This window comes from Malaclemys terrapin, chromosome 7, assembly GCF_027887155.1.
Source record: "Malaclemys terrapin pileata isolate rMalTer1 chromosome 7, rMalTer1.hap1, whole genome shotgun sequence".
Lineage (NCBI taxonomy): Eukaryota > Metazoa > Chordata > Testudines > Emydidae > Malaclemys > Malaclemys terrapin.
Genome location: NC_071511.1, coordinates 61,898,998 through 62,032,344, shown reverse-complemented (window position 1 = coordinate 62,032,344; position 133,347 = coordinate 61,898,998). Strand labels below are relative to the sequence as shown.

Below are 133,347 nucleotides of genomic sequence, written 5' to 3'. Positions count from 1 at the left end.
TAGGGTTACCCTGTGACTTCCCTTAGCAACCTCTGCTTTCAAGGGATTAGATGTTAAATTCACTGAGAGACCACAAGTCATATCCAAAGTGTCTAGAGATGAGAGTACACCTACCATCCCTTGCATTCTCGAGAGATTAACTACACAGCTGTTCTGCTCTGCAGACTCAGCTACCCAGTTTTCCCTTTGAACCTGAGACACAGTCTGTTCACTTACAGAATCAGCATGGAGACATTTCTCTCTCAACAACCTTGTCTCCCCAACAAGCTGGCCAAACACAGCCACTTGGTTATAGGACTGTTCAACTTTCTTAATAGCTTTCACTCCATCTGAGACCTTTTCAAAGCTACTCACACTGGATCTTTCAAAAGGAAAGTCAGTGGATCCATTCAGAACAGAAAATTTCTGGCTGTTAGGAACTGAAACTTCCTTGATTAAATCACTTTCACACCCTTCAGTTGCAGTAAACTGCTTGCACAGATTACCATGAGGGTTCCTTTTCCCAGGAGCTTTTCTAAGCAACAGTTCCCCCTTCACAGAAATTCTGCCCTTACTCTCTTCACCTAGGGCTTGCTCTAAAGGAACACTTTCCTGAGCAGCAACAAACTTTTTCTGGGTCTTACTTACATTTAGGATCACCTTTGGCCCATCAGGCGGATTTCTACACAATCCCTTTTCAGGCAAACCCATAGACTCACTAGATGAAAGGTTAGAAGCATTCTCCTTTCCTTTGCCACACACAAGTTTAGGATTTTTTTCCTTCTTGCTACAAGTTTCCACACCATCAGTAGGTAACACAATTAAATCATCCTTCGGCCCTCCTTGTGCCCTGGCTAGGATATCACCCTGATCAGACAGAGTTGCTACACCCTTTTCCAACCACACATAAGCAACAGGTAAAATACAAGCACCAGAATTGTCTGGTCTCTGGGATTCTGCTAAGACACTAACTGGATGCAACCTAGTTACAGTGCCATTCTCCCCAGCACACACAAACTTAGGACCATTCCCTTCCTGGGCTTTAGTTGAATCCAGAACCAACTCTGAGACAACTACACTATTTTCAACTAACACAGACTGAAAGGCACCTTCTGTCTGCTGCACAGATAAAGAAGAGCTGGAGACACCTTCTTCCTTACCAGACATACATCTTTCTTGCACAGACAAACAGCTATTACCCACCAAAAATCTACCCTTTCCTTCCTCAGTTAGGGCTTCAACCTGACCATCCACTTTAATCTGCTCCAGAGAAACATTTTCCTGACTAATGAGATCTTTCTGTGCTTGATCTAATTCCAGATTCACTTCTGAGACGTTAGACAGACATTCAGAAACTCCATTCACAGACACACTGCTTTCTTGCACAGACAAACAGCTATTACCCCCCCCCCCAGGTTAGAATCCCCCTCTCCATGGTCATAGCAAAACTGGTTAAACACAGAAAACTGCCCAGAGTAATTCCACATATCAACATAGTTATAAACTGGATTTTCAAGAGGATACAGTTTCTGCTGTTCTTCCATTGCTTTTTTGACTTGAAGCTGGAGTTTAGCTGTCTCCTGTTGCATCTGTCGAGCTTTCTCCTCAGCAGCCAGAAGCTCCAGACGCCCCTTACGTGCTTTTTCTTCTCTCTTAGCAGCTTCTTTCTTTAGCTGGGCCAAGGCTTGCTTCTCTTTCATTCAAATTTCTGCCAGTTTTTGCTCATGTTCAAATTGCAGGCTCTCCATCAGGGCTTGCAGTTTTATTGCTTCTGCTGTTGCTTTTTGGCTCATGGTCACTGATCTTTAACCAATAAACTCTCAATCCCAAAATTCAAATTTGGATAGTGTGGGGTTCTGACCCAAAGCTTAATTGACTTGGTTCTGTGGATCCTAGCACGACTACGCCACTGTAACTATGCGGTTCTGGCAGGACCCAACTGAGAGTGCCAATTCAGGACAAATTGCTTAAACAGGGCAGTTACAGCCCAAGGCTGGGGTTTTTCCACCTCTAAGGCAAACCCAACCAGCCAGACTAAGAGGACTTTGGTCTCACCCCACTGGCTAACCGCAAGTCTCACAAGCAATTCCCTTAGACACTCCAGTTTTCCAGTATCACTACCAGTGCCACTCGTTATGGGAACAAATGGTTATGAAAACCAATACCCCAATAAAAGAAAAAGGGTTCTCCTGATCCTAAAGGACCAAGCCCCAGACCCAGGTCAATATACAAATTAGATCTTACCCACAAATCACGCTTTAGAATCTAAAATCTAAAGGTTTATTCATAAAAGGAAAAAGATAGAGATGAGAGCTAGAATTGGTTAAATGGAATCAATTACATACATTAATGGCAAAGTTCTTGGTTCAGGCTTGTAGCAGTGATAGAAACTGCAGGTTCAAAACCAAGTCTCTGGAATACATCCCCAGCTGGGATGGGTCATCAGTCCTTTGTTCAGAGCCGCTGTTTGTAGCAAAGTTCTTCCAGAGGTAAGAAGCAGGATTGAAGACCAGATGGAGGAACTGCAGCAGCCTTTTGTAGTCTTTTCCAGGTGTAAGAACATCTCTTTGTTCTTACTGTGGAAAATTACAGCAAAATGGACTCTGGAGTCACATGGGCCAGTTCCTGCATACTTTGCTGAGTTCCAAGGCGTATTTTCCTTCTTTCAATGGGTCAATTGTATAGCTGATGGTCCTTAATGGGCCATCAAGCAGGCTAGGCAGAGCTAACACCAACTTGTCTGGGAAGTTTTTCAGAAGCATAGCGTAAGTTTGAAATACAGACAGTACAGAGCCAATATTCAAAACTTCAACTACAAAATTGATACACACATATAGACAGCATAATCATAACCAGCCAACCATAACCTTGTCTTAGACACCTCATTTGACCCCCTTTATACAAGATTTGCTGCCACTACAGGACTTTGGTTGCAACCATGCTCTATATCAGGGGTCAGCAACATTCGGCACGCGGCTCGCCAGGGTAAGCACCCTAGCGGGCTGGGCCAGTTTATTTACCTGCTGATGTGGCAGGTTTGGCCGATCGTGGCCCCCTGGTCGGGGTTCTAGGCATGTGTCTGTACGGATTTGTTCCTGTGCTTTGTCAGGGAGTTTTTTTAGCAGATGGTGTAGTTTCTTTAGGTAATCCTCTACAGGCCATTATCCTCTGATCCCACTGAGGATTACCGAAAGAAACTACACCATCTGCTAAAAAACCTCCCTGACAAAGCACAGGAACAAATCCGTACAGACACATGCCTAGAACCCCGACCAGGGGTATTCTATTTGCTACCCAAGATCCATAAACCTGGATATCCTAGACGCCCCATCATCTCAGGCATTGGCACCCTAACATCAGGCTTGTCTGGTTATGTAGACTCTGTCCTAAGACCCTACGCTACCATCACTCCCAGCTATCTTCGAGACACCACTGACTTCCTGAGGAAACTACAATCCATCGGTGATCTTCCAGAAAACACCATCCTGGCCACTATGGACGTAGAAGCCCTCTACACCAATATTCCACACAAAGATGGACTACAAGCTATCAGGAACAGTATCCCTGATAATGTCACAGCTAACCTGGTGGCTTAACTTTGTGATTTTGTCCTCACCCACAACTATTTCACATTTGGGGACAATATATACCTTCAAGTCAGCGGCACTGCTATGGGTACCCGCATGGCCCCACAATATGCCAACATTTTTATGGCTGACTTAGAACAACGCTTCCTTAGCTCTCGTCCCCTAACGCCCCTACTCTACTTGCGCTACATTGATGACATCTTCATCATCTGGACCCATGGAAAAGAAGCCCTTGAGAAATTTCACCATGATTTCAATAATTTCCATCCCACCATCAACCTCAGCCTAGATCAATCCACACAAGCGGTCCATTTCCTGGACACTACTGTGCTAATAAGCGATGGTCACATCAATACCACCCTATACCGGAAACCTACTGACCGCTACACTTACCTACATGCCTCCAGCTTCCATCCAGGACACACCACACGATCCATTGTCTACAGCCAAGCTCTAAGATATAACCGCATTTGCTCCAATCCCTCGGATAGAGACAAGCACCTACAAGATCTCTATCAAGCATTCTTAAAACTACAATACCCACCTGCTGAAGTGAAAAAACAGATTGACAGAGCCAGACGAGTACACAGAAGTCACCTCCTACAAGACAGGCCCAACAAAGAAAATAACAGAACACCACTAGCTGTCACCTTCAGCCCCCAACTTAAACCTCTCCAGCGCATCATCAGAGATCTACAACCTATCCTGAAAGATGATCCTTTACTCTCACAGATCTTGGGAGACAGACCTGTCCTCGCTTACAGACAACCCCCCAACCTAAAGCAAATACTCACCAGCAACCACACATCACTGAACAAAACCACTAACCCAGGAACCTATCCTTGTAACAAACCCCGATGCCAACTCTGTCCACATATCTATTCAAGTGACATCATCATAGGACCTAATCACATCAGCCATACCATCAGGGGCTCGTTCACCTGCACATCTACCAATGTGATATATGCCATCATGTGCCAGCAATGCCCCTCTGCCATGTACATTGGCCAAACCGGACAGTCTCTACGCAAAAGAATTAATGGACACAAATCTGACATCAGGAATCAAAATACTCAAAAACCAGTGGGAGAACACTTTAACCTGTCTGGTCATTCAGTGACAGACCTGCGGGTGGCTATATTACAACAGAAAAACTTCAAAAACAAACTCCAAAGAGAGACTGCAGAGCTAGAATTGATATGCAAACTAGACACAATCAACTCCGGTTTGAATAAGGACTGGGAATGGCTGAGCCATTACAAACATTGACTCTATCTCCCCTTGTAAGTACTCTCACACTTCTTATCAAACTGTCTGTACTCGGCTAGCTTGATTATCACTTCAAAAGTTTTTTTTCTCTTAATTAATTGGCCTCTCAGAGTTGGTAAGACAACTCCCACCTGTTTATGCTCTCTGTATGTGTGTATATATATCTCCTCAATATATGTTCCATTCTATATGCATCCGAAGAAGTGGGCTGTAGTCCACGAAAGCTTATGCTCTAATAAATTTGTTAGTCTCTAAGGTGCCACAAGTACTCCTGTTCTTCTTTTTGATAAGAGACAGCTGGGCCAGATAGTCAAGAGGGGAGTGGAGGAGTCAAGAGGCATCAACTTTCTTATCAGAATGGATGGCAAATCCATGACCCTAAAGCAAAGGCATGCACCCCAGGGATAAGATAAGGAGTTGAGCCAGAGGGATGAGGTAAAAAACAGCTGCGGATCCTCCTGGTAACAACTCAAAATAATGCTAAGAACAACTTTGAATACCTCCACGAGTTCTTGTGGCATCTTAGAGACTAACACATTTATTTGGGCATAAGCTTTCAGGGGCTAAAACCCACTTCATCAGATGCATGGAGTGGAAAATACAGTAGGGAGGTATAAATACACAGCATATGAAAAGATGGGAGTTGCCTTCACTTGCCCCATAACCTCAGCCGTGCAGAACACAACGTCATCCACAGCCTCAGAAACAACTCTGACATCACAATCAAAAGGGCTGACAAAGGAGGTGCTGTAATCATCATGAATAGGTCGGAATATGAACGAGAGGCTGCTAGACAGCTCTCTGACACCACATTTTACAGGCCATTTCCCTCTAATCCCACTGAGTGTTACCAAAAGAAACGACACCATCTGCTCAAGAAACTTCCTGAAGAAGCACAGGAACAAATCTACACAGACACACCCCTAGAGCCCCAAACAGGGGTATTCTATCTGCTGCCCAAGATTAATAAACCTGGGAATCCTGAACACCCCATCATCTCAGGCACTGGCACACTGACAGCAGGATTGTCTGGCTATGTAGACTCTCTCCTCAGGCCCTATGCTACCAGCACTCCCAGCTATCTTCGAGACACCACTGACTTCCTGAGGAAACTACAATCCTTTGGTGATCTTCCAGAAAACACCATCCTCGCCACTATGGATGTAGAAGCTCTCTACACCAACATTCCACACAAAGATGGACTACAAGCCATCAGGAACAGTATTCCTGATAATGTCATGGCAAACCTGGTGGCTGAACTTTGTGACTTTGTTCTCACCCACACTATTTCAGATTTGGGGACAATTTATACCTTCAAATCAGCTTTGGGTACCCCATGGCCCCACAGTATGCCAACATTTTTATGGCTGACTTAGAACAACACTTCCTCAGCTCTTGTCTCCTAATGCCCCTACTCTACTTGCGTTACATTGATGACATCTTCATCATCTGGACCCATGGGAAGGAGGCCCTTGAGGAATTCCACCAGTATTTCAACAATTTCCACCCCACCATCAACCTCAGCCTGGACCAGTCCACACAAGAGATCCACTTCCTATACACTACAGTGCAAATAAGCGATGCTCACATAAACACCACCCTATACCGGAAACCTACTGACTGCTATACTTACCTACATGCCTCCAGCTTTCATCCAGACCACATCACACGATCCATTGTCTACAGCCAAGCTCTAAAATACAACCGCATTTACTCCAATCCCTCAGACAGAGACAAACACCTACAGAATCTCTATCAAGTGTTCTTAAAACTACAATGCCCACCTGGTGAAGTGAAGAAACAGACTGACAGAGCCAGAAGGGTACCCAGAAGTCACCTACTACAGAACAGGCCCAACAAAGAAAGTAACAGAACACCACTAGCCGCCACCTACAGCCCCCAATTGAAACCTCTCCAGCGCATCATCAAGGATCTACAACCTATCCTGAAAGACGATCCCGCATTCTCACAGACCTTGGGAGACAAGCCTGTCCTCGCTTACAGACAGCCCCCACAACCTGAAGCAAATACTCATCAGCAACTACACACCACACAACAAAAACACTAACACAGGAACCAAACCCTGCAACAAACCCCGGTGCCAACTCTGCCTGCATATCTATTCAAGGGTAGGGTGTGACGAACTGGGACTGTTCTTACTGTGGGCTTTGAATGTTGACAGGGGAGTGTGGCTAGGATAGTCTGCATTGGGGGATGGGAGACTGACCGACGGAGAATACCTGAGCATGTAACATGAGAACCCAGGAAGGGGTTAGAGGCCAGGTCACACCTTTGCCTGGGAAACTGAACAAAGGCTGAAGGAGAGTGTCAGAAGCTGGCTGGTGAGATGGCTGGGAGGCAGACGGGGCTCTGACCTCCCAAAGGACTGGGGTGCCCTGAGACCCCAAGATGGACCCAATTGAGGGGGGTCCTGTTGTCTATGCCTGCAAGACCTGTCTTGGACTGTATTCCTGTCGTCTAAATAAACCTTCTGCTTTACTGGCTGGCTGAGAGTCATGGTGAATTGCAGGAAGCTGGGGGTGCAGGGCCCTGAGTCCCCCATACTCCGTGACATAGGGTGACCAGATCACAGGGATTAAATATCGGGACGCGGGAGGGAGGGGGTGGGGGGGGGGCAGAGCAAAAAAAAAAATGGCGGCGGAATAAAAAAAAAAAAGCAGTTTTGCAGGGGCCGGGGGCATTAGCAGGCCCCAGCCGCGCTGCTGGATCGCACACAGTGCCCCGACCGCGCGCGCTGCCTTCCCCGTGGAGCCTCCCGCCCCCTGGCCCGCCCCGGGCACATGTGGTGCGTCCCGCCACCGGTGGGGAGCCCTGCGCCTCTCCCGCTCAGCTGCGCTCCAGTGACTCCTTCCCGGTGGGGCGAGCCGCTGGAGCGCAGCTGAGCGGGAGAGGCGCGGGGCTCCCCGGCAGTGGCGGGGAAGTTTATCGGTTCGGGGTACCCGAGCCGGCTCCTCACCCCTGTCCGCCGGCTGCCACACCTGGGACAAGTCTCGCCCCCACAACCCCTCTCTGCCGCGTGTCTCCGGCAGGCGGCCCACGTCCCCGGGCCGCGCCGCCCACCCGCTCCGTGCTGGCCCCGGACCCACCGCGCTGCCCCGTGGGCTGCAGGGCTGGAGCAGCCTCCGCGCTGCACTGCAGCACTCCCGGCCCCAGCCGGCCATGGCCCGTGTGCCCAGGCTGCTGCACAGGGGCATCTCCTCCCCAGGCCCGGCTTGGGATCCAATGGGGCAGTGAGGGGGCGGGGCTAGGGGGCAGGGATTTGGGGAGGGATCCAATGGGGGAAGGAAGGGGCAGAGTCGGGGCAGGGGGCGGGAGAGTCCCTCCGGGCTCCGCCTGTGCGCCTGAGCGGAGGGCAAAATTGTTTGTTTGTCCAGTGTCTCAACCGAACATCGGTCGGGACGCGGGACAAACAAGCAAATATCAGGACAGTCTCGATAAAATCGGGATGTCTGTTCACCCTAATTCAAGGGACGCCATCAAAGGACCTAACCACATCAGCCACACCATCAGGGACTCGTTCACCTGCACATCTACCAATGTGATATATGCCATCATGCGCCAGAAATGCCCCTCTGCCATGTACATTGGCCAGACCGGACAGTCTCTACGCAAAAGAATAAATGGACACAAATCTGACATCAAGAATTATAACATTCAAAACCAGTAGGAGAACACTTCAATCTCCCTGGACACTCAATAAAAGACTTAAAAGTGGCAATTCTTCAACAAAAAAACTTCAAAAACAGAATCCAACGAGAAACTGCAGAACTGGAATTAATTTGCAAACTTGACACCATCAAATTAGGCCTGAATAAAGATTGGGAATGGATGGGTCACTACAAAAACAAATTTCCACCTGCTGATAGTCACACCTTCTTGTCAACTGTTTGAAATGGGCCACCTTGATTACATTGGCCTCATTAGCACTACAAAAGTGATTTCCACCCCTTCTTGTCAACTGTTGAGAATAGCCCACTTCCACCTTAATTGAATTGGCTCATTAGCACTGATGCCCCACTTGGTAAGGCAACTCCCATCTTTTCATATGCTGTGTATTTATACTTCTCTACTGTATTTTCCACTCCATGCATCCGAAGAAGTGGGCTTTAGCCCACGAAAGCTTATGCCCAAATAAATTTGTTAGTCTCTAAGGTGCCATAAGGACTCCTCATTGTTGTTGCTGATACAGACTAACATGGCTACCCCTCTGAAACTTGAATACCTCGTGATTAACAGCTGCAGTGTGACACAGCAAGGTCCATAGGCTTGTATGGGAATTATTACTATAAAAGAAGGGTGTATTGCTATGGGATTTTGGGTTCATTCTGCATCAACAGTGGAGCTTCAAACACGTTTGACAGAGGCCCAGCTCCCCTCCCTCGTGTGCAGTTTCAGCTGGCCACTGGAACTGACCGAGCAATATTAAGGACTGGTAACTATAAGATCCAATTGCAGAACCTTTTGGTGTGTGTGAATGGAAGCATATGCTGATTTTAATGCTTAAATTGGACTCTCAATAAATGTGGCGTACTGCCTTACCCCCTTTAAAAAGATTCCGTGTGCTTCTTATAAGCATAATAGTGTATTGGCAATGAGGGTAAAATTCCTGAACCCCAGCTCCCTGCAGCTGCTCAGGGGAACCCCCCCCAAAAAATGCACCCAATCACACTGGTGCACACATACCTGCATGCACACACACACACAGACGAGTACTGCACACGCATGTATGCATACACACACAAAGGAATACCACACATGCGCACACACACATACACACAGGAGTACCGCATGCGTGTGCACACACGCACAGAGGAGTACTACACTTGCGTGCACACAGACACACACAGAGGAGTACCCCGCAAGCGCATGCACACACACAGCAGTACTGCAGATGTATGCATGCAGACACACACTGAGGAGTAATACACGCACATGCATGCGCACATACACACACACACACACACACACACAGACGAATACCACATGTATGCATGCACACGCACACACACACACAGAGGAGTACAGCGTGTGCACACACACACATACACACACTCAGCTCCGTCAGTTAGACCCCTAACTCTGTCAGTTCCAGAACCACCTAAAGCCTCTGCCTGGGAGCTAAGTGAGACACCACCACCCATGCGGGACAGAAGCAGCTGGCCCCATACCCTGGCCCTAGCCGGCCCTCCCTGTCACACACACGGAGCCAGCGCATCCCACTCTTGCTGCCAAACTGCTGCCATGGCAGCCAGCCAAGTAGCTTCCACTGAGCTACTCCCTGTTTCCAGGTACCCTGGCCACCCCAAGCCCTCAGCTGCCGCAGTGACCCTGCAGCTGGAGAAGTGGCCATTGATAAGTGTTGCCGGCACAGAGTGCCCGAGGCCAGCAACAGCGGGGTCCGTTGCCCGGTGTGCGTCACGCCAATAAACACAGCAGGGTGGAGAAGCAATCAAAGTTTATTTGGGATCCCAAATAAGAGACTGGCATGTCTCAAATCAAGCACACCAACATAAGCAGCCTTTATCTTTTATACAGTTTGCAGCAAGCCTTTCCCTTCTTCCCTCTTTTCCCCCCCTTCTTCCCCCCAATTCCTCCCTCTACCCCTCCCTTCCCTGGTAATAGTTACTAAGCAAATAGCAATTACATTTAAGCAGTTACGTCATCTTGGTGGCTATAAGTCCAGCTTGTTAGTAACTCTTTTAAACCGTTATCTTGTCCTTTTTCCCTTTGATTTATTATTTCTCCTTCAGCCAGAAATATGCAGGCCTCATTATTACCGCTTGATACCGGTAGGGCGGGGTTGCAAGTGATAACTGGCTGCTTACACATTCCATTTTGCACCTGGCTTTTGAGGTCGATTAGAGTTTAAACATGGAAGGAGTTTGGTTCATTTAGGCCTAGTGCAGGAAGGCTTCATTGACACTTGTGGTTTTCCACCCTCCCGAGTTACCTAGGGTGATGCCTAGTGACACCAACAATAGCAAACCTGTGTGGTTTCACCCCCTGTGCCTCCCCGGCGCTGTGCACCTGGCACCGGGGCTGGATCAGGGCTCTCATGTTGCCGTTAGCCACAGCAGGAGCGGGGTCTCCTCTTCACCACGGGCACTGCCTGTTCAAGGAGAGCACCGGGACTGTTTATTCAGCTCCAGGCTGGGCACCAAGGTCCTGGCCCGGGAGCCAGATTGCTTGGTGAGGCTTTAGAGTGACAGGCCTACAGTAACAGCCCAACCCTAGGCTCAGCACAGCGAGGGTTCCTACTACACAGGTGTTGACAGGATGTCTCCAATGTGTGGGGCCATGGCCCCCGTCACGTATTGAGCAGCGAGGAGGGCACATGAGGGGCTCATTGGCTGGCAGAGAGCAGTGCCCACACTTCCTGCCAGCGTCAGCATGAGCAAGCGCTAGCCAGGCCGGGCTGTGTGTCAGCGAGACTGGGCTGCAGGGGGCCCAGCCAAGAGATGGCCTCAGAGCCTCCACATGCTGGGAACGTCTCACTAGCCCCACACACGCTCCCATCAACAGCCCCAGCTGGCCCACATTCCAGCTCATACGTCTCCGTGCAGGGGGCCTCACGCGGGTGACTGTCCCACCAGGCACTACAGAGCTGCTCACAGAAGAGGGGAGATGTAACCATGTTTCATTGGGGCCTGCGATTACGGGCTGCCACCTAGGATGGGCAGTTCCTTCTTCACAGCTTTGGCAGCCAGCACCAGCTCATAGGCAGCCTGGGGTGCTGGGCAGCACGTCACCTCCTCCGCACCAGCTGCGACTCCCACAGCCCTGACTGCACCTTGGCATGCAGCCAAGTGACAATGGGCCCCAGCCTTAGCTGCCTCCCTAGGGCAGCCACACCCGTCCGGCGCTCAGGGAGAACAGGAGTGACAGGCCAAGCACGTCCTGCCCAGCACTGCAGGACTGCCCAGGCTGAGTGGGGCTGTGGAGAGCCCTGTTCTCCCTCCAGATCATCCAGAGGAGTTACACGGAAGCAGACATATGGGCCAGCCCATGCAGCCAGGGTCTCTGGGTCAGTGCTAGCCTAGCAGTGGGCCCTGGGTGCTGTCTGAATGAAGCTGCCAGGCAGGGCCCCCAGCCCCATTCTCAGCCTTGGGCTCTGCTTACTGCTGTCAGGCTTGGTCCATGGCCTCATCTTCCCACCTCTCCCAGGTCCTTCCAGCTCCTCACGCTGCGGATCCGCACCTGGAACAAACAACAGAACAGTGTTGGGAGGGGGTGGGTAAGAAGCCCCAGCCTGAGCTGGGGGAGCCAATGGGTCTGGGCGTCCCAGGGAAGGGTTCACCCCGCAATGTTCCCACACCACTGCCCAACTAACCCAGCGAGAACTCGGCCTGCCTTCTCCATAGGCCTTTTCTTTACAGCCCTGACTCTCAGATGTGCTAGCTCCCCCTCCAGGGGAGCGCCCTGCTCTCACAGGACCCCAGGGCTTGGAGCTATTCAGAACAGCCATTCCTGAAGAACTCCCTGTGTGGCCCAGGCAGCCCTTATACAGATGCACAAGGCAGGGAGTGGGATGCAGCCACCTCTGGGGTGGAACATAGTCTAGGGCAAGAAGTGAAGAATAGCATACCCAGTTGACCCAGTTGACTGCAGTGGGAATTTCAGTCAGGGGCTGTGTTGGAATGGTGTTGGGGCATGGGGGGTAATGTCCCTACTGACTGCCGGGAGAGCTTTGATGACCACAAGTGCTCAACACCAGCTCCTATCTCAGGGAAGGGCAGCCCCTCAGCACAGCACCCACAAGCAGTATGCTGGGCTCTGGCCCTTGGGGAGTCTCCCTGCTGCACTGGGGCCTTTCCTGTAGGAATCTCCCATGCAAGGCCCAACCCTGCTCAGCACTCGCCAGGGGCTGTATGTGTGCAGGGGGAGTCAGGAGGTATCTGTTGTCCTGCGCCTTGCACACCATTTACTAGGGTTACCATCCATCCGGGTTTCCCCGGACATGTCCAGCTTTTTTAGCTTTAAATGGCCGTCCGGGGGGGATTTCTAATAAGGTAGAAATGTCCGGGATTTCCCCCTTCCCCTCATGCAGAGTGTAGCGCGGCTGATTGGACGGCTGTGCCTGATTGAAAGCCGCTCGCAGCCACTGGGGCCTCTAGCAGCCAGAGTCCCTCCCCCTCCCCCACTCCTTCCTCCCCCGCAGAGTAGCGCCTTATTTGTTTGGCTGCACATGGAGCCCGCAGCTCTCCCTCGGCCTGGTGGGGCGGGGGCAGGCAAGGGACAGGGAACGGGGGGTGAGATTGGTTGGAGGTTTGGGGGGGCTGTCAGGAGAAGGGGGTGTAGAGAGCGGTTGGGGCAGTCAGGGGACAGGGAGCAGGGAGACTTAGATAGGGGGTGGGGTCCTGGGGGCAGTTAGGGTGGGGGGGACAGGTAGAGGATAGGGGGATTCTGAGGGGGGCGGGAAGTGGGAGGGGTCGGGGCTGGGGCGGGGCTAGGGCGGCACCCCGTGTCCTCTTTTTTGATTGTTGAAATATGGTAACCCTACATTTACAGCAGGGCGGGCAAGCGTGAGGCAGAAGCATTTCACGCTGTGCTAGTGCCCAGGGCTGCACATGGCGCAAGGCCCTGGAGACACAGGCTCACAAGGGCTGAGCTGGGTCACAGTTATGTGTCCAGGAGCCGGGGTAACTCCCTGGGTTTCCAGTGGAGTGGGCACTGAGGGGAGATAAAGCAGAAGCGGGTTCAGGGGGGTCAGAGCAGAACTAGGCCCTGCATGCATGAGAGCAGACTCAGACCCCATGCTCTGTGCCCAATGGGAATGGCAGGATCCGTGCCCAGGCAGTGGCAGCCTGCACTCTGGGAGCACAGCGCCTGCTCGGCCATGCCCGAGTACGCCCCGCTCCCCTGGCCATGGCATTCACCCATGTGCCTCAGCAGCCTCCTCCACCTCCCAGGGCTCAAGGCTGGGGAGGCAGATTCTCTCGTTCTCACCTTGCATCTGCAGGAGGACAGGTCGGCACAGGCCCCGGGATATATTTAGCAGCCCCTCAATGAGCAGCTTGCCCTCTCCCTAGGGTACTGCGAGAGGAGACAAGAATAGCCTCGGCAGAGGGGAAGCGGGAGGGCCGGCCAGTCGCTCACGCCTCCCTACGTGCTCTGCAGCATGGCAGTAGCTCCGCAGAGGAAGGGCTCCCCCCGCCACTCCACCTGCAGCTCCACATGCACTTGGCTGGGACGGAGCAGCATGACCGGGACACAGCCCGCTCGGAGAACAGCTCCACGCAGCCAAAGTCACGTATAGTCAGGCTGACTGGGGGCACGCACGGAGTGATCTGTAGGGAGAAGCCAGGGGCCTCCCAGTTCCCTGTCTGCATCCCAACCTGGCTATGCCCTAGGGCCCAGAGCGCACACAGCCCTGGTGCAAGCAGGTCACAGGAGCCCCAGCCGCTTCCACCAGGGCCTGACGGATCAGGAACTCCTCCGGCCACCCGCTCAATGCTATGCAGATTGCACTGCCAGATTCAGCCTCCTTTGCCACCTCTGACCATTCTGCACCCTGCTCCTGGTGCAGCACACCCACGGCCAAACCCAGATCCCAGTGGGAGGGCCCCATGGCATCCAGCCCCAGCGCTGCACTGAGCTGAGAGCAGCTGTCAGGCCCCCATCCCTGCTGGAGACTCCACTCCAAGGAGACATGCATCTAGCCCCAGAGCCTCGTGTGCTGCTCCACTGCCTTGCAGGCCTGGGCTGGGCACATGCCTGAGGAGGGAGGCCTGGAGCAAGCGGGGCTCTAGCACTCTCCTTGGGCAAGGATTTTGGCAACTCCAGCTCTGGTCCCTCAGGCTCCATTAACCTCTTCCTACAGAGGGAAAAGCGTAGGTATGACACTGCCAGTGACTAGCCCAAGGCTGCTCAGCAGGGCAGTGGCAGAGCTCGGAATGGATCCCAGAGCCAGGCTCTGCACCGGGCACATGCTGCCTCCTGTGGCCCTGTTCTGGAGAAGGGCTGCCTCAGCTGGGAATCTGTGCCTGTTTGGCTATTGTGGTTTGAGGTTGAAAAATGTTTGGCTGCATGTGCGTGTTCCCTCTGTGGGTCGCCCCAGCCCTGCACAGACAGTTGGCACGGCAGACCTTGAGTGAACTGCCCAATGACCACAAGATCCGTTAAGGGATGAAATCACCCAGCCAGGTTTATTGTCGATGAACTACGGGGACAGTGGGGCTGTGAGCGCTTGACTGGCTATGCAGCCCTGTGACATTCCCATCAGAGGGGATTGGGCCCTGGAGAGAGGGTCCCCCCCACGGTACTACCCCCTCACCCTCAACCACTGCCAGCTGGTGTAAAGTGCTGGAGTGCTATTGACTCCAACGAAGCAATGCCCATTCATACCTGCTGGGGATCTGTCTCTTTGACTCCACTGAACCTACGACTGATTGACACCAGCTGGGGATTTTACATCACCTTTACATTAAAAAGATGGTTTTCCTGTTTGCATTTGTAACTCTGAAACTGCAGAAAGGCTCCGAAACTTGGTGCCATTTCCCTTCCCCAGAGTTCTTTTTACCCCACTGTCCCAGAGCCGACTGGTGTATGGAGCCTGAACCCTGGTCCCTGTGACAACGCTGCACAACGGTGGGTCATTCCCTGTGCTCCCAGCTCTCAGGATTTCATTTTGCTCATTGGCCCATCCCCCTAAGCCAGGAGCAGTGCCAGGGTTTTTGCTGCCCTAGGCGGCAGCGCTCCTCCTCTGAGCATTCAGGGGGCCTGGGGTCTTCGGCGGCGGGGGTCCTTCTGCTCCGCGTCTTCAGGGCACTTGGGCGGCGGGTCCTGGAGCGAGTGAAGGTCCTGCCGCCGAATTTCTGCCAAAGTTCCGGAGCGGAATGACCCCCTGCCGCCGAATGCAAAATGCCACTCCACAAATTCTGCTGACCTAGGCAACCGCCTAGGGTCACCTAGTCGAAGCACCGGCCCTGCCCTAAGCCTTAGGAGATTTGGGGATTTTTTTCCCAGAATTTCATGACAATGGAAACTTGGCCGCAAACACACAAGCCATTGGGAAACTTTGCACATTAGCAACTGCGAAAACAGCTTTGCTCAAAACGGGCTGTTCCAGGCAAGACGCTTTGCAACAACGGGGCAGATTTCAACCCTCAACATGCTCTGAGGCAGAGCCTTTTCAATGCTGCTGTGATTATTTTGGTCGCCTCTTGGGTCCCTGCAAAAATAGATTTCCAGTGGGAGCTGGGGTTTTTCCATAGTACACTTAAAAAACCTCAAAGCCTCAGGACTGGCTGTGCCCAAGAGCGGTAAACTGCCTGAGCTCTCCCCACGGAAGAGCACGAAGTGAATACTCCTTCACTCAACAATAATTGAATCTGCTGGGACATTAATCTGAAAGATAAACATTTGCTGAAAGGTCACAGAAGTTACCCAGGCCCCTCCTTCTGCTAGCCTGTGTTTTTCCTCTGAGGACACCGTGCCCCTCTGCCTTCCTGAGTTCGCCTTGTTCACTGCAGTTTCTATTTTAGGTAGTTGCTGGCAGTGAGTTATAGCCCCTGGAGGAAGGTATAAATTCAGACGCAGGGAGCAGGGCTGTTGAGCAACATCCTGGCCTTGATTTAATACACTGCTCCAGGCAATACACTGGTGTGCGAGCAAACACAGGATTGGAAAGAAAGATCTCTGCCCCTTACAGCAAACAGAGGGAGTATCAAGGAATTCATTCCGCAGCTAAAAGACTATGACCTCTTTTCTTAGGAAGACAGCAACTTTGCACGCACAAGGTAACATGATGCGGTTTCTCAGGGGTAGTAAAATGAGGGATTAGCGTTTAGTACTGTATTGCTTTGTATCCTAACAGCTCAGCTGGCTGAGAAGTAAAGGCCAAGCTGTGTCGATCCAGCCTGGATCGCATTGTGGAGTTTGAATCAAGAAGAAAATAGCCACCTAGACTGGCTCCAGATGCAAATCTATAGGCAAACAAACACCATTCTGCAGCATGGGAACAAGCCCATCTACTTCAGTGCTAATTGGCCTATACAGTCAGGGATCCAGACTGTCCCGTTTGAAAGGGCAACAGCTTTGCCAAAGCCTAGATTGCTTTGGGTCCTGCCCCGCCTTTGTCAGCTGCAACTGAGGAGGCAAAAGTGGGCTGTAGTCCACGAAAGCTTATGCTCTAATAAATTTGTTAGTCTCTAAGGTGCCACAAGTACTCCTGTTCTTCTTTTTGAGGAGGCAAAGCTGTCTTCGGCTCCAGCTGGGTTACAGATAGGGTGACCAGATAGCAAGTGAAAAATCAGGATGGGGGTGGGGGGTAATAGGCACCTATGTAAGAAAAAGCCCCAAATATTGGGACTGTTCCTATAAAATCGGGACATCTGGTCACCCTAGTTAAGAAGGACTCCCCCAGTTTCACAGGGCTAAGGATTCTTTGCTCTCTGTGCTTTGTGTAAGGGTCGTTGAGTGGCAGGAGTATCACCTTTGCTGTGTGTTTGTACAAACCTGGCTGCGCAAACTGGTATCTGGCTCCAACTGTGGTTGAGAATTTATTGCCTCAGTTGTTTTTCATGAAGTTAGTTTCTTCTGCCCCCACGGGAGTGGCAGCCTCCTGGGTGGGTCATTGAAAGTGGCATCCTGAGTCTGAAAGCAGGAGCCTCTGGTGCCTGGGCTGAAATTCACAGATCCACTATCCATGGCTGCAGCAGGTTTATTGGGTCGGTGTCCTAGTCAATAGACAGGACAGCGTGTTGCCCGGATCTGGGATTCCCGGAGCATTTCATGATGGTGCGTACCAACCCAACAGCTGGCACATTGGGATCCTGCCCCACGCAAGGCCAGCTGCGGGGCTGTCTGCGCATTGGCGCGGCTGGGTAAGCCAGCTACATTAGGCATTGGAACAATTGACCAAGGGTCGTGGTGGATTCTCCATCTCTGAAAATGTTAAAATCAGGATTGGATGTTTCTCTACATACAAACTCTGCTCTAGGAATTATTGGGGGGCAAGTTTCCAGTTCCACAGGAGGTCAGACTAGATCTTCGCATGGGTCCCTTCTGGCCTTGGGCTCTATGGATCTCCTGAATGTAAGAGTCACTTCAGTTTATGGTATGCACAGTCACTGGGCCCATCCCTGCTCTCAGGGCAGCAGTGTAAATCTGGAGTAAGTGGAATGACTCTGCATTTACACTGGGAGAAGTGAGGAAAGATTAACAGATGTGACAGAAGGGGGCTGGGGTATTCTGACAGTGACCAGCCCAGTGCCTCATTCTCTCTCTGTCTTTGCAGCATGAGAGCCAGGCGGCTGATCTCCGTGACCCACCTGCCTACGATCAGCGAGACAGGGGAGATGCTGTTTTTGGGAGGGAGCCACGCGCAGGCCAACGAGCCCCTGGCCGGGCTGGATGAGTACGTTCAGTCCATTAGCCAGCTGGCCCAGCCATCCTTGCTGTCCAGCGGGCTCCCATGTCCTTGCCAGAGCAGCCAGAACAAGCCTCACAAGCCCCAGAGGGCACGGGCAAAAGTGGCCCGGAGCGGGGTCGCACTCCCCAGCCCTGAGAAAGTGCAGGGCAATGCAGCGTCACTGCAGGACATCACAGCCCAGTTCAACCAGCAGCACAGCCCCTTGGGGCTCACCGGCAGCGCTGACCCTCTAGCCTGGCTCTTTGGACTCTCAGAAGCAAAGGAGCGTAGCCCGGGACTGCGGAGATGAGCGAGTCCTGCTCCCTGCTCCTCCCAGACGGCCACCAACACAGGCTGCCCAGCAGCCCTCCAGCAGACGGCCTGGGGGAACCTCAGTGCCACCAGCAGCTCAGCCCAGAAACTGAGCGGCCCAGCCCCACCTCTGGAGCGGAGATGCCGCTGGCAGCGATCACGCAGACGGCCAGCTCTTCCCAGCTGTGTGGTATGGGGCAGGCCCAGCAGGGCCCAGAGCACCCGCCTACCTGTCATCTATGAATTGTGATGGACTCTAATAAAACTCACTTGTAAATGGTGCTCCATGCGGCTGTTCTCTGGGGGTCACTGCCTGGGCACCCAGCCCCAGGGCCTGCCTGGATTGTATAGACACACTCCGCTCAGTGAACAGCACCCCACACCTCTTACCAGCCCCACATCTCTCTGGCTAGGGGCCCGGGCCTACCCAGTAGCCCGGCTCTGCCAAGGGTCTCCTCACAGCAGACAAGCACTCACAGGGCAGAGCACAGGGTGCAGACAGTGCTTTCCAGGCGGGTAGGAGGATGTTGCCCTGAGTGACGGGCACACAAGCCAGCTGGAGCCCTGGACGGGCATGATCCTGGATCAGTCCAGCTTTGTGTTGGGGGCTCCCGTGCTTCCTGGCTCAATAAAGGGATTAAGTGGAGCGCAGCGCTCAGCAACTACCACTGTGCATCTCTGTCCTGACACTGCACCGTTGTCCTGACCCCCTGGCCCCACTCTGCCCTGACACTGCACTGCCCCCCTGGTCCCTCATCCCCCCCTCTGCCCTGACACTGCACTGCTGCCATGGGTCCCCCTGGCCTCCCACTGCACTGCTTTCCCCCACCCCGCCCTGACACTGCACTGCCGCCCTGGGTCCCCCTGGCTTCCCACTGCACCGCTTTCCCCCACCCCGCCCTGACACTGCACTTCCGCCCTGGGTCCCCCTGGCCTCCTACTGCACCGCTTTCCCCCACCCCGCCCTGACACTGTACTTCCGCCCTGGGTCCCCCCAGCCTCCTTCTGCCGTAACACTGAACTATCCCCCACAGCCGCCTCACCCGCCCTGACTTTGCACTGCCACCCTGGGTCCCCTCGGCCTCCTTCTACCCTGATACTGCACCAGCCCCCCCCAAACATCCTCGCTGCACTGACACAACACCACCGCTCTGGCGCCCTCTCTGCTCTGAAACTGCACTGCCACCCTGGCCCCGCTCGCACCCTCTCTGCCCCATGCTGGAAGGTGACATGTCGATTGCAATCTCCCCTGCTGATGAGGTTAGTGATCTGCTGTTCCCATGGGGTCCTGCTTCCCAGTGGGGAGCAGGGAGGGGGGTGATGGGGCAACCCGGCAGCCAGCTGCCCTGCTCTGGTGCACTGGAGTCCTGCATGCACACATGTATGTGAGGTCACGTTACCAGCTATGGCTGGCCCCACAGAGGGGAGAGGACAGTGCAGCCAGAGCTCCAATGGCCAAAGCCTGACTTAAGAACAGAAACGGGCGAGCTGGGCTGGGGAACGAGCGACTCCCTTCCGGCCAGCTCTGTCTGCAGTGCGCATCATCACACGGGGCGCACGCGCATGTCACGTCGGGCAGCGTGTTGCATGTTAGCAGCACTGGCACGCTCCCACTCCACCAGAGGCAGCCCTGGGCAGCGAGCAGCCCGGCCAGAGGGGAAACTTTGCCCACTAAGGTAAAGCTTGTCTGGGCAGGTGCCAGAACTGCCTCGGCTCCTGCTCAGCACAGCGCCATGGGGACTAAGGCCTGTCCCAAACTGCCCCCTTCCAGATCCAGGCCCACTGCTGCGACTAGCCCCCGGGTACAAACCCAGAGAGCTGGGGACACTAATCCAGCCCCAGACACTGCTCCGCTGGGGAGGGGCAAGAGAGACCCTTCCCCCCGCCCCCCGCACCGGCCTGAGAGTAACTATGACCGCAAGGCGCCCAGGGTTTGCAGGCACCTTCGGACTGGAAGCACCAGGCCACAGGCCCTGCAGTGACGAGACCAGGATGAGATGCTGCAGAGGAACAAACACAAAGTGGGCAGGGTGCTTTTGGGATCAACTGTTACCAGATTTGCCCGTTCCTTTGGGGTATGCTCATTTATTAGGGTTACTCTTCTGGGGGGGGGAGGGGAGGGGGGGAGGTGGGTTCTGTAATTCTATCAATGTACTGCTTGTGTCATGTGTGTTCTCATAGGAAGCTCTACTTCTCCCTGCTGCAAGTTCCCTCCAAATGGAGCTGTCCTGCAGGACCTAGGTTCTCCAGGGCTGGGTTCTTGCAGCATTTCCAAGCTGTCACCCTCATAGGCCCTTGGATTCAGCAGACTGGGTTGAACAGCACCTCCAAGCTGTCACCCTCATATACCCTGGGCACCGCACCGGAATAGAGTACGCCTGAGCAGCCTGGGTCGAGCAGCACATTCAATCTGCCACCCTTATATGCCCCTGGACTCAGCAGACTGGATTGAGCAGCTCTTCCAAGCTGCCACCCTGTCATAACTATAAAGGGAAGGGTAACAGCTGTCCTGTGTACAATACTATAAAATCCCTCCTGGCCAGAGCCTCCAAAATCCTTTTCCCTGTAAAGGGTTAAGAAGCTCGGGTAACCTGGCTGACACCTGACCCAAAGGACCAATAAGGGGACAAGATACCTGGGGGGGGGAAAGGCTTTTGTTTGTGCTCTTTGTTTGGGAGTTCGTTCGCTCTTGGGACTGAGAGGGACCAGACATCAATCCAGGTTCTCCCCATCTTTCTAAACAAGTCTCTCATATTTCAAACTTGTAAGTAAATAGCCAGGCAAGGCATGTTAGTTTTCCTTTGTTTTCTCAACTTGTAAATGTACCTTTTACTAGAGTGTTTATCTTTGTTTGCTGTACTTTGAACCTGAGACTAGAGGGGGGTCCTCTGAGCTCTTTAAGTTTGATTACCCTGTAAAGTTATTTTCCATACTGATTTTACAGAGATGATTTTTACCTTTTTTCTTCAATTAAAAGCCTTCTTTTTAAGAACCTGATTGATTTTTCCTTGTTTTAAGATCCAAGGCGTTTGGATCTTGATCCACCAGGATCAAGGAGGAAGGAGGGGAATGGTTAATTTCTCCTTGTTTTAAGATCCAAGGGGTTTGGATCTGTATTCACCAGGGAATTGGTGAAGGTCTCTCAAGGCTATCCAGGGAAGAGAATTAGCTTTGGGATTGTGGCAGCGGACCAGACCTAAGCTGGTAGTTAAGCTTAGAAGTTTTCATGCAGGCCCCCACATCTGTACGCTAAAGTTCAGAGTGGGGAAGCAGCCTTGACATGGTGGCATAGCAGTGGGATTCATTTTAAACCCAAAAGCCAGTAAGATTTTTTTTTCCTTCTAGCTGCTTGGAAAGCAGAGCTGAAGGTAGATGCATATCTTATCTTTCCTTGCCTGAAGGCAGAGGTGTTAAGTTTTTTAAACAAGAGCCTTTGTTAAGAGAAGGGTTCAATTAATAAGCAAACAACTGGTAAAAGGAATTTACAAGCTGAATTGTTTTTTTTTTTCTTTTTACATCCTCGGGAGTAGCTAGTTAGAAAGTCTCTGTTAACTCAGCAGCAGCCTGAGCTAAGTGCATCCCAGTTTCAGTCAACTGCAGAGGGGTGTGATCCAGCACAAGAAAACAGGAAAATGACTACCAAAGAAGTAGCTAACAAAATAGAACTGGCCAGACTAGAAGCAGAAGAAAATGAGAAAAAACATCAGAGACTGCTTCAATTAAAAAACTCGAGAAAGAAGCCAAAGATGAGGCCCATGAAAGAGAAGAGAAAGCCAAAGAGGAGGCCCACAAGAGGGAGATGGAGCTGGAAAAAGCCAAAGAGGAGGCCCACAAGAGAACTATGGAGCTGGAAAAAGCCAAAGAGGAGGCGAGAGAAAAAGAAAGGAAGCATGAACTGGAAGTAGCAAGGGCTAGGCAGGATGCACCAGCCCATCCTAGCAACTCCTCTCCAGGTACCACTTCCCATCCCAGAAAATTCCCCACCTACAAGGCAGGCGATGACACTGAGGCCTTCTTAGAAAATTTTGAAAGGGCCTGCCTTGGATACAGCATCACTCCAGACCAGTACATGGTAGAGCTGAGGCTGCAGCTCAGTGGACCCTTAGCAGAGATGGCGGCTGAAATGCCTAAGGAACACATGAACAGTTATGAACTTTTTAAAAACAAGGCCAGACTCAGAATGGGGCTAACACCCGAGCATGCCCGTCGACGGTTCAGAGCCCTAAGGTGGAAACCCGATGTGTCATTTACCCGACATGCCTACCACATTGGGAAAAATTGGGATGCCTGGTTATCAGGAGCAAATGTTAAATCTACGGAAGAGTTGCCCTTCCTAATGCAAATGGAGCAGTTTTTAGAGGGTGTTCCTGAGGAAATAGAAAGGTACATCCTAGATGGGGGAGATTGGAGCCAAATGGGTGGAGGTGACAGAAAAGAAAAAAGCTAGTAGCAGTTGGAGCGAATATCAGAAGGGGCAAGCCGAAACAAAACTTTACCACCGGGGACAACCCAAGGCCCCACCCACATCCTAAGGGAAACCCCAGGCGCCTTCTCACCCCACCACACCAGTCTCCACCAACCAGCATCGCCCTGGTGATACCTTAGCAGGACGATGTTTTAAATGTAATGAACTGGGACATATAAAGGCTCACTGCCCCAAGAACCCCAACCGATTACAGTTCATTACACCACAATCACACCAAAGATCCCCAGACCCAGATGTCTCTCTCATACCCTCGGAGTGAAGGGAAACCTTGAGAGTGGGCAGAAAGAAGGTTATCGCTTGGAGGGACACTGGGGCACAAGTGTCAACTATCCACCAATCCCTAGTGGACCCCAAACTCATCAACCCGGAGGCTCCAGTGACAATTCAACCCTTCATGTCACAATCTGTAACCTTGCCTACAGCCAAGTTGCATGTCCAGTACAAAGGCTGGTCAGGAATGTGGACTTTTGCAGTCTATGACAGTTATCCCATTCCCATGCTGCTGGGGGAAGACTTGGCCAACCATGTGAAGCTAGCCAAGAGGGTGGGAATAGTCACCCGCAGCCAGGCTAAGCAAGCTTCCACCCCCTATCCCTGTTCCTGAGCCGTCCACCAGAACAAAGACTTTTATACAAGGAGACTCTTTCTGGTGGGCACCAGGAAGACTGGCATCCTCAAAGACAGTTGGTAGTTCCCACTAAGTATCGGGTAAAGCTCTTGAGCTTAGCCCATGATCATCCCAGTGGCCATTCTGGGGTGAACAGAACCAAAGACTGGTTGGGGAAGTCCTTCCACTGGGAGGGAATGGGCATGGACTACCGTAAGCTAAATGCTGTAACTCGTCCTGACAACTATCCAGTGCCACGCACAGATGAGCTATTGGAGAAATTGGGACATGCCCAATTCATCTCTACTTTAGACTTAACCAAGGGTTACTGGCAAGTACCACTAGATGAACCCGCTAAGGAAAGGTCAGCCTTCGTCACCCAGACAGGGGTGTATGAATTCAATGTACTCCCTTTCGGGTTATGAAATGCACCCGCCACCTTCCAAAGACTTGTAGATGGTCTCCTAGCGGGATTGGGAGAATCTGCAGTTGCCTACCTCGATGATGTGGCCATTTTTTCTGATTCATGGACAGCACACCTGGAGCACCTGGAAAAAGTCTTCGAGCGCATCCAGCAGGCAGGACAAACTGTTAAGGCTAAAAAGTGTCAAATAGGCCAAAACAGAGTGACTTACCTGGGGCACCAGGTGGGTCAAGGAACTATAAATCCCCTACAGGCCAAAGTGGATGCTATCCAAAAGTGGCCGGTTCCAAAGTCAAAGAAACAGGTCCAATCCTTCTTAGGCTTGGCCGGATATTATAGGCGATTTGTACCCCACTACAGCCAAATCGCCGCCCCGCTGACAGACCTAACCAGAAAGAAGCAGCCAAATGCAGTTCAGTGGACTGATGAGTGTCAAAAGGCCTTTAACCAGCTTAAGGAAACACTCATGTCTGACCCTGTGCTAAGGGCCCCAGACTTTGACAAACCGTTCCTAGTAACCACAGATGCGTCCGAGCGAGGCGTGGGAGCAGTTTTAATGCAGGAAGGACCGGATCAAGAATTCCATCCTGTCGTGTTTCTCAGCAAGAAACTGTCTGAGAGGGAAAGCCACTGGTCAATCAGCAAAAAGGAATGCTACACCATTGTGTACGCGCTGGAAAAGCTACGCCCATATGTTTGGGGATGGCGTTTCCAACTACAGACAGACCATGCTGCGCTACAGTGGCTTCATACCGCCAAGGGGAATAACAAAAAACTTCTTCCGTGGAGTTTAGCTCTCCAAGATTTTGATTTTGAAATACAACACATTTCGGGAGCTTCTAACAAAGTGGCTGATGCATTCTCCCGGGAAAGTTTCCCAGAGTTAACTGGTTAACAGTTGTTCTTGGAATGAAACATATTGTTAGTTTTTATATAATCAGTAGTATGTCTAAAGGTACATGTGTCTTATTAACTCTGTTTTCTCCTAGAACTCCAGGAAGAAATCACAGCCAGTGTGGAACCGAACGTCCAACACTATCTGTGATTTGGGGGGTGTGTCATAACTATAAAGGGAAGGGTAACAGCTCTCCTGTGTACAGTACTATGAAATCCCTCCTGGCCAGAGACTCCAAAATCCTTTTACCTGTAAAGGGTTAAGAAGCTCGGGTAACCTGGCTGACACCTGACCCAAAGGACCAATAAGGGGACAAGATACTTTCAAATCTTGCGGTGGGAAAGGCTTTTGTTTGTGCTCTTTGTTTGGGAGTTCGTTCGCTCTTGGGACTGAGAGGGACCAGACATCAATCCAGGTTCTCTCCATCTTTCTAAACAAGTCTCTCATATTTCAAACTTGTAAGTAAATAGCCAGGCAAGGCGTGTTAGTTTTCCTTTGTTTTCTCAACTTGTAAATGTACCTTTTACTAGAGTGTTTATCTTTGTTTGCTATACTTTGAACCTGAGGCTAGAGGGAGGTCCTCTGAGCTCTTTAAGTTTGATTACCCTGTAAAGTTATTTTCCATACTGATTTTACAGAGATGATTTTTACCTTTTTTCTTTAATTAAAAGCCTTCTTTTTAAGAACCTGATTGATTTTTCCTTGTTTTAAGATCCAAGGGGTTTGGATCTGTATTCACCAGGGAATTGGTGAAGGTCTCTCAAGGCTATCCAGGGAAGGGAATTAGCTTTGGGATGGTGGCAGCGGACCAGACCTAAGCTGGTAGTTAAGCTTAGAAGTTTTCATGCAGGCCCCCACATTTGTACCCTAAAGTTCAGAGTGGGGAAGCAGTCTTGACACACCCTCATATGTCCCAGGTTCAGTACGTCCCTATCCCCACTTTCATGTTACAATTGTTCTGATAGTAACCCACTTGATGAACAAACCCCATAGGATTTTTGGGCACTGCAGGGATCTTTAGCTTAGGTACGAGGAGTGTTGCTGCAGGGCGAATGGGAAAGCCAAAAAACATCCACGGAGGGGGCGGGGAGAGAGGAGAGAGAGAAAAGCAACTAGCTTAATCATGAAAGTTATTTATTGCCAGGTAATAACCATAGGGGAGCCAAACAAACAAAACAGTTACAATATTAAATCTAACTTAAATTTGATTATAAAAGTCAGGTTTAGAAAACTATAACTGATCACACAAGTCAGGGTCAGAAGGCGATACCTAGAGAGAGAGAGAGAGAGAGAGAGAGCTGGGTTCTCACCACTCTGTGAAGCTTGAACCAATCGGGGGTCCCAGGTGGCGGTGGTAGCTGAGGGTCCAGAGTGCTGGAGACAGGCAGAGCACAATCAGTCAGGAGAAGATGAAGTGCCAATGGAAGCGATGCAGATTTTGGATCCAGACATCAGAACACTTACTTGAGCGTGGGTAGGGGTTTTTGTAGGGAAGAACAATGGTTCAAGGGAGAACACTAGATTTGTTTATGTGTAAACTGATGGCTCAAGGGAGTATATCAAAGTTGTTTTGTAGACAATAGGAACTGATTATTCTTGGCTATGGGCGATGTTCCTTGGAGGGAACTCACAATGCAATTAGGGAGCTTCACTATTTTGGATATCAATAAAGGATTTATTATTAGAATTGGTCTGATAACTACTGAGCTGGATGTGTGCAGACGTGGGTTCATTAACATCTGGAGCAGAGATTCCCCCATCATGCAGTGCTTCCCTGCTTTTCTGGTCCCAGAGTTCCATGCGATTCTTGTCTTGGAATCTCTGTTCTCCATTCTGTATGCTAATGGAGATGCCTCTTTGTCCCATCTTCGATGCAAATGAGGCTAGGGGAGTTTCCTTAATCCTGTCACCCTTGTCCCAGGGGTTAAGGCAGGGGTGGGCAAACTACGGCCTGCGGGCCAGATCCGGCCCATCAGGGCTTTGGATGTGGCCTGCAGGATTGCCACCCCTGTGGTGCCGCGGGGCTAAGGCAGGCTCCCTGCCTGCCCTGGCCCTGCGCCGCTCCCGGAAGCGGCCGGCAACACGTACCTGCAGCCCCTGTGGGAGGAGAGGGCAGAGGGCTCAATGCGCTGCCCTCGCCTGCAGGCACCGCCCCCTGCAGCTCCCATTGGCCAGGAACGGGGAACTGCGGCCAATGGGAGCTTCAGGGGAGGTACCCGCAGGTGAGGGCAGCCTGTGGAGCCCTCTGCCCTCCCCTCTCCAAAGGGCCGCAGGGACGTGTTGCCAGCTGCTTCCAGGAGCGGTGCGGGGCCAGGGCAGGCAGGGAGCTTGCCTTAGCCCCACTGCCACCCCAGAGTGACTCAAGGTAAGCGGCACCGGGTCAGAGCCCGCACCCCGAACCCCTCCTACAACCCGCACCCCAACCCCCTGTCCTGATCCCCCTGCCGCACCCCTCCTGCACCCCAACCCCCTGCCCTGAGCCCTCTCCTGCACCCCACACTCCTCCTGCACCCCTGCCCTGAACCTTCTGCTGCACTTCGCACCCGTCCTGCACCCCAACCCCCTGTCCTGAACCCCCTGCTGCACTCCGCACCCCCTCCTGCACTCCAACCATCTGCCCTGAGCCCCCTCGTACACCCTGCACCCCCTCCTATACCCCTTCCCGCACCCCAACCCCCTGCCCCAGCCCTGCATTCATGGCCCTGCATGCAATTTCCCCATCCAGACGTGGCCCTTGGGCCAAAAAGTTTGCCCACCCCTGGGTTAAGGTGTGTCTCCCACTGCCTTTTCATTGCTTTTTGTAAGTCTTTCTTCTGATCGGTTTTGGTTCAAGCAGAGGGTGGAGGGGGGAAGGTCTTTTGTTAGTCAGACAGGCTGGGTACTGTGCCCTAGTTTCCCAAAACCACAGAGCTGATAGGTAACAAGTCTCCCCATTGATGGGGGTGCTTGCGCTGAGTGAGTATCCCCATCACATCCTTCCTCCGTGGTACCGGGTCTGATCTTCCATCCATTGCAGCCGCCGCATCAGTCGCTGGATCCAGCAAACCAGTAGAACCAGACCAATTTCTAGTATAATTTGTAAAAAGCAACAGAGGGTCCTATGGCACCTTTGAGACTAACAGAAGTACTGGGAGCATAAGCTTTCGTGGGTAAGAACCTCACTTCTTCAGATGCAAGTATAATTTGGAAACTGATGATCACCACAATGGAGTGAAGTGTGATATTCAAAAGACCTGTTGCACTGGGGCTCCATCCAAGCAAAGTCTCCCACCAGGAGTGATAGCCTGTGTTTTTAACTGTAGCTGCCAGCCTAGAGATCTCCTGGGTGTGGTGTTGAATCTTGAGTTTGCCATTCTCCCCCAAAGTTCAGAGCTTCTGCAGCTCACTTTGTAAGGAAGGATGAGTTACCCCTCTTCCTCCAGATATTTATGAACTGTAGGGTGCTGGTGCAATGGTGGGATGTCATGGCCCATTTTTGGGACCTGTGAGTGGGCAGAGAAGAGAGAACAAACTCCCACACTCCCCCCATATATACTGGGAGAGTCTGAGACCAATATTACAGGGTGAACATAAAGCAGTGACCTATGTGAGGGTGGCCATAATAAGTCGAGGACTTCTCTGGCCTTTTCCTGCCTCAACATCGGGGTAGGCACTGACAAGCTCACTTGATGCGTATTTTCCAACGGCCCAAAGCCGTTCCTTCTTGCTGGCCAAGACGGGTGGCTGGCAGGATGGAGAAGACAGTTATAATATTCCTTGAGGGTCAGGTGGTTTACCCTTCCAGTCTTTGAGCTGTGAGGAATGAAACGATTTCTGCTAGGGTTTCCCATTTTTTCCATTCAGGATTTCTACCTGATAAACACTGGGGCTGGCCCGATTCACAATAAAGCCAGAGCCATCCCAGGTGTATGTCAAAGAGTGCTCCTTCGCTGAAAACTTTCTGTACGTTACTGGTTGGCCTAATTCCCCTATTAAAGGAGGTTTTCCCCAGCCAGTTTTTTGTCCATGTTTTGCTGTACTATGCCTAGCTGTGCTACCACTTGCTTGTGTAAAGTAGCTATCGTCTCTACTAAGGTTTGTACCCATTCATCTGTTACCACCTTCCCTTCCCAGGCACTAGGCAGTTCCACGCCCAACCACCAACTTTCAGACATGTGCATTTGCCTTCCAGTCATAACTTCAAAGGAAGTGTACCCATGTATCGCCTTAGAGCCTCTTAGAGCCATTAAGATGACTGATAGCTTTTCGTCCCAACCCTCCCTGAGCTCTTTACTTGTTTTTTCAAAGCTTCCTTTAGTGTGCGATTGGTTCGTTCAACTTGTCCAGAAGACTCAGGGTGTCCAGCTATGTGGAAACGTTGCTTAATGCCGAAAGCCTTACATAGCTCTTACATAACATCTCCACAAAATGGGATCCCAAATCTGAATCAATTACTCTGGGAATTCCCATTCTTGATAAAACTATATTAAAGAGCTGCTTAGCAGTGACCGAGGCAGTGTTGGTTTTAGTAGGGATAGCTTCCACTCATTTGGAGACGGGATCTACTATTACCAGGCAGTATTTATTCCCTCTACTGGTGGTGGGTAAAGGGCCTATGTAATCTATCTGAATCCGGGACCAGGAACAGTGATCAGCATTAACGATGGCGCACTGCAATTATCACACCACTGATCTATATCCGCTTCCACCCCCCGTATCTTTAACCCTATTTATCCTGTTTTCCTTTATGCCCTTGCTCATGCACAAACTGAATCAGGTCCCCCCGTGTCTTTGACCATGTGTCTTTGACCATCTGCCTCCACTGCCCACCAGACATCTCCAACCTGCTCAATCCTGTATTTTCCTGTGGGATCTTTCTCTGTCTTGGCTAAGGACCGGATTTCTGTATCCCCATTTTGAAGGGTACTTAAGCCCAAAGTATTCCTTTGTCTAAAGATTTTCCTTCAGTAGTTACTGCCTCTATTTGTTCTACCTGGTCTGTCTCTCTAGTGTGGTTACTAGTAGCAGCATCTTTGGCTAAGGCATCAGCTCTGTTGTTCCAGTGTGCTTCTTCTGAGTGATTTCCCTGATGTCCCTTTGTGTGTCACCCAGGTGTCCCCAGTTTTTTCCTTGATAACCTGTTTATCAGTGGGTCTCCCTCCAGAGATCCACTGAGGACTTAGAATGTTTACTGATGCTCCGGTGTCCACTAACAATTGGGCTAATGTCCCTGAGTTCCCCACTATAGCCCTCACAGTGGGTCTCCCCCATACATTGCACTGAAGTCTTGCAATCAGCTGGGGAGGCCCATGGGGAACCAGGCACCCCACTGATCAGCCAACTCCCTCGAAAGCCTCCACTCAGAAGAGGGGTCAGGGATCTGGTTTTGACAGGGAGTGGGCATGGGGGACATACTCCATATTGGGGCAGTGGGCTGAGGGGTTGCTCCCTGCATTAACTCTATTCTCCACATGACCTGAGACACAGCATTAATCAGGATGCTGAGGGGCTGACGATCATATTTTCCCATATTCTCCCCTAACTTCACCAGCTCCATCCAAATCATGTTCCTAAGGGTCTCCTTGCGTCGGCGCTGCCCAGGGTTGTGGGAGGAAGGGGGATTAGAATTGGGCGGGTGACTGGCAGAGTAAGGACCTTTATTCACAAATGTGATAGCCTGTACTGGCTGTGAGGTAGTCTTTTTGCTGACTTGTCTTTTTAAGACACCAGTCTCTCGCAGCAAATCCCCTACCTGTTTGATTTTTGCCACTAGTTCATTCCAGGTTAGGTGTTCTATATCCACAGCCCCCATGATCATTTTTGTCTGAGAATTTAGTCCTGCATAAGTGCTCTGTACTAATTCAGGTCACCGATAATGGGAAGTGATAATCCCATTCTCTTCTGTCTGGGGTAACGAATCAGTGAGAGTTGCCAGCATATTTTTTCGAATAAGCTAAGCTTTGGGGGGGCTCTCCTGGTTTCTACTCTCCCATTATATATAGTTTCTTGAGGGAAGAAGCAGGCAGTAATATTTTGAGAGCACCCAAACACCCCACGGGGGGCCCGGAGGGGAGAGGCCTCCAGATGGTGGACACGATCATTAAAAAAGCCTCCTGTGCCCCTCGAACTCTGGAACCCCAGGCCTCTCTGTGCTAAAGGCCTGGCCGCTACAGGACGCTACCGCTCCCTCACGCACACTGAGCCAGCTCATGCAATGGCTGCTGGCCTAGCAGCCCAAGCAACTTCTCCCTGCGAAGCACCGCTGGGCACTGAGGGACAAGCTCAGGGCCAGTTGACTGAGGCAGAGCCTGCTGTTTCCAGACACTGCAGAGCTGGCACTGTGGTAGCATGAGGGGGGAGACCCAGTCCTTAGACCTGCGCTCACGCTGCATGCCAGCATATATGGTAGCTAGAGAGAGAACACTCAGAGATAAGATCGATAACATGGTCCATCTCCTCACTCTCATGTGACTCAAACCCTCTCACACATGCGCGGGGTGCTTGCATGATAGTGGGCAGACAGCTGCTGTATTTTCAAATGTTTTGATCTGTTGTCGTTTAAACTGCAGTAGTGGGAACTCTACAGCCTCTTTAGCTAGACTCAGATACCCCAGTGTATTGTGATCATAATGTAAATCTTTAGACCTACGTAAAAACCCCTACAGATTACATTTTTTTCTGGCAACTGGCCAATCCCTAAACAGACCGGCCAAATCGGTCAAATACCAGCCAGGTAGTCACCCTACCCACAGTGAGTAAATGTTTCTGCCAAATGTTTCCTTTTGACCCTGGCTTTTTTCACCTGTTTTATGTGGTAACAGAGCTTCAATTCCAGTGCCAAATAATAATAATAAATAGGCCTGAAACCAAACATTATTTGAAGAGGAGAAAGGGGACCATTTTGTTGTGACAATGTCACAACGGGAGGAGGCGACAATCTCGGAACTGTCACCCCACTTCCCCCCTCCCAACCCCCCCCCCCCAAATTTTGGTCGTGCCCCACGTTCACCGGCCACGCTGGGATGCTCTGGAGGAGTACAGTACATGCTTGCAAACATTTTCCCTGCTGTTGTTCCAAACAACACCCTTGATTCTTAGCAGGTATCAGGGGGTAGCCGTGTTAGTCTGTATCTACAAAAACAACAAGGAGTCTGGTGGCACCTTAAAGACTAACAGATTTATTTGGGCATAAGCTTTCGTGGGTAAAAACCTCACTTCTTCAGATGCATAAGTGAAGTTTTTACCCACGAAAGCTTATGCCCAAATAAATCTGTTAGTCTTTACGGTGCCACCAGATTCCTAGCAGGGACACCAGACTATACCCCCATTTCTGCTCCGCCGGTGCCTGGGACAGGGTTAAGGCCTCGGTTTGCACTAATCCGTCTGATACACCCCATGAGTGACGGGGAAACCATTATTCAGTCGGGGGCAGCTGGGCTCTGTCAAATCTGGAGCAGGTTCCAGGAGGTTTGGGAAGGCTGTTGGCTGTTTCCAAGTCCTCTCAGAGGGGTTGTTGGCAACTATGGGCTGTTTGATGGTTGGCTACCTGCACCACGGGCACCGAGCTGCGATGCCAGTCACCGTTGGGCAAACAAAGGGAGGCCAATGCTGCGGCTGGTCAGATTCCTCTGCATGTGGTGTGGGCTATTTTAGATCGAGCAGACTGGGCCGGCCCTGCTGCTATTCGCGGCCCTGTGTCAACAAGGATGCAGCTGGGGAGGAAGCAAACAGCAGCTCTCTTAGCAGTTGTGAACTCCTGGCTGGGGAAATGTACATCCACAGGCTGTGTGCCAGCCAGCTGGTGTTCAGAGAGAGGAGATGGCTTGGCTCACATTGCTGTATCCCACGCCCCACGGGTCAGGCAGGGCGCTAGGGGCATATGCCAGCCACGTGGCAGGGGTGCACTAGCAATTGGCTTGCCAAGTGCAGGTCGATCTGCGTGTCCCTGGATGGCAACCAATGTGGTGTTTGTTTCCCTCAGTGGTCATGTCCCTGCCCCATTTGTCAGGCGTGCCAAACAAATCATTCTGAATTCCCTGGGTTCCAGGAGCCCTGAGGGAGGCTGTGAGTGAGACACACAACTGCAATTCTGCTGAATTAGCACAAGCTCGTCTCCATTCACAGCCTCCACTGTCAGATAGGGTTACCATACGTCCGGATTTTCCCGGACATGTCCGGCTTTTTGGGCTCCAAATCCCCGTCCGGGGGGAAAGCCCAAAAAGCCGGACATGTCCAGGAAAATTGGGACATGCCAGCCGGCGGTGCGAGTGCTCGGGGGTCGGGCCGGGGGCTTGGGGCCAGGACGGGCCGGGGGCTCGGGGGACGGGCCGGCAGTGCCAGGCCGGGCCGGGGACCGCAGTGCTGGGCGGGCCGGGGGTGGTGGGCCGGGGGCCGGGCCCAGGGCCGGCACCCCAGGGCCGGGGACAGCCTGGGCTGCGCCTCCTCCCCCCACACTCCCCCTTACCTGCTTCAGGCTTCCCGCGACTCAAATGTTCGCGGGAAGCAGGGGAGGGGGCGGAGACTTTGGGGAGGGGCGGAGTTGGGGCGGGGCTGGGGGCGGGGCCGGGGGCCAGTGGAGTGTCCTCCTTTGGGAGGCACAAAATATGGTAACCCTACCCAACAGGCATGCCTTCCAGTCCAAAACCAGCCCACAACTGCTTCTGCGGGACCCAAGCCGCTAGACCTAGCGAGCAGTACAGCCCATTGGCACACGTACTATCTGCCCCAGTGCACCATGGGAGCCTCACATACCACCAACATCTGCACAATACCCACAACAAAATAAAGATGCGTGTAAATCTCATCTAGAAATTGGCAGGTACAACATTTGGCAGAAACAATGCAGATTGATTTCTTTTTCTGGCAACTGATACATCCATAAACAAACCTGCCAGACTGGTCAAATACCAGCCAGGTATCACCCTACCCAGGGCTGTGTGAAGACAAAGACTGGGGCCTCCCAGGGGATGGAAATTTCCTTTTGTGGAGGGTTGAAGATTTCAGCAGTTGGGTTTGTGTGGAGTCGCAACAGAGCAGAACATTGCGAAGTTCGGCGCAAAGGAAAATTCTCCCCCCCCCCCCCGAAAACCTTTTCTGCTTTGGGTTGATTGAAATGTTTCCTTTTGACCCTGGCTTTTTTTCATCTGTTTTATGTGGTAACGGAGCTCCAATCCCAGCACCAAATAATAATAATAATAATAATAATAATAAACAGTCCTGAAACCAAACATTTTGAAGAGGAGAAATGGGACCGTTTTGTTGCGACAATGTCACAACGGGAGGAGGTGACAATCTCGGGACTTTCACCCCATCTTTTCCCCCCCCAAAAGAAAATTTTGGTCATGCCCCACGTTCACCGGCCACGCTGGGGTGCTCTGGAGGAGTACAATACCTGCATAGTATTATTATGGCCACGGGGGACAAGATTTTGCTTTGTAGACATTCAAACCACCCGTCTGCCTGCAAACATTTTCCCTGCTGTTGTTCCAAACAACACCCACGATTCCTAGCAGGGACACCAGACTAGACCCCCATTTCTGCTCCGCCAGTGCCTGGGACAGGGTTAATGCCTCAGTTTGCACTAACCCGGGTTCAAGAGGCTGATATCCCTCTGATTATGGGATAATTATGGGCACAGCCAAATCAACACCACAGCCATGGCTTCCTGTACTAGTGCACATCCACCCACCCCAAATTAGCCATGACATGAGTTAAGAGTGCTAACTTATTTGAGGGAACAAAGATCTTCTAGTATATGAAAATCTAAACAACATACTGAGATTCCATCTCCAATCCAGGAAACCTTTCCGGCTTGCAGCACAAGAGCTTAATGACTCAGGGTTTCCCCCTGAAGATCAATGGTGAGCAAGGTGGAAGGACGCCAACATCCTGAGCAAATACCTCATCAGGGACTGAATCGAAGAACCCAGTAGCTTTTCAGCCCCATGGAAAATATGGTCCATACATCTGCACATCACACGCCAGATATGCCTACCTCCTTCATAAATGGGGACTGACACACACTCTTATGTGTGACTGCAGAAACAGACTTCAAACTATGGAACATCTCGTTTTGTTTAATATCTTTATTAATGATCTGGAGGATGGTGTGGACTGCACTCTCAGCAAGTTTGCAGATGACACTAAACTAGGAGGCGTGGTAGATACACTAGAGGGTAGGGATCGGATACAGAGGGACCTAGACAAATTAGAGGATTGGGCCGAAAAAAACCTGATGAGGTTCAACAAGGACAAGTGCAGAGTCCTGCACTTAGGACGGAAAAATCCCATGCACTGCTACAGACTAGGGACCGAATGGCTAGGTAGCAGTTCTGCAGAAAAGGACCTAGGGGTCACAGTGGACGAGAAGCTGGATATGAGTCAACAGTGTGCTCTTGTTGCCAAGAAGGCTAACGGCATTTTGGGCTGTATAAGTAGGGGCATTGCCAGCAGATCGAGGAACGTGATTGTTCTCCTTTATTCAACATTGGTGAGGCCTCATCTGGAATACTGTGTCCAGTTTTGGTCCCCACACTACAAGAAGGATGTGGAAAAATTGGAAAGAGTCCAGCAGAGGGCAACAAAAATGATTAGGGGTCTGGAGCACATGACTTATGAGGAGAGGCTGAGGGAACTGGGATTGTTTAGTCTCCAGAAGAGAAGAATGAGGGGGGATTTGATAGCAGCCTTCAACTACCTGAAGGGGGGTTCCAAAGAGGATGGAGCTCGGCTGTTCTCAGTGGTGGCAGATGACAGAACAAGGAGCAATGGTCTCAAGTTGCAGTGGGGGAGGTCCAGGTTGGATATCAGGAAAAACTATTTCACTAGGAGGGTGGTGAAACACTGGAATGCGTTACCTAGGGAGGTGGTGGAGTCTCCTTCCTTGGAGGTTTTTAAGGTCCGGCTTGACAAAGCCCTGGCTGGGATGATTTAGCTGGGAATTGGTCCTGCTTTGAGCAGGGGGTTGGACTAGATGACCTCTTGAGGTCCCTTCCAACTCTGATATTCTATGATTCTATGATTCTATGAACCAATAGCCCCAAATTATCATATCCTGGTGGTATCTCTGTGTCAGGTGATGTGGAGTGGATGGCAATCAGTGGGATTGCCAACCTAAACTTGGACATGGACGTTGCTGTTCTGAAGCCATACGAAGGAAGAAGAAGAAGATGGAGAGAGACATTAACTAGTGTGAAGTGCTGATCTCCAGTAAAAGATGTTATGTCCTGCCCAACAAGAAAAAGCCATCAACACAAGATGGACTATTGAGGGACATTAAAAAGGACAAACGACTTTGTTGTTTGGCTATTACCACCTGTGATGATCTGTATCCCTGTGTTCATCTTTTTTACAAGGCTAAATTTTGTAAAAAGTATGCCTTGTGAGGTATCATTTGAAAACTCATAATTTCCTGACAATTATTGTTCCAATAAAATATATGTGACAACATTGCATGTAAAGTTATAAGATTCTACTGTATGGGATTACAAAAACATGTTCCAAGTCTGGGGAGCAGCCACAAACCAGTTCCCCGGAGACAAAAGGGAAGCTGATGCCTCAGCCAGGTGTCAACAAAATCGAGTGGACAATCACCTAGTTAAGTGGCCACTCCAGGGCAGCCTTATAAGCAGTTGGTTGTGCCAACCCAGCACTGAGGGGAATTTATGTTGTTGGCACATGACTGTACTTTTGCTGGTCATGTGGAAGCACAGATAACCTATGACAAGTTGAAGAAAAATTTCTACTTGCCAGGAATACAGAATGATGCAATGAATTATTGCAAGACCTTTGAATTATGTTAAAAAAGGAAAAGACATGCAGGACCCCAGAAAGTTCCTCTATGTCCCTTGCCTGTGATACAGGAAGCATTTCTGAGGGTAGAAGTAGATACTGTGGGCCCGACGCCACATCCTACCCACCCAACATAGAGTCAGAATCTGTGGCAAGAGCCCTTCTCACTGTCTTTAGCAGAGTGGGTTTCCCTAAAGAGATTTTATCTGACTGTGGGTCAAATTTCATGTCTCAGCTATTCAGTAAGCTATGGAAGTTATGTGGAGGAGAAGCAGCTAAAACTGCCCCATATCACCCAGAAACCAATGGTTTGTTGGAAAGATTCAATGGGATCCTAAAATCCATGCTGGGGATGTATGCAAATAAAAGTGGTTCAAAATTGGGACAAATTATTACCGTTTTTGCTGTTTGCTTATAGGGAGGTACCCCAAGAATCAACTGGGTTTTCCCCATTTGGTGCCCTGTATGGAATGAAAGTGAGAGGACCCCTAGATTTCATCAGAGACTCCTGGGAAGGGTACACAGAGGTAAAGGAAGAACCAGTAACTGAATATGTTTAAAGGTTCAGAAAGGAGTTGAAAGATATAGTGGGTAACCTCAAAGCCAGTCAATCCAAACAAAAGACGTGTTATGACAAGAATACTTGTAAACACAGTTTCTTAATAGGGGATTTGGTGTTGCTATTAAGCCCTGTGAAAAAGTACAAAATGCAAAATTCTTGGGAAGGGCCCCTTGAAGTAACAGAAGTGGTGAATGAAGATACATATTGTGTTAAAAAAGCGTCACGGTGTTGCTGTTCCACAGCTAGTACATGTGAACAGACTTAAAATCTATCACATCAGGGAAGCCATGGTAAACGTGACCTGCTGTGTAGAAAGGGAAACTGAGGCACGCCACCTCATTATTAATGGCTGATTGCCAAAATGACTCGTCTCTGGAAAGCATCGATATCTGCAGTGAATTAACACCAGTTGAAAGGGCAGAGGTGTTGTCAGTGTTGCAGAAATACAAAGAAGTATTTTCTAACAAGCCAGGGAAGACATACTTGCTGACTCATAAGATCATCGCAAAAGGACCACAGCCACCTCCAAGCAGACCCTACAGGGCCATTGGCAAGGTGCAGAAACACATTCATACAGAAATATAAAACAAGTTAGACCTAGGAGCGATTAAAGAGTCTGACAGCTCTTGGGCATCACCTGTGGTCTTGGTCCCTAAGAAAGACAGCACTGCAAGGTTTTGTGTTGATTATAGAAAACTCAGTGCTGTCACAGTACCAGATGTGTATCCCATGCCTAGAACTGACGATATGCTGGACATTTTAAGCAAAGGTAAATATCTCAGTGCTTTGATTTAACTCCAGGTTATTGGCCGATTCCTTTTCAGTCATTGATCTTGGAGTCTATGAAGTCACAATGTTACTGTTTGGGCTAATTAATTCTGGGGCCACCTTCCAGAGGCTGGTCACCAAGTGTTAAATGGTTTACAGAATTTTGCAAGAGCATATGTGGATGACATTGCAGGGTTTAGCAACACTTGGGCTGATCATAAACAACACTTGGGAATTGTGCTGTCAAAATTCAAAGAGGCAGGCAGACCTGCCCATAAAAGCCTCTAAGGCCTTAGCTACACTTGCGAGTTACAGTGCTGTAAAGCCGCCCCCAGCGCTGTAACTCACTCCCTGTCCACACTGGCAAGGCATTTGCAGTGCTGTATCTCCATGGTTGCAGCGCTGCATGTACTCCACCTCCCCGAGAGGAATAGCGAGTATTGCGCTGCCGCTGCATCGCTGCGGCGCCAGTGTGACCGCCCAGTGCGCTGTGAATGGCCTCCAGAATTATTCGGCAGTATCCCACAATGCTTGTTCTAACCACTCTGGTCATCAGTTCAAACTCTACTGCCCTGGCCTCAGGTAACCAACCATGTGACCCACCCTTTACATTCCGCAGGAATTTTAAAAATCCCCTTCCTGTTTGCTCAGCCCGGCGTGGTATGGAGTGCTATCAGCGAATCTTTCCAGGTGACCCAGGCCTCCACGCGCCATGCGAGCCCCAGCATGGAGCAATGGCGAGTTGCTGGACCTCATCAGTGTTTGGGGGGAGGAAGCTGTACAGTCCCAGCTGCGCTCCAGCCGTAAGAATTACGATACCTTCGGGAAGGTATCAAAGGACATGATGGAAAGGGGCCATGACCGGGACGCCCTGCAGTGCAGGATTAAAGTGAAGGAGCTGTGGAGTGCCTACCGCAAAGCCCGCGATGCAAATGGCTGCTCGGGTGCTCCCCCCGTGACCTGCCGATTCTACAAAGAGCTGGATGCAATACTTGGGGTTAACCCCATCTCCACTCCGAGCACCACCATGGACACTTCAGAGCCGGTGTGGGGGCGGGGGAGGAGGAAGGAGGAGGAGGAAAACGGGAGTGATGATGGTGGGCCGGATGGAGACACCCCGGAATCCCTGGAGCCGTGCAGCCAGGAGCTCTTCTCGAGCCAGGAGGAAGGTAGCCAGTCGTAGCGGCCGGTACTTGGTGGAGGACAAACAGAAGAGCAGGTTCCCGGTAAGCGTTTTTTTTTGGGGGGGGGAAGGAATTTTTTCGGTGCGGGCTCTTTGGGAGAGGAGGGTTAAGCATGCATGCCTAGATGCGGAATAGTGCATTGATGTGGTTTATCACATCGCGGTAATCGGCCTCTGTATTCTCCTCGAATGTCTCATCCAGAATGTGTGCAATGCGCTTGCGCAGGTTTATCGGGAGAGCCACCATGGTCCTTGTCCCAGCCAGGCTAACGTGTCCGCGCCACTGTGCCGCGAGGGGCGGGGGGACCATTGCTGCAAACAGGCAAGCTGCTTATGGACCAGGGCGGAAGCTGCATTGCAGTAGAAGACCCTCCCTTGCTTCCCAGGTCACCCTCAGCAGCGAGATATCGTCCAGAACGAACTCCTGTGGAAAATGTTGGGACAGTGTTCAGTGTAGGTGCCCCCTGAAGCTGTTGGCTCTTCCCAAGGCACAGAAACCCAGAGGACAGTGCAGCCCTGAAACAATCAGTCCCCCTTACTCACTATTTTGAGGCTCCCGTGGGATATGTGTGCTCTGTACGGATGGGAAAATTATGCTATTGTGTAGACCCTGTGTGTTTTCTACTCCTTAAGTGCGGGGGGAATCATTATTCTGTCTGGTATAAACAATGCTTCCTCTGTTAAATGTTGCATTTTGCCTATACAGCAGCATCAACCTTGAGACCTCAGCCGTCCCTCTTATCGCCTGTTCGGAGACCGCAAAGACTCAGGAAGAGACTGCGAAATAGCAAAGAAGACATGCTGCAAGAAGTGATGCGGCAATCTATTAAAGAGAATGAGAAAGCACAAAACTGGAGGGAAAGAGAAAGCAGGATCCGCCAGGAAAACGCAGCGCACTGGCAGCAAAGCACGGAGCACCGGCAGCAAAGCATGGATCGGCTCATAAGCATCCTGGAGCGCCAAGCAGACGCTATCCAGGAGCTGGTAGCCATGCAGAAAGAGGAGCAGTACCGCAAACGCAAATGCCACCCCCCCTACAGCCCTTATCCCAAAACTCTTTCCGTTGTGCCCCACTGTCACCTCCAACCCACTTTCCCCAACTTCCGTGTTCTTCACGCCACCCGTTGCCTCCAACACCAGTATCTTCACCACCCAGCCCTGAAAACCACGACCCTTACCCTCTGCACTCAACCCCCATCACCATGCAGTATAGCTATCCTGAAGTGCAGCACTCACTGCACAGCACACCAGACAGGACATACGCGAATCTGTGATTGTACCATTGCCCACTCCACCCCCTTGTTTCTTTTCAATAATTTTTTTTCTTTTCAATAAATGGATTCTTTGGCTTTGAAAACATTCTTTATTATTGCATAAAGTAAAAGACTCCTTAGCCCAGGAAATAAACAGGCACTGCAAGTCTGCTTGTCTGCTTAGCAGACACTGATTCCTAAAGATTGGAACTACTGCACTTCACTCCCGTGCAGGGCACCAGATATCATTACTGGTTTTCAGCCTCAAATTGCTCCCTCAAGGCATCCCTAATCCTTGCAGCCCCACGCTGGGCCCATGTAATAGCCCGGCTCTTTGGCTGTGCAAATTCAGCCTCCCAGGTGTTGAAACTCGGAGGTCCATGCCTGAGTGAAACTTTCACCCTTCCCTTCACAAATATTATGGAGGGCACAGCACGCGGATATAACTCTGGGGATGCTGTTTTCGGCCAAGTCCAGCTTCCCATACAGAGATCGCCAGTGGCACTCCACAGTCATTCGGCACCGGCTCAGCCTGTAGTTGAACTGTTCCTTGCTGCTGTCAAGGCTCCCTGTCAAGTGTTCCGAAAGATGCGTGCATCATGCACCTTTCCGGGCCAGCCTGTGTTAATGTCAATGAAACGCCCACGGTGATCCACAAGCGCCTGGAGAACCATAGAGAAATACCCCTTCCGATTAACGTACTCGGATCCTAGGTGGGGTGGTGCCAGAATAGGAATGTGCGTCCCATCTATCGCCCCTCCACAGTTAGGGAACCCCATTTGTGCAAAGCCATCCACTATTTCCTGCACGTTACCCAGAGTCACGGTTCTTCTGAGTAGGATGCGATTAATGGCCTTGCAAATTTGCATCAACATGATTCCAACGGTCGACTTTCCCACTCCAAACTGGTTTGCGACCGACCGGTAGCTGTCTGGAGTTGCCAGCTTCCAGATTGCAATAGCCACCCGCTTCTCCACTGGCAGGGCAGCTCTCAGTCTTGTGTCCTTGCGCCACTGGGTGGGGGCAAGCTCCTCACACAGTCCCATGAAAGTGACTTTTCTCATCCAAAAGTTCTGCAGCCACTGCTCATCATCCCAGACTTCCATGATGATGTGATCCCACCACTTGGTGCTTGTTTCCCAAGCCCAAAAGCAGCATTCCACGGTGCTGAGCATGTCCGTGAATGCCACAAGCAATTTCATGTTGTACTCATTACGCGGCTCGATAGCATCGTCGGACTCCTCACTCTCACTGTCACTTTGGATCTTAAGGAATAGTTTGACAGCCAAACGTCACGTGCTGGCGAGATAAGTCAGCATACGCCTCAGCAGTTTGGGCTCCATTTCCCGCAGACAGATTGCGCTGCACAGAAACCGCTGAAAGATGGCGCCAAAGGTGGACGGAAACAAAGGGATTTCTGGGATGCAAAGCGATGCATCACGGGGCGTTGGGACAGGACCCAGAATGTCCTGCACCCACGTCTCCTTCCCCCAGCCACGGCGCCAGAATGGGAAGAGGTGCTTTGTGGGATAGCTGCCCATAATGCACTGCTCCCAATAACGCTGCAGTTGCCGCAAATGTGGCCACGACAGTGCGCTGGGCAGCTGTCAGTGTGGACAGACTGCAGCGCTTTCCCTACTCAGTTGCACGAAGTCAGGTTTAACTCACAGCACTGTACATCTGCAAGTGTAGCCAAGGCCTAAGTGTAAAATCGGAGCAGCCAGAGTTTCTTATTTGAGGTACTGTGTAGGGGGAGATCAAATAACCCCTGATCCTTTGAAAGTTGAAGCCATTGTAAATTGGCCTGTATCCCAAACCAAAAAACAGGTCCAATCTTTCATAGGTCTGGTAATCAGTTATAGAAGGTTTGTGTGCAGGGGTTCAGTGACATTGTATCTGCAATCATAGATTTATGTAAAAAGACCCAGCCAAACAAAGTCATTTGGACAAAAGCATGCCAGGAAGGATTTGATAAGGTAAAGAAGAAGTTTACACTTGATAATTGGTTGGTGTAATCGAAGTGGAGAACTCACAGCCAATCTGGGGCTTGTGCCCCGCTTCCTAACAGTCTGCTTCCTAACTGTGCTGTTAGGTGAGTAGTCCTGGGCCTCATAGTAGTCCTGTGCAGCAGGGAACAGACTCCAGCTCTCCAAGTCTCCAGACTGGGCACTGATGGTAGCTCAGCACAGTTAAAAGGGCATTGACACTCCTACCCAATGATCAATCCTGGTGCTACAGGGCCACCTTTTCCAGAGAGCTCAAGGCCAGCTGTTGGGAGTTGCTGAGCCCTCCAGAAACTGCAGCCTCTCTTGAGAATGCTGGGACCCTGCTGGGACCTGCTCCTGGCAAGGGAGACTGGAATGGCTCAGGGAGGGCCAGCTCAGACAAAGCCTGGCTCAGTGCCTAGGGCATTGGCCTGGGACTCAGACTCAGGTTTATGGAGGGGTTCAGGGATCCCCTGGGTTCACCAAAGCATGTCACGTAAGGTCTCTACTGAAAGCCAGTGCCACACTGGCCATTGCGAGATGTGTGCCTGGGGAACGTGTGAGGAGTTATGTATCTGGACTGATTATATATTTTCTAAGTCTGGGTTAAAACAGGTCTCCCAAAGGTGATCCCCATTTTTTTTTTTAAATAGAAATATCCTATCTCCTAGAACTGGAAGGGACCTTGAAAGGTCATTGAGTCCAGTCCAGTCCAGCCTAGCCCAGCCCTTGCCTTCACTAGCAGGACCAAGTATTGATTTTGCCCCAGATCCCTAAGTGGCCTCCCCTCAAGGATTGAACTCACAACCCTGGGTTTAGGAGGCCAATGCTCAAACCACTGAGCTATCCCTCCCCCCTAATTGCTGGGCAGACAGGGGGAAGGAGATGCCCACCTTCCTCTGGCTGGTTGCATGAAAATTGTCCATCGTCTGAGCAAAATGGTAATCAATAGATTGCAGGGGCTGGAGGAAAACACAAACCCAGCCAGAGTTACCCTGCTTAGGGGTAAGACAATGAACTTTGGAAACCAGATGTGGAGTGCAGATGAACCCCCAGGGATTCCTCCAGTCAGGGAGGACAAGCTGCCATTGGACTTAAAGGGCTCTCAGCCAAACCAGTTGAAAGGGCCGCAGAAAGGCTGAGGGTGGGGGTGGGGGAAAGCTGTCATGTAGGCGACGGGGGAATGCCTTGTAATTAAGCCTAGTCTCTGGGACGCGTGTGATGTGACCATTTGTTGCCAGTTACTTCTACTCAAGGTAACTTGAATCTCTGCCCTTGGATGATACATGTGTCCTTGTTTTCACTATAACATGATCTAAGTGCGGGTGCTAGGCCAAGCGGGGATCGGGAGCTGAATCATGCAAGCGGGTGTGTTCTGTTCCTTTGGAAGCAGCGAACCAGAGAGTTCTGTGAGCATCCAGTGGGGCAGGGGCTGGCACTCCAGGGACCTTCCGAGGGCTCGGGGTTGGCGTGTTCCCGTTGCTCACCTGTACTGAGAGCGAGGCCTGCGGAGGCTGGTGGGCAGGGCTTGTGCTGCCAGAGACCAGTGGAGTTGGGAAGCTGCCCCCCAACAGGCACAGACAAAGCTACCCCTGGGCAGCGTCATGGTCAGGGATGCAGGCTCAATTCCCTACTCTGCTACAGACTCACTGGGTGCCCTTGTGCCAGTCACTTCGTCCCTCAGATCCCCATCTGCCCCTTCTCCCAGAGTAAGCACATTAATGGCTGTGAGGCGCTCAGACGCAATGGCGAAGTCTTGTGGCTGGCCGCAGGGCAGGGTTACATACAAGGTGCTTGGGTGAGGGGCTGCCCCAGCAGGGTGTGCCTGTACCCCATCAGAGCGTGTGGGCCCCCTCGCTGTCCCAGCACACGAGCTTGAATGACAAACAGCTGCTTTCCACATACATAAGACCGTGTGTGTTGCACAATTGTTAGGCACAGTGACTCACTGGGAACTTCCTACCCACGCTGTCTCCCAGCCCTGCCAGCAGCAAACATCTAATCACTGGTCCCCTTTTCCCAGCCGCTCACCTCTCTGTGCCTCTGCTGGTGACGGTTGTCTGTCTGTAACAGGGGCAGCCGCTGCATCCTAGAAGCACAGAAAGGAAGGGTCTGAGCACATGCATCACTGGGCGAGACGGCACAGCTCATCCAGCTTCCCTTCCCCTGAAAAGGAGCAGAACTTGAGGGATGGCTTAGTGGTTTGAGCATTGGCTTGTTAAACCCAGGGTTGTAAGCCCAATCCTTAAGGGGGCCCATTTAGAGGATCTGGGGCAAAATCAGTACTTGGTCCTGCTAGTGAAGGCAGGGGGTTAGAATTAATGTCCCTTCCAGCTCTATGAGATAGGTATATCTCCATATTATTATAGAACTCAGCACCCCATGCCTCTGCAGGGCTGAGCCCCCATGTGGGAGGCACCAATCAACCCAGCCTTGGGATTTTCCTGAGCCTGCCATGGGGCCAGTCCCACCAGTCCACCTCTGCGGGTTCTAATTCACACGCAGATGGGATGAATACCCTGGTGTGCAGAACAGCCAGGCCTGGCCACACACACACCACCTTGCAGGCCATACAAGTGCTGAGGGGCAAAGTGGCTTCTGGCTCAGAAATATCCCTCTGCTTGGGAAGAGCTCACCCCTGTGGCAGACATAGCACCACTGAGCTACGGCCACCCCCGGCAAATCTGCATGGCAGGTGGCACAGAGAGGATGGCAATAGACGCATGTGGCTCAGATCAGGAGGAGCTTGAAGACCTGGGGCCATGCTCCCCAGCCCACTGCAGCTGCCAATGGAGAACTCCCTTGTGCAGGAGAACTCTTGTGCTCACCACCCCCGTTTGTGGCACAAAGGAGGGGGGGTGTCTATGCCCGAGTGGGTGGCAAATCAGAGCTCCACTGGTGTTTTGGGGCCTTATGTCAGTGGCATAAGTCAGAGCTGCCCCTTGGCTGCTCTAGCATATGCCTGGGCTGAGTGCTACTGGTCCTTAGGCCTTCCCACAGTTCCCCCATGCACCCAGGAAGGACAGACAAGCTCTCCCATGGCACACTGCAAAAGAATTCATAGAAAGGCTCTGCTGGCTCCTGCGCTAAGCACCATTGGATGTGCCGTAGCAGTCCTAGTGCCACATAGCGCAGTGCCAGGGCAGATGCAGGCACTCAAGGGTTACACTGCAGCGCCCCTGCCTCCCTCTAGCTATGTGGAGTCACATGAGTGCAGATCACTCCAGGGAACTCTGCAATGAAAATAGAGCTGCAGCTGCCAGTCCTTAGACTTTTTGGCTGTCCAGTGGTTAGATGTTTGCTGCTGGTCCTTAGGCCACATCTACACTACAAACATTCGTCATCTCAAGTTACATCGGCATACAGCCGCCGCAGTTAGTACAATACTTGTATCTGCACACGTGGCACCTTGTATCGGTGGTGCGCGTACTCTCCAGGAGCGTTTGTATCAATGCAGAGTGTGGTGCACCATGGGTAGGTATCCCATGGTGCAACACACCACCGTCCAGCACATTGTCTTTTGGGAAGTTTTGGCAATGCATGATGGGGCTGAAATGAGTCATGCAGGGATGACTGGGAGCATGGGGTCAACTTCCCAGTTTGCAGCTGTCTCCTTCCTACAATGGCATCTGTCTCCTGTAATTTTTGCACCTTTTTTTCGAAATCGCACATACTCGTGCAGCCTTCCTCACTGTCCTCCATCTCCGACAGAAGCATGGAGCCTGCATAGCTCTGTGCTATTTTTATGAGCGTTACAAGCACAGGGCGCGTGATCCTGCTGTATTTGCAGAGCCGCAAGAAGAACCGAATGAGTGGGGAACATGATTCTTTGGAGGACATACAGAGAGCCAATTCAAGGTTGTTGGTGGCATTCACAGAGCAGCCGCAAATGGTGGAGTGCCGCTTCTGGGCCCGAGAAACAAGCACTAACTGTGGGATCACGTCGTAATGCAGGTTTGGGATGATCAGTGGCTGCAGAACTTTCAGATGTGCAAGGCCACGTTCCAGGATCTGGGCGCTGAGCTCACCCCAGCCCTCCAGCACAGGGACACCTGAATGAGAGCTGAGCTGACAGTGGAGAAGTGAGTGGCAATCACCCTGTGGAAACTTGCAATGCCAGATTGCGTCCAGTGAGTGGGAATCAATTTGGAGTGGGGAAATCCACCGCAGGGGCCATTGACTCTCAGCAATGTGCAGGACATAGTGGATGGGTTTGCAGCACTGGGCTTCTGTCAGCGGTCCCTGATCTAGTCTCACATGGGGTCTCTACTGCTCCCTGTCTGGCTTTCTTTGGTTATTCCCTAATCAGGGCAGTTCTTAGCCCCCTGGCCTCTAATTAGGCCCTGGAGTCTGCTTTGGTTCTTGTTTCTGGAGGCAGCCTGGTACAGAGGTGTTGCCCTTTCACTGTCCCAGGCCTTTCTGCCCCCTTTCCTTCTCTGAGCCCTCTCCTTTTATAGCAGGCCTTGTTTCCCTTATTGGTTGCAGCAGTGGGTGCCTGCCTCCATGACTGGCAGTTGTGGCAGCTGCATAGGGGTGTGGTTAGCCTCCCCTCCCTCTACTGCCTCTGCTCAGTATGAGGTTTGTAGACCCCATTACTGCAATGGGGCCATAGCTGGCATGCATTTTGGCACTAGTCCACCCTGCCACAGAGTACCTCAACAGAAAGGGCTACTTTTCTGTGGTTATACAAGCATTGGTGGATCACTGGGGATGCTTCACTGCCATCAGTGTGGGCTGGTCAGGGAAGGTGCATGCCACTCACATCTTTAAGAACACAGGCCTGATCAGAAAGCTGCAAGCAGGGATGTTCTTTCCTGACCAGCACATTACCACTGGAGATACTGAAATGCCAGTAGTAATCCTGGGGAACCCAGCTTGCTCCCTGCTCCATAGGACCATGAACATAAGAATGGCCATACTGGGTCAGACCAAAGGTCAATCTCCCAGTATCCTGTCCTCTGACAGTGGCCAATGGCAGGTACCCCAAAAGGAATGAACAGACAGGTTATCGTCAAGTTGTTGGGGTCCACTAGGTATAGCTACCAGGTACCTCGGGAGAGCGGAAGGTCAAAAGTGTCGATGAAACTCTTTTGCTCTGGGCCTACCTGAACCACAGTGACTCCATCTTGGGAACTCTCACCTACTTCTATGCTAACTGTTTACATGCTCTGAAGTAGGCTGAAGCAGAAATGTAACGTCAGCTTTTTAGCAGATGGCTGCAGTTTCACTCACACTAGCAGAAATAATAGAGATAAGAAGCGAGGGAAAGGAGGGGTAGTTAGTTTGCAGGCGTCTAATCCAAGGTCTCAAAGACTGAGAAAGTTTTCTCACAAGCTTATGTAGAGTTTATTGTAACAGTTGTCTGGAAGGGAGGGGTAAGGGGGAACAGCCAGACAAAGAGATGTATGTAAACAGTTTGGAGTATAAAAGGTAAAAGTTGTTTGTATTTGTTGCACTTGATTTGAGACATGCTGGTCTCCTAGTGCCATTTCAGAGCTCTGAAATAAACTTGGCTTGCTTTCTCCCCTCAGTGTCTTTATTGGTGCCAAGCACACCAGGCGACGAACCCCCTGTTTGCCATCTCGGGCCCAGTTCTGGGCAGGCAACAAAGTGATCCATGCTGTGTCACCCAATCCCAGCTTCTGGCAAACAGAGGCAAGGGACACCATTCCTGCCCATCCTGGCTAATAGCCATTGATGGACCTATCTTCCATGAATCTATCTAGCTCCCTTTTGAACTCCGTTATAGTATTGGCCTTCACAACACCCTCTGGCAAGGAGTTCCAGAGGTTGACAGTGCATTGCGTGAAAAAATACTTTCTTGTGTTTGTTTTAAACCTGTTATCTATTAATTTCATTTGATGGTCCCTTGTTCTTGTATTATGAGAAGGAGTAAATAACACTTCCTTATTTACTTTCTCTACACCACTCATGATTTTATAGACCTCTATCATATCCCCCTGTGGAAGCAGAGAAAGAACTGACAGGAAGGGGATTGCAATGCATTGCAGTTTGTTAGCAAGATTCAGGCTAGCTGTAACCCTAATAACGCGAGATTTGTAGAAGCGAGGATTGTGTGAGGCGAGTGGGAAAGAACCGTGTGAGAAGTTGTTGTGACCTTGTGTAGATAAGATGGAATGTAGACTAGAGTCTAAATAAGTGAGAAAAATAAGTTATCAGGATGACCTATGTATAAACAAAATGCAGCTGTTGCTCATTATTGTCTGTAACAAAAGGTATAAATGCTTGCTGTAATTGTTTACCTGTAGAGAGACCTGCGTAGGAGGGGGAGACCCTGTGTCCTAGTGCACTCTCTCCCTCTACGCAATTGCTTGAGAAAATAAAGTATCTGACTTTGCTGCACCCAACCAAAAGAGTGAGAATTGGGTTTTTCTCCGACAATTTGGGGGCTCGTCCCGGATGGCATCGCCCGCTGAGATAGCGGCAACTGCTGTGGACCGTTCCCCTTCGAACCCCATGGCTCCACAGTAGAGGTAGGAGACCTTTTGAAATCTCTATTGGGGTATCGGAGGAGGACTGTCCGTGGGGCCGTCTGTCCCTGTTGGGCTTACGCCATCCGAACGTATTGACTGTGCAGCAGGATCAGATTCAGAACGGTGCTGGGGAACTGTTTTGTTGCCCCCAATAAGGTTAATGCATAAGGGAAATGCATTAGGTATGCACCGGTGCTGAGGGGTTTTTACCTCCTCAAGAGGGGTTGTTACTGCCTCATAGTGTATTGAGTCTGGACATAAGGTATAGATGCATCATGGTATTTAGAAATAGAGGCCTTGGGGTGTGTGTGTGTACACCAGTGTGAATGAAATAAGATGCCCAGAGTATTCTGTGAAGCGAAAGCTCGTGACCAGAAATATTCTAAAGCAAGCCCGGTAACTAGAGGGTCTGTAGAAGATCCAACCCACGGTGGGCTGGCTCGGCCTGGCATCGTCCGGTGAGGAAGCTACCTGGGTCTAGGAGTGTGTGAACTCATCTTCCCTCCCCCTTTCCTCTCTGTGTGAGCCGCTGATAGTCTGATCATCTCACTGGATGCAACGAGAGTGAGCGGCACCGTCTCTCTGAGACTAGCTAACGCTCTTTGCTGAAGGGAGGTGTAGAAGGGTCGTGGCCATCCTTGTTAGCCTCTCCTGTGTGAGTACCCTGTAAGGAGAGACCCTTAGTTTATGAGCCGCTAGCGCGGACAGGGCATCCTCCCAGTGTGTGTGATTGGAAAATGGGTGGGGGACAGTCTAAGCATTCCCCCTCACCCCCTAAGGGTACCCCAGCAGATTACATGTATGTACATTATGGTCCTAGAACCTGCAGGTATTTAGAAATTGGAATCTTTACACGCGTGAAAATCCACCTAAACAATGCCCACTAGAAGGTACCTTCAATCTAGATAAGATCATACATCTCAGAGGAGCTTTTAATCATCAAAAAAGCCTCTGACACACAGTGGGGGCAATTTGTCTATTGAGGAAAAGGAACGGGTTAATTTGAAATTCAGCTTGGTCCAGAGATAAAGAGAAAGTTGCTCTGAGTTCAAGGTCAAAAATCAACACAGACCATGCTAAATACAAAGAAAAACTGCTTACGTCCCCAGATGGCTGTGAAAAAATATAGACAGAGGCAAACCAAAAGCAATACAAGTTACAGGACTGAGGTTACATATGCAAAGCTTAACTGTCCAGTGAGATCCAACAGTCTGCCTTTGCGACCCTGGAGCCGGCGTGGTTTGGGGATGCTGAAGAAGCCACAGGCAGCCGGCCTGGACTGGAATCTCTGAAAAGACGCCCCAGGAGACCCCAGGGTGTAAGAGAACAGCCCTCCCAAGAGTGGAAGCAAGTTGGAGATTCTGGACAAGCTGTATAAAGGATAATCTCCCGTCCACCTCTCCCCCTTCTCTGGACGTTATACACAAACGTGGCCAGTCTGGACATTCGTGTGTGAGTATGAAAGTGGCTTAGAGCTTGGGGCATTAATGGTTTTTTCCCTGAGTGATGTGGGAGCGTTTCCAACACTCTCTGTTGTTGGTTTATTATTTTATTAATGAAGCTTTAAAATTCAGTCATAATGCACACCATCTATTTGTTTTGCCCTTGTTATTTTATGTTTGCTTTGCTTGGTATTGTTGGTGTTATATGTTGAGAATTGCATGATTAAAAGTGTGCCTACTCTCAGCTGCAGTAAGTCTGAGAATCGGAGAGGGGTTTAGCATTCCTCTCTCCATGCCGGTTGACCGGGAAGGGTGTCAGGTGGATCTACCCCCAGTCGTAGCAGGACTGGGCAATAGAGAAGTTGGAGAAAAGGGAAGAGTTGTGTACTTGGTAACTAGAATTGAGCAATTAATAGATCATGAACCAGGCAACAACTCAAACCTACACCCAGGGCAAGTTGCAAGCCTTGAGACAGGACTTCCAGGCAGAAAAGGAAGCACTAGCTAAGCAAGTACCGGTCCTTCAGGGACTTGTCAAAATTTAACCATTTGTGCTCAGCATACACCGTAACAGCAGTGTGTTTGCCAAAAGAGGAAATCAAATAGTTAAACGCCAATGGGTCATGCGTTTTTGCCCAGGTGGAAAGCCTCACGAGGGAGGACTCGGTAGCCTTGTGAGTAAGAATGTTTAATGGAAGAGACCAGGAAGGGTGGGGGCTAGTTGAGAAGCCCACCCTCCTAGCTAAATTGGTAGTGGAACAAGCCGGTGCCCATGGAAGGGACGGTTCAGCGAGAAAAGCAGGATCGGGCCCAAGCATGCAGGCAACAGATAGAGAGATTGGAAAACAGGTTGGAAACTTTGAGGGCATAGTGGAAGGAAAGGAGTAAGTAATTATAAGCATGGGGATTTCAAATCCTCAGGACAATCATTGGAATGATAAAATCTGAGTTGATTGGGTGTTGTTTTGGGAGACAAGCAAATGATTTAAGAAAAGAGAGTGAGAAGTTAACTCTAATTGCTAGAGGGAATCAAGCAGTGAAACTTGGTAGGAATGTCTGTAAATAATTCAGTCAAGAGGTTATTTAAGTGGAATTATTCGACTATGAATAAGTTAGTCGAATTTGCTGAAGAACACTCCTGCTGTGTACAATCTGTATTTTATAAGTTTGAGATGGATTGGTATTGTTTAAAGTTGCAAAACCGAGAATACTTTTGCCAGACACAGGAAACTAGGGTTGTTTAATATGGTATTTAGCATTTAATCCTTAAGGTGACTTAATCCTTTACAAGATTTAAAATGTTTTAAATAAAGACTAAAAGTTGTGGCTGCAGCAGGGTAGTCAAAGCTAGGAGAATAAAAGATTTGAATTTGTTTTTGGGTAACAAAATAGCAGATAAAAGATCTGGTAAAGAGAGAGAAGGACAGTGCCCCTTGCTCTGTGTGGTCGAGCTGTGACTTTACTAGGGGTGCATGGAGATTTTGTAAGCACAAAAGAAACAGTTACACCTTGTGTAGAAATTAATATGACTAGTGTTGTGGAAGTTGAATTATGGAGGAAATGTGCATTTTCCACAGAACATGTGCAGTGTATATTGTAGTAGGGGTAAAAGAAATGTAACCTTGCCATGCTATTTAATTAAAATCCTATTAGGCTCTAAGGAGCAGTATAAGTAGTGTTTTCTTTCAGATCACTGTGTGTTTGAAAGCAGGAGTTAGAAGTAAAAGGCAATCAAAAGTCTGGGAAAGTTAATTGTGTCCCTTTTTAAGTAAGAATCTTTAAGCTGTTGTTATAACTATAAAGGGAACGGTAACAGCCCTCCTGTGTACAATACTATAAAATCCCTCCTGGCCAGAGACTCCAAAATCCTTTTATCTTGTAAAGGGTTAAGAAGCTCAGATAACCTGGCTGACACCTGACCCAAAGGACCAATAAGGGGACAAGATACTTTCAAAACTTGGTGGGGGGGAAGGCTTTTGTTCATGCTCTTTGTTTTGGGGGTTGTTCGCTCTTGGGACTAAGAGGGACCAGACATCAATCCATACTCTCCAAATCTTTCTGAACAAGTCTCTCATATTTCAAACTTGTAAGTAACAGCCAGGCAAGGCGTGTTAGTTTTATCTTTGTTTTCTCAACTTGTAAATGTTCCTTTTGCTAGAGTGTTTATCTCTGTTTGCTGTAGCTTTGAACTTAAGGTTAGAGGGGGTTCCTCTGGACTCTTTGAAACTGATTACCCTGTAAAGTTATTTTCCATCCTGATTTTACAGAGATGATTTTTACCTTTTCTTTAATTAAAAGCCTTCTTTTTAAGAACCTGATTGATTTTTCCTTGTTTTAAGATCCAAGGGGTTGGATCTGGATTCACCAGGAACTTGTGGGGGAAAGGAGGGGGGATGGTTAAATTCTCCTTGTGTTAAGATCCAAGGGTTTGGATCGGTGTTCACCAGGAAATTGGTGAAGAAGTCTCTCAAAGCTACCCAGGGAAGGGAATTAGCACTTGGGAGTGGTGGCAGCAAAACCAGATCTAAGCTGGTAGTTAAGCTTAGAAGTTTTCATGCAGGCCCCCACATCTGTACCCTAAAGTTCAGAGTGGGGAAGAAACCTTGACAGCTGTGGATAGCTTTGGATCCAGAAGCAAGCCAGAAAGCATCTGTATTAATGCAAATTATCTAACTGATAAGGGTAGAAGCCACTAAAACCTGGGCTGCCTATGAAACAAATACAAGCAAATATGGGGTAATTCCTCTGTTTTGCCTGAAAATCAACAGGAGTATTTGTATATAAAGGAAATATTTTAAGCAATGACTGACTGCCCAGAAGGGGTAGACCTCTGTTTTTTGTCTTTCAGATAATCAGAGAAAACTGATGCAAGCTGAACAACATTCAGCGTACCATGCATTTACTGGCAAAATAGGAATTATGTTCTGTGTTCTATGTCCTGTTTTGTGGTGTTTGTCTCGTGGCCAGAATTGTTGTGTTTAATATTTTCATAGGACAGTCTAGTTCAAAATTAAATAGAAGGATTAAATAAAAAAAGCAGATACTTGTTTTATTCAACTTGGAATACAAAGGGTTTGGATAAATCATGATATACTAAAGTCTAATACATTTGCTTAAGTAAGAAAAAGAAACTTTATTGGCCAGCTCTTTTAATTGAAAAAATTGTTGTTAAAATTTGCATCCCAACAGTCTTTGGAAGCAAGGACATGAAAGGTTAACCCACTCCCCATATTGCCCATGGGATCCTTCTGGCTACCTCAGATTTCTAGCCAGAGGGCTGGGGAGGGAGGGAAGCTATTGGACACCAGAGGTTGTACCGAGTGGACTCCTCAAAAGTGGGTGTGCTTGTCCTGGCTTGTTGCTCCAAAGCTCTGTATATAAGTTATTTTACTGGAAGGGTGTATATGGCATACATTGAATAATAAGACTAAAGTACTGTCATTGAAAAAGTCACCCACGCATTGATTTTAGTTCACAGACTCAAGCCTGAGGCTAGTTTATTGCAATACATACCAACGTGTTGGGATGACAGTCCGAAAACTGTCATACCCTGCAGCAGCTCGCGGGCTGCTTTATTCCGTCAAACCGCAAGCATATTACAAATAATACGTCATTTATGCGAAAATAAGAGTAGGAGTCTGTTCCTTTTTCCCGGTAGCTTCCTCATTACTTACGAGAATTGGGTGCCTATTGGGTGGGGGGTTTCTTGGTGGTTTTGACATGGGTGGTACTTGGCACCAGTTGGGGTGTTGTTTTTCATCAGGGTACATATTGTTCTCCGGGGGGGATTTACAGGACGCCCAAAGATGATATATGATTGGCTGATGGCAGGTAGCTGACCTTTACTAGAAGCAATTTCTTCATATAAGCCGTTACTATATTTCATCAATTAGCAGTTACCATGTTTTTCCATCAACCAGTAGTTATCATGTTGCTAAGGCCTTTTGCATGGCTTCCTTCCCCTCCCTCCTCTGGTCATGGCCCATGACCGTATTTGGCAGGGGATTGCACAGCACAGTTTAGTTCAGGTTCTGGCCTGTACTGCCTTACATAAAGGCCGTCTGTGTAGTCAGCTTCTGTCAGAGGGCCTGAATTTGGGCCTTTGGTGTTACTCTGGTAGTCATTAAGAAGACTACCTAGTTCTTTTTCCCCATAGTACTGTATAATGGCAATGTGTATGTGTTCATTGTTGGGAAAAGGTGTATGAGTGAAGAGTGGAAGTTTCCTTTGTAGGTTAAAAGAAACCAAGAAGGGGAGAAGGAAAAAGAACAGAATGAGTTAACTGGGGGAAAAAAATAGCTAGCAAGCTCAGTCCAAAGATAAGACGCTGGCCCCATTCAAGGACACTGCTTACAGCTAAGACTTGGCTGACAACCAAGAAAAGGGGGGGCTTGAATGAGCCCAAGCAGCTGTAAAATCTGCAAAACACTGCCAGGCATTAATGAAATGTGTTAGGTGTCTTTTCTCACAGGTAGAAGAAGTGCTACCCAAAGACCCCAGCAGCCCTGCCATTTATTGAAACCAGGAGACTGAGTCTACATAAAGTCCATCAACGAAAGACTGCTTTGGCTCCATGCTGGAAGGGCCCTTTCCAAGTCCTGTTAACCACCAACATTGCTGTGAAGTGCCAAGGACTGCCTACCTGGACCCATGCTTCTCACTGAAAAAAGACCCCTCCACCTCAGGAGGATTCTCTGACTGATGATAAGCCTATTTCTCTTTCTAGCTCTGCTGTGCCTTCTGGACAGCAGGAGAAAAAAAGACAAGGTGAAGTGCTAGTAACCTCTCCCTTGTCCACTGATAGACCTACTGTGCCTTTAGATTTTTCTAGAAGAAGCAAAACCATTATGGGGTGATGTGCTAGTAACCTCTCCCCGTATGATGCTGAACCATGACTGTTTCAGGAAAAGAGAAGAAGGAACACTCGCTCCATTGAAACCGCCAAAGTCCAGGGATTCCTGACTACAAAAGATATTAAGAACTGACCCTGGTGAAGAAACAAAGAATTATACACTGGCAGGAAGAAACTTGTGGGACCCATGCTTGGGAATGTGGTATTGATTTGATTTTGGGGTTTATTCTACAGGCTGCACCCTGTGTTTTGGGTAAGTCCTTCAGCATGTATTGCCCTCCCTAATTGGATTTTAAATGACAAGTACCAAAGGCACCTTGTTGCCACTGCCCCTGCCATCTCCTCCATTACACTATTACCCCTGTAACACAGACAATGATATCCCATGTACAGCGAACAATTGAGTGGAAAACAAATGGATCAGTGGAGATGATGTCTGTTCCTGGAACTTGCACTGTGTTAAATGAGAGAGGCCCTTATTGTCATTTGGTCACCCAATTAGTGAATAATCAAACAAATACCCAAAGAGTTTGTTCTGCCACTGGAAATTTTACCTGCATAGAAATTATTCCAGTGACTAATAATGTTACCTGTACCTTATTGCAATACCCCTCCTCTTATGCCATTAATATTAAAGCCTCCCAGAAGTACATAAAGGTGTTTAACCAACAGATATGGTACAGTACTACACCAAAGAGAGATGTATTAGGATATCGATGGACTGTGATTAATACTACATTAGGGACTGTTAAATTTACATTGCCCTTATCCAGTTTCCAGATCACCTCTACATACCCAAATTGCTCACAGGGAGCTGCCATTAGATTAGCACAACAGAGGGCTTGGGTTATTTCCTCTAGAAAGAAGAGAGACTTGACCGGATCCCTATGGGATGGGGCCAATAGTGCAGCAGCAGTTTGGAATATTTTTAGAAGCCAAGAACATGATGAGAAACTGGGGCAACTAGAGAAGGCCACTGGCCTTAGTTCTGGGGCACAGCTAACCCAGGTACAGCCCGGAGTTGATGAGTTACATGTTATTTCCGCCCTTAGTTCTATGAGCCAGAAGTTGCTGACAGAGATGGTATTGAATATCACTGAGGCTGGGAAGGCATTGCAGTGGGATCTAGCATGTTCAGAAATTCAGGATTTCCTGAATGACCAGCTAATGGCTATTCAGAATGATCTTGAGCATCAGGCTTGGCTCACTGCCCTTACAGACACATCAGGAGTACCATCTGATCTGTGGCCATGGAGACTTATTTGGAGATTTTCTGGGTGGATGTGCGGATGTTCACAGTGCTCCTTCCAAGCATATGGACCGGTTGAGGGTGTGGGCTCCCACATACCGAATCCTGCCGGGTCCAAGGGGAGGATGCATGTGGGATTGGGTAATTCACCGAGACATTTTCAAGCTAATTTTAAAAAAATTAAAAAGGAATTAATGGAGATATCCTATCTCCTAGAACTGGAAGGGACCTTGAAAGGTCATCAAGTCCAGCCCCCTGCCTTCACTAGCAGGACCAAGTACTGATTTTGCCTGAGATCCACTAAGTGGCCCCCTCAAGGGCTGAACTCATAACCCTGGGTTTAGCAGGCCAATGCTCAAACCACTGAGCTATCCCTCAAGTTCTGCTTCTCTTCAAGGGAAGGGAAGCTGGATGAGATGTGCCGTCTTGCCCAGTGATGCATGTGCTCAGACCCTGCCTTTCTGTACTTCTAAGATGAGGGTGTGTTAAAGCCACCACACTGCAAGATATACATTTTAATCTCACTACCGCTGCAGGCAATCATATTATTTACTGGTCTGCAGACAGAATTGTGCAAGTAGCCCTTAGGTTCCAGATACCCTTTAATTGGACCAGCTTAGTACCTGATCGATTTCAAAATATGCTTTCACTGTTACCAGAGGTTCAGAGAATCTCTGAAATTCAAGGGCAAATTCACATGCTTCAAAATATATATCAAGTTGAAAAGTATGCCTTTCATACAGCTTATAGAGTGTCTACTTTATGTACTAAGTATGATGTATTGTGCTTTATGACTAAAACTGTACAACAACCCCATCACATTATTGCTATGGGAATGTTATTGCTTGTATTGCTATTAGTTAGCTTAGGATTATGTTATTATTGTTGTAAAGGACGTACTAATAGTAATACCTTTCATGTTCATGCTAATCATGCATTGTCATTACATCCAATCAAAACCCCTAAGGTTGAAGCATCTGATGTAGAATCTGAAATCCAAGACTTAATGCAAATAGAGATTTAAGAATGTTTGTTGTACTAGTAGTACAAAATGGGGGAGGTATGGAAGCAGAGAAAGAACTGAAAGGAAGGGGATTGTAATGCATGACAGTTTGTTAGCAAGAGTCAGGCTAGCTGTAACCCTAATAATGCAAGATTTGTAAAAGCGAGGATTGTGTGAGGCGAGTGGGAAAGAACTGTGTGAGAAGTTGTTGCGACCTTGTGTAGATAAGATGGAATGTAGACTAGAGTCTAAATAAGTGAGAAAAATAAGTTATCAGGATGACCTATGTATAAACAAAATGCAGCTGTTGCTCATTATTGTCTGTAACAAAAGGTATAAATGCTTGCTGTAATTGTTTACCTGTAGAGAGACCTGCGTAGGAGGGGGAGACCCTGTGTCCTAGTGCACTCTCTCCCTCTACACAATTGCTTGAGAAAATAAAGTATCTGACTTTGCTGCACCCAACCAAAAGAGTGAGAATTGGGTTTTTCTCCGACACTCCCTTAGTTGCCTCTTTTCCAAGCTGAAAAGTCCCAGTCTTATCTCTCCTCATACAGAAGCCATTCTATACCCCTAATAATTTTTGTTGCCCTTTTCTGAACTTTTTCCAATTCCAATATGTCTTTTTTGAGATGTGGAGACCACATCTGCATGCAGTATTCAAGGTGTGGGCATACCATGGATTTATATAGCGGCAACGTGATATTTTCTGTCTTATTATCTATCCCTTTCTTGATGATTCCCAACATTCTGTTCACTTTTTTGACTGCCACTGCACCTTGAGTGGATGATTTCAGGGAACTATCCACAATGACTCCAAGATCTCTTTCTTGAGTGGTAACAGCTAATTTAGACCCCATCATTGTATATGTATAGTTAGGATTATGTTTTCCAATATGCATTACTTAGCATTTATCAACATTAAATTTCATCTGCCATTTTGTTGCCCAGTCACCTAGTTTTGTGAGATCCTTATGTAGCTCTTCGCAGTCTGCCTGGGACTTAACTACCTTGAGTAGTTTTGTATCATCTGCAAATTTTGCCACCTCACTATTTACCCCTTTTTCCAGATCATTTATGAATATGTTAAATAGGACTGGGCCCAGTACAGATCCCTGGGGAACTCTGTTATTTACCTCTCTCCATTCTGAAAACTGATCATTTATTCCTACCCTTTGTTTCCTATCTTTTAATCAGTTACCAATCCATGAGAGAACCTTCCCTCTTATCCCATGACTGCTTATTTTGCTTAAGAGCCTTTGGTGAGGGACCTTGTCAAAGGCTTTCTGAAAATCTAAATACAGTATATCCATTGGATCTCCTTTGTCCACATGCTTGTTGACCCCCTCAAAGAATTCTAGTAGATTGGTGAGGCATGATTTCCCTTTACAAAAACCACATTGACTATTTCCCAACAAATTATGTTCATCTATGTGTCTGACAATTTTGTTCTTTATGATAGTTTCAACCGATTTGCCCGGTACTGAAGTGAGGCTTACCGGCCTGTAGTTGCCAGGGTCACATCTGGGGCCCTTTTTAAAAATTGGCGTCACATTAGCTATCCTCCAGTCATTTGGTACAGAAGCAGATTTAAATGATAGGTTACAGATGACAGTTAGTAGTTCTGCAATTTCACATTTGAGTTCCTTCAGAACTCTTGGGTGAATACCATCAGGTCCTGGAGACTTATTTCTGTTTAGTTTATCAATTTGTTCCAAAACCTCTGTGACGGGTTGGATCACAGAACCCCCCTTGGGAGCTGCCACCCGATGTGCCAAGACTACTTCTACCCCTGCCTTCCCTGCCAGCTCGGGATCCCAGCACCCTGTCTTGCTGAGCCAGACACTCCCATCTGCTCCAACAAAGACCCAGGGTCTGAATTACTTGCCCCAAAGCTGCAGGTTTACCTGAAAGCAGCTAACAGAAGTGTTCCTGTCTTTAACACTCAGATGCCCAACTCCCAATGGGGTCTAAACCCAAATAAATCCATTTTACCCTGCATAAGCTTTATGAATTGTTCACCTTCTATATCACTGATAGAGAGATATGCATGCTGTTTGCTCCCCCAGGTATTAATACATATTCTGGGTTAATTAATAAGTAAAAAGTGATTTTATTAAATACAGAAAGCAGGATTTAAGTGGTTCCAAGTAGTAACAGATAGAACAAAGTAAGGGTATGTCTACACTACGGGATTACTCCGAATTTACAGAATTCGATTTTTGGCAACCAATTGTATAAAGTCGAGTGCATTCGGCCACACTAAGCACATTAATTTGGTGGTGTGCGTCCATGTACCGAGGCTAGCTCAACTTCCAGAGCGTTGCACTGTGGGTAGCTATCCCATAGCTACCTCATAGTTCCCGCAGTCTCCCCCGCTCATTGGAATTCTGGGTTGAGATCCCAATGCTTGATGGGGCAAAAAACACTGTCACTGGTGGTTCTGGGTATAGCCTCATCCCTCCCGCCATGAAAGAAATGGCAGACAACCATTTTGCGCCTTTTTTCCTGGGTGAACTGTGCAGATGCCATACCCTGGCAAGCATGGAGCCTGCTCAGCTCAAGACAGCAGTCATGAACATTGTAAACACCTAGCGCATTATCGTGCAGTTTATGCTGAACCAGGACCTGAAAAACCAGGTGAGGAGGAGGTGGCTACAGCAGCGCAGCAACGAGACTGATGAGGACATGGACACAGAATTCTCTCAAACCATGGTCCCCAGCACTTTGGAGATCATGCTGTTAATGGGGCAGGTTATAGCCTTGGAACGCTGATTCTGGTCCCGGGAAACAAGCACAGACTGGTGGGACCGCATAGTGTTGCAGGTCTGGGATGATTCCCAGTGGCCGCGTAACTTTCGCATGCGTAAGGGCACTTTCATGGAACTTTGTGACTTGCTTTCCCCTGCCCTGAAGCGCCAGAATACCACGATGAGAGCAACCCTCACAGTTGAGAAGTGAGAAGTGAGAAGCAACGCCAGACAGCTACCGGTCAGTCGGGAATCAATTTGGAGTGGGTAAATCTACTGTGGGGGCTGCTGTGATGCAAGTAGCTAAAGCAATCACTGAGCTGCTGCTACGAAAGGTAGTGACTCTGGGAAATGTGCAGGTCATAGTGGATGGCTTTGCTGCAATGGGATTCCCTGTGGTGGGGCGATAGATGGAACCCATATCCCTATCTTGGCTTCAGAGCACCAGGGCAGCCAGTACGGGAATTTAATTAAGGGGACAGAGGTTCCTACTGGGCTGTTTGCCTGTGGCTGAAAAGAAATCTTTCCTTGCAGTTAGCTAAGCGGTGGGGGGCATTGGCGCTGAGCTTTTCGCGTTTGGCTAGCAGGGATCTTCCCTGATACCAGCAATGTTGGGGGGGAGGAGTAAAGCGATCATCCCAGAGAATTGGATGGGGGGGGGTGTTAGTTTGGTTTCTGCTGCTGCACCTTAACAGGAAAACCGCAGCACTCAACTGGCTTTGCTTGGTAAGTGGGAAAGAAGGGCGCTGGTTTTATGAAGGTTGCAGAAACCGGAAGACAATGGCTTACCATGGCTGCATGCAAGCCGAATTCTGTTGCCTGTGATCTCTAACACCAAAGCCGCAGGCACTCAATATAAGATGCAAAATGCGACTTTGTACTGAAATCACATGTGCTATGTAATGTGAATAGTGTTGTTCACCATGAAAGAGTATAAGCATTGTTCTGTAAAGTGTATCTTTTTAAATACTTCTCTCCCTTTTTTCCCTCCCTCCCTCAGCTGCAAATTTTTCAAGCCTCCCTCCTCCGTCCACGGTCAGGGGTCGGGTAGTGGTGGCGGCTCCCCCTAGAATTGCATGCAGCTCAGCGTAGAAGCAGCATCTCTGCGGCTCTGCACCGGACCTTCCATTTGCTTCTTTGGTTTTTTGGTAGGCTTGTCTGAACTCCTTAACTTTCACGCGGCACTGATCTGAGTCCCTATTGTGGCCTCTCTCCATCATGCCCTTGGAGATTTTTTCAAATGTTTTGGCATTTCGTCTTTTGGAACGTAGTTCTGCTAGCACGGAATCCTCTCCCCATATAGTGATTAGATCCAGTATCTCCCGTACAGTCCATGCTGGTGCTCTTTTTCGATTCTCAGCCTGCATGGTTACCTGTGCTGAGGAGCTCTGCGTGGTCTCCTGTGCTCTCCACGCTGGGCAAACAGGAAATGAAATTCAAAAGTTCGCGGGGCTTTTCCTGTCTACCTGGCCAGTGCATCCGAGTTCAGATTGCTTTCCAGGGTGGTCACAATGGTGCACTGTGGGATAGCTCCCGGAGGCCAATACCGTCGAATTTCGTCCACACTAACCCTAATTCGAACCGGCAATGTCAATTTCAGCGCTACTCCCCTTGTAGGAGAGGAGTACAGAAATCGATTTTAAGAGCCCTTTATGTCAAAGTAAATGGCTTCATTGTGTGGATGGGTGCAGGGTTAATTTGATTTAATGCTGCTAAATTCGACCTAAACTCATAGTGTAGATCAGGCCTAAGTCACCAAGCAAAATAAACTAAAACGCACAACTCTATGTCTACAGATAATCTCACCCTCAGAGATGCTTCAGTAAGTCTTTTCCTCAGACTGGACACCTTCCAGGCCTGGACACAATTCTTTCCCCTGGTACAGCTCTTGTTCCAGCTCAGGTGGTAGCTAGGGGATTCTTCATGATAGCTCCTCTCCCTTTGTTCTGTTCCACCCCTTTATATATCTTTTGCATAAGGCGGGAATCCTTTGTCCCTCTCTGGGTTCCCATCCCCTCCTTCCCAATGGAAAGACACCAGGTTAAAGATGGATTCCAGTTCAGGTGACATGATCACATGTCACTGCAAACTTCATTGCTCACTTGCCAGCAGACACGTATACAGGAAGATTTACAGGTAAACACAGCCATCTGCAGACAATTGTCCTGGTTAATGGGAGGCATTAAGATTCCAAACCACCGTTAATGGCCCACACTTTGCATAATCACAATAGGCCCTCAGAGTTATATTTCATATTTCTAGTTTCAGATACAAGAGTGGTACATTTATACAAATAGGATGACCACACTCAGTAGATTATAAGCTTTGTAATGATACCTTACAAGAGACCTTCTGCATGAAGCATATTCCAATTACATTATATTCACTCATTAGCATATTTTTATAAAACCATATAGACTGCACGTCACAACCTCCTCTAATGACACCTCAGTTTGGGATCATTCCTCAGATCTGTCACCCAAAAAGAATGGCTCACGTTTGGGAATCTCCCTCATCCTCAACAGTGAAGACCGATGCAAAGAATTTATTTAGTTTCTCCACAATGGCCTTATCGTCTTTGAGTGCTCCTTTAGCATCTCAATCCTCCAGTGGCCCCACTGGTTGTTTAGCAGGCTTTCTGCTTCTGATGTATTTAAAAAATTTTTTTGCTATTACTTTTGGAGTCTTTGACTAGCTGGTCTTTCTAATTATATTTTTACACTTCATTTGCCAGAGTTTATGCTCTTTTCTATTTTCTTCATTAGGATTTATCTTCCACTTTTTGAAGGATGCCTTTTTGCCTCTCACTGCTTCTTTTACTTTGTTGTTTAACCACGGTGACTCTTTTTTGGTTCTCTTACTATGTTTTTTAAATTGAGGTATACATTTAAGCTGAGCCTGTATTATGGTGTCTTTAAAACGTTTCCACGCAGCTTGCAGGGGTTTTACTTTTGGTACTGTACCTTTTAATTTCTGTTTCACTAACCTCCTCATTTTTGTGTAGTTCCCCTTTCTGAAATTAAATGCTACAGTGTGGCATTTTCCCCACCATCGGGATGTTAAATTTAATTATATTATGGTCACTATTACCAAGTGGTCCAGCTATATTCACCTCTTGAACCTGATCCTGTGCTCCACTTAGGACTAAATTAAGCCGTACACCGGCCAGGCTGACAGCACCAAGGAACAATTCAATTACCGGCTCAACGGGTACAGAATATGCTTTTGGTAGATTGAAGGGGCACTGGCATTGTTTACTGAACAGAGAAATATCCCAATGGTTAGAGCTGCCTGCTATGCCCTGCATAGTGTCTGTGAAGCAAAGGGGGGAAGTTTCTGCTGGGGTGGAGTGGCTGTCTGCTGAATCTGAACAGCCAGATACAGGGCTATTAGAAGAGCTCAGCACAGAGCTATATGGCTCAGGGAGACTTTGGAAGACCATTTTAACAGCGAGCCACAGTAGGGTGTGTTGCTGTAGTGTGCTCTACCTGGCTGTTGGGATTCCCTCTGAGACCTTTTCCATTCGGCTTATTCAGAACTCCTTGTCCAGTACTAGGAGAACACGTCCTTCAGTTCTCTGGGATCCAAAACACTCAGGTTCCTTTATTTGGCACCCCTAATGCCAGGGCCTGCATGGAAGCGCCCAGCTGGCTCCTGTTCCTGGAGAGAGGTGTTACCACTGTGTGGTCAGATGATTTCTCAGCCTCGCAGTGCCACGAGCCACGACTGCATGGTCAGGCACTCTCCGTTCACTCATGGGGATCAGGGGAAGTTTCCCAAAGGGAAGACAACAGTTTCATTTTTGCAACCCCTGACCATCTGCACCTCATGGGCATTGAGGAGGGCAGTGCTATGCTGTGTCCAGTTGCTGCCCTTTCCCTGGCCCGGGGGCCTCATGCCATAGAGGAGAAGGGGGACTACGCCAGCGGCGTTCGTGCCATGTCATACAGAAAGATCTGAGGCACAGCAGTGGATCCTGTCCCCCAGGAAAGCCCCATAGGGAGAGTGGAGCTGGCATCAGCCAGGCAGTGAGCCAGGAGTCGGACTCTTTGTTGGAGGGGCCCCTGGTCTGCCGGAGAGCCTTGGTGGAGCAAAGCCCCTGGGAATGAATCACCAGCACTAGGCATGCCACAACACATCCCAGTGTGGGAGGGCATGGAGAATGAGAGCGTCTGACAGCCCACAGCCCCTGCTCCTCCCCAGAGACATCCCTCACCTCAGCCTGCCAGCACCCTGCCCCACACTCCCAGCCACGCTGACAGGCTAGGCATCCCAACCCACCCACCATAACACTCACCCCTGGCTGGGGAAGGCTGGCCTCCCTGGGCAGAGCTGCGTGGCTGTCCTAGTGGGGAGTGTGTCCCTGGGGTGGGAGCAGAGGGCATGTACTGTTAAATGTGTTCTCGTTTCATAGATTCACAGACTCCAAGGCCAGAAGGGACCACTGTGATCATCTAGTCTAGCCCTCCATATAACAGCCCTGTCACAGGGTCCACCCACTGCTTGCAGTGCCTCCTGCTGGTCACTCCAGCTATTTGCTCTTTGCAGGTGCTGCAACCTGCTCTCACGGTCTTTTCACTTGTCCTGTGATGCCCTGTGGCCCCTCTGGAGCTGCAGCGTCCTCTTTGTGGCTTGGCCCTTCGGCCAGGTTGGCATCGCTATGGCCCTCCCCTTCCAGGGTACCAAAGTCTTCCAAGCTAAACTGTGCCAGGCAGCCTGCTCGTCACTGCCTGGCCTGTGCCACTTCCCCAGTGGCTGGCAGGGGAACCTGGGCCCTCCCGCTACTCCAGGTTCCAGTCCAGTGCCCTCTCATCTGCAGTCAAGGTCTGCCCTGCCCCATGTCTTGCTGCTTTTCCTCTAAGCCTTTCCTACCAGTCTGGCTCTCCCTACCTCCCTGGGTTTGCCAGTCCAACCTCCCTCCTCCCAGGGAGTACCTGTGGGCTCCCTCGCACTTTAGCCCCAATCACATCTCCATATTTCCATGCAGCCTCCTTCAGCTCTACAGCCCCCCTGTTCCTGCCCAGTTGAGCCGCATTTAATCAATCCCTCCCCCTCCCCTGGGCAGCACAAGAGGTGTGATTAGGCTGCTGAGAGGCAGGTGCCCAAGGAGTTGACTACTGCAGGGAGCACCTTGGGGAGCATCTCAGGGCAGCCAGGCTCTGCAGCAGGGGCCAGCTCCAGGGGGCAGTGGCAGCCGGCGCCAAGCGTGTCAGACGCAGCTTTGAGCTGTGCTGCCTGCCCTGCCTGGGGTGTGCCTGGCAATGCAGAGGCAGCCTGGCTCTGGGAGCAGGGCAGGGAGGGCTGCCGGGCAGCCAGCCAGCGCCTGGTTCCCACAGCGTGAAGAGCCAGGAGTGGGCCAGGTGGCTCCCTCCAGCTTCCGGTCCGCCGGCTCCTGGTAGGAGGTGATGGTTTTTAAACTGTGTGGTGCACCCCCTAGGGTGCCACAAAATCGGTGGGGAGGGACATGACTCCATGTGCCCCTCCACATTCCACCTCTAAGGGGAGCAAATATTCTTGCTCTCCCTGGGCTCTAAACTGCTCGGTTAGGGCTCTGTTCAAACAGCAAATCAAAGGACACGGGGGGGAGCTCCCCAGTCATTCTGGCTTTGCAGCTGTCTCACCCTCATTTCCATGGAAAGCAGAACGCTGCCAGGAAGCAGCTGATACTAACCCCCTGTTGCTGGGTTGGGCATGGGAATGCCCCCTGACTGCGGCTGCCTTTATAGAGCCCGGCTCCTGGTGTGCTGCTGCTTGTGCCACTCCCCGGAGCTAGCATGTCCCCCGTGCCCAAGGCGGCCTTCGTAGGCATGCTCCTCTTCTGCCTGTGCCCCGGGCACCGAACAGGTAAGCAGCAAAGGGTGTGCAGAGTCCCTGCGGGCAGGATTGCAGAGGGCATTCACCCAAGGACTCTTAGCTGTGTCTTTTCCCATGCAGCCCTGCGGGCCCAGGCAGTCCACGTGCCCACGAGGTGCATGTGCTTGAAGTTCCAAGAGAAGGTTAATCCCAGATTCATAATGGATTTCCAGATCATTGAGAAGGGAGCCCACTGCCACCGCCATGAGATCATGTGAGTAGCGTCTGGCTGCTGTGCCAGCCAGAGTCCTCGCTTACCCCCCTCCCCACCCCCGGTGGGCTGTGATTCAGGCTTTCTTGGTTGAGAGAACCTGCCGTAGCCATGGCCATCCTCTGGCCAGGTGTCTCTGTTACCAGCAGAAGCCTTCCAGCTGCATTACCCTTCTCTGGGGCCTCTCCTCCCCCGCCCAGGGCAAAAGCATCTGGCCGTCCTCCTTCCCTGCCTATGTCTCCCCACACCCAGCTACCACAGGGCTCAGCCTCTCTGCTTTCCCAGGGAAGGAAGACCGTGAGCAGGGAAGTTTCACCTGGGCCGGTGTGACTCACATCTCCCTGTGGAGGTGGGTTGGGAGGGGGGGGGCCTTCCTCTGCCCCACTCCCAGTCACTTATCTGATTGTAGACAGGAAGGTGAACAGCCTTTCCTTTGTGCTACAGGCCGGGGGGAAACCTCTCCTTCTCTCCACTAGCCAAGCTATTTACATTGCCACTGTCCTGGCTTCCTTGGTTCACACCTTGTTTGGCTGTTGCAGGAACAGGCACTGAACTTTGTCTTAAAATGTGTTCTCATTTGCCTGGTGTAAATGTGGTGTGACTCTCCAGATCAGAATCAGGCCCATGATACTCGTCTGCCTGACAGCAAGACCCCAGCTCCAGTCCAGGCCCCAGGGGCACCACCAGGGCACTGGCCACTGCAGGGGACCAAACACACCTGCTTGTCTTCCAGATTAACCGTGAAGCAATGGAAAGGCCCGAGAGAAACGTGCCTCGACTCATCCAAGAGGCAAGGGAAGAATCTGCTGCACTGCTGGAAGAGGTCAGTGCTCGGAGAAATGGGCCCTGGCCCCTGTTGGCAACTGCCAGCACCTGCTCCCCAGGCTGGCCCTTCGCTGTGTACAATGGCAGCACTGGGCCAGATTGCGATGCTGGCTGCACAGCTGCCTGGGCTGCAGGGAGGGCAGTGGGGTCACTGCAAGCTGCTGCCAGTGTACAGAGATCAGAGCTTGGCCTGTTTGGTTTGTCCCTCTGGGTCCCAGTGGCTGAGAGGCCCTTGGTCCTGCTCTGAAGGAGCCTCCTTCTCTTACAGACACCGGAAGGACCCCAGGAAGCAGCACCACTGTATGAAAAGGGGGCAGTGACACAGGACCAGGGCAAAGCAGTGAGCACGATGCACAGGCAAGGCCACGCTCTGGGATCCAGGGGCAGGCCTCCTGGGGCTCCCCCTGCATGGGGCCTAGCTGCGGCCACGCGAGATGAAGCAGGGAGAATTCCCCGCCCAGCTCGTGGCCCACAGCAGGACTTTGATCCACAGCCTGTCAGCCCAGGCTGCTCTCGCAGTGAGGTGACAAGTGAGTGCGGCCTGGCCAGGCCAGGGTGGGGCTGGGCCAAGATGTGGGACTGCACACCTTGGGTTTGCCATACTCTTCCTCCCCAGTCAAGGCTTATGAGCAGGGTATCCATTATGCAGAGGTATGAGCCAGAACCTAGAGTTGCCAACTTTTTAATTGCACAAAACTGAACACCCTTGCCCGGCCCCTTTCCCTTCCCTGCCCCTTCTTTGAGGCCTCGCCCTCACTCACTCCAGCACCCGTCCCTCCATCGCTCACTTTTCCCCACCCTCACTCACTTTCACTGCAGGAGCAGGCTCAGGGCTGGGGCAGGGGGTTGGGGTGTGCGAGAGGATGCAGACTCCCGCTGGGGGTGTGGGCTCTGCGGTGGGGCCAGGGATGAGGGGTTTGGGGTGCAGGAAGGAACTCTGGGCTGGGACCGTGGGGTTTGGAGTGTGGGAAGGGGCTCAGGGCTTGGGCAGAGGGTTGGGGTGTGGGAGGGCGTGCGGGGGTGAGGTCTCTGGGAGGGAGTTTGGGTGCAGGAGTGGGTTCCGACCTGGGCCAGGAGGTTGGGTGGGGGTGCAGGGTCTGGGAGGGAGTTAGGGTGCGGAAGGAGGTTCCAACCTGGGGCAGGGGATTTGGTGTGTGGGCTCTGGCTGGGTGGCACTTATCTCAGGCTCCCTGCCTGCCCTGGCTTGGGGCGGTTCCCGGAAGCAGCTGGCATGCTTGGCCCCTATGCAGAGGCACGGCCAGGTGGCTCTGCGTGGTGCACGCTGCCTGTGCCTGCAGGCACCACCCCTGCAGCTCCCATTGGCCATGGTTCCCGGCAGGGCCGGTGCAAGGAAACTTCCACCTTGCGCCCCGCCCCCGGAGCTAACCCCGCCCACTGCCCCCCCGTGGCAGCTAACCACTCCCACCCGCTCCTCCCACCTGAGGAGCCCCCCCACATGGCAGCAACCCCACTCGCCACGGCAGCTAACCCCCCCACCCGGGGAGTCCCCCCTTGCAGGAGCTACCCCCCCCTTGCAAGTCCCTCCTCCACGGCAGATAACCCGGCCCGAGGAGCCCCCCCTCATGGAAGGTAACCCCGCGCCCCCCCTCCACAGCAGCTAACACTGCCCCCCTCCACAGCAGCTAACCCCGTCCCCCTCCACGGCAGCTAACACCGCCCGGGGAGCCCCCCCGTGGAAGCTAACCCCGTCCCCCTCCACGGCAGCTAACTCCACCCAAGGAGCCCCCCAGCGGAAGCTAACCCCACCCCCCTCCACAGCAGCTAACCCCGCCTGGGGAGCCCGCCCCAGCTCTCCTCCGCTGAGCATGCCGGCGCTGCTCTAATTCTCCTCCCCTCCCAGGCTTGCGGCGCCGATTGGAGGAGAATTAGAGCGGGGGCTGTGTGCTCAGCAGAGGAGGCAGGGTGGAGGTGATCTGGGGCGGGGAGCGGTTCCCCTGTGCGCCCCCCCCCCGTTACTACAGGCAGCCCTCCCCGCGCCCCCCCGCCCCAGCTCTCCTCCACTCTATCTCCTCGCCTGAGTGGGCTTTTAGGCGCCCTCAACCACTAGGCGCCCTAGGCAGCCGCCTAGTTTGCCTAAGTGGTTGCACGGGCCCTGGTTCCCGGGGCCAATGGGAGCTGCGGAGCCGACGCTTGGGGCGGGGGCACCACGTGGAGCTTCCCTGATCGCCCACGCACCTAGGGACCGCAGGGACATGCTGGCCACTTCCGGAGAGCTGCGTGGAGCCAGGGCGGGTAGGGAGCCTGCCGTAGCCTTGCTGTGCTGCCAACCAGACTTTTAACGGCTTGGTCAGCAGTGCTGACCGGAGCGGCCTGGGTCCCATTTCGACCGGGCGTTCCGCACCATGCTCCCAATGGCTAACGGGAAGAGTGGAAAGCTCCACCCTCGCAGTGGCTGGGAGAAAGCAAAGGCCACGGCCACCCTCTTTCCCAGAGATTGAAAGCTGAGAAAGTTTAGGGCTCTTTCCCTTGGGCAGGAACAATCCCAGACAGCCCTTATCTCTGCAGGCATGTTGTATAAGTTAAACTGTAAACCTGCTTCCCCCTTTCAGACTAGCTTTTCCGCCCCCGGCCCCTCCAATGGGACATCTGCAGGATCAGTTACAGTTACACGTGACGTAGCACAGGTCGCTGCCACCCCATGAACCTGTGCCCAGCCCATGCTGCTCAGCCCAGCCCCACTGCAGTTGTGACACCTCGGGAAGATAGGTGCATTATTTCTTGTTTGTGCTGTTGGCACCATATTGGCCCCAGGATATGACAGAGACGAGGCGGAGGAGGTGATCTCTTTTATTGGACCAGTTTCTGTGGGTGAGAGAGACAAGCTTTTTGAGTCACACTCAGCTCTTCTCCAGGTGTGGAGAGTGGTGTCCTACAACAAGGGTACGTCTATACTTACCTCCGGGTCCGGCGGTAAGCAATCGATCTTCTGGGATCGCTTTATTGCGTCTTGTCTAGACGTCCCAGAAGTGCTCGCTGTCGACGCCAGTACTTCTGCTCGGCGAGAGGAGTACGTGGAGTCGACGGGGGAGCCTGCCTGCCGCGTGTGGACCCGCAGTAAGTTCGAACTAAGATAGTTCAACTTCAGCTACGTGAATAACACAGCTGAAGTTGCGTATCTTTGTTCGAAGTGGGGATTTAATGTGGACCAGCCCCAAGTGTGAAGCCATTATGAGCCACAGTCTGTCCCACCTTCAGGGCCGGCTCCAGGCACCAGCATTCCAAGCAGGTGCTTGGGGCGGCAATCTGCAAGGGGCGGCAGTCTGTGTGTTTTTTGCCGCCCTGAGCAGCGCGCTGAATTGCTGCTGTGGACGGCGGGGGCAGTCTGTGTGCCGTTAGGGCGGCACACACATTTCCGCAGCGGTGGCAATTTGGCAGCAGCTTCTATGTTCAGCTGCCAGCAGCGGCAATTCGGCGGCTTCTGTCTTCCGGCTGAAGACAGAAGCTGCCGCCGAATTGCCGCCGTGGCGGAAATGCACGTGCCGCCCTAACGGCACACAGACTGCCCCCGCCGACCGCGGCGGCAATTCAGCACGCTGCTTGGGGCGGCAAAAACAGTAGAGCCAGCCCTGCCCACCTTGGTTTCCTTCCCCAGGCCTGAGGATACAGCTCTGACGCTTGACAGCTTGTCCCTTCCCCCACCACCAGAGACTGGTCCAATAAACCTTCTCTCTCGGTCAGTACTTATTCTGTCTACCAGCTGGCTCCTCGACTCCACAGGAGGGTTGCAAAGGAACCAGGCAGGAAGGATAAAACAATAGCTCAGGGCCATACATCCCTCTCAAATGGAGCAGCTCTGCAGAGAGGGTGGTTATGGTGGGTGGTTTGAAACCTTTGCCAAGGACTACATCGATGAAGCTGCTTGATTCTCAGTGGGAAACATCCCTGCCAACAGGGGACCTGCAGCCTCGAGCCGGCACCAGGGCTGCGTGGCCAGCGCTGAGGAGAGAGAGCTGTTAATGGTGCCACTGGCAGACAGAGGGGGCACTGGTTGGCTCGGCTGGGAGTTGATAGACACAGAGTCCAGGGGCCGCAAGGCTGACCCAGAGACTTATGGACGGAGAGCCAGGCGCTGCAGGGGTAACTTGGTGCCCAGAGAGAACAGGGCTGGAGGGGAATGCCCAGTACAGGGAAGGCACTAGACAAATGGGTCTCTGTTGTTTTTAAACCTACCTTGCTAAGCTCTGATCACCTTTTGGGCAAATAAATCACACCGGGTTTTGGATTCTGTCATGACTGCAAACTTCCTGAGCACAGGCCCCTGGGAGAGCAGGCAGGCAGGGTCCAGGCCTGGCTGGAGCTGCTTGGAGTTGCAGGTGGTGCCCTGGGAGTTGGCACCCGGAGAGCCAGTGGGCGAGTAGCTGGGTGGCAGGAACCCGCCCCAAAGAGAAGTAGAGCTATGGCTGGGTGAGAGCGTTCGGGGACTGCAGTCCCCCTGCTTGGCGCTCACCGCCGAGTCTCACAGCGGAGAACTTAGCAGACACCAGTTCCATCGCTGGCCACAGCCAGGGATGGGGATGAATTGGATTGAAATTTCCCCTATTTGCAGGACCTACTCTGCAAACCCACAATGCAAGAGACACTGCGCCACCTTGTGGCCTTGCTGTGCCACTGCACAGCACGCGGGATCCAAACCCCCTTGCTTGGGAAACTCCTGATTAATGCTGTGATATTAATCACTCAGTGGTGCAAGCTCCTCTGGAACTTGGTGGGCAGGGCTGGGAGGGACCAGGGAAGGGCAGCGAGGATGATCAGGGCCTGGAAAAAACCCTGGTGGAGAGAGATTGAAAGGCTGGGCTTGTTACCCTAGAGAGGAGACCAAGGAGAGGGGTGTGATAAAAGTATATCAAATAATCAGTGGGACCCAGAAGGAAGGTCAGGGTGTCTGTTCTCCCTGTCTCTTCACACCACAACAAGGGGACATTTAACAGCTCTGAAAGGTGGGAAATTCTAAACTAATGGTTCTTCACACAGTGGGTAGTTAGCCTGTGGGACTCACTGCCACAGGATTTTGTTGCCGCCAAAAACCGCACGAGTCAAAGCCAGATTGGGCATTTATATGGAGACCAAGCTTAGCCAGAATGAGTGTGACGGGGCACCCTCTGCTCCCGTCTTCTTGGCTTCACACGCAAGCTGCTCAGGGACCTTCCTTCTGTAGCTCCCAGTGTCTGGTTTGTTTCCAGTGCTTTGCCTCCCGACCTTTTCCGTACTTCTGTAGCCAGGCCGTTTCTGGAGCCAGTAGGTGTAACTACCCCTTCTCCCAAGGCCTGGGGGTGGGAAGCTGTCTCTCCACACTGCTGGCTCCCTTTATCTGGCCCAGCTAGCCTTTCCCTTTGGGCGTCCTTCCTGTGCTCTGGGCTGGTGTGGGGTTGGGGCCAGAGGGAAGCCCTGGGCTGGCCTCGCTTGGCATAGCGCTGGAGGCAGGGAAGATGGCTCTCTCGGCAGAACAAGGAGCTCCCGGCATCACTCACTTCCCCTGGCCCCGAATCACCCGGCTGCCAGGGAAGAGAAATCAGCCGCTGGCAGTGCGAGGGGAGCGACTGAGTGCCACCATGGCCAGCCACGGGGAGAGGGCGAGCAGCCATGGAGCCCATCCCCCCAGCTAAGTCTGTGCTCCACTGTTCCAAACCCCCTCAGCATCCCTGCAGGAGCCAGCAAAGGGCTCAGCCGGGCACAGCCATGCCCTGGTGGGGAGAGACTCAGATCCAGGGCCCCCAGTCTGGGGGGCCAGGCCCCTCTGCCCTCCTTCGTGCCAGTCCCAAGCCAGCCTCCCACACCCACCGCCTGGTGTCAGCGCCTGCCCGAGGGGCAGGGCAGTGGGGATCCGCCCCTCAGGAAATGTAGCTGACATGCTGTGATGAACACCCCAGCCTGGCGGGTTCGCTGAAGGACTCCCAGATACTCCAGTGTCACTGCACTGAGCTGGTTGGGAGGGAAACCAAGGCAAAGTTTATTCACAAAGAGCAGAGATGTGAATGATACCAAGCCGGGACAGATGCGCCGGGGCTGGTCACCACCAAACCAAACCCCACCCGCTTTTTGGTGACGAAAACGTCATTGAAGCCAGTTACTCTTTGCTGAACCTGTTTTCTTACTCACATCAAGGTACCGGCATCTCCAGCCCTGCAGACAAGGGAACCCGACTTTCACAGGCTCGCTGGGTGCTGCATCCTGTGGTCCCTCGGTGCCGGATGCTTTTTGCTTCTGCTTGTATTTCCCAAACCTCGCTGTTCTGTCCCAGAGGCAAGCTGACCCACGGCTCTTCCATCCCCTCATGTTCATATGGATACGGGCTTCCATTGCTTTGACTCCATACTGCTCCGGTTCCCTGGAGACAGGTCGACAGCCGCCTTTCACCCTGCCTGGGGGAAGCCTGCACTTCCCCATGTTTGGGCGCCAACTTTAAAGCAGCCCACCAGCAAGCGACTGTAATTCTGCACATGGTGTTAACACATTTCACAAGGACATTCATCCCCGGTGCATCACCAGCTTTCACAAAAGCCCTGCCTCACTCCTCTCCTACTACACCCCTACCAGATACAATTGGCTGATTCCATTGGTGATTCTTTGGGGTTCCGGCCCTCTGTTCTCCCCTGGGATGGCTGTGTGACATTGCACTCCATATGTTTTATGGAAATATGCTTATGAGTGTGAATATGATGTAAGTGGAGTATGCTTTCTGCAAAAGGTCTCTTGTAAGGTATCATAACAAAGATTATAAACTACTGAATATATTCCTCCTATTTGTATGCATGTATCATTCTTGTATCTGAAGCTAGAAATATGAAGTATAACTCTGAGGTCCTATTGTAATTATGCAAAGTGTGGGCCATTAATGGTGGTTTAGAATCTTGATGACTCCCCTTGACTAGGGCAATTAGTTGTAAATGGTTTATTTACCTGCAAGCCTTCTTGGGTACGTGTGGGCCAACCCAGGAAGAATGGAGACTAGGGGGTCTTACAGTGACATGTGACCTTGTCACATGATACAGGAATCCATCTTAATCCTTGTACTTTTCCATTGATGAGGCGGTGGTGGGGAAAAGCACAGACAAAAGATTACCGCCTTATACCAAAGCTCTAAAAGGGGGTGGAGAAGGACAAAAGGGGCTGCCAGTCATGAGAAAACCCCTGCTTACCACCTGAGATGCCTGCTGGATCTAACAAAGACTGTACCAGGGGAAAGGATTGGGCCCAGACTAGGAAGGAGTCTAGTCTGTGAGAGAAACTTATTGGAGCATCTCCGAGGGTGAGATTTACCTGTATTCAGTTTCTTAATGTATTAGGCTTAGACTTGCATGTTTTGTTTTATTTTGCTTTGTGACTTGCTTTGTTTTGGCTGTTCTTACTTGAAACCACTTAAATCCGACTTTGTATACTTAATAAAATCACTTTTGTTTATTAATAAACCCAGAGTAAGTGATTAATTACTTGTGGAGCAAACAGCTGTGCATATCTCTCTATCAGTGCTATAGAGTATGGACAATTTACAAATTTACTCTGTATAAGCTTTATACAGAGTAAAGCGGATTTATTTGGGGTTTGGATTCCATTGGGAGCTGGGTGCTGGAGGTAGGAAACCTGCTGAGCTGTTTTTAGTTAAAGTCTGCAGCTTTTGGGGCGTGGCCCAAACCCTGGGTCTGTGTTGCAGCAGGCTGGCGTGTCTGGCTCAACAAGGCAGGGTGCTGGACTCCCAGGCTGGCAGGGAAAACGGGCTCAGAGGTAATTTCAGCACATCAGGCGACAGTCCCAAGCGGATCTCTGTGACCGAACCCATCACAGGCTGGGCCCTGATCGTCAGCCCCCCCAATCCCTATCCCTGGAGGTGCTGCTCCCCTGGGCGGTGGAGGGCAGGGCAGACATTGGCACTGGAAGATGGATCCACTCTGTCCCAGGGCCATGTTCTAGGGCATGGGAGGAGGGGGGATGGCTGCAGGGATTCAGGCAACCAGCCCTCTCCTGCAAACAGCAGGCTGGTGGGAGTGTCGTGTCCCTTGTTCCCGCATGGCCCCACAGCCACCCCAGGGGGGAGCACTGGGAGATGGCATCTGATGCCCCTAGGCTGGCTCCGTTCCCTGCGGCTTATCAGCAATGCTGCTGTGAGAAAGCCGGCAGCCCAAGGGGCTGGGGGTTAGATCCAGCTGGCTGGGGAGCATGGCCCATGGCCAGCCACACAGCAGGATGGGGGGCTAGGGCAGATGCTGCAACTCCGCTGGTACGACCGCCTAGCACTGAGCAGATGCCCACGGAGGGGCTGGAAAATGTCTGAGAGCGAAGGCTTCACTGTCCTGGAAATACGCTGAGCAGAGCCTGGCTCAGCCCACCAGGGCAGAGCCTGCATGGATCCCACGGGGGTGGGGCTGATGGGGGGGCTGGACGGTTCCCAGGGTGTACTGACACATGGCCAGAGCCTGCCAGGATCCCATGGCGAGTGGGCGGGCGGTGCCCAGGGTTTTACCAAAGCTATTATTTGGTTTTAACTGATTTTCATCTGAATTTTGGACTGCTCAAGTACATGGAAATAATGATTAGGTTAAGAAAATCCAACCCATCCCACTAGCAGACGCCTCTCTGTTAATAGTAAGTTAGTCGCAGTGTGAATGTGAGGCTGTCTGTTAAAGGAAGGCAACAGTGTGAAGGACAGACAGTCAGACACACTCACCTGTGCATGTATAGCTGATGTACAGCTCACGACATAAACCACTGCATGGAAGGGCTGTCACTTCACCACTCGGACTAGGCTCGATTTTGCCCTCTTTCTCCATCCCCCCAAGCTACCCCAGGATTAACCCTGATATTTACCCAGAAAACTAGGAAGTGGATTTGTTTGCCCTGATTTCCACCCGTTTGCAGTGTTTGGAACACACACTGATACAGTCCCAGGAACTGTTCAACCAAATAAAGATGGGAACTGAAGGGCTTTGCCCAGAGGCTGGTCCGGCCCCAGCAGATAAGTAGCTAGGACGACTCCCTGAATGCCAGCGCTGCAGCCAGCCCCGGAAGCTGGCACGGCACCCGCCAGCCCCGCCCTCCAGCCGGCAGCAGAAGCATTAGTTGTGGGGGTTGGCTGGGCTCCCAGGCACCAGGACCTCACCTGGCGGTGGCTGCCTTGCTCCAGATAGGTTGGCTTTGCCTGTGGTGCCTGGGCCGCAGGGGGAGCATGTCTGAGCCCTTAGGCCAGGCCCTGGGCCAGCAGGTGGGGAGCTGCAGGCTGTTGCCATTCGCCCCAGGCTGCGGGCGAGGTGGGCTGGCACTCAGAACAGGGGTGTGGCACTGAGGGGCGTGACGAGGAGCGGGGTCTCTGTGGGCCCGAGGATTGGGGCTGTGTCGGACGTGGTTTCCTCGGCCTCGCTCTCCGCCTCGTCTGGGCTCTCGCTGATGGAAGGGATGATCCTCACCAGCTTCTCCTGGAAGTGAACCTGCTTGCCTGAGGCCAGGGTGGGCGGGGCTGGGGCGGGCTCGGCCGGCCAGCCAGTGCCCTTGTCCTTGCTACCTTTCAGAATGCTCTTCATGTGGCCAAGCAGGGAGGCGTGCTGCTCTAGGCGCCCGCCGGGGAAGGTGAAGGTCTGCTCGGTGTCGCCACAGCCCGTGGAGGTGGCAGCCGTGGCACAGGGGTCCACATACTGCTCCAGTGGCCTCCGCGCCTCCCGGTGCGCCGGGTTCTTCTTCCGCTTGCTCAGCAGGAAGTAGGCCAAGCCGGTCAGCACCAGCATGGAGCCTGGGAAAAGGCACCAGAGAGGAGACGAGACATGGCAAAGAGCTGGGGAGGGGTCGCCAGGAAAACCGGGCCATGGCCCCTCCCTTCCATCACAGCTGAGCTGTGGCCCCCTTCCTGCCACCCCTGTCCCATCACAGCCGGGCCATGGACCCCTGCCTGGCACCCCTGTTCCATCACAGCCGAGCCATGGCGCCCAGCCTGCCACCCCGTCCCATCACAGCTGAGCCATGGCTCCCAGCCTGCCACCCCGTCCCATCACAGCTGGGCCATGGCTCCCTGCCTGGCACCCCTGTTCCATCACAGCCAAGCCATGGCTCCCAGCCTGCCACCCCTGTCCTATCACAGCCGGGCCATGGCCCCCTTCCTGGCACCCCTGTCCCATCACAGCTGGGTCATGGCCCCCAGCCTAGCACTCCTGTCCCATCACAACCGGGCCATGCCATCCCAGCCTGGAACCCACTACCATACCCCATTCCCCTGCCCCCCATGCTGTCTGTGGCCCCAGCGTGCTCCTCACCGGGGATGGTGACATGCCAGACCAGGACGGGATGCAGGAAGCAGGCTACCGAGAGCAGCACGTAACCCAGGAATTTCTGGAAGCTCGCTGGCTGGGTGGTTTGCTTCCAGAAGGCATGTGCCAAGGAGCCTGGCTGGTAGCTGGGGAGAGAGGGGCAGGCGTAGGCTTGGGCAGGGAGAACCGGTCACCAGCACCAGAGGCACATGGCTGGCAGGGCTGGGTCTAAATGCCTCTCTGGTGCCCACTGGCCCCAGAGCTCAGAGCACCAAGCCAGGCCTGGACATGGGGATGGATAAGGCTTGAGTGGCCCATGGAGTGCAGGGGGCACAGGGCTGAGTGCCAAGCATTCTCACCCATTCCCCCAGCCCGGGGACACACCCAAGAGTGCCAAGGCCCTGAGGAAGAGGAAGTGCGAGTGACACATGCAGGCCCTGGGGGCAGCAGCCTGGCCAGCAAGCAGGGTTTGGTGCGGCCAGCAGGGGGCAGACTCCCCTGGAGGTGAGTCTGCAGCCCCACCTGGTCAGCCCTGTACCACCAGCTGGGCGTGGGTGAGGGACAAGGGGGAGCAGGGGAAGGAGCGTGGGCAGGATGCTTGGAGGTGTGGGTGGGACATATGGGAGGGTGCATGAGGGGTGCGTGGGCACGGCTCACAAGGGGTGCATGGGTGTGGGATACCCAGAGGGCATGGGCAGGACACACAGAGGTGGGGATGTGAGGTGGGTGGAGTCCACAGGGGACATGGGTGGGGGGCATGGGCAGGGTGCACGAGGACATAGATGTGGGGTAGGCAGGGTGCACAGGGGGCATGGGCAGGGCACATGGGGTTTGGGCATGGGGTGAGCAGAGGGCATGGACAGGGTGCAAGGTGTGTGGGGTGGGCGGAGTATATAGGAGTATGGGCAGGCACACAGGGTGTGGGCGTGGGCAGGACACGCGGGGAGTGGGCAGGGAGTACTCACGTGATACACATGCCCAGGAGCAGGCTGACGAAGAAGGAGACTTCGCAGATGGAAACCGCTGCCCCTGAGAAACTGAAGTGGAGGACCATGAGGGCCAGGCCTGGCCACAGCCATGGGGGTGGCGGGGCCAGCGTGGGGCTCGAGGGCCCTACCTAGTGCCGGCCAACTGGGCTCCAAAGCCCCAGCCCCCCCTGCCCAGCCATCGCACAGGGGAGGTCACAGCGCGCTGCGGCCCCTGGCCAGATCCACTGGGGCAGGCAGCGCTGTGTGGAGCTTGCAGGGCTGAGCTGCCCCATGGCTCACAGGGTCCCAGACTCCTACATTGCGAGGCCAGGAGAGGGCCACTCGGCCTGACATCTCCCGACAGCAGAGCCACTCCCCGCGGTAACCCAGCAATACTCACAGCAGGTAGACAGCCAGGCTCTGGAACTGCCCGCGCTGCAGGGTCTCCACTCCCACTCCAACCAGCACTGCAGAGAGAAGGCAGCACTGGAGTCATGGCAACGCCCACCCCATCACTGCCCTGCCTGCTCTTCACGTGGCCCTTGGCTGGGTGTGGGTGGAGAGAGAAAGCAGAGTGTCCAGTGGTTAGAGCAGAGGACTGGAGCCAAAAGGGCTGGGGTCTGTCCTTGGCTCTGCCACAGACCTTCGGCCAATCACTGAACCACTCCATGCCTCAGTTTCCCTAATGGGCTAGTGCTGCTGCTCCCCCCACTTTGCATATGGTATTGGGACTCCCTGGGGTTCAATGAGCATTGGAGTCTCCATGGCACCCTTCACTGGGAACAGCCAGGTGATCCAGTTCCTCCTGTATAATAGTCCACTCCTCTTCTGTATTGATGGTGCATCCCAGCTTTGTGCCATCATGGCAAAGGACCACCAGCCCTGGAAACACTGTCTCGCTGTTGGCCCTTCCCCAGCTGTGTGCATGCACCCTGCGGTGTAGGGGGTCGGATTGTCACCCTGGCTGGGGCTACCATCCCCTGCCCCCAGTGGTCCAAGGGGCTGCAGGAGGGGGTATGGGTTCCAGCTTGGGGTGTGGGCTCTGGGGTGGAACCGGGGATGAAGGATTTGGGGTACAGGAGGGGGGTCTGGGCTGGGATTGAGGGGTTTGGAGGGCGGGAGGCGGATCAGGGCTGGGGCAGGGGGTTGGGGTGCGGTAGAGGGTCAGGGGAGCTGCAGATCCAGTGCTTGGGGCGCTGACAACGCGTGGAGCCCCCCGGCTGCCCCTATACGTAGGAGCCGGAGTGGGGACATGCCACTGCTTCCGGGAGCCACGCGGAACCAGGGCAGCCAGGGAGCCTGGCTTAGCCCAGCTGCACCGCCGACCGGACTTTTAACGGCCCAGTCAGCGGCGCTGACCAGAGCTGCCAGGGTCCCTTTTCGACCAGACCTTCCAATCGAAAACCGGACACCTGGCAACCCTACTGTGAGGGTGCGCCCGGGGGCGGGGCAGGGCGAAGGGAGGCCTCAGCTGCTGTGGGCTGGCCATGAGGTTTGTGAGTGAGTTGACCCATCTCGGGCCCTTCACGTGCCTTGAGCTCCAGGCACCAGCATGCCTAGCACCCGACGCAGGGCCAGGCCCGAGTGTGGCTCTGGGGCCAGAGCTGGAGTTTGCAGCTGGGCCTGTCTCTGCACTGGGCAAATCTGGGGTGGCGCATCCCAGCCTGGGGATAGGCTGCCCCATGGCCTAGCCAGCAGCCCAGTCCCATGCACCGTTCAGCCTACAACACTCAAGCTGCGCAGGGGGCAGGCCTAAGTAGCCACCTTGGCCTCTGAACTTGGCCTTCACCCCCGCAGGCGCCCCTTCAAGCTGCCAGCGCTGCCAGCGTCCCATGGTGGCTGCAGCTGCTCCTGCCCTGCAGGGTTTGCTACCATACCGGGGGCAGGGTTTGAGAAACCCAAGGTGCCTCCTGCCGCAGGCCTTTCAGGCCACATTGGCCTGTGGACAGACCTGGGGCAGGGGGTGACGGGGGACAGCGACCCTCCCATTCTCCACCAGGGCAGTGCCACCAACACCCACTGCTCCTGCACAAGCAGCCCCCAGCCTGGGCTGTGCCCTAGGGGACTGTCTGTGGGTGGAGGCCAGAGGGCTGGACAAGCTGCACAGGCAGCCAGCCCCGAGCCTTTGGGGAAGCCTGCAGGTACTAGGGCCCTGGTGCCATACCAGGGCCAGATAGACTCAGCCAGGCTGGGCATGGCGAAGGGCACCAGGCTGCCTGCCCCTTGGGGATGGGCTGGCACAAGTGCCCTGGTGCTGAGCCCGCGTGGGAAAGCTTTGTGGGAAATGGGCTGTAGCCACAGGGCCCCATGCAAACCCATGATCCCATGGCAGGCCCCAGAGGAGTCTTCTGTGTGCATGTGTGTGTGTGATGGGGGTAGTACATTAGTGAGATCTCTCTGTGTGACTGTGTTTAAGCGGGAGCGGCCAGCCACAACCACCTAACACATGTTTGCAAATCATTGCAGCAGGCAGTGCCGCGGGTGCTGGCTGTGTGGAGCAGGACTGGTGCTTTCCTTGGCGGTGTGTGTGCAGTGCCTGGCACGATGGGTATCTCCAGACACTGCTATAGCACACGCTAGCCATTTGCAATGACCTGCCCCGGGTGTGACAGTGCTTGGTTCCTGTCCACACAGCCAGGTTAGCAGCCTCCTTCGCAGCTCAACCAAAGTGGCAACAAATATCGGTGTCTGGCTCTGATCCCAGCCTGCCATGGCCTTTCGGGACTCACAGAGGGAGCAGGCTCCCCAGGGACAAGCCCTTCCCCAAGGCTGATCTGCCACCCAGGAGCGGAGGGCGAAGCCAGGCACTGTGGGGCTGCAGGCCAGGGGAGGGGCTGGCTCACAGGTGCCCAGATGCTGGCTGGTCAGTGCCCTGTGCTGCGGCTGCATGGGAGGCAGAGCGGTTTGTTTGCCTTCCCACGGTGCCTGCCAGGACGTTGTCACAGAGCTGTGCCAGGCAGCAGGCAGCTGGCAGCTGCATGGCTTTGAGCCAACACCTCTTGCAGGGGGACCGTCCTATTGCTGATGCTGCCCGGGTTTGGCCGCAGCCGCCCGCCTCCCTGGGGCAGGGTGAGCCGGGCAGGAGGCAGATGCCTGCTCTGCTGCTGCCTAAGCTGCTGGGATTGCTGATTCAGGAGCCACGTGCGTCCTGGATGACAAAGTGATGGCCCCAAGCCCAGCATCCACAGAGCGGGACTCGTCTGACCATCCGTGTGTCACGGGCCCACTGCCCTGGGCTGAGCCCGCCACTTGGGTTTGACTGAGCACAAAGTCTGGAGGCCGGCTTTGGCTCCAGCTGGGGAATGTGGATCCTGCAGTTTGGCCCAGGGCCCATCTCTACCTGATGCACACGGGCACACTCGCAGCATCCGGCCAGGAGCCCCTTCCCTGCTAATCTCCTTGGGCTCTACTCTGCACAGACAGGGACCTGCTGTCCCCTTTTTCTCCCCACTCCCCTGGCGGGGTCTCTCCCTCCCTCAGCACACATGGCTAGAGGGGGATAAACATTTTCCACTCATGGGGGCAGGGGGTAAAGCCAAGACCCACTGACTTGATCCTACTAGGTAAACACTGACAGCCTCAGAAGATCCCACCCTCAGTCTTTATCCAGCTCCCTGTAGCCTCCTCGCCTTCCTGGCCCTAACCACCCAGCCAGCCTTCTTGGCCTCCTTCCCTGCCGTACTGTGCTTGTCCTTACTGGAAGGGCCATCCCACTGGCCTCAGCCTCCTGCCCCTACCAAGCCCTGCCCTGGCTACCTTGGGGTGGCGGATCAGTAGCGGCAGGGGAAAGCATGCCAACCATGCCAGCTATGTTAATAGAGGCTGTAGCCATGGCGATAATGCCACTTACTAAACAACAGAAAAGCACAAAGACGGGCAGGCGGCTTAGCAGCCTGGAATGAGCTTTCGCTCTGTGCTACATGGCGCGGCCCCTCGGCCAACACAGCCAGGCAGGGGATTATGCACTGAGGTGGATTAAGGGTCTGAGCGCATTGAGACCCTTCCTTGGCTTGCAACTGGGCCCTGGAAGCTGCACTCCCGGGAAAGCTCCAGCCTGCCTCATTAACCCCTGAAGGGAAGGGCGGGATGGGTGTGTTCGTGGGATGGTGAATGGGGTGGAGGTGGGGGGGGGGGGGGGCTGCAAGGGGCTCTGATTCTCACAAAGGCTAGTGTGTGATGTGAAAACAGAAGTGTCTCCCAAGCCTGTGACATAACTCCGTAGGTGTGTAATGCACAACACAACCACACACTGTGTGGGTCTGAGCTTAGTCAATGAGCTTTGCACTGAGAGCACAGCTAGGTTCCAGATACAAACATGGCTAGAACCTAAATCCTCCTGCTCCAAAATCACACACCCCTTCCACTCCATCTAAAGGAGAATTATTGTCAGCAGTCTAGGGACTAAGACACACAGGTGTTCAGTTCTGGATTCCTTCCTGAAGAGGGCAGCAGTGCACACAAGCCAGTTATACTTCCAAATGGAGGAAAGGGGAAATTGTTAATAACGAATATAAATCAGAAGTTAGGAATTGTAGAAAACTGATATGGGCAGCAAAGGGACACAAGAAGAAATCAATGGCCAGCACAGTTAAGGATAATAAGAAGGAGTTAAAAAAAATATATTAGGAACAAAAAGAACCCTGACAATGGTGTTGGTCCACCGCTAGATGGAAATCATAGAATTATCAGTAATAATTCAGAAAAAGCAGAAATGTTCAATAAATATTTCTCTTCTGTATTTGAGAAAAAACAGATGAAACTGTCTTATCACATGGTGAGGATAACCCTCTTTCCATGTCACTAGTATCTATGGAGGATGTTAAACAGAAACTACGGAAGTTAGATATTTTAAATCAGCAAATCCAGATAATTAACATCCAAGAGTTTTAAAAGTGCTGGCTGAGGCGCTTGCTGGACCGTTAATGTTGATTTTCAATAGCACTGGGGAAGTTCCCAGAAGACGTGAAGAAAACGAATGTGCCAATTTTTAAAAAGGATAAGTGGGATGACCTGGGTAATTCTAGGCCTGTCAGCCTGACATCAGTCCCAGGCAAGATAATGGAATGGCTGATACGGCACTCAATTAATAAAGAATTAAAGGAGGGTAATGTAATTAATGTCAATCAACACGGGTTTATGGAAAATAGATCCTGTCAAACTAACTTGATATCTTTTTTTGATGAAATTACAAGTTTGGTTAATAACGGTAATAGTGTTGACATAATATACATAGACTTCTGAAAGGCATTTGACTTGGTACCGCATGGCATTTTGAACATATAGAGCAATATAAAATTAACAGGGCACACGTTACATGGATTAAAAACTGGCTAACTGATAGGTCTCACAATGTGACCGTAAACAGGGTATCATCATGGAGTGGGTGTGTTTCCAGTGTGGTCCCACAGAGATCAGTTCTTGGCCCTTCGCTATTTAACATTTTTATCAATGACCTGGAAGAAAACAAAATCGTCACTGACAAAGTTTGCAGATAACTCAAAATTGGGGGAGTGGTAAATAATGATGAGGACACGTCACTGATACAGAGCCATCTGGATGGCTTGGTAAATTGGGTGGAAACAACAATATATGTTTTAATACAGCTAAATGCAAACGTGTAAACCTGGGAACAAAGAATGCAGGCCTTACTTACAGGCTGGGGGGGCTCTATCCTGGGAATCAGTGACTCCGACAAAGATCGGGGGCCATGATAGATAATCAACTGAACATGAGCTCCCAGTGTGATGCTGTGTCCAAAAGGGCTAATGTGATCCTCAGATCCATAAACAGGGGATTCTCAGGGAGTAGAGAGGTTATGTTACCTCTGTCTCTGGAACTGGTGTGACTACTGCTGGAATCCTGTGCCCAGTTCTGGTGCCCACAGTTCAAGAAGGATGTTGATAAATTGGAGATGGTTCGGAGAAGAACCACGAGAATGATTAAAGTCTTAGAAAACCTGCGTTATAGTGATAGACTGAGCTATCTGAGTCTATTTAGCTTAAGTATCAGAGGGGTAGCCATGTTAGTCTGGATCTGTAAAAAGCAACAGAGAGTCCTGTGGCACCTTTAAGACTAATAGATGTATTGGAGCATGATAACGACTTAGTTCAATCAGGGAGGGTGAGGTCCTCTGCTAGCAGTTGAAGTGTGAACACCAAGGGAGGAGAAACTGCTTCTGTAGTTGGATAGCCAATCACAGTCTTTGTTTAATCCTGATCTGATGGTGTCAAATCTGCAAATGAACTGAAGCTCAGCAGTTTCTCTTTGGAGTCTGGTCCTGAAGTTTTTTTGCTGTAAGATGGCTACCTTTACATCTGCTGTTGTGTGGCCAGGGAGGTTGAAGTGTTCTCCTACAGGTTTTTGTATATTGCCATTCCTGATATCTGACTTGTGTCCATTTATCCTTTTACGTAGTGACTGTCCAGTTTGGCCAATGTACATAGCAGAGGGGTATTGCTGGCACATGATGGTGTATATAACATTGGTGGACGTGCAGGTAAATGAACCGGTGATGTTGTAGCTGATCTGGTTAGGTCCTGTGATGGTGTTGCTGGTGTAGATATGTGGGCAGAGTTGGCATCGAGGTTTGTTGCATGGATTGGTTCCTGAGTTAGAGTTGTTATGGTGCAGTGTGTGGTTGCTGGTGAGAATATGCTTAAGGTTGGCGGGTTGTCTGTGTGCAAGGACTGGCCTGCCTCCCAAGGCCTGTGAAAGCGAGTGATCTACAACCCATCCATTGTCCAGGATGGGTTGTAGATCACTGATGATGCGTTGGAGAGATTTAAACTGAGGACTGTTGGTGATGGCCAGTGGAGTTCTGCTGGTTTCCTTCTTGGGCTTGTCTTGTAGCAGGAGGCTTCTGGGTACACGTCTGGCTCTGTTGATTTGTTTCCTTATTTCGTTGTGCAAATATCATAGTTTTGAGAATGCTTGGTGAAGATCTTGTAGGTGTTGGTCTCTGTCTGAGGGGTTGGAGCAGATACAGTTGTACCTCAGCGCTTGGCTGTAGATGATGGATCGTGTGGTGTGTCCGGAGTGGAAGCTGGAGGCATGAAGGTAGGCATAGCAGTCAGTGGGTTTTTAGTATAGGGTGGTGTTAACATGACCATCATTTATTTGTACTGTGGTGTCTAGGAAGTGGTACTCCAATACATCTGTTAGTCTTAAAGGTGCCACTCTCTGTTGCTTATTTAGCTTAACAAAGAGAAGGCTAAGGGGTGAGTTAATTACAGTCTATCAGTACCTACATGGGGAACATATATTTAATAAATCTTCTATCTCGCAGACAAAGCTGGAACACCATCCAGTGGCTGGAAGTTAAAGCTAGGCAAATTCAGACTGGAAATAAGGCGACAGTTTTTAGAGAGGGAGAGCAATTAACCATTGAACAATTGACCATGGGTGGTGGTGGATTCTCCATCACTGGCAATTTTAAAATCAGGATTGGATATTTTTCTACAAGCTCAGCTCTAGGCATTATTGTGGGGGCATTTTCAGGCCTGTGTGACACAGGAGCTCAGACGAGATGATCACTGCCGACAGGAGGAGGAAGTGTGGACATGCAAAACTGATTTAATTACTGTGACATAACTTATGTCGACTTAATTGTGTGGTGTGACTTGCCCCTCTCCTGTCACCTCCCCCAGCTCCTGGTCCATTGTTCTCCTGCAGACCCACACTGAGGTCACCTTCCGCCTGCCGGAGCGTCCCCCTCAGTAGGGGTCAGTTCTTCAGTCCTTGGGGTTACCACTGTCTTTCCAAAGCCTAGGTTCCAGGCAGTCCTTAACGACCTATCCCACGCACACCCCTCCTGGCTGCTGCTCCGCCCCACAAGCAGCTTTTTAACCCTTCTGCACCCAGAGGGCAGCAATCCCTAGCCAAGTCAGTTCCTGCCATGCACCTCATAGCACAGAAAATTCCCACTGCCTCACCTCAAGGTCCTGTGGGTTCACGTCTGCTCTGCCAGGCTGGGGCTTTACTTGGCATCTCGGGGGTGCCATGCTCACACCACGAGGGCGGGCAGGGGATGAGGCTGGAGTGTCACAGCAAAGCCCTATCTCTGTATAAACCCACAGGTGGGTCCTCGCACAGCAGGGCATTTGGGTGGGTTTCCAGGTGCCCTCCAGACCCAGATCGGCCCATGTGCTAGTGGAACCAGAGCTTACTTTGTGAGTGCACCTTTGTGGTTCTACATGGCGCTGAGATGGAGGACGACCGTGCCCGAAAAGCCAGCGCAGAGGCTCTATCTGGTGACTGCAGGGGGCAGGACGCTTGGTGGCTTGGGCAGGAGGCGTTGAGCCTGGAAGAGCTGTTCCCAGTAGCATCCTGCCCCGCTTTGGGTTGACTGTCCCAGGGGTATCACTGGTCAGTAACTCACCCTCTGGGGCTTGCCTGTGGGGGGATTCATGGAGGCACAGGCTGAACTCCTGACCCCACAGCAAAACTCCGAGAGACTGACTCAGTGGGGACAGTAGTCCAGATGGCTGACGTGGCGACATTGACAAAATCTGTCACGAGGAAGGGCAGCCATCCAAATGGTCACAGCCACCAAGACACAGCTGGGTGTATGTCCCCCCCCCAACAAGTGCTGGTTCACAGGCGTGGGTTTACAGTGACCCCTGCTGGTGGGAGCACAGCGGGGCATGCAATGCAAATGGGCCCTTTGCTTGGGGATCTTTGGCAATGCCTGGTATCATCTGTGGTTTCCGACCCTATGGACTCAGGCACATCTGTTGCACCCATTTCATCTCAGCTCTGAGTCACGAGCTCTGGGTACCGGAGAATCCCCTCCGGACGGCTAACGTGCTCACCACAGACCATCACCGTGGGAACTGAAGACACTGGCTTGATGCCAGAGCAGGTCAGGAGCTCCATTGGCTATTCCGATGCCTTTGTACAACGTGTCAGGTCCTAGGCCAGTTCCTGGAAGACTGTATCGTAACCGGCATGAGCTGGCCCGCTGATCAGCTGCCCCAGCCGAACTGTCGCGGAGTGAACTCCCGTCCTGCTCCTTAGAGGCGGTCTCTCCGGCTCGGAGCTGGGGAGCTGCCCTGCTGGCTCTGTGAATGGTACAAGACTTCTGTCTCTGTGCTGTCCTCTGGCCCCTTGCATCACTACTGACGTTCTGGGAATCTAGGCACAAAGCGCAGGGGTTTGCTGCCCTGGGGCTCTGCAGGCCCCGGATGATCATCACTACAAATGCAGGCAGAATTGAGCACGGGGGAATTCGAAGCCAGTCAGCAGGCCATGGTTGGCAGCAGGATTGGTCATCCTCTTCTGGATTCAATCTTTCCTCCGGCAAGTGAATGGTGCAGGATTGCCGCCTGATTTCTGCTCCTATCCTGCTGATTCACAAGTGTGGGCTGAACAGTTTGGACAAAGGATCATCAGCCTGTGTGGGCTGTTTGCTTGGGCTATTTGCTGTCTGTGATTTGAGCCATGCCTAAGGCACAGTCACAAAATTATGACAGTTTAAACAGGAGAATTTGGAACAACTAACAATGCTTCTCCCAATACAGATTTTCAGCAGGAGTCACCTGTGTTAAAATCTGTGAAACTTTTGGGTTTTCCAACCATTCCCACCAATCATGGGGCTGCCTGATCACTGACCATCAACAAACAACACAACTTCACCAATCACGGGGCTGCCTGATCACTGACCACCAACAAACCACATGGCTCCATCAATCATGGGACTGACTGACCACTGACCAACAACAAACCACACAGCCCCACCAATTACGGGGCTGCCTGATCACTGACCACCAACAAACCACATGGCTCCATCAATCATGGGACTGCCTGATCACTGACCAACCACTAACAACATGGTTTACCAATCATGGGACTGCCTGATCAGTGACTATCATGGCTCCACCAATCATGGGGAGCCAGGGCACTCAGAGCTTGGGGGCGGGGGAATATTTTATTTATTTGCCTCTCCAACTGGCTCTATTGAGGGCCAATCTATGGAATCACCCAACACTGCCCAAACTCTATGAGTGAGATTGATCCATTAGCCTCTTCCTTTGGCAAGTCTCTTCGGATGGCTCTGAGCTCTGAGGTCTCTTTTCCCTGGGGTCTCCATTTCCCAACCTTTTTAGCATTAAAATAAGGGATGCAAAACCACCTGTACCTCATTGGGCAGGGAACACGATACTGAGACGGCTGCTCCCTCCAGCGACAGCCTCAGACAACATAGGGAGAAATGAAACATGGAGACCCCTCGCTCCTTTCTGGGGAAGGCAGGTGACACTGGGCAGAGCCCAGAGTGGAGAGAGGGAAATGTACAGGGCTCTGTAGCGCAGTCCAAGGCAGTTTCCACATTGTGGGGGTGCTGACTTTCACTAACTTCCAGAGGAGCTAGAGAAGACAGCTCAAGATACTGCAGATTTTAAAATTTTATTAAGATGATGTTAAAAAACGAAAACTGTGAACAAGGTTTGAGCATAGAAGTTTCTGGTTATCAGGGAATAACATACAGATTATCGAGGGTGCAAAGTTTGGCTTAAGATCAGGTGCCATGAGGAATACATAATCTGCAATATCCCCGATTGGGGGGTTAAAGGTTGATGGGTCAAAGTACAGACATTGAGATATGAGGGTATGAAGTTCATAGAGTGGTTGTGTTCGGGTGTGGAGTATAATGAGTGGATATGATGATGAGGATGGATTGACCCTCATTTGGAGAGAGCGAGATTACACTCCAGGAAGACATCTCAATTTTGTAAGCTACTTACGATTTCGGCTTTTTATGCTCCGTTGGCACATGGCACTGGGGTAGGGCTGTCCCCTGGGCAAGCATCCACTATAATCACTGGAGCGTTAGGAGAGTGTGAGCCTCACTCTGCGTGTGTGATCGAGGTCTGCATAGCTGCGATCCAGCTCGTCTCCTGCACAGGCTCACCCCACCAGTCCTATCTGCCAGTTTGTAAGAGCCCCAGAGGGGAGAATCTCTCCAGTCTGCTTGCCCTGCAGCCTTGCCCTTTCTATAGGTGCCTGGCCAGCGCAGTTAGCTGAGGGGAGTACATTCCACAGCCAGCAGCCAGTGCTCTACCTGTCCGTCCATGCGTTCAGCCCCGGGATTGTGCTCGGCTTAGCTGAGCTGACTTCTTTGTCTCTTGCCCCCTGTTGCCCCAGGACTGCGTGAGGTGTCTCCCAGAGCCTGCTGCTGCTCACCTGGGAAATGCTGAGAGACACGGATTTGCAATGCCCTACTCCAGCACACTAGCATCTGGAATGAAGCAGGATCTGCCAACAGGACCCACTCACCGGCTCTAGTGAGATTCTGCACAGCTACATCTCCCAGTCAAGAATTACAGAAGCAATCACCTTCAGCACTCAGTAGTAGGTGTCATTGTCCCTGCTTTATAGATGGGGAAACTGAGACACAGAATGATTAAGTGACTTTCCCAAGGCCCCAGCAAATTGATGCCAGTGCCATGAATAGAATTTGTTGCTCCCGCCCCAACCCTCTGCACTCGACTCTCCACCCCCCCCCACCAATGCCGCAATTTTTACCTGCAAATGGCTATTCTACACCATTGGGGTTTGCAGGGGGAGATTTTCTACACATTCTGCCGTGGAGAAGCCAGCTCAAATAGTCCCTTTTCAGCTCTCACCTAGTATGTCACCCACAGCCAAACACAACCTCCTCCAACCAAAATTTGGTCCTTCAGCCTCGGCTAAACAGGCCGGGGAGTTTATGATGTTTGCATTGCAAGGAAAGAGCAAACAGCTCCCTGAATCTGCTCTCTGACAGCTTAGCAGGAAGGCAGAGGAGCAATGCTGCAGCAGCATCTCCACCAGCGCTGGGGCTCCTCTCTTCATCCTGCTTGGGACAGGACAGCTTCCCCCCTGGCTTTGCTCAGGATTTGGAGACCCTCCTCAGCCCCTTCCACTGAGCATAAGGACCTTCCCTCCATGGATCCAGGTTACTCTGCTGCCCCAGCCCATACCATGGGGAACTAACCTTCCTTCCCAGCAGCAGTCCTGTGGCCCCCAGCTTCCAAGCTTTGCTGAGCCCCATCCAGCAGTCCCACCTGCCAGAGGATGCACCGACTGACACTTAGCGATGGGGAGTAACAACACCTCACGCTTGGTTTCCTAGGCCCCAAGGCTCATCATCCCCAACGAGCAGATGGAGGAAGGGAGGGTGGCACAATCAGAGCCAGGAATAGAACCCAGGCGTCCGGATGCCCATGCACTGCCTGTTTCTTTGCTCCAGCTGTTGACTCCCCTGAGCATGAAGGGCAATGCTGTCTCTTACCCGCTGCCGTGGAGATGCCCAGCAGTCGGCAGGTGTATTCCAGTGCAGTCCAAAAGGCCCTGTGCTTCATGGCTCCGGGAGACGAAAGCCTTCGAGCCGCCGGCTGGAATTCCTTCCCCAGCCTACATGCCTCCCTGGCCAGCTCCGTCTGCCGCCCCACCCGACCTTCCCAAGGCACAGGCCCCGCCTGGGTCAGGTGCTGGCAGTGGAACAAGCTGCCACCACAGGGAACCGGTCGGTGCTGCCCGCTCCAGCTCCCCGAGGGGCTGGGAAGTGCTGGCCTTCTCCTGGCTGTTTGTTTGTTTCCTGCATTGTTTGGAGGGCTGCGATTAATGATTGCCCAGGGGAGCGGCCCCCGGAGCCGGTGGGACAGGCAGCAGGGGGCACTGGACCTTTCCTCCTCCTCTGGCTGGGGCAGAGCAATCTGATTAAATGCCACAGAAAGGCCTTAAAGCACCGCAGCTCTGGCAGCTCAGATTAACCACTTGGCAGGAGGGGGAGGGAAGAGGGGGTGCATAGGGATTTGGTCTCCGCTCGACAGCAGCCTGTTGCTGGCAGTTCCTCAGGGATTGAAGGCATCCCGCAGACCCAAACCCCACCCGCTCCGTGCTGACAGGCCGCTGGCCGAGGATTTCCCTGGGCACCGAGCACCCAGCTGGGAACGCCTGGGGGAGCACCCAGCACCACTCAGGATGGAGAAGCATGTGCAGGGTCAGGGCAGGCACTCAAATCTATTTGGATTGTCTTGGACCTGCAGAGCCAGCCGGGCCGCGGGGCAGGGAAATGGAGTGTGCAGGGCGCGCGTGCCAGGCTGGCACTGAGGACAGATACCGTCTCACTTGGCCCTTGAGTCCAATTGCTCTGGCCTCGCCAAGAGACAAACATGGAGCTCCCAGTTCCTCTCTCGGGAGCAGAGTCCCCTGCCCGCATTTACACCATGCCCTGGGGGCCACCTTGTCACTCTGGCGTCTGCACAGGGAGGGTGGATGTCACCCAAGAGGAGGCTCCATGGTTTTATGTCTGGAGCAATGCGTCCATTCCAGGGGCATTTCACAGCTCTGCTGCCAACTGGCCAAGCACAAAGGCCACCGCAGGAGCAGCATGCTGGGCACGTTCCCGCTCCCATCAGCCAGTCCGTGGGTTCCCCACCAAGTGCTGCGGGGGAGGGAAGCACGGGGCTCACTGGGCATGGACTGTATGAGCTGGGGTCATGCATTGCCACAGTACCTAGAGGCTTCTGCTGAGCTCAGGGCCCCGCTGTGCCCGGTGCTGCACACACCCTGGGAGAATCAGGTCCTGTCCTGCATGGCACTGTCTGAAGGGGCACAGAACAGGCTCTGCCAGGCTCGTGTCCTGCTCACTAGCCCACACAGCCTCAGGAACGGCCGGTGTTTCAAAGGGCGGTTGCTCAAACACTCCACTGCCCCCGGCGCCAGAGCCCAGCTCCCTGCCTGTAGCTGCTGGTGCTGTGAGTGCTGGGCTGGCTAACCCTCCTGGGGTGGGGCTACATGGTGACTGGCCCTGCTGCTGCTGGCCCTGCCCTAATGCAAGCACGAGTGAGAGGCTTTGGGAAGGGCCGTGCGAGTTGGGGAGTGGGGGAGCCAGGCTCCAGGGGCACTGGGTGCAGGGGAGTGCTGGTTCCTTCTACTGTTCCAGGACAGACAGGGCAACAGGGACCACTGAGGTGGCAGAGGAAGCACAAGGCTCCTTGCCCAGGGGGCACTGTGCATTCCCAGGAGCGCAGGGGGCTGTGGGGGAGGGGGCAGTCTGTGTCTCACCCCTTGCTGGCTGGCGAAGTGGTGATTTCAGAGGCCTGGGTTAATCATTGCAGCGGCTGCAGGGCGACTCGGAAGGTGGTTTCCACCATCGCCAAGGTCAATCGCTCATGCTAATTGCGGTGCGAGGACTGTGGGCTTACAGCTAACGCAGGTTGTCAGGGCGCCTGGGTTCCATCACAGCTCTGCCACCGACCCCCTGAGTCATGTCAGGGGAGTCACCTCATCTCGCTGTCCATCAGTGCACCCCGCTGTCATGTGTCCTGTTGCCAAAGGGCAGGGCTGGGGGAGTGGATCACCAGAAGCTGGGAATGGGCAACAGGGGATGGATCACTTGATGATTACCTGTTCTGTTCATTCCTTCTGGGGCACCTGGTATTGGCTACTGTCAGAAGACAGGATACTGGGCTAGATGGACATTTGGTCTGACCCAGCTCCCAGTCTGGCTGTTGATCAGTGTGTGGAGCACCTGGGGCTCCAGGCCTGCACTGTGCTGCAGGGAAGCAGTGCATCCATACGAGACTTTCCAGGGGGGTTGATTGTCAAAGCTGCTTGGAGACAGAAAAGCTCAGCCTACAGTGCAGACAGTAACGCTCCATCCTAGGGACCAGGACTGGATGCCTTTGCACAGGAGCAGGTATTTTGCAGGCTGTCATTTCCCCAGAAGCCTGAGTGATCTGGGGAAGGTGATGCGTTCCTGACTTCCCTACATGCCATTAGATAATCTTAACCAAGCAGTTACAGGACCGGAGAGTGGCAGCACCGCAGGGCTCCTGGGAAGCAAGGAGGAAAATTCTCCCCTGAACAGTTTTCAACCGGAAAACACACTGGTAAGTGGAAATCAAAAGTTTTCAGGAACGTGTCAATTTTGAGAAGTTTTGCAATGGCAAATATTGAACCCATTTGAAAGTGAAATGGAGTATTTCATCAAGAGTTTTGTTTAGTTTCATTTCAACTTTTTCAGTTGGCTGAATCTTTTCTATGACAGTATTTCATTATTGTATTTCAATGAATATCTTCTGCTTTATTATAGTTAATATTTTATATGAATTTATACTGTTTCAACGCTCCCTAAGCAAAGCATTTTGAGACCATCAAAACATTATAAGAGTTTCAAAGCACCTATTGGCCCAGCCCCTCCCGCAGCGACAGTGATGAATGGCAGCATGGAGGGGGGTGCTCTGAGCTCCCGTCTTGGGTGAGATGACAATCTAGCGTAGCTGCCCCCCACGATGTTGCCACCACAGCATGGGACCCAGAGCTGGACACTCGCTGCTCCCCTCCTGCATGCCCAACCCACAGCAAGATCAGCCCCTGCAGGGTGCCAGCCTCTGGGGCCACCCTGCACAGTCGGGAGCTGAAGGAAGCACAAAGGGTAGTAATGCACGATGGAGCTGGGGCTGGGTGCGTGAGCCCCTGCTCCAGGGCACAGACCAGGGCACCAGTGGGGGCACACCAGGGCTCTGCTACATGGTGGCCCAGTGCTGCTTCAGCGCATCAGTGTAGACCTGACAGAAGGGGTTACTGTAAGTGATCCACCACCCTGATCCAGCGTGACACCGGGGCTGTCAGCTGACCTGCGTCTCTCGGGGCATGGAGTTTTCACCCCGCGAGACGTCACTTTCCAGTCACCTGGATCTGACCCAGCGACCCAGCGAGACCGATGCTGCCATGCCGGGATGGCATCGTTGCAAGGCTGATCTGTGCCCAGCAGGTGGCAGCAGGTGCCCATCATTGCTGTGCAGCCATGGCCGGTCCCTGGTGCAGGCTGCCCTCAGCTGGATCAAGGCAGGAGGAAGCTTTCCTGGCTGAAGAGAAGGAGGCACTGCAGAGCAATGACCCTGGGGGGGCGGGGAGGGGGGCTGGCAGAATTCCAGCTCAGAGAGGAAAATGGCTCAATAGGGTTTCTAACAGAAAGGCGTGCAATTAAAGTGCTTGTGATATGAGGCCCAGCCCCTGCAGCTGCCCCTCCACACGCTCCCCGCTCTGGGGGGACATTCCACTGGGCCTGCCGCCTCCGTCACGGAGGGGGATCAAGGCACAGCTCACACAGGACCTTGATTGTCAACCACCCGCCTGCCCGTGGGTCTCCCAGTCTGCCGCGATGCAAGCGGCCCGGGGCTCAGCGCCAGGACGGTTCACGGCATCACAGTGGGGGAGTCGGGCGGCCTGGTAAAAAGGCTTTGTGTTAACTCACCCTTTCAGACCGTTCCCTGCTCAGGACCCAGGCGAAGAGGCACAGCTGTGTCCTGCTCCACTAGGAGGCCTTCAGGGCACGTTTCTCTGGGGCAGACTGGAGGATGCTAGTCTCCTGGGTGGAAGCTCTTTGGGGCAGTCTGTCACTCTGTGTGTGTACAGTGCCTGGCACAACAGGATCCTGACCTGTGCTTGGGGCCTCTAGATGCTATTGTCATGACAATCTACACGGCTTGGATGGGATGGTGCTGCCCATGGGATGCTAAAGAGTGGGAGTGGGGCTCATTCCTGTTCCTGGGGCAGGGAAAGAATTGTCCAGGGATGATGAAGTGGGGTATGGAACCTGGAGCAGGGAGGAACCAGTGGGTGTCTCCTGCCCAGCTCGCGGGAGTGTTATGTGGTGACGGGGCTGGGCCTTTCCCATTTTCTGTCCCTCTCTGAGGGATAGTTAATCCCATGATAGGCCTGGAATGGCAGGAAATCCCCAGACAAGCCTCCATCCTATTGCTCTCCAGACACAAACAGGCAAGTGGCTAGTGGTCTCTCTATTCAATCCCATCCCACTGGCAATAGCAGCCTTTGGGGAGGTATTCAGAACAGGGACTTGACGGCGGAGATTTTCCAAAGCACCCAAAGGATTTAGGAGCAAAGCCCACCAAAAGGCAATGGTGCACAGGCTCCTAATCCCCCTAAACATTTTTGAAGCTCTGCCCCACAGTTCATCACAGCTCCCTCTCTTCACATGGGGGGTAAGAGGGATCCCTGCCCACTGTGCACCCCAGCAAACTCATATAGGGTGAGACAACTGAACCCAAAGGAAGAAAAGCCTCCCCCCAGTCCCTTGCTGGCAGCACAGACTGTGCAACTTCTCACTGGCACGGTCCCAGAGCGGGGTGGGTGCCTCAGTGGAGAGCCGGCCTGCCCAGAGCAAGAGCCCATCAGAACCCCTTCATGCCCAGCCTCTTCCGCAAGCATTCGACAGCCACCAAACCGCGCTGGGAAAGGCTGCTGGGAGCTAGTGTCATGAACAGCCCCCCTGAACAGCAGGTCCTGGTCCCCAGCGGGGCCAGTGGGCACAGCTCCGTGGACTTGGACCGAGCGAGGCAGAATGATCCCAGCTGAGGGCCCATCAGCCTGTGTGTGCCAGTCCGAGTTAAAGGGGCACCTGCCAGCTGTCTGTCTTTCTGTCAATCTGTCTTTAGTTATTTATTCTTCTCCAAAATGTGTGGATTAGGTGGGTGTTCTGAATCCCCTCCCAAGCAGCAGCCTGGCAGGGCTTAGGCAGGCACAGCTTCTAGGCCCAGGGTGCTGCCACCCACAGGCTCCCCAGAAGCCTCAGGGGCACCCTGGAAGACAAAGAGGTGCTTAGGCGGGAAGCCTGGGAAAGGGGAAGTAGCTGAGCTGGGAGCCCTCCTCCTATAAGGAAATACTTTTTCACACACTTTTTCCTCATTAGCCTGTGGAACTCACTGCCACAGGAAGTCATTGCAGCAAAGAACTCAGCAAGATTCAAAGAGGGATGGGATATTTACATGGAGAACAAGAATATCCAGAGTTAGCATCTGTGACCACAGTTGCCAGGTACAGGGTCCTTGAAATAGAGGGTGGGCCTCATGGCCCAGGTTCCCCTACTGGCCACTGGGGACGTGGCACCATCAGAACAGTGCTGGAGAAGACTGCCTGAGACTGTTTATGCGGAAGGACTTTGGGTAACCCCCTGAAGGGGACACCATGTAGTGACCTGGAGGGAGGAGGCGGCTGCGGTTCCTGGAGCGAGAGGGGCCACATGGTGAGACAGGATGGATGAGACTGCCAGAGGAGAGTGCAATGCTTGGCAGAGCTAATCCCCAGGACGGTGAGGAGGAGGCGCCACCAGCAGTGAGTCCACTCTGCTTCCCTCAGCCCTTGTTGCTCCATCCCTGGACTCCTTCCTACTGCTTCTGGCCTAGTTGGGCCTCGGGTCTGAGTCAGTCTGGTGAGTCCTGTGTTCCCTAGGGACCCACCCACACTGCTGTTGGACTCCCTCCTGCCTTAGGACATTGGCCTCAAGCACTTCAGCGCAGGCTGCCACAAGCCCTTGAGAAGTCACTGGCCTGCTGGCCGGGCTGGCACCCAACATCAGCACCATCCACCCACCACAGGTTTCTCATCACCCCAGCTCCTGAAGTCCTGTGCCTGCAGCAGAAGCAGCTCAACTTTTGTTTGAAAGAAAGGAAGTTTCTAGCCCTTGTGCTTGCAGAGAAAAGCTAGAAGCCAGGGCTCTGATGGCTCGGAAACCAGATCAAACAGAAACCCCTCACCATAGCCAATCCTGTGACTTTCTGGAGCCTGAGTCCTGATTTCGGAACGTCCAGGGCTGGCCATGTGTCTGTGTGTCAGAGCAAGAGCTGGGGGCGTCTCTTCATGCTGCCTGTGCTCTGGTCCTTCCTTGTTCTCTTTTCCGTGCATGGTTGTGGGAATGGGCTTGTAATTGCACAGCTGGTGGGGAGCGGCTGCTCTCCATGTACATGGCTGTATCCACACATGAACACAAGGGGATCTGTCTGTGTGTGGCCGGGGGGATCTGCCACTCTCATTAGGAGCGCTTGTCCCATTAGAGCCTGGGCCTTCCGTGCTGGCAGAAGCCGGCACACAGCGTCCCCGCTGAAGACAGGGAGAGGGCATGTGGGAGCTCGTGAGTGGCAGCAATATCATCCCGCAGCGTGCTCCATACTCATCACATTCAGAGCAGTCACAAGCTGGCCACAAAGAACTGCAGAACAGGGTAAATCAGCCACGTCAGTCTGTTCTCAGGACCGTCAGCCCAGCTCCGGTCAGATCAGAATTTGAATCCCAGGACCACCAATCTCCCCGCAGCATCCACGGGCGTGAACTGAGGGCCACTGCCACTCTGGGCTGCGTCTGAACTGCTGGCCTGGAAATTACCGGCTCCTGCTCCCCTTTACCAAATCCTGTGAGCCTCTGAGTGCTCCCAAAAGGAACATTCCTGCTGGGAGGGCAGAGCTCGTGGGACACAGTGCAGGAGCCAAACGCGGGTGCGAAGGGAATGATCAGAACACATCTCACTTGGTGGAGAAATTTGCCTTATGGGTGAAATGAATAGGGACTATTTAACTCCCTAATCATAGACATGTTTCCCATTCAAAGCATTGCACCAACATTAAGTACATCCTCTCAACAACCCAATCACGTAAATATCTTGATCTCCATTTTAGATGGGGAAACTGAGGCACAGAGCAGTGACGTGACCCGCCCAACATAACACAGCAAGCTAGTGGCAAAATGGGGCACAGAACTATGAATTCTGCCCCTGCATTTAGACCACTAGACCATGCTGCCTCTCAGCAAGTCTATATTTATCCCCGTGGGCAGATCCATGCCATTGCACATATGTGCTTGGCTGGATCATGCTACAAATCCCTTGCTGAGATCAGCAGGTTGCTCTTGATCCGGAAAGTTACTGACAGCTTTTAGCCAGCATGAATGTACTGTCTAGTGTGGCTACATCCCTGTACCAGGAAGAATTTCAGTTACATTCATGTTTGAGGACTGGTGGTTTGGTGGAAAATTCTCCGCAGGCAGAGAGGGCCAGCACTAGGCTCAGGCACCACTTTAATCCCATCAAACCCCTCACAATAGGGTTCAAATGGGTCTTTATCCTGTACAGGGGGGACTTGCCCCCTTGGTGAAAGTCTATAAGGGGAGCTTCCACATGGACGAGGCACCACGCACAGTTCCTTTGTCTGCATATTGGATAATGATGGCTGAAGAAGTACCTTTTCTGCTAGAAATGGGTGGGCGTGTGTGTAGTGTACAAAAGGCCAAGCCCACATCCATCCATCTGTCCATCCATCCATTCATCAGCATGGAAGTCTTTGCCCTTTCTTTGGCAGGAGTGACTAAGCTGCTGCTGGTAAATCCCAGCCCGTGCGGGAACAAACAAAGGGGCCCCCAAAGGTGTCCGAGGCACAAGGGAGATGGTGATCGATTTGCCCGGCAAAGAAGGCGTACAGCCAAGAGCCTCCAAGCTGCTTTATGAAGCCCAATGGGCAGGCTGTAGAACGGTTTAAGTAAATAAATAGCCAGGGAGCTTTACAGGGATTGACAGAAAAGACCTGATTTTGGTCTCAGAAATGCACGAGAATGCTTGAGATCTTTTGAGGGATGGAGCTGGGTTATTTAAGGAGATGTTCCTGCTTGGAGGGGCTCATCCCGCAGCTCCATTACGCGCAGCATCGGCTCCAAAGGGCCGTGATGCAAACCAGCAAAGCAAGAGCCATCACTCAGGTCACCACCTGGCTTACAGGGGTGGTGGTGTGGGGGGGTTGAGCATGTAAAGGCGTAGGAGGAGAGGCTGGCCATGGGGAAGGATCCCATGGACAGTCCGGGTCTCTGATCTCCTGGTGTTAGAGTGGTGTCATTCCATTGATTCCAGTGATGTTACTCCTGACAGTGGCAGGGTCATGAGAGCACAGTCAGGCTCTAGTCCCTCCAGTGGTCCAGCGCAGTATCTTGGGAGGGTTCCAGCATTTCACTCCATGGACAGTCTGTGCCATGCCTTTCATGGTGACGCAGGAGCTTGGGTCACAGGTAAGGGTATGTGCAACAGGCACTTCCCCCCCCCGTCCCTGTGTGGCTAGAACTAAGAAGAGTTGCAAGGAGGAGAGGCTGGAGGCCTGCAGGAGAGGAAGCAGCAAGGGGTCCTGGAGGCAGACTCAGTTGATCTTCAGGCTCAGTTTAGATGAGTCTCTGGTGCTTCTGTGTGCTCCCCGCAGCCTCTCTGGCTGGGAACCTGGGCTCTGGAGATCCAGAGAAGAGGCTTTCCCTGCCAGGCATCTGGCATTGCCTTGCTTGGACTGACTTGGAGAAGGCAAGAGGAGAGGGGCACTTTGGCATCTCCTTGCAGCAGGAGGTGCTCCTATGCTGGGAAAGGCTCTCAATTCACATGCCTGTTCCTTGGTGATCCGTTCCCTTGGTAAAGCAATGGCTCCTCCCAGCGTAGTCAGATGAAGCGCAGGAGAAGGTAAGACCTGATCTTCCTGTCTAAGTTGCCCCCCGACCAGTTTTTCTTCTCTGAATTCCTTTTCTCTCATAGTGCTGTCAGGAGGGACTTGGAGACACAAACAATTGGCAGCAGAATTCACAGAGCTGCCAGCACCTGGCTCAGGCCCCACACAGCATTGACAGATGCGCTAGCCACAGTGCTTGCTCTTCCAGTTGAATTTCACCAGATCACAATAATGCCTCCCCATGGGTCCTCCCAGCCACTGCTCCTCTTCCTTCCCGGCCTGTGCTGTTTGGTGCTAGAGGATGCTCCTCCTCCTGCATGTAATCAACACTTCTCACACTCACTGCAGTTCTTAGCAAGCTACAGATGAACTGCTTGGGATCGAGGAAGGCTCAATTAACCTGAAATCTTAGGCATGCCTTCTAATCACAGGCATGCGCCAGTGGTGTGGGGTCTTTGGCAAACAGCCGTCTGTTCCATGGGAAATGCATCCTGACCTCAGGATTTTCTAGAGTCTCACTGCATGGGCCTGCTTTATTTATCTAGCTGTGCTGGTGTAACTTTTGGATGGGCTAGAGCTGTGGTTTTCAAACTGCGGGTCGCGACCCAGTAGTGGGTTGTGGAATGAAGGCACTGGGTCGCGGCGGCTCTGGTCAGCACCATTGACCAGGCTGTTAAAAGTCCCATCGGTGGTGCTGCCCGGCTAAGGCAGGCTAGTTCCTACCTGTTCTGACACCACGCTGCGCCCTGGAAGCGGCCAGCAGCAGGTCTGGCTCCTAGGTGGGGGGGCCACGGAGCTCCACGCGCTGCCTTCGCCCCAACCATTGGCTTCCCGGCCAATGGGAGCTGGGGGGGGGGGGGCTGTGCCTGCAGACAAGAGCCACGTGGAGCCGCTTGTGTGCCCCTGCCTAGGAGCCAGACCTGCTGCTCGCCACTTCTGGGGCACAGAAAAGTCCGTGGTGCCAGGATAGGCAGGATGCCTGCCTTAGCACCCCAGCTGCGCCGCTCACTGGAAGCCACCCGAGGTAAGCCTGCACCCCAACCCCACACCCCAATCCCCTGCCCCAGCCCTGAGCCCCCCCAACCCAGAGCCCCTTCCTGCACCCAAACCCCTCATCTCCGGCCCCACCCCAGAGCCTGCACCCCCAGCCCAGAGTCCTGAACCCCTCCCACACCCCAACCCCCTGCCCCAGCCCAGAGCCTCCTCCCACACCCTGAACCCCTCATTCTTGGCCCCACCCTGCAGCACTCACGCCTGCACCCCAACCCTCTGCCCCACCCCTGAGCCCCTCCCATACCCCAAACGCCTCATTCCCAGCTCTGTTGGATCGCGGGCATCAACAATTTTCTTCAACTGGGTCACCAGAAAAAAAGTTTGAAAACCACTGGGCTACAGTTCACTGCATTGCCCTTCTCCAGAGTCTAAAAAAACCCAACTCCTCCCCTAGAAAAGCAGCCGGAGACCCAGAATTCAGTCTCTAAGGTTTTTCAGCAAGGATTGCTCAGGGTCAACCTCCCCATGTCCAAATCCCAAAAGTAACAAAAGAAATGAATTTAAGTAAACTCTTATGATAAAGAAGCAAACAACAGTAATATAATTTTTACAAAATAACATGGCTATTGTATAGTCCACAGACATTATCTTCACAGTTATACATAAACATAAATAAAGAAAACAAATTAAAATCTGAACAGGTCAGCCCCCACAGAAACACAGTGAGAAGAAACAGAGTTCCCAGAAGCTTAGGTTGAGTTCTCCTAAGTCTCAGTTAGAGTCTTTGATCACCAAATCTAGACTGCTGAGTCAAAAACAATATCTTCCCTCCACTTGCTTGTAGGACTCTTCACCTGGAATCCAGGCAGACTCTTCCTCTGCTGAAATCGCTGCTAGCCAGTCAGCTAACTGATTAACCAACCACTCAGTTAAGTGTATAGATTTTAAAAAAACCTGCTGCTAGATGCTTCAGAGTTAGGGAAACCAGCCTGCTTTCTGCTCCCCCGGGGCTCAGCTTCCCCCAGTCCACACGGGGCACACGGCCTTGTGCAAAGCAGCTGCCCTGACTAGTTGTCCTCCTGGAGTCTGACCCCTGACAGAGAACCTATTGGAGCTGACCCCAAACTACCACACCCAATTCCAGAAATTTATGGATGTGGAGGGCTAAATCTGCCTAGCAACATTGACCCAGACACAAATCACTCCTCCCTTCCCCCCCACCCCTCCGAACGGGTCTCTTAAAGAGTCTCCCCATTAGGTGCATAGGTTACACTGTCAAAATTGATATTTATTACATGTAAGAGGTCACTATAGGTTTAATAATTTGAAGAAGCAGCTTTGAGAATATTCAGAAGCTGTCCAAAGATTGGAGGGGGAAAAAAGTCACCCAAGAGACGGAAGAAGTGAGAAGCACTAGAGCTGGGCTGTGAAGTTTGTGCCAAGATTCAATCTTTGCCGGCTGCTGGCGTCTGACTGATGGCGTGGCCAATTGCAGAGATGGGCTTGAGATGAAGTCCAGATCCAGATGTAAACCCTTGCATAAGTGGGAGGTATTTGGATGTGGGACTTTGGTTCAGGCTCATCTCTAATATTCACCCAACTGAAACCGCCTTCAAATTCAGCTCTGCTCTGAAAAGGGACTGTGTGAAAACTGTGTGGGATTCAGGGTTACTATCCCTCTCTGACTTCCCAACCTCAGGCCTGATTTCCCACTGCCCTGCACCTCAGGTAGTTATATACAGCAGTGCAGTGTGCACACAAGAGGCTGCTGTGCTGCTCTGGTAGCGATTTACACCAGCTAGTGACTAAATACTGTGCAGACCAGTGGAGAATCGGGCCCTGTGTCCGCTCAGGTTACAGGCAAACAGATGTATTTTCCAAACTGCCACACCTGCAAGCTCAGCCTGGGATCTGAGAGTCAAGCTGGAGAGTCAAACTTTTTTACTGGCGACCCCTTTCAAACAGCAGGCCTCTGAGTGCTACCCCCCTAATAAATTAAATGTACTTTTAAATATATTTAACTCCATTATAAATGCTGGAGGCAAAGTGGGGTTTGGGGTGGAGGTTGACAGCTTATGACCCCACATGTAATAACCCCGCTACCCTCTGAGGGGTCCCGACCCCCAGTTTGAGAATCCCTGAGCTGGAGGCAGCAGTAGCAATGACAAATGTTCTGTTAATTAAAGGCCAGCCCTAGGAAGGAACTGACATGCTGGATACATCAGTCTGGAGCAGGAGGAGGTGTGTGGGATTGACACAACAATCCTGGCCTTTTGAAACTCAGAAGCCACTACAGTGATTTGAAAAAAAAATTGCTTTAAAACTATTGGTGGGCTGAGCCCTCTTCTAGCGCCCCTAGCCTAGGGCAAAGGAATTGGTTTCCAGAAAAAGTCAGTTTCTATTTTTAAATGAAAGTACTGACAACGCTTTAACTACACCAGGCTTGGTTTTGCTCTCCCTTCTACTGGTGTAAATCAGGAGCAGCCCCATTCACACCAATGGAGCTTTAATAGTGTAAAATGGGTATGAGGGAGGTAAGAATCAAGCCCATTATTTCTCAATGCAATGCTTTAACGCAGGCCTCTAACTGTACAAGTCCCACCTGAGCCCTGCCAGCATGTCACAGGTGTACAGCACACGAGCAGGAGACACCTGGGAGTTTATTACATGTCACCTAGTTTATTACATGTCACCTCCCATGCTGCATCTGTTACAGATTTGTCTTCCTTTGTTCACTTAAAGTGCACTGTGGCTAGCCGCGGTCTGCCTTGCAATTGCTGTAAACAGGTATGTAAAGTGCAATGTTAGACAAAGCTGTTGCTCAGCACTAGGGCCAAGAGCTCCACTGGCCCCATATGGCTGGTCCTTCTGACATTCCTATTGCAGGCTGGTGTCAGATGTTTAGTGGCAGCATTGCAGCTGCTAGCTCTGGGACGTATAGATCTATTATGCAAGCGTCAGCATATGGCTGCACCATTCCATCTCCTGAGACCCTGGGCCTTCATCATCCTGATCCTGAGAAATCCTGACCAGACCGGGCCAGAGTGACGGACCCAGATGCCATCACCAGGGGCGGCTCTAGGCACCAGCAAAGGAAGCACGTGCTTGGGGCAGCCCATTTGCAGGAGCGGCAGGGATCCAGCATGGCAGCTGAGAACCAACAGGGGCCCCTGGGAGCTGTACTTTGTTGGTTAGCTCCCTGCCTATAGAGCCAGCCCTGGAGCAGGGAAAGAACTACATTTCCCAGCATTCCCTTGGCCACTACCAACAGGAAAGAGGGGGAGGGAGTGAGGAAGCTGAGACCTCATGCTGTAGCCTGCTGTGAATGGAGAGCTGCGCTGTGAGTAGGGATTCCATATTTTAACATTCAAATAATAGGACACTCCACGGGGAGGGAGGGTAGCCCTACCCTGCCCCATCCACTCCCTCCGACTGCCCCCCACAGAAACCCCAACCGATCCAACCCCCCTGCTCCCTGTCCCCTGATCACCCCCTCCCGGGACCACTGCCCCAACTGCCCCGCAGGACCCCACCCCCTATCTAAGCCCCACTGGTCCTTGTACCCAACTTCCCCCTTCCTGAGACCCCCCCGCAACTTCCCCTCTAGGACCCCACCCCCTACCTGTCCCCTGACAACCCCCTGGGACTCTCATTACTATCCAACTGCTGCCTGTCCCCTAACTGCCCCCCCAAACCCCTGACCCATCTAACCCCCCCTTTCTCCCTGCCCCTGACTGCCCCCTCCAACCTCCGCCCCATCCAACCCCCCCTGCTCCCTGTCCCTTTACTACCCCCCCCGGAACCTCCTACCCCTTCTCCAACCCCCCAACCCCCTTACCGTGCCACTCCGACCAGCGTGTCTGGCTTCGTGCAGCGGCAGACACGCTGCTGCATACATGCTGCCATGCTCCCCTGCGGAGCCACAGGCTCCCCCTCCCGCCCAGCACCTGCCTTTCAGATTTGAACACCTCAAAATTCAGGAGTGCTCAAGCTCAGTTTGGGCAGCTGTTACTTCATTTCTGCCAAATCAAATATACTGATCCACTGTAACTTGCTGTAGAAAAAGTAGGATAAAATTGAGCAAGAAATGCTTCTCAGTGGTTATTAGGACTGGAATTGCTATTTTCAACAGCCATTGCCGTTTGTTTGTTTGTTTGTTTAAAAGGAAGACAGTGATATTGCACTGGGAAATTCCCCATAGAAAGAAAGAGTGGAACAAAAGAATAATAAAGGCACCTCAGCTTTTCCTCATTTATGTAGGACAGTCTTATAATATGCATCCAGATATCCTCCAATCACACAAGCTGAAAATTGATCCACTTTACTGCAGTTCTGTAACCATGTGGGAACCAATCCTGTCTGTGTTCTGTGCACATCTAAAATTCCTGCTGAATGACCTGCCGTGGGACCGAGTTACCAGTGACCCAGGTCTGCGGCGGAAGGAGGGTGCAGGTGGAGTGGGTGATCCCAGGGCTGGGGCAGCAGGAGGTGTGTGGGTGGGTGGGTGGAGCAATGGTGGGGGGGTAGGGGGAACCCAGAGCTGGGGCAGCAGGGTGTGTGTGTGGGAGAGCCGAGGGCTGGGGCAGCAAGGGGGTGCGGGTGAGGGAGGTGAGAGCCCAGGGCTGGGGCGACAGGGGGGTGTGGGTCAGGGGGGTGAGAGCCCAGGGCTGGAGAGGCAGGGGGGTGTGGGTGGTGGGGGAGAGCCCAGGGCTGGGGTGGGAGGGGGATGCGGCAAGGAGCCCAGGGCTGGGATGGGGGACAGCCAACATTTTTTTTGCTTGGGGCGGCAAAAAACCTAGAGCCGGCCCTGATGGGGCTAAATACATGCTGGTGTACGGAGTGCTGGCCGCAGGTTACTCTGGATCTGGGGGAGCCAGTCTCAGCTTGTCTCTGGGACCCTACACTGCAAAGTAAAGAAAGATCTTCTTTGTGGCGAAGGAGGCCATGAAATTAAAGATAGGACCCTCCTTCTCAGCATTGTAAAATGCCACCAGCGCTACCCTAACTCTGGGGTGGCTTACACATATGAACCCGAACCCTAACGCCAAGTGGCCTACCCATAGGTACCCTAACCTTAGGGCAGGGAGCCCTACCCATATAAACCCTAACCCTGGAGTGGAGAGCCCTTTCAATAGGGTGGAGAGCCCTTTCAATCCTAGGCGGGGAGCCCAACCCATACCAACCCTAATCATACGGTGGGGAGCTCAACCCATAGGAACTCTACCCCTAACTCCAAGTAGCCTACTCATAGGAACTGTAATCCTAACTCCAAGTGACCTATCCATAGATACCCTAACCCTAAACTGGGGAACCGTACCCATAGGAACCCTAACCCAAGGACGGGGATCCCTACAGAAAAGAACCCTAAAACTAGGGTGGGGAGCCATACCCATTGGGGGTATGGCTCCCTGACCTAGGGTTAGGGTTCCTATGGATATGGCTTTCCACACTAGGATTAGGGTTCCTGTGAGTAGGGGTCCCCACTATAGTGTTAGGGTTCCTACGGTTTGGGCTCTCCAGGCTAGGGTTAGTGTTTCTCTGGCTAGGGCTCCCCTCCCTAGTGTTAGGGTTCTTGTGTTTCGGACTCTCTGACCTAGGGTTAGGGTTCCCATGGCTAGGGCTCCCTGCCCTAGTTTTAGTATTCCTATGGGTATGGCTCCCTGACCTAGCATTAGGGTTCCTATAAGTAGGCCAGTTGGAGTTATGATTAGGGTTGCTAAGGGTAAGGCACCCCACCCTGTTAGGGTAAGGCACCCCACCCTGTTATGCTTATAAGAAGCACACGGGATCTGTTTCAGGGGAAAAGGCAATACGCCGCATTTATTAAAGATACAACAATTAGCATATGTATTTAATCACCCCCCCCCACACACACACATACACATGCACCCCACCCCCCGCCAGGGGATGTTATAGTTACCAGTCCAGAGTCTGGATCAATCTAGTGGCCAGCTAGGTTGGTCACGGGTAGGTAGGAGCCAGGTTCTGTTGGTCACGACATGATGCCCCAGGGAAGTCTTGGCAGCACAAACCCAAAGTTTCATGGCAAGACACCCTGTTTATACAGTGATTTTCCTTCATTGGGACCAATGAGTTTTGCACCGTCATGCTGTAATCCAGGGGTCTCAAACATGCGGCCCGTGGGCTGGGTATTTTCTGCGGTCTGCAAGCTCCTTGTGGCCCCCCACCCTCCCGAACGTTTACCTAGAGCGTCTTCAGCCCGATGCGCACCGGGGGAAGGGCAGGCTCCCTGCCTGCCCGCCCTGCCCCCGTGCCACCCCGGGAAGTGTCCAGAACTTGGGGAAGGGGGCGCACAGGGGTCTGTGTGTTGCTCTTGCTTCAGGCAGCGCCCCCTGCAGCTGCCATTGGCCGCAGTTCCCCATTCCCGGCCAATGGGGATGCTGAGGCGGTGCCTGAAGCAACAGCAACACACAGACCCATGTGTCCCGCCTCCCCCAGGTTCCGGACGCTTCCGGAGCGGTGCGGTGCAGTGCAGCAGGGAGCCTGACCTGCCCCCGCTGCGCGCTGGACCAGAGCCCGCCCCCTGAAACCCTTTTGCACCCTAATCCCCTGCCCTGAACCCCCTGCCACACCCTGCACCCCGCACCCCTCCTGCACCCGACCCCCTGCCCTGAGTCCCTGCCACACCCCGCACCCCTTCTGCACCCCGACCCCCTGCCCTAAGCCCCCTGCCGCACCCTGCACCCTGACCCCCTGCTGAACTGAAGATGGCAAACCCAATTGCCTGGGCATTGAAACCTAGCAACAAATGACCCAGAGGGAGCTGCTGTCCTGGAGTCATTCAGCCCGGGACAGGGACTTGAACTCTGCATTTCGGGACTGTCCCGCCCAATTTGGGACAGGTCGTCACCCTGGTTAATTAGTCAATGCTCTGAATGTCACTGCAAATGCTTGGTGAGGTGCCTTAATCCCTGAAGTGTACACAAGTCTCCATCAGGAGTCTATCTCAGCTGGATTCGCTGAACACTGCTCCTGGTGTGAAGCAGGAGTGCTGAAGGCCCAGAGGTCCAGTCACAGGAGGCAGTGAAGCCGTGTGTCTTACCCTGCAGGAAGAGTGAGACCTCTAGTGGGTCTGGCACATCAAAGGGCTTCCTGAGAGACTGTTCCAAAGCCAGAGTGTAGCACCAATCGTATGGATCCATGGCAGTAGGTGAGGTGACATCAGGGCAGATCTGTGCCGTGACCCCTGCTTGCTGCAACAGGAGGCGATCTGAAGGATCCGTTCATGTATTCCCAGCCGTGGGCTCTCTGCCGACCCCTTTGGCTCCTCTTCCTCCCAAGGAACCACCTTGGGATGGGTTTCTGCCATTGCCCCTCCCCCCCCTCATTGCATCCCTCCATCCTGGCACCAGGATCTCAGTTGGGATTCTCCATTCCCTCATCCCCTCCCTGAATTTCCATCATGGAGCTGGATGTCTGGGCTTGGTCTGGGTCTGTCTTCTCCGTGGCGTGCTGCTTTGGGAAGACTGGTTGCTCTAGAGTTTTGGTGCCCGACCTCAACCTCATGCAAAGGGCTGCCCTACTCTAGCCTGGCTATTTTGTTGCCACAAAGCTGGAAAAAAAATGCATGTTGGACTCCCTGGCTTTGCAGGCTGAACCCTTTTTGTGCCTGTTCCCCCTCAGGCAGAAAAGAAAAGAAAAGAAACGTCCCTGGCTTTGCAGGCTGCCAAAAGAAAAAATGTGTCCTTTTAAAATCCTGAGGTCTGTGCTTGTGGTTCAAAATGATCCCACCACTCTGCCACCATGTCATGGCTGATTCCCCACTCTGGCACTTCAAGTGCAGAAGGTGGGGGCCCGCGAGGATTCTAAAAATTAATACTGGCCACTCCAGGCTTGTATTAAACTCCCAAGGTTACAGCTTCTCTCTGAACTTGGATAGGTAGATGCTGCCACCACCCAAATGCAAAAAAAAAAAAAAACCTTCTGAGAGCCCAGAAAGGCACATTTGGGAATTCCTTCCTGTGTGGTACCCTCAGGCCCTTTCACCCCCCTTCCCCAGGGAAGAGCTGAGAAAAAAAACAAAGGAAATCAGCTGTTGCCACCAGCTAATTAAACAACATACGCACAAACCTCTTAGGGACACAAACATCCAATCCTGGTCTTAAAAAAAGGTAAATTTTATTAAAAACAAAAAGAAAGAAAAATACATCTGGAACTTATGCTTTTTGCTAGGTTTTAAATAAACAATTACAAGGATTAAGCATCAAGATAGCTTCTTGAGGTCCAGCTTACGGGTTACAGGCAAAACAAAAGCACCTTGGGTTAGCACAGAGGAGTCACAAGCCATAAAGAAACAAAAGAGATAAACCTAATAGCGTCTTCCTAGACATTTCCTGATCTACTTACATATCTGGGGTTTCAAAAGAGTAGTTTCTAGGTATGATCTGATGATTTTCATACCTGGCACAAGCTTTTACAGCCTAGATCCAGCCCTGTCCCTGCTTTCCGGGAGAACAAACACAGACAAAAGGAAAGTTTTTTCCCAATTTTAAAAGGTTCTAGCCTTCCCATGGGCTCTTTTGGTCAGGTGCTCACTCTCTTCCTTTAACCTAGGGACTTTTTAACCCTTTACAGATAAAGCAAGTAGAGAACAGCTACAAACAGGGATTTTATAGCTAAGTGGCTGGCTGGGTGTCCATAAAAGGGAGATACCCCCGCCTTCATTTATCACATGTGCCTAGGGGGCAATGCAGTCATAAATACTGATACGTTCACTTGAAAAGCAGACCTGGCCGTTCTGAAGTTGGGAGACCTTCCTCAGCCACCAGCCTCTGCCCTTCCCTGAATATGACCGTGAACATGACACTCTTCAACTGAGGGTTTACAATAAAATTGTATGTAAAGCGCGGAGGGAAATGTCTCTCCAGATACTCTGGATTAGATAAAGCATTAAAAGAAGGCAATAAATCAAAGCTCCAAAACAGCCCCGCTAGCCGCCCAGGAACAACCCTCAACCCTCCCCTGTAACTCTATCAAATAAAGAAGGACCTGTTAGGCTCTGGTGAAGGGGCTGATCCCCTCTCTTGTACCGGGGAACCAGTCAGGGCCTTTCTGATTAGAAGCCAGGGCAGAGAGCTCTGGAGGACGGCGGATATTGGTTGGGTTAGAGCACATGCAGTGGGAGTATGCCAGCTGCTGCACCACTTCATAGGGCTGCCTGCCCTGCAGGGGCAGCTCCAGGCACCAGCGCAGCAAGCGCAGGCAGTCTTCAGTGGCAATTCAGCGGCAGGTACGTCGAAGGCACGGGACCGTCAGATCGCCCGCAGAAACACCGCCGAATCCACGTGACCAGGTCTGAGTGGGGTATAATGAGTTCTATACATGTACTGGAAATTCTCCCCCTGAAATATGTTGAGGGGTCAGACTTGATAAACCAGTTTGGCTTAGAGATAGAGAAGAAGTTCCTGTTTGTTTCATGTTCATAGAACCATAGCCTAATAGCCAAGGCAGGAGGGGAGAAGAAAGTGTACCAGGGCAAGTGCAGGGGTAGGATCTGGTCAAGTGCCCAGCTCTCTCCCAGGTTTGTGGGTGAGAGCTAGGACAGGTCTCTGTTGGATAAAGAACAACGCCCTGCTCCTTACAATCCTCTGTGTCCATGGGAGAGAAGGGATGAATCCCTCCTTGAGAATCTCAGCAGCTTCCTAGGAAGGAGCCAGTGCTCTTCTCAGAGGGCCTTCTCCTGGACCTCACAGAGGTCTGATGCTCTCACTCCACAAGCCTGCCTGGGGCGTTGGAGTTAGTGCTCAACAGAATCAGGAAGAGCCCTGTTGTCGAGCACCAGTGCCTTCCCTCTATCCCTGAAGGTGGAAGGGTCCCAACGCTGCCCTGCACTCACTGCTCTGACCATGGATGGCTCTCAGGTAGGAGGACACAATGGAAACGTGGATCATCCAGTCTCTCATTTCCAGGCCTCCCCAGGGCTAAGGTAAAATTCCTGCTCCCCCTGACCATTATGCTCACCTCCAAGATATGCTGGTGATTGTCTGTGCTGGGGGTTGCTGTCAGCAAGCTCTTCAGTATGGCATCCATGTCTCTGGGCAGGCCTTCTTCAGAGCCTGCCAGCGGAGGGAGACCATGGGTCAGGGTTATGGAACCTGGGGCTACACCTGCAAGGATGACAGCTGGCTCTGCAGTCCTTGCCCACAGCAGCTCTCTGCAGAGGGCCTGGTGCACAGCAGGTAGGGAACAGCCAAGCTGCTAGGGATGGGAGCTGGGCTTCCTGGCAGAGTCCAGCATCTGCAAGGAAGGGATTCCCCACAGAGGGGCAACATAATCTCCCGCAGAGGGGGAGTCTCCCCCTGACACTTGATTAAATCCTATGGCCTGTTCCCACCTCTGCCCACCCCACCCCCAAATCGGAGCAGCTCCAGCTACCGAAGAGAGCAAAAACCAGAGGCCTTCCTGGCCCTTGGGACAGAGGAGTAGGTTGATGATCTACCTGGAGATGAATTTTGGTCTTCCCCATGCCTATGCTCTATACTCCCTTCAGGACAGTGCACAGGAACCCACCATGGACTGCTCCACCCTTATGTTTGTCCCTACTTCAGTCGGCTTCATCTCTGTACCAACCGTTTCCTCCTTCACCTCCCTGCAGCACCCGACAGGGTGTGTGTGTGGAGGGTCAGCATGGTCCCCTTAAAAGCCCAGTCACCACTTAACCAGGACAAGAAGAACTTGACTCCAGCCAAGCTCATTCTCTGCTCTGCCTCTGCCTCCCCAAGAGGAACACTCCTAACCCACAGCCCCTGCAGCAGCAGATCCTACAGCCAGTTGGAGCCAGCCCGCCTCACCCCTCCTGGTGTTGGGAGGGGAACAGGAGAAAGGACAAAAGAAGGAAGAGATGAAGAGAAAGGAAGGAGGGATGGAGGAAAAGGTAAAACGAAAAGGACAAACCCTAATGTCCCCAGTGATTGTATGGGACAAAATCCCAGGTGGGGAATACAATTCTGCCACCTTAAACTAGTGTTTTCCATGCCTAGAATTCGGCTGGCACCAGATGGATCAGACTGAACTGGTTCCAAACCTCTCAGAGGCTCTTACCTTGTAAACAGGGACGTCTGTTTTCTAGTAAAATCAGTAAAAGGAAAGGAGAAAACTTGAAAGAGGCTCCTCCTCGCACTCACGTACGTGAACCCTAATACTCTCCCAGTCCTCAAAGAGAGACCTCGAGAAAGCGAGTTGCTGAAGCAAAGCCACAGGGGTCTCTGAGGTTTCCCTGGCCCTGCGCCCCTATCTTGCCTGGCTGATGTCGGCATCTGTCTGTGAGGTCACCACCTCCCCACCACCTTTGACCAATAGGCTGAGGTCCCGCAAAAGGCCTTTGTGATGTCACTGCCACACACACCCCTCCCCTGAAGTGCTAATGTCCTGCTGCTGGCCAGACACTTTGAAGGTTTGAGCTTGTCATAACTATAAAGGGAAGGGTAACAGCCCTCCTGTGTACAGGACTATAAAATCCCTCCTGGCCAGAGACTCCAAAATCTTTTTACCTGTAAAGGGTTAAGAAGCTCAGGTAACCTGGCTGACACCTGACCCAAAGGACCAATAAGGGGACAAGATACTTTCAAATCTTGGTGGGGGGAAGGCTTTTGTTTGTGCTCTTTGTTTTTGGGGGTTGTTCGCTCTTGGGACTGAGAGGGACCAGACATCAATCCAGGTTCTCCAAATCTTTCTGAACAAGTCTCTCATATTTCCAACTTGTAAGTAAACAGCCAGGCAAGGCGTGTTAGTTTTTAATCTTTGTTTTCTCAACTTGTAAATGTACCTTTTTGCTAGAGTGTTTATCTCTGTTTGCTGTAACTTTGAACCTAAGGCTAGAGGGGATTCCTCTGGACTCTTTAAGTTTGATTACCCTGTAAAGTTATTTTCCATCCTGATTTTACAGAGATGATTTTTACCTTTTTCTTCAATTTAAAGCCTTCTTTTTAAGAACCTGATTGATATTTCCTTGTTTTTAGATCCAAGGGGGTTGGATCTGTAATCACCAGGGAATTGGTGAAGAGTCTCTCAAGGCTACCCAGGGAAGGGAATTAGCATCTTGGGAGTGGTGGCAGCGGACCAGATCTAAGCTGGTAGTTAAGCTTAGAAGCTTTCATGCAGGCCCCCACATTTGTACCCTAAAGGTCAGAGTGGGGAAGCAGCCTTGACAGACCTACTCTCTGTGGATCACTCCACTCACTGCGTGTTCATTCTAGGAAGCAAGCCGGCTAGACAGTAAAACATAAGAGGCTGCTCCCAATGCTACACTCAGTTTTTCCAAAATTGGTAGACTTGATGGTCAGAAGAGACCTTTAGAGACCACCAGCATGATCACGGGCTTCCTGTATAGTACAATAGTTACTTTTTGGGCACACACATTCCAGAAAGGCATCTAGTCTTCATTCAATGACATCAAGAGATGGAGAATCCACCACTTTCCCTTTTAGTGAGTGCCAGGGGGCTCCATTTCCCCTTCCACTAGCTCCCCATTTACAGTGAGCCAGAGCAGTACCTGCAGCAGGGAGCGGGAGTTGCTGATGGCCTCAGAGGCACAGTCCCTGCAGTGCCTCAGGCACTTGGCGCAAGTGCCGGATTATGCGGAGCTGGTGCATCTCTTTGGCCGTGACGTCCTCCAGCTGCATGGGAACGAGAACCTGTCAGAGACTCAAACGCCCCGAGGAATCAGGGGGAATTAAGAGCACCTGGAACCAGCAGCATTTCCACACAGCACCTGCTCACCACTGAGGGATGGATGCCCCATTAACCAGGGCTGCCATCCTGTGGCTTCAGCATTAGTGTCTGGGATGATTTGGGGCAAGATCTCGACCGTTCTAGCCCCAGGAGTTGGAGCCTGGCTCTGGGCAATCTGCTAATGCCTCACATCCTGTTGGTTTTAGGTCTTCAGAAAGTTCTTCTCGGAAGGGCGGAGAAGACTCTTCGTCCGGACGGCAGTGCTGGCCATCCACAACCCCCTGTTCCGTGTCAGCCAATCAGGACTGGTCCTGGCCTACTCCCTCCTGGGGGAAGCCCAAGAGCTGATGGGGGACAAGGTAAGCAGCTGCCTCTGAGCTCTTTAAGTCTGATTACCCTGTAAAGTTATTTTCCATACTGATTTTACAGAGATGATTTTTACCTTTTTCTTTAATTAAAAGCCTTCTTTTTAAGAACCTGATTGATTTTTCCTTGTTTTTAGATCCAAAGGGGTTGGATCTGTATTCACCAGGAGTTGGTGGGAGGAAGGAGGGGAATGGTTAATTTCTCCTTGTTTTAAGATCCAAGGGGTTTGGATCTGTATTCACCAGCGAATTGGTGAAAGGTTTCTCAAGGCTTCCCAGGGAAGGGAATTAGCTTTGAGATGGTGGCAGCGGACCAGAGCTAAGCTGGTAGTTAAGCTTAGAAGTTTTCATGCAGGCCCCCACATTTGTACCCTAAAGTTCAAAGTGGGGATACAGCCTTGACATGGTGGCATAGCGGTGGGATTCATTTTAAACCCAAAAGCCAGTTAGTTTTTTTTTTTTTTCCTTCTAGCTGCTTGGAAAGCAGAACGGAAGGTAGATGCATATCTTATCTCTCCTTGCCTGAAGGCAGAGGTGTTAAGTTTTTTTAACAAGAGCCTTTGTTAAGAGAAGGGTTCAATTAATGAGCAAACGACTTGTAAAAGGAATTTACAAGCTGAATTGTTTTTTTTTCTTTTAACATCCTCGGGAGTAGCTAGTTAGAAAGTCTCTGTTAACTCAGCAGCAGCCTGAGCTAAGTGTATCCCAGTTTCAGTCAACTGCAGAGGGGTGTGACCCAGCACAAGAAAACAGGAAAATGACTACCAAAGAAGTAGCTAACAAAATAGAACTGGCCAAACTAGAAGCAGAAGAAAATGAAAGAAAACATCAGAGACTGCTTCAATTAAAAAACTCGAGACAGAGCAGAGAGAAAGAGAAGAGAAAGCCAAAGAGGAGGCCCATGAAAGAGAAGAGAAAGCCAAAGAGGAGGCCCATGAAAGAGAGATGGAGCTGGAAAAAGCCAAAGAGGAGGCGAGAGAAAAAGAAAGGAAGCATGAACTGGAAGTAGCAAGGGCTAGGCAGCCCATCCTAGCAACTCCTCTCCAGGTACCACTTCCCATCCCAGAAAATTCCCCACCTACAAGGCAGGCGATGATACTGTGGCCTTCTTAGAAAATTTTGAAAGGGCCTGCTTTGAATACAGCATCACTCCAGACCAGTACATGGTAGAGCTGAGGCTGCAGCTCAGTGGACCCTTAGCAGAGGTGGCGGCTGAAATGCCTAAGGAACACATGAACAGTTATGAACTTTTTAAAAACAAGGCCAGACTCAGAATGGGGCTAACACCCGAGCATGCCCGTCGACGGTTCAGAGACCTAAGGTGGAAACCCGATGTGTCATTTACCCGACATGCCTACCACATTGGGAAAAATTGGAATGCCTGGATATCAGGAGCAAATGTTAAATCTACGGAAGAGTTGCCCTTCCTAATGCAAATGGAGCACTTTTTAGAGGGTGTTCCTGAGGAAATAGAAAGGTACATCCTAGATAGGAAGCCCAAAACTGTAACCGAGGTGGGGGAGATTGGAGCCAAATGGGTGGAGGTGACAGAAAAGAAAAAAGCTAGTAGCAGTTGGAGCGAATATCAGAAGGGGCAAGCCAAAACAAAACCTTACCACCGGGAACAACCCAAGGCCCCACCTACATCCCAAGGGAAACCCCAGGCGCCTTCTTACCCCACCACACCAGTCTCCACCAACCAACATCGCCCCGGTGATACCTTAGCAGGGCGATGTTTTAAATGTAATGAACTGGGACATATAAAGGCTCACTGCCCCAAGAACCCCAACCGATTACAGTTCATTACACCACAATCACACCAAAGATCCCCAGACCCAGATGCCTCTCTCATACCCTCGGAGCGAAGGGAAACCTTGAGAGTGGGCGGAAAGAAGGTTATCGCTTGGAGGGACACTGGGGCACAAGTGTCAACTATCCACCAATCCCTAGTGGACCCCAAACTCATCAACCCGGAGGCTCCAGTGACAATTCAACCCTTCGTGTCACAATCTGTAACCTTGCCTACAGCCAAGTTGCATGTCCAGTACAAAGGCTGGTCAGGAATGTGGACTTTTGCAGTCTATGACAATTATCCCATTCCCATGCTGCTGGGGGAAGACTTGGCCAACCATGTGAAGCTAGCCAAGAGGGTGGGAATAGTCACCCGCAGCCAGGCTAAGCAAGCTTTCACCCCCATCCCTGTTCCTGAGCCGTCCACCAGGGCCCCGTCTGTGTTACCAGAGACCCAAACAAAGGTGGTAGAACTGGATCCCCTGCCAACGACTGCAACAGCCATAGTGGATCCAATCCCAGAGACCCAGCCAAAGCCAGTCCCAGAACCGGAACTGGCAACGCAACCAGCACCAGAACCATTGCCAGCACTGAGTCCAGCGCTTGCAAACCCGTCTACAACTTCAACGCCAGAGGGCACCAGCGAGCCTGACCTGGCAGATAACCCTACCCAAGAGGCTCAGCCAGAGCCTGAGATACCACATAGTGCACCAGCGGACAGTGGTTCACAGTCAATGGAAACAGCCCCAGCACCTGCATTGCTTCCAGAGGGACCAAGCCCCAGTCCACAGTCCAAGGAGGAACTGATGTCTCCAGCATCTAGGGAACAGTTCCAGGCCAAGCAGGAAGCAGATGACAGCCTTCAAAAAGCTTGGGCGGCGGCGCGGAGCACCCCATCGCCTCTCAGCTCTTCTAACCGATCCTGGTTTGTTGTAGAACAAGGACTTTTATACAAGGAGACTCTTTCTGGTGGGCACCAGGAAGACTGGCATCCTCAAAGACAGTTGGTAGTTCCCACTAAGTATCGGGTAAAGCTCTTGAGCTTAGCCCATGATCATCCCAGTGGCCATTCTGGGGTGAACAGAACCAAAGACCGGTTGGGAAAGTCCTTCCACTGGGAGGGAATGGGCAAGGACGTTGCTAATTATGTCCGGTCTTGTGAGGTGTGCCAACTAGTGGGAAAGCCCCAAGACCAGGTTAAAGCCCCTCTCCAGCCACTACCCATAATTGAGGTCCCATTTCAGCGAGTAGCTGTGGATATTCTGGGTCCTTTCCCAAAGACGACACCCAGAGGAAAGCAGTACGTACTGACTTTCATGGATTTTGCTACCCGATGGTCAGAAGCAGTACCCTTAAGCAACACCAGGGCTAAAAGTGTGTGCCAGGCATTAACAGACATTTTTGCCAGGGTAGGTTGGCCCTCCGACATCCTTACAGATTCGGGAACTAATTTCCTGGCAGGGACCATGGAAAACCTGTGGGAAGCTCATGGGGTGAATCACTTGGTTGCCACCCCTTACCACCATGAAACCAATGGCCGGTGGAGAGGTTTAATGGAACTTTGGGGGCCATGATACGTAAATTTGTAAATGAACACTCCAATGATTGGGACCTAGTGTTGCAGCAGTTGCTTTTCGCCTACAGGGCTGTACCACATCCCAGTTTAGGGTTTTCACCATTTGAACTTGTGTATGGCCGCGAGGTTAAGGGGCCATTACAGTTGGTGAAGCAGCAATGGGAGGGGTTTACGCCTTCTCCAGGAACTAACATTCTAGACTTCGTAAGCAACCTACAAAGCACCCTCCGACACTCTTTAGCCCTTGCTAAAGAAAACCTAAAGGATGCTCAGGAAGAGCAAAAGGCCTGTTATGATAAACATTCCAGAGAACGGTCCTTCAAAGTAGGAGACCAAGTCATGGTCTTAAAGGCGCTCCAGGCCCATAAAATGGAAGCGTCGTGGGAAGGACCATTCACGGTCCAGGAGCGCCTAGGAGCTGTTAACTATCTCATAGCCTCCCCCACCTCCAACATAAAGCCCAAGGTATACCATGTTAATTCTCTTAATCCCTTTTATTCCAGAGAATTAAATGTTTGCCAGTTTACAGCCCAGGAAACAGATGACGCGGAGTGGCCTGAAGGTGTCTACTACGAAGGAAAAAAGGATGGTGGCGTGGAAGAGATGAACCTCTCCACGACCCTTGGACGTCTGCAGCGACAGCAGATCAAGGAGCTGTGCACAAGCTTTGCACCAATTTTCTCAGCCACTCCAGGACGGACCGAACGGGCATACCACTCCATTGACACAGGTAATGCTCACCCAATTAGAACCCCACCCTACCGGGAGTCCCCTCATGCCCAAACTGCTATACAAAGGGAGATCCAGGACATGCTACAGATGGGTATAATCCGCCCCTCTAATAGAGCATGGGCATCTCCAGTGGTTCTAGTTCCCAAACCAGATGGGGAAATACACTTTTGCATGGACTACCGTAAGCTAAATGCTGTAACTCGTCCTGACAACTATCCAATGCCATGCACAGATGAGCTATTGGAGAAATTGGGACATGCCCAATTCATCTCTACTTTAGACTTAACAAAAGGGTACTGGCAAGTACCACTAGATGAACCCGCTAAGGAAACGTCAGCCTTCGTCACCCAGGCAGGGGTGTATGAATTCAATGTACTCCCTTTCGGGTTGTGAAATGCACCCGCCACCTTCCAAAGACTTGTAGATGGTCTCCTAGCGGGATTGGGAGAATCTGCAGTTGCCTACCTCGATGATGTGGCCATTTTTTCTGATTCATGGACAGAGCACCTGGAGCACCTGGAAAAAGTCTTTGAGCGCATCAGGCAGGCAGGACTAACTGTTAAGGCTAAAAAGTGTCAAATAGGCCAAAACAGAGTGACTTACCTGGGGCACCAGGTGGGTCAAGGAACTATAAATCCCCTACAGGCCAAAGTGGATGCTATCCAAAAGTGGCCGGTTCCAAAGTCAAAGAAACAGGTCCAATCCTTCTTAGGCTTGGCCGGATATTATAGGCGATTTGTACCACACTACAGCCAAATCGCTGCCCCGCTGACAGACCTAACCAGAAAGAAACAGCCAAATGCAGTTCAGTGGACTGATGAGTGTCAAAAGGCCTTTAACCAGCTTAAGGCGACATTCATGTCTGACCCTGTGCTAAGGGCCCCAGACTTTGACAAACCGTTCCTAGTAACCACAGATGCGTCCGAGCGAGGCGTGGGAGCAGTTTTAATGCAGGAAGGACCGGATCAAGAATTCCATCCTGTCGTGTTTCTCAGCAAGAAACTGTCTGAGAGGGAAAGCCACTGGTCAATCAGCGAAAAGGAATGCTACGACATTGTGTACGCGCTGGAAAAGCTACGCCCATATGTTTGGGGACGGGGTTTCCAACTACAAACAGACCATGCTGAGCTACAGTGGCTTCATACCGCCAAGGGAAATAACAAAAAACTTCTTCAGTGGAGTTTAGCTCTCCAAGATTTTGATTTTGAAATACAACACATTTCGGGAGCTTCTAACAAAGTGGCTGATGCACTCTCCCGGGAAAGTTTCCCAGAGTTAACTGGTTAACAATTGTTCTTGGAATGAAACATATTGTTAGTTTTTATATAATCAGTAGTATGTCTAAAGGTACATGTGTCTTATTAACTCTGTTTTCTCCTAGAGCTCCAGGAAGAAATCACAGCCAGTGTGGAACCGGCTATCCAACACTATCTGTGATTTGGGGGGCGTGTCATAACTATAAAGGGAAGGGTAACAGCCTTCCTGTGTACAGTACTATAAAATCCCTCCTGGCCAGAGACTCCAAAATCCTTTTCCCTGTCAAGGGTTAAGAAGCTCAGTTAACCTGGCTGGCATCTGACCCAAAGGACCAATAAGGGGACAAGATACTTTCAAATCTTGGCGGGGGGAAAGGCTTTTGTTTGTGCTCTTTGTTTGGGAGTTCGTTCGCTCTTGGGACTGAGAGGGACCAGACATCAATCCAGGTTCTCCCCATCTTTCTAAACAAGACTCTCATATTTCAAACTTGTAAGTAAAAAGCCAGGCAAGGCGTCTTAGTTTTACTTTGTTTTCTCAACTTGTAAATGTACCTTTTACTAGAGTGTTTATCTTTGTTTGCTATACTTTGAACCTGAGGCTAGAGGGAGGTCCTCTGAGCTCTTTAAGTTTGATTACCCTGTAAACTTATTTTCCATCCTGATTTTACAGAGATGATTTTTACCTTTTTCTTTCCTTTAAAGCCTTCTTTTTAAGAACCTGATTGATATTTCCTTGTTTTTAGATCCAAGGGGGTTGGATCTTGATCCATCAGTAGTTGGTGGGAGAAAGGAGGGGGATGGTTAATTTCTCCTTGTTTTAAGATCCAAGGGGTTTGGATCTGTAATCACCAGGGAATTGGTGAAGAGTCTCTCAAGGCTACCCAGGGAAGGGAATTAGCATCTTGGGAGTGGTGGCAGCAGACCAGATCTAAGCTGGTAGTTAAGCTTAGAAGTTTTCATGCAGGCCCCCACATTTGTACCCTAAAGTTCAGAGTGGGGAAGCAGCCTTGACAGAGCTACTCTCTGTGGATCACCCCACTCAATGCGTGTTCATTCTAGGAAGCAAGCCGGCTAGACAGTAAAACATCAGAGGCTGCTCCCAATGCTACACTCAGTTTTTCCAAAACTACTAGACCTGATGGCCAGAAGAGACCTTTGGAGCATCTAATCTAACCCCCTGCATGATCACGGGCTTCCTGTATAGTACAATAGTTACTTTTTGGGCTCACACATTCCAGAAAGGCATCTAGTCTTCATTCAATGACATCAAGAGATGGAGAATCCACCACTTTCCCTTTTAGTGAGTGCCAGGGGGCTCCATTTCCCCTTCCACTAGCTCCCCATTTACAGTGAGCCAGAGCAGTACCTGCAGCAGGGAGCGGGAGTTGCTGATGGCCTCAGAGGCACAGCCCCTGCAGTGCCTCAGGCACTTGGCGCAAGCGCCGGATGATGCGGAGTTGGTGCATCTCTTTGGCCGTGACGTCCTCCAGCTGCAGGGGAATGAGAACCTGTCAGAGACTCAAACGCCCCGAGGAATCAGGGGGAATTAAGAGCACCTGGAACCAGCAGCATTTCCACACAGCACCTGCTCACCACTGAGGGATGGATGCCCCATTAACCAGGGCTGCCATCCTGTGGCTTCAGCATTAGTGTCTGGGATGATTTGGGGCAAGATCTCGACCTCCGCGCAACCCACTTCACTGCTGCCAGAATCCCTCCTGCCCACCCCTGCTAGAGGCCCCTCCCTGCCCAACCTGGGTGGGAGTGGGAGGACAGGGTTCTGAGAACTTGAGCTGTGGTATGGAGGTGGATCAGCTGTCAAGGGCACTGAGGCGGAGGTGGCAGGAGCTCACCCTTCAAGGAGGGGGTTTGGCACTGGAGGTTACTAGAAAGGACAACAAGACTCCATTCTGGGGGTCAGGAGTGAATCCATCCCTCAGTGGTGGGCAGGTGCTGTGTGGAAATGCTGCTGGTTCCAGGTGCTCTTAATTCCCCCTGATTCCTCGGGGCATTTGAGTCTCTGACAGATTCTCGTTCCCATGCAGCAGGAGGACGTCACGGCCAAAGAGATGCACCAGCTCCGCATCATCCGGCACTTGCGCCAGGTGCCTGAGGCACTGCAGGGGCTGTGCCTCTGAGGCCATCAGCAACTCCTGCTCCCTGCTGCAGGTACTGCTCTGGCTCACTGTAAATGGGGAGCTAGTGGAAGGGGAAATGGAGCCCCCTGGCACTCACTAAAAGGGAAAGTGGTGGATTCTCCATCTCTTGATGTCATTGAATGAAGACTAGATGCCTTTCTGGAATGTGTGTGCCCAAAAAGTAACTATTGTACTATACAGGAAGCCCATGATCATGCTGGTGGTCTCTAAAGGTCTCTTCTGACCATCAAGTCTACCAATTTTGGAAAAACTGAGTGTAGCATTGGGAGCAGCCTCTTATGTTTTACTGTCTAGCCGGCTTGCTTCCTAGAATGAACACGCATTGAGTGGATCTACTGGTGGATCAAGATCCAACCCCCTTGGATCTAAAAAGAAGGAAATATCAATCAGGTTCTTAAAAAGAAGGCTTTAAATGAAAGAAAAAGGTAAAAATCATCTCTGTAAAATCAGGATGGAAAATAACTTTACAGGGTAATCAAACTTAAAGAGTCCAGAGGAATCCCCTCTAGCCTTAGATTCAAAGTTACAGCAAACAGAGATAAACACTCTAGCAAAAAGGTACATTTACAAGTTGAGAAAACAAAGATTAAAAACTAACACGCCTTGCCTGGCTGTTTACTTACAAGTTGGAAATATGAGAGACTTGTTCAGAAAGATTTGGAGAACCTGGATTGATGTCTGGTCCCTCTCAGTCCCAAGAGCGAACAACCCCCCCAAAAAAAGAGCACAAACAAAAGCCTTCCCCCCACCAAGATGTGAAAGTATCTTGTCCCCTTATTGGTCCTTTGGGTCAGGTGTCAGCCAGGTTACCTGAGTTTCTTAACCCTTTACAGGTAAAAAGATTTTGGAGTCTCTGGCCAGGAGGGATTTTATAGTACTGTACACAGGAGGGCTGTTACCCTTCCCTTTATAGTTATGACAAGCTCAAACCTTCAAAGTGTCTGGCCAGCAGCAGGACATAGCACTTCAGGGGAGGGGTGTGTGTGGCAGTGACATCACAAAGGCCTTTTGCAGGACCTCAGCCTATTGGTCAAAGGTGGTGGGGAGGTGGTGACCTCACAGAGAGATGCTGACATCAGCCAGGCAGGATAGGGGCGCAGGGCCAGGGAAACCTCAGAGACTCCTGTGGCTTTGCTTCAGCAAGTCTCCTTCTCGAGGTCTCTCTTTGAGGACTGGGAGAGTATTAGGGTTTACGTAAGTGAGTGCGAGAAGGAGCCTCTTTTGAACTTTCTCCTTTCCTTTTACTGATTTTACTAGAAAACAGACGTCCCTGTTTAGAAGGTAAGAGCCTCTGAGAGGTTTGGAACCTGTTCAGTCTGATCCACCTGGTGCCAGCTGAATTCTAGGCATGGAAAGCAATAGTTTAAGGTGGCAGAATTTTATTCCCCACCTGGGATTTTGTCCCATACAATCACTGGGGACATTAGGGTTTGTCCTTTCCATTTTACCTTTTCCTCCATCCCTCCTTCCATTCTCTTCATCTCTTCCTTCTTTTGTCCTTTCTCCTGTTTCCCTCCCACCACTAGGAGGGGTGAGGCGGGCTGGCTCCAACTGGCTGTAAGATCTGCTGCTGCAGAGGCTGTGGGTTAGGAGTGGTCTTCTTGGGGAGCAGAGGCAGAGCAGAGAATGAGCTTGGCTGGAGTCAAGTTCTTCTTGTCTTGGTTAAGTGGTGACTGGGCTTTTAAGGGGACCATGTTCCAGGTTCATGCCTTCCTGTCATCCTGGAGCAGCTGGGGAAGCAAGTCCTCATGGAGGGCCCTGCCCATATCCCTGTTCTCCAGGCTCCCTTGGGGACAGAGGAAATTAAGGGTCTAGCTCTAGCTTCTATCCTCTAGCATCTCCTGCCGAGGCGCTGAGGGGAAAAAGAGAGTCCTGGCCCACGGGGGACTGGGAGCTGGCAGGAAAATGCTGATGGAGTCCCCTCTACCTCTCCCTTCCATTAGAACTGAGCAGAATTCCCCAGGATGGGTCACCACGTGGCACAGCTGGCTCTGTTGATCAGGGACCCAGCCAAGGACATCAGCCGGCAGGCCAGGGAGGGGGTTTACCGGCTCTACTAGCTGCTGCTGCACCAGAGGGGTAAGGAACCCAGCTGGGAAATGGCACCCGATAGAAGAGTGAGACTGGGACCCCAGCCAATTTCTCTCAGACTGATCCCGGCTGGAGGATGAGTCTCTGTCTGTCTCTTTCTCTGTTCTACACCCCTCCCCTGCAATTCTGTTGGGCCAGGCACGCAGCGAGGACTCTGCCTACTGTGCAGCCACCAATGGGATTGGAAGGACACAAGCACTGCAACCAGAATGACAAATGTGTGTGTGTGTCTCTCTTTCCCAGGGCTGAGCATCTATGAGGCCGAAGACCTGTGGTGCTGGGACTGGCACCAGGACAGCAGGCTCCTGGGCTACAGGAACACAGCTAGGGTGGGAGAGGTAAGGACACTCTGCCAGGGCATGAGACAGCTCCGGGAGTGGGGCTGGCTGGGTCCCCTGCAGTGGCTGCTTCCAGGGGCCACTAGATGGAGATGCCGTTCTAGCCCCAGGAGTTGGAGCCTGGCTCTGGGCAATCTGCTAATGCCTCACATGCTGTTGGTTTTAGGTCTTCGGAAAGTTCTTCTCAGAAGGGCAGAGAAGACTCTTCCTCCGGACGGCAGTGCTGGCCATCCACAACCCCCTGCTCCGTGGTAGCCAATCAGGGCTGGTCCTGGCCTTCTCCCTTCTGGGGGAAGCCCAAGAGCTGATGGGGGACAAGGTAAGCAGCTGCATTAGACTCAGGAGATTGGGGCGGGGCCCTGTTACGGAGTCCCACGGAGATGCTCTGGAACTGCTCCCCACAAAGCCAGTCAGGACTTTGGGGAGCCTCCTCTCCCTTGGAGCAGACTGTCTTCAGGGCAAGAAGCTCACACGGCTTCACCTCCTGGGTCTCTCCTGGGAGCATTCAGCATATGCCCCTCCGTGCGCTTCCCACAGCAAGTCTGCCCAGGCGGGGTCCTGGGGAAGCCAAAGGGTTCTGCACCCCCCCACTTTGCAGTGAGACGTGACTCTCAGCCAGCCAATAAAACAGAGATTTATTAGATGACAGGAACACGGTCTAAAACAGAGCTTGTAGGTACAGCGGCGAACGGGACCCCTCGGCCGGGTCCATTATGGGGTTCAGAGAGCCAGACACCCACGTCTGCCCTCACTCCTAGTCCCCAGGTAGCTGCTACTCTGAAACCCCCTCTAGCCCCTCCTTCTCTCTCGGCTTTGTCTCTTTCCCAGGCCAGGAGGTCACCTGATCTCTTTGTTCACCTTTAGCTATTTCCTTGCAGGGCGGGAAGGGACCGTGGCCATTTGTTGCCAGGGAGACAGAATGTCAGTGATTTATGCACACGGGCCTTTCCCCACCACCTAGACACTTAAGAAATGCATAGGGGAAACTGAGGCACCCCCACAGTATTCAGAGGAAACATGAAGAACAGTCCCACTTCGTCACAGGCCCAGGCCTCATTCCCATCCTATCGCCATTCGCTGGCCAGGCGCAAGGAGCCTGGTGGGGAATGAGAGCGAGAGCAGGTGCTACTGGGAAGGGAGATGAATTCACCTCCATGAACAGGAGGGAACCAGCTTGTCCCCGGAGCAGCTCCAACACAGCTCTTTAGCAAGGCTAATTAATGACAAGCGTTACCTCATCACGGACTTATGTTCTCAGGGCACGGTGCTTTTGCTCTTGGGAAGAGCAGAGGAATCCCCTAAGTGCCCTCTGCGAGCCTCTCCTCTCCCAGAGGGCCTCACCCAGTTCCCAGTGGCCTAGTGTCCGTGTCACCCGAGCCACCACCTAGAGAGAACGGGAGGATTCAGTCAGCAGGGGCTGCTGATCTGCCCCATTCACCAGGGCTGCCATCCTGTGGCTTCAGCATTAGTGTCTGGGATGACTTGGGGCAAGATCTCGACCTCCCTGCAACCCACTTCACTGCTGCCAGAATCCCTCCTGCCCGCCCTGCTAGAGGCCCCTGCCTGCCCAACCTGGGTGGGGGTGGGAGGAGAGGGTTCTGAGAACTTGAGCTGTGGTTTGGAGATGGATCAGCTGTCAAGGGCGCTGAGGGGGAGGTGGCAGGAGCTCACCCTTCAAGGAGGGGGTTTGGCATTGGAGGTTACTAGAAAGGACAACAAGACTCCATTCTGGGGGTCAGGAGGTGAATCCATCCCTCAGTGGTGGGCAGGTGCTGTGTGGAAATGCTGCTGGTTCCAGGTGCTCTTAATTCCCCCTGATTCCTCGGGGCGTTTGAGTCTCTGACAGGTTCTCATTCCCATGCAGCAGGAGGACGTCACGGCCAAAGAGATGCACCAGCTCCGCATCATCCGGCACTTGCGCCAGGTGCCTGAGGCACTGCAGGGGCTGTGCCCCTGAGGCCATCAGAAACTCCCGCTCCCTGCTGCAGGTACTGCTCTGGCTCAGTGTAAATGGGGAGCTAGTGGAAGGGGAAATGGAGCCCCCTGACACTCACTAAAAGGGAAAGTGGTGGATTCTCCATCTCTTGATGTCATTGAATGAAGACTAGATGCCTTTCTGGAATGTGTGTCACCAAAAAGTAACTATTGTACTATACAGGAAGCCCGTGATCATGTAGGGGGTTAGATTAGATGCTCTAAAGGTCTCTTCTGGCCATCAAGTCTACTAGTTTTGGAAGCACTGAATGTAGCATTGGGAGCAGTCTCTGATGCTTTACTGTCTAGACGGCTTGCTTCCTAGAATGAACACGCATTGAGTGGGGTGATCCACAGAGAGTAGCTCAAACCTTCAAAGTGTCTGGCCAGCAGCAGGACATTAGCACTTCAGGGGAGGGGTGTGTGTGGCAGTGACATCACAAAGGCCTTTTGCAGGACCTCAGCCTATTGGTCAAAGGTGGTGGAGAGGTGGTGACCTCACAGAGAGATGCTGACATCAGCCAGGCAGGATAGGGGCGCAGGGCCAGGGAAACCTCAGAGACCCCTGTGGCTTTGCTTCAGCAAGTTTCTTTCTCGAGGTCTCTCTTTGAGGACTGGGAGAGTATTAGGGTTCACGTACGTGTGTGCGAGGAGGAGCCTCTTTCGAGTTTTCTCCTTTCCTTTTACTGATTTTACTAGAAAACAGACGTCCCTGTTTACAAGGTAAGAGCCTCTGAGAGGTTTGGAACCAGTTCAGTCTGATCCATCTGGTGCCAGCAGAATTCTAGGCATGGAAAGCACTAGTTTAAGGTGGCAGAATTTTATTTCCCACCTGGGATTTTGTCCTATACAATCACTGGGGACATTAGGGTTTGTCCTTTTCGTTTTACCTTTTCCTCCATCCCTCCTTCCTTTCTCTTCATCTCTTCCTTCTTTTGTCCTTTCTCCTGTTCCCCTCCCACCACCAGGAGGGGTGAGGCGGGCTGGCTCCAACTGGCTGTAGGATCTGCTGCTGCAGGGGCTGTGGGTTAGGAGTGTTCCTCTTGGGGAGGCAGAGGCAGAGCAGAGAATGAGCTTGGCTGGAGTCAAGTTCTTCTTGTCCTGGTTAAGTGGTGACTGGGCTTTTAAGGGGACCATGCTCCAGGTTCATGCCTTCCTGTCATCCTGGAGCAGCTGGGGAAGCAAGTCCTCATGGAGGGCCCTGCCCATATCCCTGTTCTCCAGGCTCCCTTGGGGACAGAGGAAATTAAGGGTCTAGCTCTAGCTTCTATCCTCTAGCATCTCCTGCTGAGGCGCTGAGGGGAAAAAGAGAGTCCTGGCCCATGGGGGACTGGCAGCTGGCAGGAAAATGCTGATGGAGTCCCCTCTACCTCTCCCTTCCATTAGAACTGAGCAGAATTCCCCAGGATGGGTCACCACTCCGACTGCCCCCCACAGAAACCCCAACCGATCCAACCCCCCTGCTCCCTGTTCCCTGATCATCCCCTCCCGGGACCACTGCCCCAACTGCCCCGCAGGACCCCACCCCCTATCTAAGCCCCACTGGTCCTTGTACCCAACTTCCCCCTTCCTGAGACCCCCCCGCAACTTCCCCTCTAGGACCTCACCCCCTACCTTTCCCCTGACAACCCCCTGGGACTCTCATTACTATCCAACTGCTGCCTGTCCCCTAACTGCCCCCCCAAACCTCTGACCCATCTAACCCCCCCTTCTCCCTGCCCCTGACTGCCCCCTCCAACCTCCGCCCCATCCAACCCCCCCTGCTCCCTGTCCCTTTACTACCCCCCCCGGAACCTCCTACCCCTTCTCCAACCCCCCAACCCCCTTACCGTGCCACTCCGACCAGCGTGTCTGGCTTCGTGCAGCGGCAGACACACTGCTGCATACATGCTGCCGTGCTCCCTGCGGAGCCACAGGCTCCCCCTCCCGCCCAGCACCTGCCTTTCAGATTTGAACACCTCAAAATTCAGGAGTGCTCAAGCTCAGTTTGGGCAGCTGTTACTTCATTTCTGCCAAATCAAATATACTGATCCACTGTAACTTGCTGTAGAAAAAGTAGGATAAAATTGAGCAAGAAATGCTTCTCAGTGGTTATTAGGACTGGAATTACTATTTTCAACAGCCATTGCCTTTTGTTTGTTTGTTTGTTTAAAAGGAAGACAGTGATATTGCACTGGGAAATTCCCCATAGAAAGAAAGAGTGGAACAAAAGAATAATAAAGGCACCTCAACTTTTCCTCATTTATGTAGGACAGTCTTATAATATGCATCCAGATATCCTCCAATCACACAAGCTGAAAATTGATCCACTTTACTGCAGTTCTGTAACCATGTGGGAACCAATCCTGTCTGTGTTCTGTGCACATCTAAAATTCCTGCTGAATGACCTGCCGTGGGACCGAGTTACCAGTGACCCAGGTCTGCGGCGGAAGGAGGGTGCAGGTGGAGTGGGTGATCCCAGGGCTGGGGCAGCAGGAGGTGTGTGGGTGGGTGGGTGGAGCAATGGTGCGGGGGTAGGGGGAACCCAGAGCTGGGGCAGCAGGTTGTGTGTGTGGGAGAGCCGAGGGCTGGGGCAGCAAGGGGGTGCGGGTGAGGGAGGTGAGAGCCCAGGGCTGGGGAGGCAGGGGGGTGCGGTGAGGAGCCCAGGGCTGGGATGGGGGGCAGCCAACATTTTTTTGCTTGGGGCAGCAAAAAACCTAGAGCCGGCCCTGATGGGGCTAAATACATGCTGGTGTACGGCGTGCTGGCCGCAGGTTACTCTGGATCTAGGGGAGCCAGTCTCAGCTTGTCTCTGGGACCCTACACTGCAAAGTAAAGAAAGATCTTCTTTGTGGCGAAGGAGGCCATGAAATTAAAGATAGGACCCTCCTTCTCAGCATTATAAAATGCCACCAGCGCTACCCTAACTCTGGGGTGGCTTACACATATGAACCCGAACCCTAACGCCAAGTGGCCTACCCATAGGTACCCTAACCTTAGGGCAGGGAGCCCTACCCATATAAACCCTAACCCTGGAGTGGAGAGCCCTTTCAATAGGGTGGAGAGTCCTTTCAATCCTAGGCGGGGAGCCCAACCCATACCAACCCTAATCATACGGAGGGGAGCTCAACCCATAGGAACTCTACCCCTAACTCCAAGTAGCCTACTCATAGGAACTGTAATCCTAACTCCAAGTGACCTATCCATAGATACCCTAACCCTAAACGGGGGAACCGTACCCATAGGAACCCTTGTGATGTTATTGACATAAACTGGGACCGTATAGATCATTGTTGTAACCAAGGTCCTGTAGTGGCACCCAAATCTTGTATAAAGGGGGTCAAATGGGGTGTCTAGGACAAGGTTATGGTTTACTGGTTATGATTATGCTGTCTATATGTGTGTATCAGTTTTGTAGTCGAAGTTATGAATATTGGCTCTATACTGTCTGTATGGCAAAATTATGCTATGCTTCTGGGTGACATCCCAGACAAGCTGAGATTAGCTCTGCCTAACCTGCTTGATGGCCCATTAAGGGCCATCAGCTATACAATGGACCCATTGAGAGAAGGCAGATACGCCTTGTAAGTCAGCAAAGTATGCAGGGACTGGCCCATGTGACTCCAGACTCCATTTTGCTCTAATTTTCCACAGTAAGAACAAAGAGGTGTTCTTACACCTGGAAAAGACTATATAAGGCTGATGCCTCATCTCCATCTGGTCTTCTATCCTGCTTCTTACCTCTGGAGGAACTTTGCTACAAACTGAAGCTCTGAACAAAGGACTGAGGACCCATCCCGGCTGGGGATGTATTCCAGAGACTTGATTTGAACCTGCAGTTTATTCCATTGCTGCTGCAAGCCTGAACCAAGAACTTTGCCATTACTGTATGTAATTGATTCCATTTAACTAATCCTAACTCTCATCTCTATCTTTTTCCTTTTATGAATAAACCTTTAGATTTTAGATTCTAAAGAATTGGCAGCAGCGTGATTTGTGGGTAAGATCTGATTTGTATATTGACCTGGGTCTGGGGCTTGGTCCTTTGGGATCAGGAGAACCTTTTTCTTTTACTGGGGTATTGGTTTTCATAACCATTTGTCCCCATAACGAGTGGCACTGGTGGTAATACTGGGAAACTGGAGTGTCTAAGGAAATTTCTTGTGAGACTTGCGGTTAGCCAGTGGGATGAGACCGAAGTCTTAGTCTGGCTGGTTTGGTTTGCCTTAGAGGTGGAAAAACCCCAGCCTTGGGCTGTAATTGCCCTGTTTTAGCAATTTGTCCTGAGTTGGCACTCTCAGTTGGGTTCCGCCAGAACCGCATTGTCACAGTGGCGTAGTCGTGCTTGGATCCACAGAACCAGGTCAATTAAGCTTTGGGTTAGAACCCCGCGCTGTCCAAATTTGAATTTTGGGATTGAGAGTTTTGTTGGTTAAAGAGCTGCCGCAATGGCTGAGCAAAGAGCATATGAGGGACTTGGCAAAAAAGCCCTGGAAAATTTGTGTTCAGAAAAGAGGATAAGCTTTAGAAAGAAAGCTACAAAGGAAGAACTGAGAAATCTGTTAATAGCCAGTGATCAGGGGGCAAGAGCACAGCCCTTACCTGAGGCTGCAGAAGATGCAGAAAAAATTAGGATGCAAAGGGTGACAAGTAAACTGCAATTTGAGCATGAACAGAAGCTAGCAGATCTTCGATTGCTGGAGAAGCAAAAAATAGCAGAGTTAGAAAGAGAGAGAGAGAAAGAGGCTGCTGAGAGAGAGAAAGAAGCTGATCAAAGAAAGAAGGAGGCTGATGAGAGAGAAGAGAGAGCTCGCAAGGGGCGTCTAGAGCTGCTCGCTGCGGAACAGGAGACGGCCAGACTTCAGCTTCAAGTAATGGAAGAGCGGAGAAAGTCATCCCCACCTGGTACTCCACTTCCCCCCCGCCATGAGAAAAACTGGGAAAGGATGTGTCCCATTTACAATGATACTGAGGATATAGAGGAGTTTTTGTCTACCTTTGAACGCCTCTGCAATCTGTACCAGATCCCTGAGGGTCAGCGAATGCCTGTCCTGCTGACCAGACTGACTGGAAAAGCCAGGGAGGTATTTAATGACTTGAGGGAACAAGAAGCCTTAAATTATGAGTGGTTTAAGGATTCTGTGTTAAGGCGGTTCAAGGTTACTCCTGAATCTTACAGAGTTAAGTTTAGAGAGTTTAAAATGTCTAAGGATTGTACTTTTGTAGAATGTGCTCATAAGCTGATGGGTTTTGTTAAAAAGTGGGTTGTGGGAGCTAAGGCGCATGGGAGTTTTGAAAAACTGCTGGATTTAATAACTTTGGAACAGTTCTTAGACATTGTGCCTGACCATGTGAGAGCAGCTGTGTGTGACAGGGACCCTGAGTCAGTCCTACGGGCAGCAGAGATTGCGGATGCCCATACCCAAAACAGGGCTCGAGAAGGGTGTAAAACCCCGGGGAAAACTAATCACCATTCTCCCCAGTTCAAGAGGAGGGAAGGATTTAAAAATAAACCTGACTCTTCTAAAGGAGTTCAAGGGGGCCCGGAGGGTAGGAACTCACATCCCAAGACGGAACAGGTTACGTGCTATCACTGTGGTATCCTGGGCCACATGAGACCAGACTGCCCGACACTGAAGGGCAGCCCAAAACCAGCAACCCCAAATGCCACGGCCAATGCTAACCCTGTTGTTGTAAACTCACAGGCAAGCCACACAGAGCCCAGCATTGGTGCCCTGTGTGCAAATGCTGTTTCTGTGGTCTCTGAAGAATTTGACCTTAAAACTCACATTAAAGCTAAATATGGGGGAAATAATGCAGAGTTTATTAGCAGTGCAGAAGTGAATGGAGTGAGGTGTATGGCATGGAGGGACACCGCAGCAGATATCACTTTGGTTAAAGCAAGTCTTGTCAGGAAGGAAGATTATTTGCCTGGTGAAGATGTAACTGTTGTAGCCTTATCTAAGTATTTTGTCAGGGTGCCTTTGGCTAAAATCCACCTGAAATGGAAGGGATTGGAGGGCACCATGGTTGTGGGAGTAAAAGACATAATCCCTAAGGATATTATGATTGGAAATGATATTAAAGCTATGGTCAGTCAAGTTAATACAAACCAGGCACAAGAGAGGATTGATCCTAAGGTTGTGCCTATGGAGGGTTTCTCCAAAAGTTTGTCTTTGGAAAGTAGCTGTTTGGCTGTGAATGAAGTTTCTAAATGTCTATCTAATGTCTCAGAAGTAAATCTGGAATAAGATCAAGCGAAGGGAGAGGAGGACAAGGAGATTTTGGATGAGCCTAGGCAGTCTTGTGAGCTGATGGCTTTATCTAGTCAGCAGTTTGGGAAGGCAAGGAGAGTGGAAGATGAGTGTCCCTATACCTTATCTGTTTCCTGTGCGAAGAATAGTGACAGTGAAGGAAATGTGCCTGTGTCTGTCAGGGGTATTGACTTGCCTATGGAGGAAGCTACCCCAGTCTCCAAGAAGTTGTCAGTGAACAGCCCGGGGTGCTGGGACAAGGGAAATGAAATCCCAAACTGTATGTCTAGTAAAGGAAAATGCGTCTCCAACGCTTTTTTGTCTGTGGAGCAGACAGAAGGTGCCTTTCGGCCTGTGATGGTTGAGAGTAATTTAGTTGTCTCAGAGTTTGTTCTGGATTCAACTAAAGCCCAGGAAGGGAATGGTCCCAAGTTTGCATCTGCTGGGGAGAATGGCACCGTAACTAGGTTGCATCCAGTTAGTGTCTTAGCAAAATCCCAGAGACCAGACAATTCTGGTGCTTGTATTTTGCCTGTTGCTCATGTGTGGTTGGAGAAGGGTGTAGCAACTCTGTCTGATCAGGGTGATACCCTAGCCAGGGCACAAGGAGAGCAGAAAGGTAATTTGGTTGTGGTACCTACGGACAGTTTAACAACTTGTAGCAAAAAGGAAAAAATTCCTAAGCTTGTGTGTGGCAAAAAGAAGGGAAATATTTCTAACCTTTTATTTAGGAAGTCTACTGGTTCGCCTGAAAGGGGATTGTGTAGAAATCTGCCTGATGGGCCAAAGGTGATCCTGAATGTAAGTAAGACCCAGACAGAGTCTGTTGTTGCTCAGGAAAGTGTTCCTTTAGAGCAAGCCCTAGGTGAAGAGGGTAAGGGCAAAATTTCTGTGAGGGGTGAATTGCTGCTTTAAAAAGCTCCTGGGGAAAGGAATCCTCATGGTAATTGGTGCAAGCAGTTCCCTGCAACTGAAGGATGTGAGAGTGATTTAATCAAGGAAGTTTCAGTTCCTAGCAGCCAAAAATTGTCTGTTGTGAATGGATCCGCTAACTTTCCTTGTAAAAGATCCAGTGTGGGTAGCTTTGAGAAGGTCTCAGAGGAAGTAAAAGTTGTTAAGGAATTGAGGCAGCCCTATAACCAAGTGGCTGTGTGGGGCCAACTTGTTGGAGAGACAATGGTGGTGGAACAGGAATATCTCCTTTCTGATTCTTTAGATGAGCAGTTTGGGCTTCAGGGTTTGAGGACAGATTTGGTTACTGATGTGTCAGAGCAGAGCAGTTTTAGGGCTAAATGCTTGAGGATGCGGGGGAGAGCAAGCAAACTCTCACCCTCAGACTCTTTGGATTTGTGTGGTATGTATCTCTTTAAGACAGAGTCCAGCCTTGGAAATGATAGCAGTTACGAATATGAAAACTGGTGGACTGGCTCTGGTCTGGGGTAGTGCAAATTACTTGCCTGGCTGGGAAAGGAAGGACTTGCTAATAGCTGTTAGCACAGAGGGCCCACCCTATCAGCCAGTGAATTCTGTTAAGCAAGCGAAATCAGGGTTTGATC

At 51.7% G+C, this 133,347-nt stretch overlaps 4 protein-coding genes across 5 annotated transcripts; 3 read left to right on the top strand and 1 right to left on the bottom strand.

Annotated features, from left to right (window-relative positions):
- Positions 1-16,345: 16,345 nt before the first annotated feature.
- DEPP1 (DEPP autophagy regulator 1) lies at positions 16,346-20,512 on the top strand. The gene is given in 2 exon segments (XM_054035136.1): positions 16,346-16,594; positions 18,094-20,512. A coding segment is annotated over 1 exon segment (675 nt). The 5' UTR covers positions 16,346-16,594; position 18,094; the 3' UTR covers positions 18,770-20,512.
- Positions 20,513-50,141: 29,629 nt separating this feature from the next.
- On the top strand, positions 50,142-57,920 carry LOC128840900 (uncharacterized). Its single transcript, XM_054035436.1, has 2 exons — positions 50,142-50,397; positions 54,859-57,920. The coding sequence occupies exon 2, from the start codon at positions 55,615-55,617 to the stop codon at positions 56,770-56,772; it is 1,158 nt and encodes a 385-aa protein (XP_053891411.1). The 5' UTR covers positions 50,142-50,397; positions 54,859-55,614; the 3' UTR covers positions 56,773-57,920.
- An 8,069-nt stretch (positions 57,921-65,989) lies between these two features.
- On the top strand, positions 65,990-73,936 carry LOC128841337 (interleukin-8-like). Of its 2 annotated transcripts, XM_054036317.1 has the most exons (5): positions 65,990-66,085; positions 66,176-66,308; positions 67,039-67,128; positions 67,399-67,487; positions 73,254-73,936. In XM_054036317.1, exons 1-4 carry the CDS (start codon positions 66,016-66,018, stop codon positions 67,448-67,450), a joined length of 345 nt encoding a protein of 114 aa, XP_053892292.1. In that variant the 5' UTR covers positions 65,990-66,015; the 3' UTR covers positions 67,451-67,487; positions 73,254-73,936. The 2 variants fall into 2 exon arrangements, with proteins under 2 accessions (XP_053892292.1, XP_053892291.1); XM_054036316.1 differs by lacking the exon at positions 67,399-67,487.
- A 591-nt stretch (positions 73,937-74,527) lies between these two features.
- TMEM72 (transmembrane protein 72) lies at positions 74,528-90,850 on the bottom strand. Its single transcript, XM_054036315.1, has 5 exons — positions 90,614-90,850; positions 78,746-78,812; positions 78,343-78,414; positions 77,384-77,523; positions 74,528-76,866 (listed from the first exon to the last, which is right to left on the bottom strand). The coding sequence occupies exons 1-5, from the start codon at positions 90,681-90,683 to the stop codon at positions 76,403-76,405; spliced, it is 813 nt and encodes a 270-aa protein (XP_053892290.1). The 5' UTR covers positions 90,684-90,850; the 3' UTR covers positions 74,528-76,402.
- Positions 90,851-133,347: the final 42,497 nt, after the last annotated feature.

What these genes read in the sequence shown, in the direction of transcription:
- LOC128840900 (XM_054035436.1), top strand. Translation starts at nt 55,615, where the DNA reads ATGATATCCCATGTACAGCGAACAATTGAGTGGAAAACAAATGGATCA.
- LOC128841337 (XM_054036316.1), top strand. Translation starts at nt 66,016, where the DNA reads ATGTCCCCCGTGCCCAAGGCGGCCTTCGTAGGCATGCTCCTCTTCTGC. An exon ending in TGCCACCGCCATGAGATCAT is followed by an intron (nt 66,309 to 67,038) that starts GTGAGTAGCGTC and finishes CTTGTCTTCCAG; the next exon opens with ATTAACCGTGAAGCAATGGA. An exon ending in CTGCTGCACTGCTGGAAGAG is followed by an intron (nt 67,129 to 73,253) that starts GTCAGTGCTCGG and finishes ACTCACATCAAG; the next exon opens with GTACCGGCATCTCCAGCCCT.
- TMEM72 (XM_054036315.1), bottom strand. Translation starts at nt 90,683, where the DNA reads ATGAAGCACAGGGCCTTTTGGACTGCACTGGAATACACCTGCCGACTG. An exon ending in GGGCATCTCCACGGCAGCGG is followed by an intron (nt 78,813 to 90,613) that starts GTAAGAGACAGC and finishes TTCTCTCTGCAG; the next exon opens with TGCTGGTTGGAGTGGGAGTG. An exon ending in CTGGCATGTCACCATCCCCG is followed by an intron (nt 76,867 to 77,383) that starts GTGAGGAGCACG and finishes GCCTTTTCCCAG; the next exon opens with GCTCCATGCTGGTGCTGACC.